Genomic DNA, 106,049 nt, shown 5'->3' on the forward strand with positions numbered 1-106,049 from the left:
GGTTGCATCACCTTGACAGGCAACGCTCAATAACTATTCCTCCCTCCCCACCCCAAAAAAGTGCTCCCTTTTTAAAAGGTTCTAAAGCACTACAGAAACCCCGTTTAAAATCCACCCTCCCCTTAAAACTAGTATTTATTTACAACCAGAACAATCAAATGTATAAGAAACAAGGCTACTTCCTGCCCTTCTCACATCCTCTCTCCAGTGGAAACCCCCTCCCTCATTTATTTTATTTTTATTTTTTTTGCTTCAGATGACAGTGTCCAGAATCTGGGCCGCTTCACTTAAAGAAAAAGAAAAAATCAAGGCTAAATTCTTCCACGACTGACTGAAAAAGTCCGGGCACTATACCAAGTGGGTTAGACTCCCCTTCTGCCAACTGCATTCTCTTTTAAACAAAGCAAATCACAATAATAAAAGGCAAAAAAAGGGGGTCTTAGCGCTGAAATAAAAAAGACCCGCTGAGATTTATTTAGTTGATGGGTTATGGGATGGGAAAAAAGAACAACCTTCCTGGCTCCCAAGGCATGCTGGGAAGGTGGACAGTGTTGCTTCCCCAAACGCATGCTGGGAAGGTACACATCAAAGCCATCCCCTTGAGGCACATGGTACCTGCTTTTGTTTTCCCTCCCAAGGACAGGGAAAAGGGGATTACGGGCTGGGTATTCATTTGCTTGGCTGTTGTATGCTACACTTCCCTGCATGGGGTGGGGTACAGAAACAGGACATCAGAGTCAGAGTGAAAAAGGCAGGTGCACGCAAGAGGCAGTGAGAAAGAAAAACGAGAAAGGAATGTGATGAACGACTGCAGGAAAGTTGAGTGACGGGTCTGCCTCAGTGCAGTGCCAAGGAAGGGCGGAGGGGCTAGCCAGAGGCATTCAGGTACAGCTGGCTCTTGAGGATGTAGTCAATGACTGGCTGGGACAGGTAATCCACAACGTGTCCATCGCCGTGCTGAAGAGCCAGTCTGCAAGAAACAGAAGCGGGGAGAGGAATGACTAGGGTTGCCAGCTCCGAGCTGGGAAATACCTGGAGATTTTGGAGGTGGAGTCTGAGGAGGGTTTGGAGTGGGGAGGGGCTTCAATGCAATAGAGTCCAGTTGCCCAAGCGGCCATTTTCTCTAGGGGAACTGATTTCTATCGTCTGGAGATCAGTTGTAATAGTGGGCTTCACTTTAGAGTATCCCTCGGGGAACTGAGAACAGAGTGAAAGATTTGACTATTGGGTACGATTTGGATATGTTTACTGTTTGGGGCTGAAGAAAAGATTTGAAACGGCCGTCCCCCACCTTTTCCCAAAAAGTGTGCTTTTGGGATAGTACCTATTATTGGACTTTTTGAAGAAAATACAACATTTACTTGAATGAACATGGCAATTGGTGCACTGAGACTGCACCCTATTTAGATTGTACATACTGTATATAACTTTGACCGTTCTTATATGTATCTTTCACTCTTGTATTGTTGATGTTACATGTGTAAGCACCAATAAGATTTTTTGCTACTTTTGTACTGAAGACTCCGTTGCAGATTTTCTAACCATTGGTACTGGCACGGAGGTGCCTATTTTGTATTGTAACCACCTGGAGGCTGGCAACCCTAGGAATGACACATACATAACACGTGAAGCTGCCTTGTGCTGAGTCCACCCATTGGCCCATCAAGGCCTAGCACTGTCTACTGTGACCGGCCACGGCCTCTCCCGGGTCTCAGGAAGAGGTCGCTCCCATCTTCCTGACCCTTTTCGCTGGAGATGCCAGGGACTGAACCTGGGACGTTCTGCATGCAAAACAGACACTCTGCCACTGAGCCATAGTCCCACCCCAGGATTGGACCTGGGCATGTAGAGGTGGGTCAATGATCTGCTTCTAGGAAGAGAGGGCTTGGCTGGCGGAAAAGGACAGAACAAGAGCCCGGAAGGACACAGCGAAGGGCAGGTCTAAGGATGTGTTTATGGCAGGGGGGGCTGGGATACTCTGCCTTAGGCACCTGTGCTCCTCAGAACAGATGACGTAACAATAAACCCAGCCAGGTGGCTTATGCTGAATGGGATAGGGAAAGGGTTGTTTTAATGTTTATTGTTGTTAACGACAACGCAAATTGTCCACAAAGAGGTGCTGCCCACATAGGTCCCACGGGTGAAAACAGTCTATACTGTACTACTTCTGACTGCAAGTGAGGCAATTCATGATTTGCAGTTGGTGTAAACCAGCCTGCACAGCCTTCTTTGGTACTTGTGGAAGAAAGCAAGGAAAAACTGGTCAATGTTTCAGCATTTAAATCACTGGTTCCCAACCAGGGGTCCATGGACCCCCACGGGTCCGCGAGAACTAAATTAAGGTCTGCGAAACAAAGTTCTAAACCCATAATAAATTAATATTTTCAATTAAAAGTTCTCTATTATAAAAATATATATTCAAATATTATTCTAAGTTTAATGTTTAACTAACAGTTATGATTAAAGTTTATTTTCAAATTCTCAGAATTTTTATTTTGAACCTTGGGGTCCCTGCACCGAACAAAAAAGTCCTAGTGGTCCCTGGTCAAAAAAAGGTTGGGAACCACTGATTTAAATGAATGTTTTCTCTGGCCAGCTTTATTGATAAATGACCTGGTAAGACTGACCCAGCTGAAATGATGAAACTTACTGGATGGACCTCACTGAAATTATGTAACCTGCCCTACCCCGCCAGTTCAGAAATGAAACAAATTAACGTGTGTTCTAGGGTTGTCAGACATCAACCTGGACAGTGTCTTCTTTAACACATCTGCATCTTCTGCAAAGGCCCCTACCAATGACCTCCTGCTCTTTACTAGTGGAGCAGAAGGGACTCTCAAACTACCCCCAAGAGTAGAGGACAGGTACCAATCCAGGACCAGTATGGAAACAGCAGCTCCGGGGGCCCGTTTCAGTTTCGCAAGGAGGGGGTTTAGCCCCCTCTCCCTTTGCTTACACCTCAGTCGTGATTGGAATTGGGACTCCACCTGCCTGATATTTATGGGCGGGGGGAGTGCTGGAAACATGGGATTCCTGGCATCTCTTGTAGTTCTGCCCCCACATGCCTAGGGGAGGTAGGAGGAAAAAGTGAATAAGAGGACGTGGGGGGACGGAATCAGGCTGTGAGGAGGCACAAATGCATCCTTTCCCAACTGCAGATGTTTAAAGAAACATATAACTTCTGGTTCTGACATGGCAATCCTACCTCATTCCTTTTTTATTTTGTTTTTGCAGAAGATAAATTATTATGTGGCTATTGCCCTAAAAAACGTTTCTCTGTGCAAATGTTCTCTCAGAGGGGGGTTTGTGCCTCATTTCTACTAACAGCCTCCCTCCCCGATTCACGCACCTGCTTTTGGTTGAACTGACGACAGACATGGGGTGATTCACGTCATCCTTCACAACCAGGATATTATTCTGTGGAGAAACCAATAGCAGGACATTGAAATAAGCCCCTTCCCATGCTAGAAGATTAACAGGAAAGGCCCTGCTCTAAAATGCCACCTCTGTCAGAGGTCAGATTGGCAAGCAACAAAGAGGGGTTATTTAGCGGTGGCCCCCTTATGATAGAAACCCCCTCCCCATGGTGTTCATTTTGCCCATTCTATTTTTTCAGTTTTAAGAAAATATGGGAAATCAACAGGTATTTTGGAGGGAACATCTGAAACTTTGGCTGACGTTCAAAAGAACTAAAAGCTTAGAAGTAAAACAGGTATCTAAATTGGTTTATTTCTCGACTTTCCTTAAGGCAGGTTATATTCACACTTATTAGTTACATTAGTAGTTTTGGGATTTGACATGGCTGGTGGCAGCAAAGGGCACATAATATCATGGCTGTTTCTCCCTTAACTAGTAGGACAGAGTTCAAAAACAGCAAGTTTTTAATGGCCTTTTCAGTTTTGTTGTATTATTTCAGTTGTGAGCTGCCTCAAGCGGATCTCTAGGGAGATGGCATATACATTTTCCAAACAAATGTGTCACTACCCAAGAGATTTTCAAATATGGTCAAAGTAAAAAAAGGGGGAGAAAGAATTGTTCCCCACCACAGGCCTTCCTCATGTCAGGTCACTCCTAACTGTAAATACCTTACGACACACGTGAGTTCAGAGAGTGAAATCAGACATGTAGCTGAGAAAATACAAATTCAAATGCAGCAGGAAAAGAGGAAGTCCCAACAAGACATAGATTGACTCTATAAAGGGAGCCATGGCCCTCAATTTGCAAGATCTGATCAAGGCTGTTAAGGATAGGACATTTTGGAGATCATTGATTCATAGGGTTGCCATGAGTCGGAAGCGACTTGACGGCACTTAACAAACACACACACACACAATTGTTAATGCTCCCGCAAATTATCTTTATGTTTTAGACTATCCTAAGCATCGGAGGGCCTTTACTTTGGCCTGTTTTAATGCCCTCCCTCATCTGTTCTTCTTGAAGGCAGATATGCCCGTATCCATTATGAATTTCGCCTCTGTCCTTGTCAATCTGGAACGGTGGAAACAGTGGAACATGTTCTTTTATACTGTTCATTCGATCAAGATATTTGCAATATCCTTATCAACCCAATTTTGGCTAGCTTCCCAGACAGAGCTAGAGATAGTTATACTACTCTTTTACTAGATGATCGTGTGAATGACATTACCTACCAGGTTGCAAGAGTTTGTGCCAGGGCATGTACAATAAGGCAGAAGAAGATGTCATAATGTTCCGCATGATAAATAGACTATTTTATTAAGAGCCGTTATAATTAAATTCTTTTTTCAGCTGATCAAATTTTAGACATTATTTTAACTATTTATGATTTTTTTAATGTAAGCTGGTCTTTGATCGTAATAAATAAAATGATGATGTTGTTAATGTGGACGGAGGGACACTTGTAGGGCAAATAAAGATTCTGCCCAATGGAAATTTTGCATTAGCGTTATGAACCAACTGAACCACTTTCCCCCCTCATTGTACCTTAACAAACATTCTTTACAACACCCCTCTCACCTTCTGACTGGGATAAAAACACTTAGATCTCCATTCCTACTCTTGTCCGACAAAGGGAGCTTTGACTCTCAAAAGCATATAAACGTTGGACAGACCCTGAAAATCTTGTTGGTCTCTTACGGTGCTACTGGACTCGAATCTCACTGTTCTACTGCAGACCAATGTGGCTCCCCTCTGAAACTATCCTCGTGGATGGAAGCTCTCTTAATATTCATGCAGCACTGCTATTTTCCTTTGACAATTTAAAAGCATGCATTGGTAACATTAGCAAATTGTCTTTGCTACGTGATACCACTATGGTTCCAGTTATCGTTCTAAAGAGTCGCCTGACCCAAAAGTGCCATCAAAACAGATGGGCAGGAGCGGATGGATGCCAAAAAAAAAAAAGCATGCTGTGGTCCTGGCAAAACGTATCATTCCTCTTCGTCATTGAGAGAACTGGAAAAAGAGAATACTGCAGGGGGTGAAGAGGAAGTCCAGTAATAACGCAAAGGCACTTACTTTGTACTTGCGGAGTACTGAGGAGTGGTTCATGATCCGGTCTGTGTCGGCACCATCTCGTGGCACGACAACAATGCCAAAGTCCCCCACAATCACCTCCATCTGTCACAAAGCAAAAGGAATGCTCTTTTAGAACCACGGGGAAATACTCGTTTGAAAGAAAATGAAACTGAATCAGCTTCTGAGTCACTGGTTTGCAGTAAAGATACACTTCAAACAATGGATTATATCAGGATGCTTCCTAATCTGGATTCTCCTGCTCATCTTTCCAGAAAGTCTGGGAAAGACAGCAATTACAGACTCATAGGATTTATCTACATTATGCATTTACTAGTTTATTTATATATTTATGGTTTAATAGTCATTCCCTTTCCTCAGGACTGATGCCACAAGTCTACAGGGCAGGCATGTGGGCTGTCAACAGACGTGCACTTGGAATTCTGTGCTGGGAAATCAATTCCCCAGCCCATGGAGGAGGGGTCCAATTTTAATTAAAAATACAGTACATAGGGGAAAAAGCTTCAACCCTCCCCATTTTCTCAACCTGAAACGGCCCAAGGACCTAGTAATCTTTCCCATTGGTAGGGTTGCCAGCTCCAGGTTGGGAAATACCTGGAGATTTTGGGGGCTGGAGCCAGAAGAGGGCAGGGTTTGGAGAGGGGAGTGATTTTAATGCCTTAGAGTCCAATTGACGAAGTGGCCATTTTCTCCAGGTGAACTGATCTCTATTAACAGTTGAACTTGTGGGAGATCTCCAGACACCGCCTAGACGTTGGCAACCCTACATACTGGGGAAATTTATGTATAGCTATCAGTACACATAGGTTTCTCCACTGAGCTCCCCAGGGCCATTTCAGATAAGGAAAGTGGCATGGTATGGGGCAGGAAAGACCCATTTTTCAATGTGCTGTGGTCCTAACCTGAATTTGGCCTCTGTGAGCCAGGGGACCAAATTCCCAGCATCGAACTCCAGGTGCACATCTGATCCATGGCAGCCGTGTGGCTCCCTGTGGACTTTATAATGTGTGAATCAGCCCTTCAGCCAGTGAAACCTAAGAATTATCCTTGGGAGCATGGAGCAATGGTGTTGCTATAGTTTTCAGGAGGAAGCCATGACAGTGAACACTGGAACAGAACAGATATTAATTCATAGTGTCGATGCAGTCACAGAGTTAGAATCGAATACCCAGCTATTTAGTCCAGCTTCCTGTCTCTGAAACCCAGTTCTAAGCTACAATCACAGAGCAGGTGTGTGATGGAACAAAGAATTTCCAATGATCAGAACATGGCATAACAGGCCACAAGCAGTGAGGGGAGGCCATCCACCCCCACCAGATTGTCTACCCAATTTTCGCTTTAAGTAGCAAAATGTTTAAAATGATGACTGCCGGGGGGAGTTGCTGAAGGGAGGGAGAGATCCCGGGGTGTAGAATGCAGAATACTATGAAAGCAAACTAGTGTTGCCAACCTCCAGGTAGTGGGGGAGAAAATAGACACCACTGTACTAGTATTGGGAAATTAGGAAATCAGTACAGGAGCAAAAAACACATATAAGTGCAAAGAATGTTTATATGCTACTGTGTCTAATATAATACGCACTCATAAATACACAAAATGAATCACACATACAAATATACCATGCACAAACATACAGAACCATCTCAAGGATGGTGGTGACCAGGAGCAGTTCAATTCAAAAGTGCAATGTCTCTCAAAGTATACACATCATTCTTCTGTATTCGTTTCATGCAGGTAAGTGAGCAATTATAACAGATATTAAATATTCAAGAAGGAATAACTTCATGGAGGATACGGCCGTTTCAAATTCTTTGCAATTGAATTCTTCATCAGTCCTTCAAGCATGTTCCTCTTATATTGCACATCTTAGTAATAAATTTCCAAGTGCTGGATACAGATTAGTTCCCACGAAGGGTAACATATACCGGTACTATATTTGTAAGACTTCATGAAATGGTGGGCAAGTCCAGGGACACGCCAGACTAGGACTGTCAACCTCCAGGTAGTAGCTGGAGATCTCCTGCTATTATAACTGATCTCCAGTCGATAGAGATCAGTTCGCCTGGAGAAAATGGCCGCTTTGGCAATTGGACTCTATGGCATTGCCAGGTCCTTCCCCTCTCCAAACCCCACCCTCCTCAGGCTCTGCCCCCAAAACCTCCCGCCGGTGGTGAAGAGGGACCTGGCAACCCTAGAGCAAACATATAGTGCATGTGTGCGTGAGCACACGCACACACCACTGTGTAGAGAGGCCAGGTCATCCTAGGACAAGTTTTGGTTTCCCTGCACTCAGATGCCCCATTCAGCCTGAATCCTTTGCCCCACTGAAATTAAACAAGAACTGAGACAAGCCCGTTTGCATAGCTTAAAAACACCATCGTCACATCCTCACCCTGTGTTCTGTTTCTTGGTGGGGTGCTAAGGGTGCGATTCACCTCTGGAACTGAAGAAGGTATGTAGAAGTGTGTATGCATGGAGGAAAAACCACTGATCTGCAAGGTTGCTGACTGGATGGGGTCGGGGTGGGGGAAGAGTCCTACCTTTAACAGAGGTTGGATGAGCGGAAATGGGTGGCTGAAGCATTTCATGACATGAAGTTAAATAATATCACCTAGAGTTGCCAACCTCCAGGTACTAGCTGGAGATCTGCTATTATAGCTTATCTCCAGCTGACAGAGATCAGTTCACCTGGAGAAAATGGCCACTTTGGCCATTGGACTCTAGGGCATTGAAGTCCCTCTCCTCCCCAAACCCCACCCTCCTCAGGCTCTACCCCAAAAACCTCCCTCCGGTGGCTAAGAGGGACCTGGCAACCCTAATATCACCTGATGACTGCTTGCAGTTCAAACTGATATTAAATGGGGCAGCTGGAAGGACCAGTTTAAAAGCTGTTAACCCTAGTGATCTGGCAGTACTCAACATATAAAGGTAGGCAAATTCCATATCAGTGGCTTTAGAGTTACTGCAGGCTGGGTTATTTGGCTTCTCTGCAGAGACAGGAAGGGCTGGGAGGCAGATAATAACCACTGTGTGTGGGGTGGGGGGAAGTGGTCCGAGGCCCATATCAAGGTAGTTTTTATCCAGTCACAGGATTTTGGGGACAGGAAGGGGGGCAAGAGGAAGGAAAGGCTTTGATTGCTGACTCAGCACTTGGAGTAACCTCGCTCCGGAATCTGTACTCAAAGAATGGCCGAGGCCATTGTGCACTGAATTTCCTGTAGGAAGTTGAAGTTTTCTTCTTAATCCAGGGGGATTAGGGGACAAGGGGAAACCCTTTCCCTTATCGCGTTAGCAAGTTTATCCCTGAGTTTTAAGCTTGTTTCCTGGCTTGGCTGGAAATTCGGCTGAAGGAAACCATCCCTGCCAGGCCTCCCTTGTGGTTTTATCTGTGCTTTCTTTGTCCGGTAATCCTGGGAACCTCCGTCTTTACTGATAGGAGCACGGCTCCACATCCTCTGCCTGCTGTTCATTCCAGTGACCTCCGAAAAGTATGACTCTGTCTCAAAACTACAGGCTACAGGGTGCATGTGCATATTAAACACACAGACACAACTGGAACAAAGATCAGAGCAATATCTATATGCAAAGGTGGAGGTTTGCACGCAGAGCATGAGGGTGTGACACTGGGGGCTCAAAGGGAAGGAATAAGCATGAATTGACAGTTGAAGACAGTTAAAGACTCCTTATATTTGCAGAAAAATAGAAAGCAGGTGAAGTTACCTCCACTCCTTCCCACCAAACTATCATAAATGAAAACTGCACCAAGGCTGCTTGAAATCTGCATGAATGTTTTTTGTTTGCCAACCTTGGGGGGGGGGGGGCTGGAAATCTCCTGGAATTACAACTAATCTCCAGATAACAGAGATCAGTTCCCCTGGAGGAAATGGCAGCTTCAAGAAGTGAACTCTATGGCATCATAACTTCTACTACGTTTAGGGTTGCCAATCTCCAGGTACTAGCTGGAGATCTCCCGCTATTACAACTGTTCTCCAGGTGACAGAGATCAGTTCCCCTGGAGAAAATGGCCACTTTGGCAATTGGACTCTATGGCATTGAAGTCCTTCCCCTCCCCAAACCCCGCCCTCCTCAGGCTCCACCCCCAAAACCTCCTGCCAGTGGTGAAGAGGGACCTGGCAACCCTAACTACATTTCTTTCCCAAATTCCACCCTCTCTAGACACAGCATCCAAATCTCCAGGAATTTCTCAAGCCACAGCTGGTTATGCTAGTGGGTAGTAAGTCTCATGGAACTAGGGTTGCCAGCTCTGGTTTGGGAAATACCTGGAGATTTTGGGGGTGGCACTTGAAGAGGTTTGGGAAGGGGAGGGATTTCAGTGGGGTATAATGCCATAGCATCCACCTTCCAAAGCGGCCGTTTTATCTGGCTGAAATGATCTTTATCGCCTGGAGATTAGTTGTAATAGCGGGAGATCTCCAGCCACTACCTGGAGGTTGGCCACCCTGCTTGCATTCCTCTTTGTCTTGCAAACGCTCCTCCTCTCTCCCTCTGCCATAAAGAGGGAGAATTGTTTGACAAGCGTGTGCTCTGTTTTCAGCTTGGCAGCTAGCCCTTCTCCCTCTTTCTCAGAGAAGTCAACACAATCCTTGGAGACCCTTCCTTGGTCACAGGAATCTCTGAAGCATCCCGCAGTTTGGGCATGACATGCCAGGTGCAGGTTGGTGCAAATCTGCACCTGCTGGCCGGCACGTATGCAACCATGGCCATCACTTAACCTACCCCTTTCCCCTCTCTGATTCCTCCTCCTTCTCCAATCCAGGCCTAGTCCTACTGGTACTACTTCTAACACACTATGGGGAAGATATTTTACTTCCCCTCTCATCTCTGTGCAAATCTCTATTTTGCAACAATTGCCTAGATACAGGTGCCACTCATACCCTAGAACTCTGCGGGAGACAGCGCTACAATACCTACTGTTGGATTCTTATTTCCCACCTAGAGAAAAGCTGCAGTTCCTTCCCATAAATCATATAACCTTTCAGCTATCTAGATATTAATTTTTTTTAGCTGTACCTCTAAAACAAGTAATATGTGACATGAGCCTTAGATGTGTCTCCTCTTCCTTCACCCCCACATAATTCCTTGCTGAGTAATCTCAAATTTGGCAAGAATGGCAGTACTCTGCAAGAGCTAAATTAATCAAGCAAATGTTTACACAAACTTATATACAGTTCATCGATTCGTATAATTTTATTTTTGATTGCAGCCTCTGGGTTTCTTGTTTTGGCGCAAAGCTGATTACAATTCCCCTTGCATTCCGTTTGCAGAATGACTTCCGGCTTCGTGCTTCAGCTGACTTCATGGCTCTTGCATCCCAAGGCGAGAGGGGAAGGTTTTTGTGGCTATTGTTGAACAAATAGCATGCTGAGGTTTTTAAAACACACACACACACACACACACACACACACATTCCTTATTCCCTGCAGTGTCATAGAAACAGTTCTATCCATATTAGGTATTGTAAGGTTCTTTCTACCCGTATGCTAAATTTAGGGCTAAATTATGTGGCAGTTTCTTTCTAAAGGAAAGGGTTTGAAATGGAAGCTTTCAAAAGGTCCCTAGAATGGACCCTTGGATCCAGCGGCGCTAAGCAGATGCATCTCTAAGACGATTCTGCCACTCTGCCTCACACAGGAGTGATGAAAGAATTACAGAACTAAGAAGAGTTTTTGTAAACAGAACACAAAATAGATCTGGCTGGGTTGCAAAATTCGTGGGACCAAAGTCTCTCTTTTTATTCTTTTCTTTGTGTTATTCAGAAAATGACAGGGACAAGTGATCTAAATGGCAATGATTTGGCAAGTCAAATGCAAAGTCACGCTCCACCCAGGGTGATGAGGTGCAAAGGTCTAGCAGTCTCCCACACTTACAGGAGGGAATTTTGGTAGAGGCAGCTTTTTTCACTTGCATGGAGGAGGGCCACTGAGGAATGCCCCCCCCCCCCCCGCCAGTACTGCAGGCATCTTTGAAGAACCCAGTATTTCTACATGCCAGAATGGGCCTATGTACTGGGGATGTATGGATGCCAAGGTAAAAAAATCCCTTTGCTTTAAAAAAAAAAAAAGAGTTACCTAACCTATTGAGGAGGGATCATAGAATCATAGAGTTGGAAGGGACCACCAGGGTCATCTAGTCCAACCCCCTGCACAATGCAGGAAATTCCGAACAACTTTCCCCCAACACCTCCAGTGCCCAGAAGATGGCCAAGATGACCTCCCTCTCATGATCTGCCTAAGTTCATAGAATCAGCATTGCTGACAGATGGCCATCTAGCCTCTGCTTGGAAACCTCCAGGGAAGGAGAGCTCACCACCTCCCGAGGAAGCCTGTTCCACTGAGGAACCGCTCTAACTGTTAGAAAATTCTTCCTAATGTTTAGATGGAAACTCTTCTGATTTGATTTTAACCCATTGGATCTGTAGTTCAGTGGCCAGAGCACATGTTTTGTATGCACGGTGGCCCAGGTTCAGATTCCGGAATCTACAGCTTGGATTCCAAATAGCCAGACAGGAGCAGGTTTTGGGCTGAGACCCTCAAGGGCCACTGGCAATCAAAGTAGGCAATACTGGAATAGAGGGACTGTTAGTCTGGCTCACATAAAGCAGCTTCATACATATTGTTAACATGGCTATAGTTACTCTGAGGCATAACAACAATTCCTGTTTTTAAACTTCCCTATATTTTTGTGGATTAGATTCATGAATGGGCCCTCAGAACCTTGCCATGGCTTGGATCCACTAAAGTGTTTCTGTGCGCAGACTGTTTTTTTCCCACTGAGTGCAACTTTCTTGCCCCACCTTCCCATAGCAGCCCAAAATGCCTCCTGCCCCCCCCCCCGAAACTGCATTTCAGGGGGCATTTGGGGCTGCGGGGGTGGGGGGTTGGAAGGACAAGGCCTTTTATGCACAGGTTGTTTCCACTGGATATGCTGCTCTCTCAATGCACAGTATTTGCAGTCGATTTCTGAAATCACTCTGCACAGGGGTCTGAAACTGACCAACACTTGCTGTGAAACTGACCAAATAAGCACCTGCACAGGTGGTTTGTGATTATTTCACCGTTCTCGCTAGTCTCAAATGAAAAAAAAAAACACTATTTGATCAGGCTGAGGCCTGAAACTGAACATTCACTGTGAAACTGACCAATAAGCAGCCTCATAGTATTCCAGCTTCAATGGGAGGGGTTGGAGGAGGGGGAAAGACAAGTGGGAGGGAGAAGTGAGTATGGGCATAGGGAGAAAATCCAGAATCGACACAGAACCAGCATTCCATTTGGGATCGAGGCAGACATTAAACTTGGGGGTAAAACAGCATTCACAAAATGCAGGGAAAATGTGAGAGGAGAGCAAGGCGACTTTTAAAGGTTGGAAAATATATGCATATTGAAAACAAATGTTTCTAGTGTTGGAAACAACCAGTACATAAAAGGCCACATTCTGCAGGTGGAAAATGTTCCAGGTCTGAAAATTTTCTAGTGGATCATCCTGCCCTTCCCCCTAATTAAATCTGAAATGGTGTACTTTGCTTATTTGACAAGCTGTACCTGCTGAAATCTGCTCTTCCATCCAACTATGGAAGGTACTTTGTATCTGGAAAAAGACAGATGCTTTGCCCAGAGAGAAGCAGAGTAGCAGGCAATCATTAGGGGTATTTGGAGATGTTGGTGGGGGGTGGGAATCAGGCCTCCTGAAGAGCATGTGTTGCTGAATGAAAGGGCTGCTGAGATGTATGAAAACAGAATGGAGGGAGAATGATCAAATGGCAGGGCAAAGAAAGGGAAGGTGAAGTCCAGGTTGCAGCATGCATCCATCTCCGTAGCCATCTTTACTTACATCTGCTTCATTCCATAGCCCTGGGATGCAGAAAGATTCCAGCAAGTCACTGCCACAAAGCAGCAAGATTCGAAGCTCTGCAAAAAAAGGATGCAAAAATTCAGATCTGTGGACAACAATTACTGCCCATAGGTCAGTCTTGACCTAAATTCTCTCCCCTTCACCTGAAGTGAGACATCCAAAGAAAGGAGAAAAGATGAATCTCTGACACAGCGATGTTGCTCACATTCTGTTTTCATTCAGTCATGGGATGCCCCAACCCCAGTACCACTATACATGTGCAAGTGTCTTTGCATGTATACAAGGGTCGCTTATGCATGGGAGTTTTACCTAAGGTTTGTTGCTGGCTGGACCCACACTTTCTTGTTGGGAATCTATGCACCAGCAGTCTCCAAACTCAAATCAAGAATCATTTGAGTCCCTGCCCCTTGAAATGCTGCTTTGTAATTGACTGTAGTGCTTACTATGAGATAAATGTGTGTCCCCCACAAAACCCAACTGCTGCATAAAAAAAGCATTTTAAAAAAATGGAGCTCTCTAAGGAACCAGGGGGGTTCCTTAGAAAAAAAGCCTTGTTTTTAAAATTAAAAACCAGGGGGGTTCCTTAGAAAAAAAGCCTTGTTTTTTAAATTCTTTCTTCTGCTTAGAAAGAACTCTGAGGAAGCAGGAAGCATTTCAATCCCCGCCCCTTGACATGCTGCTTTGTAATTGGCTGTAGTGCTGTCTGTGAGAGAAATGTCACTCCCCCAAGCTTCCGTGTTCCATGCTTTGCCTTATGCATGGGGATTTCACCTGCGCTGAGCTCAGGGGAGAAGGAAGAGCCACGTTAATAGAGGAACAGGAAGTCCCTGGATTTGTGAGGGCTGGCAGCAAGGTCATCTCTAATGGGCAGAAAACTCATGCATAACTCCAAAGAACAACCGAGACCGGGGGTGAATGTGAGTGAAAGTACCCATACATAAACGACCAAGATTACCATTACTGGATCCCAGACTGTTCTGTGAACTTCTGGAATCGCCATTCATTAATATGTTGGAAGGCTATTTATATGTATCGCTCAGGTCATGTGAAAGATCTCCACTTGCCAGTCAAGAGTAGACATTGCCAATCAAGAGTAGACATTACTGACCTTGATAGACCCAGGGTCTGACTCACTATAAAGCAGATTCCTGCATTCATTTCTGATAAGAAGTCTGCTTGTGAGTGCACTCTGAGGAATGACATGCAAGAGAGCTTTTATATTTGAAAAAAATGAAGGTCAGTATAGTTCAAACACAGACCTTTCCCCTGCCATTTCAAACCAACGTAACATGCAGGAATTCTCTGACCATCTTTTATACAGTATCTTATCAGAAAAGGGGCTTGTGTGTGTGTGTGTGTGTGTGTGTGTGTGTGTAAACAGGATCCAGTGCCTACAGAAATGCTTTGAGAGCTTAAATGACTAATAGTGCCATTCTAAGCAGAGTTCCGCCTTTCTAAGTCCCTTGACTCCGGTGTTCTTAGAACGACATAACAGTGTTAAGGATGGCACTGTGATCTTTGAAGATCCCAGATTACTAAATTAGTTACTTAAAACGGAGAATACATTGTGAATGTCTCAGCACCTCTCATAACTTTTGCAATACCAGATTTTTGCAAATGTATCTAAAATGAACTTCTGATTATATCTCTTCTCAAGTCCTTGGCTGTATGATAGCCAAAAAAAAGTCCTTGGAGCATTTGTATGGAATTCACTCTTTGAGGGCTTAGTTAAACATTGACATTTCTTCTGTGGACTGCTAATTTTGGCCAACAGGGGGAAGCAGAAATATTAGACAATCCTTTCATAAGATATCATCCAGATATAAATGCTACAGTGAAAGTCAACATTACATGTAAACTTTGACAATCCATGGCTTATTTTGTGAGCACCCAAAAACTCAATCGCCTGTAACTGAGGTACACAAATATATGGTGATACTCAAAGGCAATTTGTCAGTATTCTTTGCAGTATGTTTGAAAAGTGGAAAAATATTAATGTTTTTGAATGCCCATGTAATTCATCTGGCTTCTTGGCATTCACGTGCATTAAATGTTGGGCATTCACTACAACATTATGAAGTAGTGCCAAGAACGTACCCAGAGAAGTCCAATCTGAGCACAAAGGACTCCCAGCATTGACAGCTTGCCTGTCCTGAGGACTGTCTTTTATGCTTGACCTTCTCTGTGTTGACTGTCTCAATTCTCTAATCTGATGTGAAGTCTCTTAATCCATTTGGCCGCTTCATCCAGAGCTGATTCTGATTAGATGATTAATCTGAGACTCAAGAGTTTGTGGGTGATTTCATTCAGTTGAAGTGCCTCCCATCTCGGAAAAGGCCTTGTGAGCAAAGCTAGCAGAAGGCTGTGTGTGTACCCTTGGATTTTCAGGGCACCAGCTTCTGTTGCACTCAAGAGGAATTACAGCTTTGCAAACTGAGCAAACACTTTCCCCCTGGGCTGCCTCCCAGCACATCTCTATATGAGCCACTTGTGATCTATCAGTGGCCTGAAAGAAGCAAAGCATGAGCTCTCTTCCAAATTACAAAAGACTCCTCGCTTGGTCACCTGAAGGCAACTTTTCCTCACCACGGGTGAGTAGATAAATGATTATGTATAAGCCAGGCCTAAACATAGCACCATCTTGTTTGCAGGAACCAAGCAACTGTCCGGTACAATACCCTGTTGGTGAATTAAAGCAACCCTACACTCACTTTTGCATTTCCTGGGTAAAGCTGGGCCCTACTTTTCTGTGCAATGCAGGAAGCTTACTTACCAATCTCTTCATATCTCATAACTGTCCCCAGATTTGCATTTTCATCTGGAAGGGGGAGGGAGAAATGGCATTTAGATTTCATAAGACCATGAGGCAGCATCCTCCCCAAAATGAGATTGTGTGCATTAGTTTGAATCCAGGAGCACCTTAGAGACCAACACAATTTTCAGGGTATAAGCTTTCAAGAGTCAAAGCTCCCTTCGAGTCTAGTACTTCTGTTGAAGACCAGCACAACTACCCTCTGAAACTATATTCATTCACTTACAATATTGGCTGCTTGGTGTTCTAACTAGCGCAGAGCAGTTTAAACCCCACCGCCCGCTTTCCCGGGAGTCCCTTGAAACCCGGCCAGGGGGCCGGTCTTTAAAGGCGGGAAAAGGCAGGTTCGGGGAACGCCGAACCTGCCAAATTTATCCGCGATTGCCGAACTCGCTGAATTCTGCGCGTCCTTTTCCCGCCTTTTTTTGAGTTCGGTTCCATCCGAACTGAAAACCCCCGAATCGGGGGAAATTCGGCTGTTTGTTCGGTTCGGGTGAACCGAATCGACAGCCCTAGTTCTAACTAGTATTGATAATATGAGCTGAGCCTCCCACTTGGTGGTAGACCTGGGTCATCCAGTCTGAGCCATGGACAGTTTCCGCACCAAGAGTTTACAATATTTAATGAAACGTTTCATTTCCTCATGGCTGCACTATTTTCGCTCTCTTTGGTACTGGAAATGTTTTGCAATCGTTTAATATTCATTTGATCAACAAACACTTAAAAGACATTTTCTCTGTTTCCAGGACGATTTCCCTAGAGGTGCGGTCACGTTTCAGACGCCATTCATTTCTCCATCCCCTCTGTTGAACACACCCTCTGCATTGCCCATTTCCCTTCCGTTTTCCCTTCTTAATTCCCCCTCCACTCTGCTCTCCTCTTGCTTTCTGTTGTTCTGAGCTTAAATTTTTGTTGTTGTTGTTGCATTTTGACTACTGAAGGAACATAGGAGCATTGGATCATTAGACCAACCCCCCTCCTTTGATTTGTGAGTGGTTCTGGTTCTCTGATCGCCTGTAACAAAGCCATGAGATCATGGGAATTTCACTGAATTTCACTGTGCAAGAAACACCACTCTTCTGCAAGGAGGACTTAATTCAAAGCAAGCTGCTTGGGGTCTAGATTAGGTGGCCCCTGCAAAAGGGGAGGAAAAAAGGGTGCGGGGAGGGGAAGCTGTGGCTGTAAACAGCTGTGTTTCTTCCCCTCCCCCAATATTCTCAGAGGCATGAAAGCCCAGCCTCTCAATCCCAAAAAAGGGGGGAGGGGAAGAGGGTGAGCATCCACAGCATCATGAATGACACTGCACTCCCCCAGGGGAACAGGTTGTTTTTTTAGGAGGAAGCAGACATGGTGGAACGTTCTCGGGAGGAAGAGAGGAGACTGCAATGCAGACAGAAATTTAGAGTGCACTGTCAAACCGCTTGGATCAACCATGAGGATAATTTATTGTGAGTGAATGGTGCAGTAACGGCCATGGAGTGAGGAAGGTTTGAAGCAGAGATGCTGTGGATGGAAGGGGTGTGGGATCCTTCATCTTCCTAATGAACTCCTGACCACACCCACATGGGCGCAGCATAGGATTGCCAACTTCGGTGTAGAAAATTCCTGGAGATCTGGGAGCAGCATCTGGAGACAGACATCCATTTCTCCTAAACTGTATGGTATACCGTATAACAGGGGTATCAAACATGTGGCCCGCAGGCCGGCTCCGGCTCCCGGAGGGCTTTTCTCCAGCCCGTGGAGCAAGGCCACTAGTCCCCCTTTCCCCCCTTCCCTGAACTTTTGTGAGCTTCCCGGAGCTGCTGCAGCCCCGAGCACCAGCCGGGAAGCCACCCCTGACCCTCAATGGGGTGCTTGGGCCACTCTCCGTGGCCCTGCGCACCAGCCGGGAAGCTGCCTGTCTCTCGTCGGGGTGCACAGGCTGCTCTCTGTGGCCCCGCGCACCAGCTGCGAAGCGGCCCGTCTCTCGTAGGGGTGCACAGGCTGCTCTCCGCGGCCCCGTGCACCAGCCAGGAAGCCACTCCTGTCCCTCGGCGGGGCGCGCAGGCCGCTCTCCACGGCCCCGCGCACCAGCTGGGAAGCCGCCCTTGTCCCTCGGCGGGGCGCGCAGGCCGCTCTCCACGGCCCCGCGCACCAGCTGGGAAGCCGCCCTTGTCCCTCGGCGGGGCGCGCAGGCCACTCTCCACTGCCCCACGCACCAGCCAGTAAGCCCCCCTCTTCCTCTCTTTCATTCTCTTTTTCTCTCTTCTCACTTTCACTCCCTCTTTCTTTCTCTTTATCACTCCTCTTTTCTTCCTTTTTTCCTGTCCCTCCCTCTCTCTTTCTTTCTTTCTTTCTTTCTTTCTTTCTTTCTTTCTTTCTTTCTTTCTTTCTTTCTTTCCGTCCCTCCCTCCCTCCCTCCCTCCCTCCCTTCATTTATTTATTTATTTAATCAGTTGTTTGTTTGTTTGTTTACACGTACATGGCCCGGCCTGACGAAGTGACATTTATGTCATACCTGGCCCTCCTAAAAAATGAGTTTGACACCCCTGCCATAGAGTCTGCCCTCCAAAGCTGCCATTTTCTCAAGGGGAACTAATCTCTGGAGTGTGGAGATCAGTTGTAATTCCAGGAGAACTCCAGCCTCCCCCTCAAGGTTGGCAAACCTAGGGCAGCATTTTCTGTGAACTGGCTCCCCGGATACACATATTAATTTTAACCTCTTGCCACAAGAAAAAAGAGTATTTTTAAGGCCTGCAAACTCAAGGAATCAATAGGTTGCCAATATGCTGCTGAACTCAAGAATATGCTGGAATTCCATTAGATTTTACAGTCTAGTGATGCTGCATCTAGTTTAGGAACTAGCTAGATTAGATTAGATTAGCTAGATATTCAAATAGATCCACTTTAGTCTGGGGGTGGAGCCTGGGGAAGGAAGGGTTTGGAGAGGGCAGTGACCTCAGTGGGATACAGTGCCACAGAGCCACCCTCTCAACGAAGCAATTTTATCCTGGGGAAATGATCTCTGTCGCCTGGATATCAGCTGAAATCCCAGGAGAACTCCAGGTCCTACCTGGAGATTGTTAACCCTACATACAAGGCACTATTTAAACCTTAGTTTGGATGTCCACTTTGTCTGACTAGTTCTGAATTGGAATAAGGGACTTTTACCCCTCTTCATGAGCAATTCAACTGGCAAGGACATGCTCTGATGCCGCTAGCTAAGCTCTCCTACTTCCCAGGAGAGAACTATGATTTTTTTTACTTCATTGTATATCGGTGCAACTTTATTGGTAGCTACATCAATTTACATACAGTGGCCTTTAAGATAAGAACCCCAGGAAGAACAGCAGAAATATGATGGATGGAAGCCTGGTCATAACATTAATTAGCTGTAGCTGGGTGTATTTCTGTAACCTACCCACAAAAGTGAAACGTTCCATTGGTGGGCGAACGCAGCAAATCCTGCTGAGGCTCTCTCCCACCTTCCCCAAAAACTTTGCTAAAAGAGAAGAAGATAAGAGAAAATCAGCAGCTATGACAGGATAGAAGCAGATCAATGCTTAGAACTTTGCCTCAATGTAATGGCTTTCCTAAGGCTGAAAGGAGCAATTAAAAAAAAATAAAGCCTGAAACATTTCTGCAAATCAGTCTTCCTTAGCAATTTATATTATTGTCACCAACATTTGAATTGTATTCCCTGAATTGCATAATGGAGACAAAAAGTCATCAACATAATTGGGTATACATCACTGGGAATATATGCATAAAATGTAGTTTTTCTGCCTTGCAGCCCAAGCCCTGCCATGTTTACTTGGAAGTAAGTAATTCTTATTTCAATTGAACTTTCTTGAGAGCCAGCGTGGTGTCGTGCTTAAGAGCGGAGGACCCTAATTTGGAGAACTGGGGTTGATTCTCCACTCCTACGCATGAAGCCTGCCGGGTGACCTTGGGCTAGCCACCCTTCCGAACTCTCTCAGCCTCACTTACCTCACAAGGTGTCTGTTGTGGGGAGAGGAAGGGATGGAGATTGTAAGCCAGTTTGATTCTCCTTAAAAGGTAGAGAAAGTTGGCATATTGAAAACAACTCTTCTTTTTCTTCTTGTAGGTAAGCGTGTAAACACACAGCTAGAGGGGCAAACAAACCCCTGACAGTTTTTTTTTTTTTTAATGAAAAGCAGCCTTGGTAAGTTAAGATTTCGAAAAGAGTGGACACGCTGTATATGCATGCATTCATACACAGACACATGTGCATTCTATCATTAAGTTTATAGATGCAGGGCTGGAGGGGCTCAGGGACTCCAATACAGTTCTTGTTGCATGAGGCTATCTTGTGGGAAGACCAAGCAGCCCTGGACAGTGACTGCATTCAGCCAGTCTAGTGAGACTTGGGCTGACACCTCAGCTTCTGTAACTTGCAGCTTTGTTTGCTGTGCCTTCTTCCTTATATTCCAGAAGTGAGATCTCTTAATGCAGAATGTGGGGCATTTGGAGCAACAACATCTGCCTTGGGGATAGCAGCCGCATCCTGTCGTTGCCTATACTCTTCCCACCATCTGCTTCTTGCTAAATCTGATTGCCTCGATCCAGGTCTAACTACAGGCGTGGTCACACATAAACAACTGTTGGTCCTGGTATAAAGATGTGTCTCCCCAAAAGCATCCAAAGATACATCCAGCCATTTCAAGAGGGTGTAATCCATCAAGAGGATGAGTAATGCAGATATGTTGAGAGTCACACAGGATCCTCAGCAGCTGCTGAACATGGGGAAGGCTGATCTCTCTTGCAGGATCAAACCCCCTGGAGCTGGTGTTACGTTATTTCATGATGCAGGATTTTATACAGTTATAATGCTGTTTTGAAGGAGGTTATTATTAGATTATCAATCATTCATTATGTTGTTTCTATTTATTGTTGTGCATCAGATTGAGTCTATTTTTGGACAGATGGCTAAAAGCGTTTATAAATAAAACTAACATTCAGGGGGCGAAGTGTCTCCGAGCAAACAGATGCCAGAATGAACTATGGGGGAGGATGGTTGGGTTCAGGCCCTGCTTGTGAGGTCTGATCCAGCAGAAGGATTAAAAACAAAAAGCCAGATCAGCTGCGGAATCAGAATTCCTCTCCTTGTTCTGCATGAAAAACTTCATTTTCAAAGTGAAGTTATTCTTTTTTAAATGCAGGTGCTTCTTATCAGTAGTTGATACTTTTCCAGTTGCTTTCTGAATGTTCTGGCTCTCTTTCAAACTCACTGTAGAGTTGCCAGGTCACAACCTGGAGATTCCCCCCTGTATCTATAAATCTGTCACTGTGTTGACAGACAAAGGCAGCCATGACTTCTCCCATCCTCTTTCATCCAGCATCTTTTGGCTGTCCTGCACCAAGCAGGCCTTGAGGTGTGATTCAGAGCAGATGGGAAAAGGGGCCGCTGAAATGGATCATGGGAGAAAAGCCATGGATGCCTTCTCTTGTGATTCTGCAGAGGATTTGGGTTACAACCTGGAAACCCTAACTAGTGGCTATTACCTCTTCTCCAGTTCTCAGCTTTGTTTTGACAATATGTACTACTGCAATCTTACTTTAAGGCACCTTGGGAGAGCTCGATTCCCTTCTGCTATCACCTACCTGCAGTGGGCTTGTTGGAAAGGTTGCTGTTCTGATAGATAGGTTGTGGTGACTCATTCTGGGGCTGTCCAATCACTGGGGTGAGGGATGGTGTGTTGACATTAGAGAGGATGCAGCCAGTCACTCGCTAGAGAAGAGAAGAAATTATAGGATGTCAGTGTTTATATACTCATTGGCACCTACACAACCAATGGAAAAGGGGCCACTAGTCACATTTGCATGGCTTTAATCTCATAATGGTTTCCCCACCTTTAAAATATTCTGAGATCTCTGTTCCTTGACATGTCCCTCGCCGTGACCTTCTTTAAAAACATGAACATGTGAGATTGTTTTAGACTGAGTCAGACCATGGTATATCATGGTCAGTATTGTCTATGGTGACTAGTGCTCATCCTCCGTGTTCTCAGATAAAGGTCCTTCATATCTACTGCACACTGCCTCAAGAAGGACTCTGGAGTGGTGGCATATACAATTCCTCAATAAATAAATAAGTCTTCTAAGCCTTTTAACTGGAGATGTCAAGGATTGAACTTCTGCGTAAAAAGTAGAGGCTCAACCCTGGATCAATAGCCCCTCCCTTTTCTTCCAGCTAGAGAGCCAGCGTGGTGTAATGGTTAAGAACGGTAGACTCTAATTGGGAGAACCAGGTTTGATTCCCCACTCCTCCACATGAGCGGTGGATGCTAATCTGGTGAACCAGGTTGGTTTCCCCACTCCTACACAGGAAGCCAGATGCGTGACCTTGGGCTAGTCAGGGCTCTCTTCGAGCTCTCTGAGCCCCACCTACCTCACAGGGTGTCTGTTGTAGGGAGAGGAAGGGATGGTGATTGTAAGCCGGTTTGATTCTCCCTTAAGTGGTAAAGAAAGTCAGCATATAAAAACCAACTCTTCTTCTCCTTCTTGTTCTCCTTCTACTATATCATTTTTTGCTTTACCTTCACCCAGAGTCCTCTTCCCCAACTGAAACACCACCTTCTAAGTAAGACGTTGCCAAAGGTGTAATGGTTAGAGCATCAGACTAGGATGTGGGAGACCCAGGTTCACATCCCCACTCTGCCAGGAAGCTCTCTCTCAACCTAACCTCCCAGGGTTGTTGTGGGGATAAAAAGGAAGAAAGGGAAGTGATGCGTGCCACCCTGGACTCCTTGAAGAAAGTGCAGGATAAAAACGTATTTAAATGCTGGTGTCTGGGCAGAGAGGGGATCTCAGTTCAAGAGGTAGATGCATCTGGGTTTTGATGCATCTGAGGGTTTGTAATAGGTCTATGGCAGAGTCTAATGTAGAAACTGGGTGGGGCAGAGGGGCATCGCCTTTTGCATTCCTGACAATTGTCTAAAAATCAAGCCCAATTTCTTCTCATTGCTTGGCAACCCTACATGAAACTCTATGCTTCATCTTCTGTTTGATTACCTCTCTTATGACCAACATTTAGATTCTTAGTCAGTGCACAAATTCTTTCTTATTAGGATCTCTTAATACATATTGGTTATGCCTTAAGTGTTACTTGCACTCTTGCTTTGTTAATTTATAATTCATTGGTGGACCATGGGGATTCTAGTAAAAAAAAAAAGTCAAAGAAGCATTTTTAGAATTGTGCTGTGCGGTAAAGTGAACGGTTTTTGTATGAGCCACCAGAGGGAGCTCAATTCTAATTGATTTTCCTTTGGTCTTTGGTTTGTTTTTACAAAAAGACGACATAACACATTGGGAATAGAAAAGGAGGTGTAAACGCATTGATTTCAAAAGTGAATTATCAACACTGACAAAACTGAAAAGCCAGTCCCAGGCAGTAAAGTCATCATACAACTGCTCACCTTACAGGCAAAGATCTGTACTGCACACATGCCGTATGCGGAGTCAGCTCGAATCCCTGCTACTGTTGCTACCAAATATTTTGGCCATCTCCAAAGTGCATGCCCTCTAGTGTCTCATAGGAGGTGATGGATATATTGAAGATAGTTATGCTATAGGCATTAGCAGGTTTAGAAGTCAATCTGTTTTGCAAAAAGAGCCTCTCGACAGATACCTGAGATTCTTTGGAGGAAGCCAAGCAATTGAACCAGTCTGGAGACTGCCTAAACAAATATTGGGGGTGGAGGGCATTTGTGGAGGCTTGCAAGACCTTAAACATTAGAAATGCCACTGAATTCTTGTATCAGGTAAATTTAAGAGTGGGTTTGGTTGTTCTGCCTATGGGTGGACCAGATCAGGAGCGCACTGAAATGAGAAGGTTTAGTTGAAACCAACCCCTAGAAATGTTACCTGTGACCCTTCTGCCCTAGAACCGCCTTGCACTAGGGTCAGCACGGACTGTCCCAAAGTCTATTTCTTATAAAATTGTGTGCGCTCTAAGCTGCACACCAAGCAGAAGCCAAATTCTGGGTCTGTGTATAAATTATATCTGGCAGGATGTGAGAGTGCATTGGGGTTTGGTGTGCACAACAGCTCTCCCACCCCTTCAATGCCTTTGATGCGTTGCTTAGTATTGATGGTGCATCAGCTCACATTCCCTGCAGCCATTAGTCTTGGCACTATGGGCTGCCGGCTGCCTGGCTTTTCAGGCTGGATCGATGAAAAGAATAAAGGTGTTCATAATAATTTGCTTTGGCACAAAACTCAATGGCTACAGCGGAGAGAAAGTAAAGCGGAGACTTCATAACAACTATTATTAAGTGGTTAAAACCCGTGAAATTTCACTGCACACTGACATCGACATTTTGGGGAAATAGGATATATCCCATTTCCCTTCCACCTTCCCTTCCCTTGATTCCCCCCATCACCAACCCTACTTCTGATGCAGAGCTCTCCCCCTCAAATCCATCTTCTTTGTGGAGGGGGCAAAGAGTCAGAAATATTTCATTCCACTGGCATCTCCCCTTCCAACGCTAGCTCTCTGGTTTTTATTTATTGACACTTTCCTCTTCCCCCTCCCCACGCCATTTTCAACCAGCTTCCAAAGCTGCTGTTCGCCCTCCAGAGAAAAGGACAGTGGTGCCAATACTACTTTTTACAACTTATGAGTGTCACAGTAAAGCAACAACATGGAGCCAGTGTGGAGTAGTGACTGAAAACCTAGTGAGGAGTCTCTCATTAAGGCCTCACTTCCACCATGAATAGGCTGACCATACGTACCATTTTGAAAGGGACAGTCCCGTTTTATCATATTTCCCGGCCATCCTGCCTTTTTAATGAAAATGTCAATTTTGTTCGGTTTTGCACCTCATTACACTTCCAACTTTTGTATCCTCCAGTTCTGACATTTCTTATGCTGCATGGAGGCATGGCTGGGTAAATTCTCAGAAAAAGTGCTCCGATCGAGCTTCACTAATATTACATAACCCCTGTCCCATTTTTGCCACCCCAACGTCCCGTTTTTGTCTCATGGAAATATGGTCACCTAACCATGAACTAAATAAGGGTCAAACTACTCATTTGGGTACAGGAGACCCTGAATGGGCTTGGAATGCTGCCATGGGGAGGGGGGTGAGGGCTCCTGCCTTCCCCAAGCCATTTTCCTCCTCCACGTGTACAGAATACTTAGGGTTGCCAACCTCTGGGTGGTGGCTGGAGATCTCCTGGGATTTCGACTGATCTCCAGGCAACAGAGATCAGATCACAGGGAGAAAATGGCTGCTTTGGAAGGTGGACTCTATGGCATTATACCTCACTAAAGTCCCTACACTCGTTAGGCTCTATCCCCCCAAATTCCAAGGTATTTCCCTAAAAATACTAAACAGGAAGCAGTAAAAACAGGATAACTCCCCTCTAGCCCAGTCTCCATGTGGAAAAACAGCTGGGGGGGAGGCAGGCGCCCATTTGGGCTGTCCGTTATTTTTAAAAAAGACATTCCCTGCAGTTGCTGTGGGGCTGCAGGAGCCCGATTCACTCAAAACCCAAACATGCAGTTTGGCCCTGTGGTCTTTGGAAAGCCACTATCGTTCCGCTTCAGCCCTTCATCTGCAACATGAGAATACCACCACAAGTGTACCTTGGGAAGCTTTTCTACAGATTATTGAGATAAATCTACGTGGTGAGCTTTAAACACTGGAACTGTCCTATACAAATCCTAAATACTAGGCGTTACTTTTTTTTTCTATCCAAGCTACTTAATTTTCAGTCTAGCTGTTTCTCAAAGAGAGAAAGAGAGAAAACATTTTCTAAAGCAATATAGTTTTGACTTGGAGAGGGAACCGGAAAAATGCATAGCATAATGACATAGATCCACACTAAATTTTCCACTAATGAAAGGAGTGGGGTGTTTTCCACCAGTTCCCTCTTCCAGCTGCAGACCACTGATTTGCTTCTAATGCTGTTCTTCAGGAGAAGCATTTCGGGGAGATCAGTGGACGGCAGGCGAGGGAGGGGAGGGGAGGGGAGGGGAGGGGAGGCAGGAACATTATGTTCCATAGAAAGAAGTGCCTTGCTTGAGTGGAAGGTTTAGTCTGGATCCAATCCCAAGTCAGATGTGAATTGTACAACATATCACAGAAGGGACTAGAAACATGGCTGGTCCAACCACAGAGGTATTCCAATCTGTGTTACAGTGCCTCTGATTATAAGCCCTGTATACCCAGCATATCTATATACAGGGGAAATGCACAAAGAAGGGGAGAGGAACTGAGTATGCAATTTCACCTCATGTGGGCAGTGACTTCACCATTGATGGGGGATGCAATTTTTTGATGGACAGTTTGTATCCACATTGTTGCTGGGCCCACATGAGGGGAACACACATGAGGAAAGGGGGGGCAAAGGGCCAGTGTGGTTTGCTCATGGGTTGATCATGTTTTACAGAGTCAGAATTTAGTCCAAATAATTATGTAGAGCACTACAGCTACCTTACTGAAATTTTAAAAATGAAATGAAAATGAGATAAAAAGAAATATAAGAAAACTTTTTTTCAAGTCATCGCAACATATATAAGAAGAGTTTGTTTACATATTTTAATTTGGGTCAAGCAGCATAAAACGTTGGGCTGGCCTTGCATAAGGATAACTTGACCTGGAGCTGCCATTTTCAGTGGCAGCCCTGAGTTCCTTATAACATGCGATTACACCCAAAGTTACTAAACTGATAGCACTGAAGAAGGAAAGGTGCTGCCAATCCATTCTCCCATAATGCAGAGCTGTGCAGATATTTCTGACAAGTCATACTGATTGCCCTGAAAGCTTTTAAAGGAACAAAATGGCAGAACAAAATGGCAATAAAGATTGATGGTGTTCACGGGCGGGGGGGGGGAGAATGGAATAAGACTGGCATAATGCAAACTAAATTTGCACAGCAGAATCTTTCATCAGATAGAATTTGGATTTTCATGGAGCAGAGTATTACTAGCCTTGATGAAATATGTAGTATTAACATGATTGCTGCCTAATTAGTTATGTAGCAGGGATTGAAAGTGACAGGGTTCAGACATCAGATTTCCCAGGTCTGCCTACTGGATCAATTTGGGATCAGACCAACTGGAAATGAATCCGTTTTGGGCCTCCTCCAGTCAACACTCCTGCAAACACTTCCCCTGTCTTTTTCCTTTTCCATGGAGAATCTACCAGGAGTGGGGTGTTAAATTTCAGAAAATCCAGTGGCTGTAAGTTTCAGAAATTTGCCTTGATCTTGAAGGTGCTGGAAATTTGCAACTACTTTTGGCAGACTTTGTTGGTTTACACTCTGTTAAGAATTCACAAATATTTCACAGGTCTCACTGGTTTGGTGAAAATCTATTGTGTATCCATCAATTGATGACACTACAAAATCCCCATTTAAATTGTGCGCCGAAGTATGGGCAATTCATAGTAGCCATAATTAGGGCTGTCGATTCGGTTCGTCCCAAACCGAAAAACAGCCAAATTTCCCCCGATTCGGCAGATTTCAGTTCGGGACGAACCGAATTCAAAAAAAGGCGGGAAAACGACGAGCCGAATTTGGCGAGTTTGGGCGATCGCCGAATAAATTCGGCAGGCTTGGCGTCCCCCGAACCTGCCTTTTCCCGCTTTTGAAGACCCCCCGCCCACTTTCCCATGAGTCTTGGGAAACCAGGTGGTGGGTGTTTAAACTGCTCCGCGCTGCCAGCCCAGGCAGCGCAGAGCAGTTTAAAGACCCACCGCCCCCCTTCCCGGGAGTCCCAGGAAGGGGGGTGGGGGTGTTTAAACTGCTCCGCGCTGCCAGCCCAGGCAGCGTGGAGCAGTTTAAAGACCCACCGCCCACCTTTATTCGGCCAAATTGATTCGGGAACGCCAAATCTTGTGCCGAATTCCCCGGATCTGAATCAGGGGAGTTCAGACTTCGGCATTTCCTGGATCAAAACGGGCCGGATTTTGCCAGATCCGAATTGTACTGAATTGTTTTTTTTTTTCAACAGCCCTAGCCATATTAGCCCAGATTGGCCCAGTCTACTCAGAGCACAGAAGCTAAGCAGGGGTCGTACTTGGATGGGAGAACACCAAGAAGACCCTGAAGAGGAGGGCAATGGCTAATTACCTCTCTGGCCATGAGCTGGTTGTGATTGAACAGCACTAAAGGGGTGGCAGCTTATCAGTGCAAGCATGTTTAATAAAACAAGCCTTCTCTGTATTTTCCAAAAAATAAATAGTGTGTGTGTGTGTGTGTGCAGGTGGTAGTCATAGCTGTATTAGCAGAGTATGGTGGAATGTACTTAGCCAAAGCGTACATGCAGCAAACACAATCAAATGCAACAACAAATGCCTTTTACCTGCACTAAGTCAGACCTTTGACCAATATTAACAACCTGTGCCTAAAACAAATCCAGGCTTTGACAGCAAGGATATTCAATACTGACCTTAAAATAAATTGCATCTGTCTTATCATTCCCTTCCCCTTTAATCCCAGCATCTATCACAATTCTCCACAATTAACTCACTTTCATCAGATCCCGGTGGTGTTCGAGTACACTGCAAGTAGTCTGCCAGGTATCCTGGTAACATTCCCAGGGGTCCACTCTATTGTGAGGGGAAAAATCAAAGAAAGAATCAGTTGGCCTTCTCTGCAAATAGTCATTATTGGTTATTTTTGAATATATCATATTTTAAATATATGATTAGCTGCTGGTAAATGTTTATTTGCTACACATATAGCCTGAGCATTGGGCTCCCCGTGATCTTCCATTCATATCAACGCTCAAGTCAACATCCACTTAGCCTCATGTGCTCCCAAACTGCTTCACCTCTGACACCAGTGGTGGACCTACATTTTAGGGACCCTGAAGCTTGAACTGTTATGGGGGCCCCTTCGCAACCAGCAACAATAGGGCAGGCCATGTGAAATGGGTATTAGAGCATATTCTAAGGTCAGTATTAAGTACTTCGATCCATTGGCTTATTATTCCATCACTAAAATAGCCTTATTTTAATAATGAACACTTAAAAAAAACTCCCATCGATTTTGTTGAAAAAAATCACTCATTAAAAAACAGTTGCTTCAGGGCCCCTCTGGGATTAGGGGCCCTGAAGTTTAAACTTCATTAATTTCATAGTAGTTCTGCCACTGTCTGACACAGGAGTCTATAGTAGCGGAAGTGGCCCATTCTACTCTGATACGTTCAGTATTAAAACTATATTGGCCAAATAAGTTGCTGCCTCAGCTTTCTAATTTACTCCAGCCTTATCACTGATTATTATGTACAGTCTAAACTTCAGCTGCAGCCATCAATTTATCAAGTATTTAGCCAGATGCTAATGGAAATGTCTTCTAAGCCTACATTCAGGTTTCTTCCAAGTCAACCAATCCCTTTATTTTTGGTTATACAGCCGTGGCTTCTCAATGCTGAACTTTGACTAGTACATCTTTTTCTTAGCAGCTTAGACCAGCAGCTTTCAACTCTTCCAGATTTGGGGGTGGGAGTGGGGATTCTTTAACCTTGATCTATAACAAGGACAGATTTAATTCTCTGTATTACTTTAACCATTGCAATCTCTCTCTCTCCCTCCCCACTACATGAATTTGTTTTAATGTTCTTCTTTCCTCTATCCAAGAGATAGTTGTAATGCTGCTGGTATGTCCCACCTTGACTAAGAAGTAACAACAGTTGGTCATAACTCACTAGTAGAAGACCTATGATGTAGGTGCTAGGGTGCCCACCAATGTATTTCCTGGCACCTGCCTTCCCTCCCCCACAAGCAAAGTGTCAATCTTGGCTATTCTCCAGACCTCAGGAGGAGTCACCTGCAGGAAATTCTATTTGGAAACAGCTGGTAACCGATGGAAGATAGTGAGAGCAGGGACTTACATTTCTGGTGGTGCGCTGACACCATGACGTCACTGCCAGCATGACCCCACAGTGATGCCATCACACTAGGGTTTTACCACAGAGTTTCCACTGATTCCTAGAGAGCTGTGACATTAATTCTGGGTTTCCCCGGGAAGTGACATCATGCTGTTGTCCCCACTGCCTTTAAGAAGCTACGTAAAGCCAATATCTTTAAGCAAGCTTTTGCAAATTAATCTGATGACCATCCATCCATCCATCCTTTATTGGAATAAATAGTTATGGTCATGAGATCCGAAATAACAGGTGTTTCATAAAAAATTACAATCAATTAATATTTAGGATTGAATCTTAACCTTAACCACTTCCACCCCTTTCTGTTTTACCAAGTTTTGATTTTACAGTTGTTAATAGAGGAGTTTTGGTATTTTGTGATTTTTAGAACTGTAATTCTTAGCTTTTAAAACTGGCTTAACCCCAGCTTGCAATGTGGGACTTTGTTCAGCAGCTAATTGTTGTTCTGACAAACAATGACACATCTACATACACAGTTGGATAAGTACATTGTGTGTATGATGTGTCATTGTTAGTCAGAACATCTAGCTACAAAATAAGAAGCTAAAAATGCATCAGCTACATCTGTACTTGTGAAAATAAAAGATGCTACACCTACTCATCAAGTTTTTCCTTAATGTTTAGATAAGATTCATAACAAAGGAATAAGTATAACAAAACAAAAATCTCAGTGGAGAATCCTTACTGAAAACACTTTTTTTAGAGGCTGCAACAGAAATTCACCCAACATGGGTACAAAAATCAATATTGGTTCAATTAAAAGGATTGGGCTGCATCCAAAAGAGGATTTCCACTGATGGAAAAGAAGCTGATTTTCACTGATTTTTCCCTCCTGGAAAACCGGAAAAAACAACAACCCTTTCATGCTTTTTTTGGGGATCTCCTTCCCAAGAGCAGCCTTTCAGGGGTCATTTTGGGCTGCAGCAGGAGGGGGTGGCATGAAAAACATACCCCTTTAATGCACATGACCAGCGGACCCAAGCCATTATTTTATTTCTATCGTCTTGCTTAGGGACGCCGCTTAGTTACCAACAGTTCCCACAGCTGCCTTCCCAGCCGTTTCCACACCGGCATGTTTGCTAAAACCGATGACATCTCCTCATTTACAAATCCCACCATGGTCATTCCCAGAAGTGGTGGCGGCCTGATGATTTTACGCTTGTCTCTCACAAGATGAGGGAGCGCCAGCTATAGAAGGGCGTTGAAATTCCCAAGCCTCCCCCATTTAAGGTTCAGCTTGTATAAAGAAAGCATCGAAACTTCATCGGCTGAGCAGCAGCACAAGACCTTAATTGAAAACGTAATGAGCTGTTAAATTGGGCTGCTTCTTAGACATTTTCTTAGCAGCTGAGCTCTTATTTTCCTATTCACTTCACCTGAGCTTTCTTCGGAGAAGCCAGATTAAATTAAAACACTCTCACTAATAATGTCACTATGGGCTCAATTCACACAAAACAGGGTTAACTTGAGGTATGTACGTGAAAGGTTATCTTAGGTTAACTCACTCCAGGCAAATGGAGTGTTACTGGGGCAACTTCATTCATCCCATCATCAAGAGACTTGCCAGCCTGGGAAGAAGCTGAATGCACTTTGCCTGACTACCTGTGATGGCAAAATGGGGGTGGGGGACCAAGCGGCTGTCGTTTTTGGGTACCCACACCACCCATTTTCAGAATTCCAAAAGTGCCCACAGGTTCAACACATTTAGGAACTCTTGCCCTACATCCTTGGTCTGCAGCTTATTTTCATTAGGGGGCATATTTTGAAGCAAGCAAGGGTTGAAGAGCAAGCAACGAAGAGTTATTTCGCTCCCTAGTATGAACAGAGGTCCTTTGAGGATTCTCCCCTTATGTACCTCAACTATTCACTCCCATTAGTGAGTCAAGACACAGGGAAACAGGAGTAAACAATCAAGATGGGAAGGGTTCTGATAATCCCTACACTGTTCTCTACACCGGATGGGTTGAAATGTGGTGTTGGGGGAAGAGTTTTACAGATACAGTGGACTGCCAAATAGACAAATAAGTGGATTCTTGATCGATTCAAGCCTGAGTTTTCCCTAGAAGCTAAAATGACTAAACCGAGGCTATCATACTTTGGTCACATTATGAAAAGACAAGAGTCACTGGAAAAGACAATAACGCTAGGAAAAGTTGAAGGTAGCAGGAAAAGAGGAAGACCCCAATATGGGATGGACTGACTTAATCAAGGAAGCCACGGGGCATCAGTTTGCAAGACCTGATTAAGGCTGTTACGACAGAACATTTTGGGGGTCATTAATGCATAGGGTCACCATAAGTCAGAAGTGACTTGACAGCATATAACACACACACTGAATTAGAAGTGTTAAAGAGTCCTTTGACAGAAGACAGCAGCTGTAGTGAATGATAAAGGGCAGGCCTTGGACTGCCATGTTGAGGTCTAAGTGGGAAATCTCTGGAGGCTGGGGGCTCAGTTCCTGGGTGAGTATAGGCGCCTATCTTTATGAATATGCCTTGTCACATCTGTTTCTACTGTGCTTAACTGTTGACATTCCAGGGGGTTCCTTTCCATATAGCATCTATGGGAATCTAAAACAATTCACTTGATTACTGAAAATGGCATTTCTTTAAGCTGCTTGTAAATTTCTAAAGAATCTTTAGAGTTCCAGATGAACAATAACAACTTTTTCATAGTAAGTGCTGCACATCTTTACCATGGGGCACTTAAGGACCAGGGTTATATGTGCTTAGTCCACGTATAATGGCAATAATAATCTCAAGGGGCTTCCAGTCTGGATATGTTCACTCCATACAGACCTCAAAGGTCCAGGTACTAGGGGGTGCCTGCCCCATTACCGCAACTTCTGCAGATATCTGTAGTTTTTGTTCCTTTCCGAAACTGTCTCTGAAGGGTCAAAAACAGTCAGAAATAGCTGTTTGATAGATTAGTCTCCATCTTATATTGAGTGGAATTCTTTATTGTATCAGGTATTATATTTCATTTTGAGTTTCATACAGTTGTGCCAAATTCCTCTGCTTATTCTTTTCAATAGCTGTCAGTATCTTTTAGTGAGTAATACTGAGGAAGCTCCAACCCATCCTCCAAGTGGTCTGCCTTCAGCTTAAGTGGGTCTTCCTCCAATGGAAGAACCTCTTAATTTGGAGGAAGACTCCTTAGCTTGCAAGAAGGCTTCAAACTTGAGCCAAAAAGGAAAAGTGGAGTATAAATATTTTAATAAACTTTGCTCAATGGAGTGGAGTGGTGGAACACGGGTAAGATCCACCCCGTTATTTCTTTGTATGATTGTAACATTGACATGGACAGTTCACCAAACATTTCAAAGAGATGTACCAGCAAAGAAGGATTTACGGCCCTGTAATAAACATGGTTTTGATGGCTAAGCTTGACATGAATTGCATCCCTTTTAGTTACCATCTCCAGCTGTGAATCGTTGGAGTATGTATTCGCTTAGAGGCACGAGTGAACAGCAATTGCGCTGGAAATACAAGAGCAGCATGTAGAGAACACAGAGTGTATTCAGTGCTTCACTCCCCAAGTAACAGAATAAACAGGAAAGGCTATCTCTACATTGAGTTATTCTGGTCAATTATTAGGGTTGCCAACCTCCAGGTAGGGCCTGGAGATCTTCCGCTATTACAACTGATCTCCAGGTGGCAGAGATCAGTTCACCTGGTGAAAATGGCCTCTTTGAAAGGTGGAATCCATGGCATTATACCCCACTGAAGTCCTTCCCCTCCCCAAACCCTGTTTCGCTCAGGTTCCATTCCCGAAATCTCCAGTTATTTCCCAACCTGGAGCTGGCAACCCTATCAGTTATACTTGTTCAAAATAAAAGGATATGACATCAATAATCACGCACAAAAATGCTATGTATCCAGTGACCCAGGAATCCACAAGGCCCAAGTCATTAAAATGTGCAGCATCAATAGGGCCAGATTAAAGTAGATTTAGGTGTCCTTCAAAGTAATAATTATAATAAATCATTTCCATGGCAGAATCTTAGAGGCTATACAGGCCAAGCAAAGACATCCTGACAGTAAAAGACAAATTTAGCTGTATTCCTCACATTGGAGTTGAGACCAAGGATATTTAAAAAACCTCATTGTAGGAGCATTATATAATGTCCAATATAAGATACAGTATATGATACCTTTGATTTCCCCCCTGGCAACAGACACAAAATCGTTGCTCAGCTAGAATTTTACAGTGCTTTTGATCTAAGTAAGCTGAAGGCATGATCTGAAACCTGAGTCTTGTAAAAGCTTTTCACAGTGCCTTAAATGTTAAGTCTTGCAGATACATTTGTTGGGTATGATCACTCTTGATAATCTGATGCCAGACACAAAAGCAGGAGTTCTGTATAGCCTGCAAATCAATATAAGCCCATAGAATAAAATTTGTCCCTAATTGCCTTCCTTAAGGGCACCAATTATAGATTTAACATAAAAGGATAACATGCTTTCATGCTATCCTCAACTTCTGAGATGCTGATCAAAACATAATTTTTGGAAGTATATTCCCTGGCATCCACTGAAGGTTATTTCAATACATGAGCCTAATCTTGTGTATTTGTGCTACAGTAGAAGGGAGTCCAGCTTTGACTCTAAGGTTGTTTATGCATGGGTACTTTCACTCACGTTCACCTACTGTCTATCTCGGTTGTTCCTTGGAGTTATGCATGAGTTTTCCCTCCATTAGAGATGAACTCACTGCCAGCCCTCACATATCCTGGACCTTCCCGTTCCTCTGTTAACCCAATTCTTCTCTCTCCCCTGAGCTCAGCCTGGGTGAAATCTTCATGCATAAGGCAAACTGCGGGATGAGCAAGCTTGGTTTCGCTCACAGCCAATTACAAAGCAGCATGTCCAGAGGCAGGGATTCAAATACTTCCTGGGAGCTCTTTCTGAGCAGAAGAAAGACTTTTTAAAACCTAGGCTTAGATTTCTCCCCCTTCTTTTCAGATTGCTCTGTTTTTTGTTCTTAAATACTTTTTAATGCAGCAATTAGGTTTGTGGGGGGAGGGAACTTTTCTCTCTCACTACAGCCAATTACGAAGCAGCATTTAAAGGGGTGGGGACTTGATTTGAGTTTGGAGACTGCTGGTACATAGACTCCCAACAGTAAAGTGTGGGTCCAGTGAGCAACAAACCTCAGGTAAAACTCCCATGCATAAATGACCTAAGACAGATGGAGTCCTCTCTAGGGAGACTCAGAAAAGCTTTAAGAAACTGGTTTTCGATGACCTCCAGTCATTCTGCTGTTATGAACCTCACAGTTCAGCATCATAGATTACTTGGGCAAAAGCCTTCTGCACAAAAACACTGATAGCTGGAGAAACTGAATTCTTGTCCTTACCCTGTGAAAAATTTAGAATGACATGCAGTTTTGGAGAACATTATTTTAAAGGCAGCTAAGTGCTTCCCCCCCTCCCCAACACAATCCCATTCATTATTATAGGAGGTGATACAACTGTTAATTAGATTTCTCATCAACATTAGTGATAAGAAGGTTGAAGTCATAGGAAATCCAAATCCTTCTGGAAAATATCTGTGGTGGTTGAATGCTGTTAAATCGCAGCTGACTTACAGCAACCCCATGGGGTTTTCAAGGCAAGAGCTGAACAGAAGTGGTTTGCTGTTGCCAGACTCTGAGTGGCAACCTTGGACTTCCTCAGTGGTCTGACATCGAAGCACTAACTAAGGCTGACCCTGCTTAGCTTCCGAGATCTGATGAGACTGGGCCAGCCTGGGCCATTCAGGTCTGGGCAGATCACTCCAAAGTTCACCACTCTGACCTATCTGTCACTTTGGTCCTTTATACATGGGTACTTTAAACACACGTTCACCCCCGGACGGACTTGGTTGTTCCTTGGAGTTATGCATGGAGTTTTCCATCCCTTAGAGATGACTTTGTGCCCAGCCCTCGCAATGCCCAGGTCTTCCCGATGCTGTCAAAATCCGATTCTTCGGTCTCCCCTGAGATCAGCCCAAGTCAAATCGTCCTCATCTCCATGCATAAGCCAAAGTGCAGGACAGAGGAGCTGGTGTATGAGTGTGACATTTTTCTCACAGTAAGCACTACAGCCAATTACAAAGCAGTGTTTCAAGGGGCATTGAGCTGGCCAACCAGGGCAGGTCTGCTGCTGTGGCAGCGCGGTGCTAGGAAGAGGTCTGCAGCAGGCGTGGCCGCAGGCCGGGGTCTCTGAAGCTGAGGCTTCTACAGCTGGCAGCTGTACGAACTTGGAATGGGTGGGGTAAGCGCAATCCAGTCAACAGTCCAAAGGTCAGTCAGGGAGAAAGGCAGTCAATCAAGGCAAGGTCAAGGTCAGAGGCAAGGTCAAACCAGTCCAAGGTCAGGCAAGGAATCCAGAAGCTATCAAGGTCGAGGAACAGTCCGGGTCAGTATACAATGGCCAGAATGGAGCGTAGCAGGTTTGCAATGCGTTGCTTCCACAGCCTCCTACTGTCTCAGCCCTCCTTAAATACTTGCAGCTGTCTGGGGGAGACAGCTCCTGTAATCACTTCAGTTGCTGTCTCTGACATTGGCCAGGCTCCTTCTTTGTTGTTGCAGCCTTGCCGAACACCGGTGCTGTTCTAGCAGGATCCGGCCCATTTTCCTCTGACGAGACACAGGAGACATCTGTTCCACACTGGCTCCCGGCTCCATTGACACCTTTCTGGATGTTCCAGGGTCGGGCGGTGTCTGGTCTTCCTTAGGTTGCTATTCAGCCGGTGCCTTTAAAGTCTGGCTTGGCAATGAATCACCATCGGCTGTTTCCTCTGTTAGTGCAGGTGGGGCAGGCAGAATCTGACACCGGCTCTAGTCTTCATCTGTCTCTAAATCTGTTGCAGGGCAGTCCCTGATAGGCATGGACTCAAATGAGAGTTCTTTCTGAGCAGACATTTGTCTCACATAAAAATGGGTTTTAAAACGACACTTGGGTTTCTCCCCTCCCACCCCGTTCCTTTTTAAAGAGCTCCGTTTTGTGAAATGGTCTTTAAAACGGCACTGGGGTTTCCGCCAGGGGGAGAGGGGAACTGGACGTTTTTCTCACAGTAAGCATCACAACCAGTTACAAAACAGAGTTTTCAAGGGGCGGGGACTCAGACACTTCCAGATTTGAGCTGGTGATTGTGCTGGTGCATCGCATTTTTAGAATTCACAACAGAAAAGTGTGGCTCGAGCGAGCATCAAACCCCAGGTAAAACTCCCATGCATAAAAGACCTTTAGTACATTTTTATTCTGTCCTTCTTCCAAGCAGTTCAGGGTGGCAGACATCATCATCCCTTCATCTGATTAATCTGCCAGATATTTTCTTGGTATTGGAAGGCTTTCATTGTTGCACCATTTACATCGCAAGCAGAATGTTTCTTACAATATCTTATTCCCTTTGTAACAGATCAGCTCTAATAGTCTTATCAAACGTTATGTTTTCATACCAAGGTGAAATTCACATGTGAAAATGACTCTGTTGTGCAAAGCTTTAAGATTACCGGCTTCCTCTGACATCAGGCAAAATGTGCAAGAATTCAGCTCTAAGACTACGGAGTCATTGATGCAGTGTCACCATTAGCAAAAATTAATGTGAGAAACATGAATCTGGATTACACTGTATAATTGAGAAAGCAGAGTGAATTAAGGAATGGGCACATCCATACACACAATTAGGTGAATTTTCCATGCCCCATTAAAGGGCCACCGGACTCCTGTTTTACTTTGCTGTAACAGTCTAACACAGCTATAGACTAACATGGCCATCTGTCCCGAATTCTCAGACATATTCATTTTAATTAATAAACCGTGTGTGTTAAGTACTGTCAAGTGGCTTCCAACTTGCGTTGACCCTATGAATTAATGACCTCCAAAATGTCCTATCGGTAAGACCCTTGCTCAGATCTTGCAAACTGATTAATAAACTAGCTTTGTAAAATAAAGCAAATAAAGATTTGTTTGTGTGAAACTACCGTCTGAGATAGTATTTTTACTGTAACTATTTACTCAAACATCCCTGAAAATTTTTAATGTATGTGTGGTTCCTATTCAAACTCCATTCTATACCTGTCCCACTTCAGTTTATAGCTTTTCTTGTCTGTTTCATGGGTTGTCTATACACTTTTTGACTTTGTCTCTTTCCCTTCTTTCTCAGCATGTCTCAGTCCTGATCTTCAGATTTCCTACACACCCTGATCATGGAAGGTACTCTTTTTATCCCAATCCTAAGCAGCATCTTCTGGTCCCCGACACAAGTGGTGAGTTTCCTGTCAGTGCAAGGTGAATATCTAACTAATTGTGATGTTCGTCCCAGTGTTGTTGTTGTTTTTAGTCCCAGCTGGCCAATGTGGATCTTGCTAACATGACCTAAAGAGAGCAGGTTCTCTGCCATGACCATGCAATGTACTATCTTACCTGATCCAATCAGAGGACTGGACAGCCAATTGGCACATTGTCAGGCGGTGTCGGCTGGAGACCAGGCCCTGTAAAATAGTAATACGTCAGCAAAAGTAGCAAAGTAGGGTTGCACAGCATTGGACTTCATGATCAAATCAAAACACTCCACTTAAGTTGCTAACTGATCTCAGGCTGTAAAGCCTAACAGCCACTCTGGCATAGCTGGATAGAGAAGTTAATTAATTAATCAACTGGGAAGTTGATTAATTCAAATCCCTCTCAGCCACGAATGTCATGGGGTGACCTTGGGCTAGTCTCAGTTCTCTTTGAGCTCTCTCTCAGCCTCATCTACCTCACATGGTGTTTGTTGTGGGGAGAGGAAGGGAAGGAGATTGTAAGCTGGTTTGATTCTACTTAAAAGGTAGAGAAAATCGGCATGTAAAAACCAGCTCTTTTTCTTCTTCTGCTGCTGCTTCTACTGTCACTATTTCTAGGTCCATCTAGATAACAGCATATCACTATCGCTGTAAACCAGCGTAGCTCATGCCCCAAAGCAACACAATGGTGCCATCCAAAAGAGAATGTGGTGTTTTTGACATACTTGGAGACCGCAAAGGTATGCAGAAAAATAGGTAAACTGTCCAAAATAAAATTACTCCCTCTCCCAAATGGCATGATGAAGACACTCCAGGCAGCATGTTCGGTCCATTAAAGAAGAAAGAGGGAGAAGGGGAAATTAGCCTGCTCAGGTTCTTGAGAGTTGGAGGGAGAGAGACTTGCAAATTGCTCCCCACTCCCACCACTCATCTTCTAGCCTGTTTATTCTATCAGTGAACTGTGAAGGCATCTCTGGTTAAAATGTCCAAGATAAAGGTGCAACCATTTTGCCTAACAGGGAATCTGTGGTTTTAATAGCTGAATAACCGACAGAAGTTCAGTACCCATTCCCACTACTGCTTCTCTATGACTAGGGAAAGCAACACTTGTTGCATTTCTGCCTATTAAAAGATGCAGAAAAAAAAATGTCAGTTGCACACTGAACCAATGGTATTTTTTCAGCTAGAAACAACAGAAGCCAGGCCTAGGTGCTGCCAGGATTTATTCTGAATGGATTTTATTGGCAGTGAGGAAGAGCTCAAACAAATATACCCACCTGCTTCCCATAGGAGTCGTGTACAGGCGAGACAATTCCACCAATGACAATGAACCTTCCTGTTTTATGCAGATAATCCCGGGCTCTTTCTAATAGAAGGGAAAAAGGGGTTCCAAATCAGCATTTAAGTTCCACTCATCAGAAAAAAGCTAGCAACCACCCTATATTTCTCTCAAAATCTGCATAAAAGCATGTACAAATGTGGATGTCTCTAGGAACACAGTAGTATTTAAGGATTAAAAATGTTTCACAATCCTCATTGTAACACAGTGTAGGCTTCAGTGGTCGTTGGGGCTGCCAGGTCCTCCCCTGGCTTCCGGCGGGGGTTGGGGGTAGTGGTAAAAACTCTTGACAGCTGCCATGATGTCACAGAAGGGTGGGACTGGCAGAAAAGACTCTGGATGCCATTGGCTGAGCAGCTAGAGAATTGCAGAGAAGGGTTTGTGGATCAGGGAAGAAGAGGGAGGTGCCTAATAAGGGAATAGGCCGGGGGGGGGGATTTTATTATTTACAAAATTTATATTCCACCTTTCCACCTTTCCAAGGACCACCAAAGTGGCTAACAATTTAATATGAACATGATAAAAAATACATTATAAAACCATTAAAATCAGCCCCTATCCAAACATACAGCATAAAACAATTATAAAAGAATTTAAAAACAGAGTTAAAATAACTGCAAAATACAACCAACATGTAAAATCATTGGTTAGGAAGTAGGGATCATTGAAAAATGCCAACTGAAATGAATCTTTCTTGGGACTTGAATATCCACATGTTAATGCAAAAGTTAAATTCATTTATCGTACTTAAAAATGCTATTTTTGCAAAGGAGGGGAATTTGTGATCCTATGTAGAGCAATCATACATTCGATTGTTAGATATGCTGCTAACAACAGTTTGGTACACTGGCCATATAGAACATCTTGATAGTCTTCAGGTTAAATTTTTCAGAAACTTGCTGGGTGTTCTACGATGCTTCTCCTTCTACACTCTATGGTTAGAACTAGGGCTCCCAAACCTATCATCTAAGCCTGGCCTTTGCAAGGGATTGAGGGTGGGATACAAATCCAACTAATTAAATAAAAATATTATATATCAATCTGTTATTAAATTTCAGTACTCCCTCTTTAAGCCATTAACAGCTCTTTAAGCCATTAACAGCTCCTGATACGTTTCAGTTGTTAGATATATTTGTGTCCATCTGGACTTGTAGGTTAGACAAAAGATTTTCCCTTCCAACACAGCAACTGAAAGCTGCAAGGAAAAGCAAAGTGTAAACAATTAAATCTTAAATGAGGAATTAAGATCTTAAATGAGGATTGGTTCTTAGTGTTTAAGGACGCAAATCGTAAATGTTCACCTCGCTTCTTCCAGATACTCTTTAACAGAACTTTCTCCTTGCCAGACTATTTCTGTTGGTTAGAAATCCATAAATTTAGACGAGCTTTCTTATTGGTGAGATGTAATGCCTTAGACTCAGCTGAGACACAAGGGCAATAGAATAAAATTATCGCAGAAGAACACAAATGCCCATTTTGCCCGGATCAAACAGACTCCCTAGCCCACATTGTTTTATCATGTCCACAAAAGAATACTGCACAAAATATATCACTCCCTGGTTAAAACAGCTAAAGACACTTTCTGAGAATTCTGAGACACTGCATTATCTGCTGTCAAGTAGATTGATCAATTGTGTGAGAGATGTGGCAACTTTTCTCTTTATAGTGTCAAGAAAAAATTAATTTTCATTTCCCCTTTCTTAAAGTGTGAAATGGGTGATGAATAACCAATGGCTGTTAAATTTAGGGAAAGGAAATGGGAAAAAAAAAGTCTTCACCTGCTGGAGAAAGACAGCCACAAAAGGGGATGGACTAATCTCCCTTGGAAGAGAATTCCAGAGCTTTGGTGCCATGGCTGAGAAGGCCCTCACTCGGAAGATCAAGACCAGGCACCTTGAATTGTGCCCAGAAACAAAGTGGAAGCCAGTGTAGATGGGACAAAAGTGCACTGATATCATCCCATGTCCCACTCCAATCAACATCCTGACTGCAGTGTTCTCTTCTAAAGAACTGAAGTTTCCAAACACTTTTCAAGGGTAGACCCTCATAGAGCGCACTGCAGTATTCTAATCTAGATTTAACACAGTGCTCCACAGTGGCCAGATCTTTTCTGCCCAGGAAAGACCACTACTGGCTAACCAGTCAAAACTGGTAAAGCCCCTCTTGGGCACAGCTTCCACCTGCTTAGCAAGCCGTAGGATCATACAAGCTGATGGGAGGCCTCAAACTTCCGAGGACCGTGTCGGGTGTCCTCAGACTAAATAAAATTAAAAAGTATTCCACACAATTGAACAAGCGGGCACCCTGGCACCATCCGACCCCGTCACTGCTAACGTAGGGTCCAAGCTGGGAAGGGTGCGAGGGATTTAATCTGCGAAGTACAGAGCAAAACGGTCACAGGGGGCCACCCGGCAGTCCACATCCTCCTGCAGATCAGATCCCAACAGGCCTCTGAGCACCTGGAACAGCCTCCACTGGTCCTGCACTGGCAAGGAGCTCTAAACCACTGGTTCCCAACCGGGGGTCCGCGAACCCCCAGGGGTCCGCGAGAACTAAATTAAGGTCCGCGAAACAAAGTTATAAACCCATAATAAATTAATATTTTCAATTAAAAGTTCTCTATTATAAAAATATATATTCAAATATTATTCTAAGTTTAATGTTTAACTAACAGTTATGATTAAAGTTTATTTTCAAATTCTCGGAATTTTTATTTTGAGCCTTGGGGTCCCTGCACCAAACAAAAAAGTCCTAGTGGTCCCTGGTCAAAAAAAGGTTGGGAACCACTGCTCTAAATCAAGGGTGGCTCAAATGCCTGAGGGGAAGGCTAGAGGAAGAAATTGGGGGAGAAAACTAAGGCCCTTTATGCAGGGAAAGATTTGGTGCAGAGTTTTCTAATCCGAAGTTTAAAAACCCTATTCATTGGGGCTTCTTGCCCTGAGGAGTACCAGGAGTAATTGTCCTCCGAGAAGAAATCACCGTGAAACAGCGGAACGTCTGAGTCCGTCCGTCCCCCCCCCCCACGCAAATGCAACTTTGTGATTGGATGTGCTGAAAATCACCAGAGAAGGATGCCTATGAGACATGAGAGGTAGGGGGTTGGAGCCGGTTCCATTCCCCAGGATCTTTGCCAATGGCCATTTATTATCTTTACACTTATGCCGAATATCACCAGAGGAGGACGCCTATGGTGGGAGGAGACAGCTCCATCCCCCTCAACATTTTAACACTCCTGCTGAAAATCACCAGCCAGATGCAGTGGGGTTTTTTTTTTTTTTGGTGGTTTTTTTTTTTGCTTTAGGGTTGTCAACCTCCAGGTACTAGCTGGAGATCTCCCGTTATTACAATTGATCTCCAGGCGACAGAGATCAGTTCCCCTGGAGAACATGGCCACTTTGGCAATTGGAGTCTATGGCATTGAAGTCCTTCCCCTCCCCAAAACCTGCCCTCCTCAGGCTCCGCCCCAAAGACCTCCCACCGGTGGAAAAGAGGGACCTGGCAACCCTATTTTGCTTGTTTTGCTGTGAATAAGTCCAAAAAAGCCATGGGGCAGTTCCACTTGGATCATGCGGCTAACAACCAAGGGTAAATGGCCTAAAAGAATAAATGGACAGAGGAGACAGCTGAAGAGGTGAAGAAGGCTGAAGATGATCGCACAGTGACGTTAAATAACCAGCCAAATCTTCAGCTGCTGGTTTATCCTCCAAATAAGCATTAATCCATTTCTGTATTCTTATTAGAGCTGCTGTCTTTTGAGACACATAGGAGATGGAGCCTTAGCAGTGTTCCCTGGGACGGGGGACGGGGGTCTGCAGAGCTCTGCAGGTTTTTTGGTGCCAGGAGTAAAGCTTTGCACAACTAGGGTTGCCCAGGTCCCTCTTCACTACCGACAGGAGGTTTCTGGGGCGGAGCCTGAGGAGGGCAGGGTTTGGGGAGGGACTTCAATGCCCTAGAGTCCAATTGCCAAAGCGGCCCTTTTCTCCAGATGAACTGATCTCTATTGGCTGGAGATACATTGTAACAGCAGGAGATCTCCAGCTAGTACCTGGAGGTTGGCAACCCTATGCACAACACCTATCTATTTACCTAAGGACACACACACCCCGCACCAAAAAAAAGCCAGGCAATTTTTCCTGACCTGTTGGCAATCCTCACAGTGGTCTGCAACCTAGTGCACAATTTGCCGTACCCACTCAGAAGATCTAGTTCCATGATAAGGATTCACACAACTCTATTACCGAATATCCGTGACTGGACACTTCACAGGCACACGCAAACCTAAAGAGGGACATACCGTGCAATTATGAATTCTCTGTAATTCACACAACTCCCCCCACCCATAATATTCTCTTTATCATGGATGAAAGTAAAGTCATAATTTGGTAGGGTTGCTGAAGGTCATCTGAAACGGCTTTGTGGGTTCAATGACACTCACAGGCCACCTGTTGGCAGTCCCTGCTCTAATCAGCTTTGGGTCATTGGTAATGCTCTCTGCTGTATTTACTTGAAATGCAGATGCCACTGAATATAAGGCACTCTTTTTTAAAAAACAGTTATACACAAAAATATTTTTATTATTGTACTTAACTGTAACCTGTAAATGAATTTAAGACCGTCCTTCCTTTTCCCGAAAGCACATGTGCAAAAAAAAACCCCAGTTTTTTCCGGTAAATAAGGAAACGGAGAAGTGAGGCTGACAGAAAAGAAATTATGTGCAGGTACCTTGCAAATCAACAGCCATAAAGTCAAACACTTCAGGAAACCACATCCATTCCTAAGCTGCTGCATATTCTTTGAACTGGCTGGAATTTTACTCACGTTGAAAATATTTTCCTCTGCTAGTCCTATAAAATGTCCTGAATAGCTGACTTCAGCCAAGGCCTAAATCCCAACAATGAGCTACCATGGCTGCTTCCTCTTCTGCCTCCTCCAGTCACCATGGCTTCTCAGCTTCCTTTCACATCTCTTTTCACCCCTTCCACTCCAGCAATGTGTGAGCATCTGCTGCCTCCTCCATCACCCTTCCTGGAACCAGAGCTGAGCATGGCAAGGCTACTGTCTGCCACAAGACAACCTCTACTCTGATCAACCCAGGTCAGAAGATGGGGAGGGGTGTGCTGGCAATAGGTGCCACGCACTCAGCACATTCAGCATCAGGTATAGAGATGAGAAGGAAAGAGGAGGAGGCCTTGGCAACAGAGGAGGAGAACATGGTGGAACAAGTTGCCATTTCCCCACTGGCAACCCGGCAGGCCCTTCCTACCTCCACTCAGCTGGGTAGTGGGAGAAAAATGGTGGTGAAATGGGTGATTGCTAGTGTCACTTCCTGTGTAACTAGAAGTGACATTAGCATATTGCTGATTACACTTCAGCATCCAGTCAAAATTCTATGGTTAACCATATACTTTTGGCCACATGATACAGCATCATCAGAATGTAAGAACATAAGAAAAGCCCTGCTGGATCAGACCAAGGCCCATCAAGACCAGCAGCCTGCTCACCCAGTGGCCAACCAGGTGCCTCTAGGAAGCCCCCAAACAAGACGACTGCAGCAGCACCATCCTGCCTGTGTTCCACAGCACCCAAGATAATAGGCATGCTCCTCTGATCCTGGAGAGAATAGGTATGCATCATGACTAGTATCCATTTTAACTAACAGCCATGAATACCCCTTTCCTCCACGGACATGTCCACTCCCCTCTTAAAGCCTTCCAAGTTGACAACGTCAGCAACATCCTGATGTCACTTCTGGTTGCACTTTGGATTATGGAATCCTGGAGCTATCCCTGGTTATGAAAGACTGCAAATCCACTGGAGGCTGCCAGGGGGTTGTACAGAGTCTAGTTAGGTGGCCAACACTAAATAAAGCCACATACAGGATGACTAGAGACTAGCTAACTGATGAGTCATGACAATGTCGCTTCCTATGAGATCTAGTTCCATTCAAGACACAGACTGGTCCCTCAAGAGGTAGACTCCTTCACAAGTAAATTCAATCCACAAAGAACTTTTTCAGTATGCAACTACTGCAGCCAGAATTCTGTGTGCACTCTATTGGAAAGACTCTAAGATTCCTACAATGAACGAGTGGGTTTACAAACTATTTGTCTTTGCTTCGATGTCTAAATTAGCCTGTTTGATAAAAAGACAATCACTAGATGACTTCAGGAGCAAGTGGCAACCACTATATGATAAATATGCTACAACAGTGAACTTTGCTAATTGCATTTAACTAATCTGTTATATACAATTTAAAGATTTATTTAGTGTTAGTTATTAATAGAGATATATTAGTAAGTGTTTAAGCTTGACTTATAGAAAGATATGCTATAAATCCTACTGAGAAGAAATTAAAGGGTGTACCATAATTTAAATTAATTTAGATTTGTCTACAGTGTATTGGAAAAGTTTGGACACAGAATCCTAATGCTTTCCCCATTTCCCTCCCCATACTCTTTTTATATTTGTACCCCAAAAAACCCTTAATAAAAATTATTATAAAAAAGAGGTAAACATAAGGTTACCAACCTCCAGGTAGTAGCTGGAGATCTCCTGGGATTACAACTGATCTCCAGCCGATAGAGATCGGTTCACCTGGAGAAAAAGGCTGCTTTGGAAGGTGGATTTTATGGTATTGTACCCAATTAAAGTCCCTCCCCTCCCCAAACCCTGCCCTCCTCAGGCTCCACCCTAAAAATCTCCAGGTATTTCCCAACCAGGAGCTGGCAACCCTAGGTAGACATGCCTCTGCTCACTGCCTTGTCATTAAATACAGCACAGAAGCCTCCATGGCCAGATGGCAGCATAGTGAATACAGCAAATGTTTCATCTCATCTTTTTATACGTAAAGATGATTCAGGGGCCTGATGACCAGCATTGCTAAAGCTTTGTGCATCTTATCACACATGATGCACACCCTTTTTTGTTTGTCTGCTGGCCCCATCATTATGCAACTTTAAAAACAAAGCATCGATGCCGTATCCTACTGACACAGTCTGAATGTAGGCCAGCCGTCACAAACCCATGAAGTAACAAACCTGCCTTCAGCACCATGCTCTGTACATATTCCAGACGCCACACCGTAACTGTTAATTTTTAAACCACAGTGCAAAAAACGACATGAACGGTGGCATGAAACTGTGGTGGTATTTGAGGGTATGTGAGTGTGTGGACACTCCCAAAAGACTGAAGAGTGGGTTATAAATTTAAAATGTAAAATTGTGGCTAAGAACACGGTCACACAGCCCGGATAACCTACAAGAACCAGTGTGGCTATGTTGTTTCAGTTGATTCATCAGTTAGATTAATCAATTAACAGCCCTTTGTCTACCCAGGTGCTCCCAGTTAAATCAGGCAGCGGATATATATTTTTTTAAAATTTAAGATTATGTTAATTAAAAGTAGTTATGAAAAATGAATGCATCGAGCATTATCATAGAAGAGGCAATGGATTTTTTTACTTTTCAAAAATCTGTTTTATTCTAATGCAAATCTGTTAACTCATAGAATTGTTTGCTAAGGCTCTGTTTTGACCAGCTGAAACCCTAATATTAATAAAGAAATAACTTTCCTGAGTTCTCTCAGGAAAGGAAGACCCAGGTACTTAGATCCAGGTACTTACTACGCAGTAATCACAGTGTAGTTGCAGATGGCACTGAGCAAAAGAAGGGAAGGATTCTGGGATCATTCCCAGTTACCCACTTCATGTACCCCCATCGGGGTTCATTCATATGTGCCCTGGGATGCTGCGAGTTAATTCCCTTTCAAAGAAGGGTGGCACACATTCCTTCTTGATTCGATCCTAACCTTTTGGCATGCTTCGCTACTTTCTATTTTGTAATTGATTAAAGCATCTTTATGCCACCTTTCTCACCATAAATGGCAACTCAACGCAGCTTGTAAAGCCAGCCAGACATAGCAATAATACACTAAAATCCAATCATACATTTGTGACATAGCCTTGAGGGTCACCACATGCTTGTGACTCAGGGATTGGTGCCTGGAGCTCAAGGATGGTGCCTAGAGGAGCAGACGGCAGAGCTCAGAGGCATCTAGTGATTTTCTAGTTTTGCTTTAAAAGAAGTAGAGTTGGTTTTTATATGCTGACTTTCTCTACCACTTAAGGAAGAATCAAACTTACAATCACCTTCCCTTCACAACAGACACCCTGTGAAGCAGGTGGGGCTGAAAGAGCTCTAAGAGAGCTGTGACTAGCCCAAAATCACCCAGCTGGCTTCATGTGTAGGAGTGGGGAAACTGACCCGGTTCACCAGATTAGCATCCACCATTCATGTGGAGGAGTGGGGAATCAAACCCGGTTCTCCAGATTAGAGGCCGCCACTCCAAGCCACTGCTCTTAACCACTATACACACATAGCAGCCCTGGGTTGCCAACGTTGCAACTCAGATATTAGATGTAGCTTTCTGCAGACCCAGTTGAAGAAATAGTTTTTTTTTAAAGGGCAGCAGAAGTTCTTCCTGCCCATTCCTGTTTCCTGCTGGGGCAATCTGGGCTCCAAGTGCCTGGCATGGCAAGGTTGGGGGTGGGGAGATGAGAGGACAACAAAGGGAACGGGTGGAAGGAGCCATAGCTACCATTTCCTCAAAAGAGACAACTGTGCTGAAACAGACAATATCTTACACGAGTATATCCATTACTAGAACAGGGTTGCCAACCTCCAGGTGGTGACTGGAGATCTCCCGCTATTACAACTGATCTCCAGGCGACAGAGATCAGTTCCCCCGGAGAAAATGGCCGCTTTGGCAATTGGACTCTATGGCATTGAAGTCCTTCCCCACTCCAAACCCCTCTCTCCACCCCCAAATCTCCAGGTATTTCCCAACCTGGAGCTGGCAACCCTACTAGAGCATGTGAATGTAAAGTTGGACTCAGATCCATGTTAGAAGCACTGGCACTTTCAACTAGAGAATGAAAGGTTGTTTGGTTCACAAAGTGAAAACTCTAAAGAGATCTAAAGCCTTGTAATGAGCCATCTCCCCCGATGACCTTCTAACACATATTCATTTTGTAGTTCCAACGTTGTCATTTTTTAAAATGAAAAGTAGCCTTGGAAGGCTAATCACAACTGGAAAAACTGGGGGAAATCCTACTCCTCCCATGCTGTTTTCCCACCAATGAGGAGAAGACATGGGCTGTTACCGCACTAGGTATTCCCAGCGATGGATCAAGAGTTTGGTAATGTTATAAAAAATACTGTTCGCACTTTGTTTGGCCCCTTTAGCTGTGAAGACTTCTTCCAACCATTTTTTAGCCGTGGTATCAAAAAACCCTTTTAAAGCGATGTTTTTTATAACATTTTCAAACTCTTAATACATTGCTGGGAATACCTAGTGCGGTAACAGCCATGCTCGCATCTTTTCCTCTGCAGAAAAAAAAGCAGCTGGGGAGGGGAAAATACACCCATATAGGCCAGAGTGTATGTTGATTAGAGAGACTCTTTTGTGCTGTCTGTTTGGCCCTAACAATATTCACAGATAGCAAAAATGGTGATAAAGCCTGCTGGGTTTGTTTGTGGGCTTCCTAGGGGCACCTGGTTGGCCACTGTGTAAACAGACTGGTGGACTTGATGGGTCTTGGCCTGATCCAGCAGGGCTTTTCTTATATTCGTATGGGTGTTTTTTGTTATGAAAAGGTCATAAATTATATGACTGCATATTTAATGTGGTGGCTAATCATATGATGGGGAGTTGCCAGTTCAAATCTCTGCCCATCATGAAATTACTAGGTGGCTTTTTGGCGCAATGGTCCCTGTCTCAGCTCCCAATATGCAGATAATAGTACAGATCTACCTAGGGTTGCCAACCTCCAGGTAATAGCTGGAGATCTCCTGCTATTACAACTGATCTCCAGCTGATAGAGATCAGTTCACCTGGAGAAAATGGCTGCTTTGGCAATTGGAGTCTATGGCATTGAAGTACCTCCCCTCCCCAAACCCTGCCCTCCTCAGGCTCCGCCCCAAAAACCTCCCGCAGGTGGCAAAGGGAGACCTGGCAACCCTAGATCTATCTGACAGGGTTGTATGGCTTACAGAAGAAAATATGCAAAAGAAAATATGCAAAAATGTGATATAAATGCTCAGTATTATTAGGACCACTTGCAATCCATTGAACTTAAATTATTTCAAATCCAAACTTCTCTGGATCTTGGATAAGGTCTTGGAACCAAAGCATAACCCCATCGCCCCCACAACCTATTATATCTCTGATGAGAAACTCTGTGACAGAACGAGCATAAACATAAATGCTGCCTTTTACATAACAAGAGGACTGTGCGCTAAAATCTTCTAAAGTGTTTCAATTCCGATAGCGCAGGCTGTCACTCCGTCTTAAGTTCACCCTGGCTGTCCTTGCCAAAACTCCACATGCCTGCATACAGGGCAGTTCTACATTGGGGAAGACTGTCAGACTTAGATCTTCATGTTCTGGCTTTGAGTTTCCCAGTGTCAAAACCTTCACAGGTTTGAATTTCTGTCCTTAATGTTGGCTGGCAGATTCCGCCCAGTTAATAAACATCTATCTGCAAATACCTATAGCATTTGAGAGTTAGTGAAGGTACCCTCTAATTATCCAGCTAGTTCTCTTAACTTCGTAGCCTAAACAGCCTGAGGTTAGGGTGGCAAGCCTCCATGTGGGAATTGGACATCTCACAACTATTCTCTAGACATCAGTTCCCCTGAAGAAAATGGACTCTATGGTGTTATACCTTGCTGAAGCCCCTCTCCTCCCCAAATCCTGCCCTCCCCAAGCTCCAACCCCAAATCTTTACAAATTTCCCAACTAGGAGTTGGCAACCCTAGCGGGTTCCTTTCTTTCATCCTGCCATAATATCCAGCAACCAGACTCAGAACTCATGGCTAAAGCAGTTTACAACAACTCAAATGCTTGCAAGGGAGTGTAGGGTTGCCAGGTCCCTCTTTGCCACCGGCGGGAGGTTTTGGGGGCAGAGCCTGAGGAGGGCAGGGTTTGGGGAGGGGAGGGGCTGCAATGCCATAGATTCCAATTGCCAAAGCAGCCATTTTCTCCAGGTAAACTGATCGCTATCAGCTGGAGATCAGATGTAATAGCAGGAGATCTCCAGCTAGTACCTGGCGGTTGATACAAAATCAACACCTCTGTGTACACAGGCAGTTATTCAAAGGCTGACACAGAAAAATTCAAATATCAAGGTTGCAAAAATGAACACACATTGTATTATACACAAACCGCAACAACAACAATCACAGCACTTGGTGCTCACACACAATTAGTTAATCCTAATAATCAGTCCACTCCTGCAACCTACACCTATTAAAAGCCCTAGCAAATATCATAGCCTTGCAGTGTTTCCTGAATACTCCTGAGATGGCACACCCCTCACCTCCTCATGAAACTTGTTTAGCATTGCCAGCCCCATGTTGCCAACCCGGGGGAGCATTTGAGGAGTGATGACTAGGGAGAGGGAATGTCACAGACGCGGTGACATTGCTTCCGGGTGCTCACCCAGAAGTGACATCATAGCATCCATTCTAGGGTTGCCAGCTCCGGGTTGGGAAATACCTGGAGATTTTGGGGGCGGGGCTTGAGGAGAGTGGGGCTTGGGAAGGGGAGGGACTTCAATGCCACAGAGTCCAATTGCCAAGCGGCCATTTTCTCCAGGTGAACTGATCTCTATCGCCTGGCGATCATTTGTAATAGCAGGAGATCTCCAGCCACCACCTGGAGGTTGGCAATGCTAATCCATTCTGTTGTCCACCATCTTTTTTTCTCCCATTTCTTCATCGAGCAAGTGCAGAGGATGGAGTGCAGGTAGGGTTGCCAGGCAGTACCTGGCACCTGGAGGAATGGTTGTGGGTAGGGAAATGGGGGGGGGAGGATGCAGGGCAGCTGCAGCTTTACATCACTTCTCTTAAAAACCCAGAATAACCCATAGGGTAGCTCTAGGAATTGCCAGCAACTCTATGGTAAAACCACAGTGTTTCTGGCAATTCCTAGAGGTACTTTATGTCACCTCCAGGTTGTTTCAAGAAGTGATGCAGTGCTACATGTGATGCTGTCTTAAAAGTTTTTTTCCCATTGCTTGCAGAAATGTGGGTTCTAGGCCACAAAACCCTTTAAACCCTTAATTGAATTCTGGAAAAATGTATGTGCTCAGAGCAAAACCAGACTCATATATTCCTGGGTGTAAACTGGCATCCTTTGTTAGGAAGTTCTGGCTTTGGCCTCCCTTTAACCTTAGCAGTGACAAAGGCGAGAGTTATGTTTTCCCCTTGAGCCGAGGGAGGCCCCCCAGAGAGATGCAGAGTCTGCATTCAGCCACTGGAGAAGATTTAATGGAGAGAAATTCTCCTTCAGCCTCCACCCCAATAACACAGAAGCACTGCAGAAGATGGCTGAGCTTTTAACAAACAACCCTACCCAGCCACCCTGGTCACAGGTCACTTAAAAGTCAAACTAATTTAACTGTTTCTGTGAGGATTGTGTGTGTGTTAAGTGCCGCCAAGTCGCTTCCGACTCATGGCGACCCTATGAATCAAAGTCTTCCAAAATGTCCTATCTTTGACAGCCTCGCTCAGGTCTTGCAAATTGAAGGTTGTGGCTTCCTTTATTGAGTCCACCCATCTCTTGTTGGGTCTTCCTCTTTTCCTGCTGCCCTCCACTTTTCCTAGCATGACTGTCTTTTCCAGTGACTCTTGTCACTCTTGTCTTCTAACCACTACACATGCTGGCTCTCAAAATACAATAGCTGATCAAAAATACAAGAGAGAACTTAAATGCCACCCTGAGAGATCAACAGCTGTTAATTTACAGCTGAATTATGAATGTCCCTTTCGAAAATAACTGATCAATGAGAAGGAACAGATGCAGTTTCAACGGGACAGTAGCCTTGGTAAGCCTCAGTAGCTTTCGCTGTACATGCAAGACAACCTGCTGCTGCAATTATGTTTTATGTTTATTTTTAAATAGCCCCAAGTCAAATCTGAAAAAAGTAAGAAAAACAACTGAAAATATTGGAATGGAACAAGATGACTACAGTGTCATTTTTTTTAAAAAAAGAATGAACAAATAATCATGGCAATTCCATGCTAAATAGTTAGTGTGGAACCAGCCACAGGGAGCTTCTCGACTAGCCTCCCAGTCACCACTTGGAAAGTCAAAATTAGGAGGGGGCCTGGGTTCAAGAAGTTGGAAAAACATCAAGTTAACCAGATTGTTCACTTTAATGCTCTTCCTATCATACCCGATATCTAGCTTGTGAAATATAACCCTTCACTGTAAGGTTATCTGCTTCAGAAGGAAAACAACTTAATTTGCTTCCTTGTACATGCTGAGAAAAATGAGATGGTCAGATCAGGTACTTTATTGCGGTACATAACCAGCACAAGTCAAGTGAGACCATTATAGCCCCACACACAAAATACACAGCCGTCAATACAAAACAATACTTCGTACTATATACCTAGAAAATAACCCCTATAAGACAGAATACATAAACGCAGACCCAGAAAACCTGTGTGTGTGTGTGTAAAGTGCCTTCAAGTCGCAGCCGACTTATGGCGACCCCTTTTGGGGTTTTCATGGCAAGAGACTACCAGAGGTGGTTTGCCAGCGCCTTCCTCTGAATAGCAACCCTGATCTTCCTTGGGGGTCTCCCATCCAAATACTAACCAGGGCTGACCCTGCTTAGCTTCTGAGATCTGACGAGATCAGGCTAGCCTGGGCCATCCAGGTCAGGGCATCCAGAAAACCTAGAACTCATTAATCTTCTTCCTTCTTGAAAAATGAGATGGTAGAAAAATTAGATGGATGCTGCTTGCTTAGCTTTACGAGAGAGTGATGGGGATGGGGGGATCTGTCCAGAAACTATCAGGGCATATTATGGAATCTGAAGCTCTGCATCTCATCCTCAGCAGACTCATCAGCACTCTATTTCTTTGGGAATTGTCTGGGCTGAAATAATGGGCAGTCCTGAGCTCTGCTCTAGGCTCCCCGATTGGTAAGGTTGCCAGGTCCCCCCTCTCCTCCAGCGGAAGGTTTTTTGGGTGGAGCTGAGGCAGGGATTGCATGTGTGCGGCTGCGCTGACGCAATCACATCACTTCGAGTTTACACCCAGAAGTGCTGCATCGCAGTGGGCCTTTTAACACTCAAATTGGGAGTTGTAAACCGGAAGTGACATGATCGCGTTGGCGCGGCTGTGCGCACAAGTGACCCCTGCTTCCAAGCTGGGCAATGGATTGGCGGGCAATTGCCTGCCAATCTAAACAACCTGGCAAACTGATTGGCTTCTACAGTGACCAGGAGACCAACAGTGCAGTCCTAACACTTCTAAGCCTTTTGATTTCAATTGATTTAGAAACATAAACTCTGCTGGGATTGCACTGTAAAACACCGCCCTCATGAACACAATGTTGACAAATACATCCTGTCAAATGGAATCTGCTACCTCCAGAAGCCTCCTGTTCAGCGCCAAACTCCATACAATGACACAACGTGCCTGCATTTACACTGAGCACTAGCAGTACATGCACAATGTGCACTACCCTGTGTGACGTCTTTGTGTGTACACATGTACACACACAGAACATACCACGATGGCTTACGCAGTCATGAAAAACTGACCGTTTGAATTTTTGTTAGCTTTGCCAGAAATGGATGATGCAATCAGCCAAGAGGGCTAGCCACATCTGATTGGCTGCAAGGTTGCCAACTCCAGCTTGGGAAACTCCTGGAGATTTGGGGGTAAAGCCTAGGGAGGGTAGAGTTTGGGTAAGGGAGTACACTCAGTGGGGATGCAGTGCCATAAAGACTGCCCTCCAAAACTGCCATCTCCTCTAGGGGAACTGATCTCTGTAGTTTGGAGATTAGCTGTAGTTCCAGGAGAACTCCAGTCCACACCTTGAGGTTGGTAACCCTAATTAGATGACAGCTCCAGCCCTTTGGTTTACAAAAAAAACAACCACTCCTACCTGGTCGTCTTCTTCTACTGCACCTTAACTCTAATCCCAGTTTGCAATGCTCTATCATCGGCCCTCCCCCACCAACTGAAAGAAAGCATACAGACTTTCTTGATGCAGAACAGAGAGCATACACGGGGGGTGAGTTGTCAGAATAGAAGACAGGGGGAACTGGGATGCAGAAACTGTGATTCTTCAAAGAAACCAGAAATCCTACAGTCCTGCATGAAGACGGCGAGAATTAAACTGTTTAGACTTGCTTGCATATGTGGATTTGTATTCAGTGTTCAATGTTTGGAGAAAGAAGATGCCCTCCTCAAAACCAGCAGGAAATGTGTATTGATTTCACTCAACAAAACATTGTTGCACCGTTTTGGTATTCCACTGGTTGTCTTAGGAACAAGCCCTGAAATTTTTTAAAAATAATATCGTGATCAAGTAATGCAAGCTCATGTGGTCTGGTTCATCTAATTCATGTTTACATTCAAAACTTGTTATGAGTATACTGTAAGCAGACAGAAAGCTCATGGGGGTGGGGGGAACTAAACCCTGAAAAGACTAAGGTTATGCTGATTGTGAAGGCAGAGATCAGGCAGTGATTCAAGACCTCTACAACATCATCAGGGCATTTGGATATATATAGAACTGGCTATCACCCACATATTGATGACAACCAAACCCAAAGCTACGAATGATTTGCCCTAAGGGCTTTACATAGATACTGAAAAGCATGGGGGATAGAACTGTGCCCTGTGAAACTCCACAAGAGTTCCACACCGATGACAACTGGTTTCCAACAGCAACCCTTTTGAGTCTGATCCGAATTATTTGAACCAGTTCAGCACACATCCCGATACCTGCTTCTGCCTCCAAGCCCCTCAACAAGATGGTATTATCTATTATACCAAAGGCTGCAGAACTTTATATTTATAAAGATAAATGTAAAGTTCTGCATTTAGGTAGGAAAAATCAAATGCATGATTATAGGATGGGGGAGACTTGTCTCAGCAGTAGTGTGTGCGAAAAAGATCTTGGGGTCTTAGTAGACCAAACACTGAACATGAGTCAGCAGTGTGATGCGGTAGCTAAAAAGGCAAATGCGATCTTGGGCTGTATCAACAGAAGTTAGTATAGTGTCCAGATCACGCGATGTGATGGTATCACTTTACTCTGTTCTGGTTAGACCTCACCTAGAGTATTGTGTTCAGTTTTGGGCACCACAATTTAAGAAAGATGCAGAAAAGCTGGAACGTGTACAAAGGAGTGCAACAAAGATGGTGAGGGGTCTGAAGACCAAGTCCTATGAGGAAATGTTGAAGGAGCTGGGTATGTTTAGCCTGAAGAGGAGAAGACTGAGAGGGGATATGATAACCATCTTCAAGTACTTGAAGGGCTGTCATATAGAGGATGGTGCCGAGTTGTTTTCTGTTGCTCCAGAAGGTCGGACCAGAACCAACGGGTTGAAATTAAATCAAAAGTGTTTCCATGTTGACATTAGGAAGAATTTTCTAACAGTTAGAGCGGTTCCTCAGTGGAACAGGCTTCCTTGGGAGGTGGTAAGCTCTCCTTCCCTGGAGGTTTTTAATAAGAGGCTAGATGGCCATCTGACCTTAGGCAGATCATGAAAGGGAGAGCACCGAGGCCATCTTCTGGGCATGGAGTATGGGTCACTGGGGGTGTTGGGGGGGAGGTAGTTTGGAATTTCCAGCATTATGCAGGGGCTTGGACTAGATGACCCTTCCAACTCTATGATTCTATGATTCTGACTCAAACAATTTAGAAAAATGTCCAAGCATTCCCCCACTGTATCAACCTGATACAGATCCTCAGGCTCCACCTTGACTTCTGCAATGCAAGAAAACCTCTCAGGGCACGAGATAATTTATCCCTAGGAAATGCTTCAGTTTTACAATGGCCCTAAAAATTCCCGATGGCTAGGATGTCCTTCTTTCCCTTCCTTTCTGTTTTAACTCTATAATGCTGATGTATACAAATCTTGATTCCTTTCCCATAAAACATACTACTGTTTCCAATAGACTTGTGCCACTTTTGAAAAAGCTAAGTAAATAGGATCGCCACCTTCCAGGTGGTGGCTGGAGCTCTCCCGCTATTATAATTGATTTCCGGCCGATAAATCAGTTTACCTGGAGAAAATGGCCACTTTGGCAACTGCTCTATGGCATTGAAGTCCCTCCCTTCCCCAAACCCCACCCTCCTCAGGCCCCACCCCAAAAATCTCCAGGTATTTCCCAACCCGGAACTGGTAACCCTGTAAGTAAATAAAACAACAGTAATATAAAGTCTTTAATCAGAGCATGGTTTTCTAAACTTTCTACCTTCAGGGAATCTTTTCCACACTGACTCACTTATTACAGAACCCATGCACATCTGGCCACTGGATCTGATTCCCTGAATAGCATTCTGGAACATATTCCAGGATTTATTCAGCCAATATGGGTCACTAACCATCAGCCAATATAAATGGAGAATGTACCCTAACTAGAACACGCCTTTGGAAAAGTCACTCATGGTGGGCAAAATGTCTTTTTGGGAAGGAGAGGCGCCAACCTTTCTCCCTGCACCATTTTCCAATGGGTCACACAAGGGATATTTGACTTTCCTGCACCAGATCTTGACCAGTATTCAAAAATCTCAAAAACTGAACTGGTGAGCCCAACACATGTTGGAAGTGAAGGACTTTGCGCTGTCTCTTAACTTCAGACTTCAGAGGGGGATGTGACTAGTGAGTTAGAGAGATAGAGGGGAGAAGACACTAGGCATCCTTTCTCTACTGCTCTGAACTATCCCTTTGATGTGTAGATTGCTACTCCTGGAGAAACTTCCTTCCTTCCTGCTTCTTCCTCACCTCCACTCACACACACACACACATACACACACACGTGTCCATTTTGCCGCCATGAGGGACGGACGCAAGTGCTGGATCTCCCTCCATCCTAGTTAGTTAGAATAGATAGGAAACTATATTTTACTCTTTCCTATCCAGAAATGGAGTTCCTACAATAAATGAAGTATATTAGTTGAATAGACAAAAGCTTGTTATGAGTATAAGCACACACATAGAGGTTTGAATGGGCTTCTTTGCACACAAACAGCCTTTGTGCACTCTGCTAAACTAACCAGGATTTAAGAATAACGAAACCCAACAAAATTAGATTCATTAGATTTGTTTATCTTGAACAGCAGCCCCCTATATTGCATGGCAGGTAGGGTTGCCAACCTCCAGGTGGGGGCTGGAGATCTGCTATTACAACTGATCTCCAGCCGATAGAGATCAGTTCACCTGGAGAAAATGGCCCCTTTGGCAATTGTACTCTATGGCATTGAAGTCTCTCCCCTCTCAGAACCCCTCCCTCCTCAGGCTCCACCCCCAAAATCTCTAGATATTTCCCAACTGGAGCTGGCAAACCTAATGGGCAAATCAGAAGTTTCAGATGCATTGCATGTGTAGGGGGAAACTTTTCAAAGAAAAAGTGAGACATTCCCAGTGGGACCAGTTCCTTCCATAATCTCAAGCAGCTACTTGAATCCTGACCCTAAAGGCATCAGAATCTTGGGTACGGGCAATTCCCACCCCAGCCATGCAGGAATCTGATTTTAGAACTATGGCAACCATGGATGTACTCTGGTTGCCCCTGCGGCCACCGATGAAGATCAGGTTGAGAACCACTTAATTGCTAAGATGTCTGAGCAGGTGGGAAGTTTCTCAGTCTAAGCAATGACTTGGTACTTCCTGCGTGTCCACAGCTTTAGGGTGATACCAGTGGGAAAGATGAAGCGTTAAAGAAATGCCCAGCTATCTCTGTGGCAAATACTGATTTCATCTAGGTGGCTTCTGCCTTACCTCCCATGCGTCAAACATTTGGAGTTTTAAAGCCAAGCCATTGCTTCCTCAATAACACAATCCACAAAAGAAATGTTTTACTACAGCCGGCCTGATGAAGATTTCCAGAGAACATGAAAGCTTGCATACTGTTTTTTGATAAGCCGGTTGGTCCTGATAAGGTGTTATGTGACTTGGTTTTAAAAATATATATACACATGATATACCTCCAGGGTAAAACTATAGCCAACAAATCTCTTCCTGATCCCCAATTAATTAGGATTTTGAAAGTAGTAGAGCTTCAGGCAAGCATCTGTATTACAGACATTTAAATAATTCTAGACTGTCCCCTTCCCCCTCTCTTTATCTCAGCTCCCTCCCTATCATGTCAGGTACTTTGCTATATTGGTTCCTAGTCAGCTCAGAAAGGTAGAGGGTCAACACTGCCATCCTGAGCAGATTTATACTCTTCTAAGCCTATTGCTTTCAATAGACTTAGAATGGTGTAACTCATGTTAGGACTGCAGTGTAAATACCCCTTTACATATTGCAATAGGTTGTTTCCCCCTTCACAGTTTCTGTGCTTGTCTGAGAGCTGATCAACACAGACAGGTGATTTGGGTGGTACAGAGTTCCTGTAAATGTACTGCTTTAGATAGCAAGCAGAGGATAATTCAAACATGCAACCCTTCCCATGTAATAGGAAACTGGCACGATAGTAAGTAAAGCAGGCAATTAGGGTTGCCAGGTCCCTCTTTGCCACCGGTGGGAGGTTTTTGGGGCAGAGCCTGAGGAGGACAGGGTTTGGGAGGGGAGGTACTTCAGTGGCATAGAGTCCAATTGCCAAAGCGGCCATTTTCTCTAGGTGAACTGATCTCTTTCAACAGGAGATCAGTTGTAATAGCAGGAGATCTCCAGCTAGTACCTGGAGGTTAACAGTCAAAAAAAGGGAGTAGAACTTCAGCGACTTAATGTATAATACTAACAAAAACAGCAACCCAGGCAAATTCAACAGTGTGTAGAGTTTCATTAGAATTAAACAACCATACTACTATGATAATACAATAATGCCAAAACATAAATCTAACAACAAAGTCACATGTGACACAAGAGTACAAATGTTTCCATTTGCATCCACTTAGGGCATGTCACCACAGAAGTAATTCAATTCCACGTAGTGTCAGGTAAGTATCCAGTTATTGAACATATCAAAAGTACATGTCCATGCATAATATTCTCTTCATATTCCTTAACAGGTCTCCAGTAGAGTTTATCCTGTTTCAACCACACATCTTCATCAGAAGATTCTCATGGACGTTGTACCACTAACAACAAAACATTTACAATAAGTTTCACATACATAGCTATTACAAGCATATAAATAAATGAACATTCAAAATATTGTCGAAGGCTTTCAGGGTCAGAGTTCATTGGTTCTTGTAGGTTATCCGGGCTGTGTGACCGTTGTCTTGGTATTTTCTTTCCTGACGTTTCGCCAGAAGCTGTGGCTGGCATCTTCAGAGGAGTAGCACTGAAGGACAGAGACACTGTCCTTCAGTGTTACTCCTCTGAAGATGCCTGCCACAGCTGCTTGCGAAACGCCAGGAAAGAAAATACCAAGACCACGGTCACACAGCCCGGATAACCTACAAGAACAAATGAACATTCATTCAGAAAAAACAATACACTACTAAAGTTATTAACAGAGCTCTGCTCCTTCATGGCAATGGCATGGAAAGTCACACTTCCTAATCATGATGCATATGGATCCTTGCTGCTGCTGACCACCTGTTCATTCAAATTTGTTCTACAAGCTTGTCATTTAAAGGGAACACACTTAAACTAGGCTACCTAAATCTAATGAGGCAGTCAATCCTTTTGGTTTAACTGTATCAAATAAATAGATAAATTTGGCTTCTTGTCGTAGCAAGATTGTTGTGTATATTCGTGTTAGCTTGCCATATGGCAAGGAATACCAGGTCATCGTCCGAGTGCCCCTTGGAAACAAAATGTACGATAGGAGTTTCCATGGTCCTGTTTCTAATCCTCGACCTGTGCTCACTGATTCTATACTTAAGTGCCCTGGATGTTTTGCCAATGTAAAAAAGACCACAAGGACACTTATTAACATAAATTACCTTAGTGGATTCGCAATTCGCAAAGGTTCTATGCTTAAAATGAAACCCCGTGCTGGAGGCAAATTCTTTTACTTGAAGAGAGAGTGCACAAACGCCACAGTGCCCAGATCTATAGTGCCCAGCTGGTAAATTGGACATCACTGGTTCCCTCATATCTGCATGTAATAATTCAGTCCTAAATCTCGCCGCTGTTCTATTATAAGCATAATTGATGGCTGACTTGGGGTAACCCCGGGTCACTAAACTATTGCTTCATTTGAAAGCAGCTGTCTCAAAGTCTTTAGGATCCATCGAGTTCCTATGTAGTCTAAGATATTGACTAAATGGAAGATTCCTTCTCAAATGCTCTGGGTGAAAGGATTTAAATTGTAAGAGAGCATTTCTATCTGTGTCTTTTATATAAGGGTGCACACCTAACTGTGTTTTATTACACACTGTTGAATTTGCCTGGGTTGCTTTGTTTTTGTTAGTACCTGGAGGTTGGCAACCCTAGCCAAGCATAAAAGGCCTAGTTAAAGTAGGGTTGCCAGGTCCCTCTTCGCCACCGGCAGGAGGTTTTTGGGGCGGAGATTGAGGGCAGGATTTGGGGAGGGGAGGGACTTCAGTGCCATAGAGTCCAATTGCCAAAGCGGCCATTTTCTCTTTCTCTTTCAGCTGGAGATCAGTTGTAATAGCAGGAGATCTCCAGCTAGTACCTGGAAGTTGACAACCGTAAGTTGAAGGTTTACCTTTGGAACACTGAGAAGGGGTGGGAAATAATATCTGTTGATGCTTCCCTTCTTACTTCCTTCAATACAGTTCTTGTTGCTATTAACTATGTGTCCCTGCGATTACTGGAACCCACCAGGGCTGATAACAGAAGTGCCAGCCCTGAAGCGCCTTCTGCACTTGCCTCAAAGCTTATCACCAGAGGCTTGCTACTAATTTGTATTGATGTTACAAGATGGCCAAAACAAATCGGAGTCGACCTAGAAATTTCACTTTGCCTGCAGCTGGAGCTGTGAGGCTTTTTTTTTTTTTTGGCCACCCATCAGCTATAACTCTGCAACAGAGGTGGCATTTCTGAATACGCCAACATCGCCCTGCAATTCCTGCATTCAGATGTAGCAACTCGCTGGAAATGTTTTCAGCATTCACAAGCTTGGTTACAACTCTGGTTTGTTGCAGCAGGGATTCAGATAGGGTTGCCAGGACCCTCCTCCCCACCGGCGGGAGGTTTTTGGGGTGGAGCCTGAGGAGGGTGGGGTTTGGGGAGGGGAGGGACTTAAATGCTGTAGAGTCCAATTGCCAAAGCGGATAGAGATCAGTTCTCCTGGAGAACATGGCCACTTTGGCAATTGGACTATATGGCATTGAAGTCCCTCCCCTCCCCAAATCTTGCCCTCCTCAGACTCTGCCCCCAAAACCTCCCGCCGGTGGCAAAGAGGGGCCTGGCAACCCTAGACACTAACCACTACACCACACCTACTCTTTTGTGGTGGCTTTTAAACATGCAGCCCTCCCTGATCTGCCGCAGGAAGGAACTCTGTACCATTACATTTATCTGAATAGCCCTGATACTTCTGCGGTGAGAGAGGAGCTAGCTCTCCCCTAGCAACTACTCGGGCAACCTAAGGGAGGTTTTAGAACCGTGGCTCCAAGCCAATCTCACAAACATTTGAATATTTTATGTTCTCTTAATGGGGTTTCAGTAGGATTAACAATGCTGGAACAGGGTCTGCTCTTCTACGTGGTAAACTTTAATTGTGTTTTCACTTGATCTGTCCGCAGGCCACCAAGTGGTACGCCCCCCTGGAAAATTGGGATCTTGGCAGGTACTGTGGGGGTAATTATATCCTTTCCTTCTCTGTAGCAAGTCCAGTGTTCTAACGGTTAGAGCGCACTCTGAGCTAAGAGGACAGGAGATCTTTGTTCTTCCAGCTGAGATTTGTTCAAAGTCATTTTGTTACAGACGCCAACCACACAGCTGCAGTAACACCAACATTTAAAGAATTTGTATTATACCTGGCCAAGAACAGTAGCTTCTTCTATGACTTTTTCAGCTCCTCAATAAGTTGCAACGTACAAATTAAAACAATTTCCACTGTATTTCTTTGGGACGTTTTACAGAGGTGACAGATACTTACAATTGCTTCAGGGGCTTCAATTATGCCCATAACTAACACTGGCTTCGTTGTCAGTTTTACCAAGTCAGCACTTCCTGCCGGTTACATTACTGCCTTTAGGTAAGAGCTTGGATAAAGACAGTTCATGATCAACTCACTTCTCAATGAGAACAAAGAGTTGCCTGCATTTTTCACGGGTGTCATGCAGAAATACGAGGCAAGCCTGGGAAAGTAAGGTGTCATTAACAGCAGCAAAGCTGGGGAGCAAAGCAGCTAGGACCTATGAGGGCCCAATCCGTTGGAAGGTTCCCGTTCGTACTCCCCACTGAAATGAACATGCAGCTCCTTTGCATGAAGCTTGCCCAGGAGACCTTCCTGGTGGATTGTGCCCCAGATATTGCTCACTAGAAGTTTAAGCGCCATTTGGAATTTCTACTTCAGGCGCTGAAATACCTTGGGCCAGCCACGCAGAAATATGTGCGGTTCCTCACTGCAACACTATGAGTTAAGTTAGACTGTGAGATAAAGACTAGCCAGTGTTTAAAGGCAAGGTGGGCAACTAGGGTTGCTGTTGCAATTGATCTCCAGCTGATAGAGATCAGTTCATCTGGAGAAAATGGCTGCTTTGGCCATTGGACTCTATGGCATTGAAGTCCCTCCCCTCCCCAAACCCCACCCTCCTCAGGGTCCGCCCCAAAAATCTCTCGCTGGTGGTGAAGAGGGACCTGGCAACCCTATGGGCAACGTTTTTCCCAAGTGCTTTGCATTTTCTGATAGGAATAAATCGGCCTTATCGGCAAGCTTGTATTTCAGCACCATCTAGTGTTAGGTTGTATTTTTAGGCTTAAGATTTATAGTTTTAACGATTTTTAGATTTATTGTGATTGTGTATTGTTTTAATGTTGTAACTCGCCCTGAGCCCAGTTCTACCGGGGAGGGCGAGTCAGAAGTCAAAGATATGTATAAATAAATAAAATAAAATTACATCTGTTACTATGAGTGGCTGAAGGGAAAGGCATGTATTCAAGGACATCATTAGAACGTAGGTCAGCCTTGCCAATGGCGATCCCCATATTTGCCCTGAGGTGTCTTTCAGTAGAAGCCAGGCCACACACTAATGGTGTTCATGTGTATGTATGTAGTAGGGTTGCCATATGCCCTCTGGCACTCCAGTGGCTGGGGGGAGAAATAACTGTTTTTAATGCTGTTGGTAACAGCGTGATGTCTCTTCCAGGTTTTCCTGGAAGTAAGGTCATGCCTCTCTGGGAATTGCAAGGAGCTCTGTAGTAAAACCTGGAAGTGATATCAGTCCTCTCTAGGAATTGCTGAAAACTCTATGGTTTTACCACAAAGTTCCCAGCAGTTCCAGATAGTGTGACATCATTTCCAGGTTTTTCCAGAAATGATATCATGCTGTCATGCCCCCTCCTTGACCATCTCCCATCCCAGTTTCCAAATGGTTGGCAGGCTGAGGTTGAGCCTGGCAACTCTAATGTGTAAACCAGTTTTGCCCCATCTTTACTATATTCCAGATGGTAGCCAATTTATTTTGCTCTACAGAATCCAACCAGGTCTACTGAGAACCAAGACAACTTTAGTTGGTATAATTCTGAGGTGGTAGAATTGGCCGTACCTGTTGAAACTGCAGGTGGGGCAGTCACATTTTTAATGCCTTTCCTTGTAAAAAAAAAGTCCTGTAAATATAAAAATAGCAATCCAAGGAGAAAGATTCTCGACTAGCCCCTCACATGTTGAATTGATTTGCCTCTTTCAGGGAATTACTGGTAGGGTTGCCAGGACCAGATTGGGAAATTCCTGGACATTTTGGGGGTGGAGTCTGGGAAGGGCAGGGTTTGGGGAGGAGAGGATATGATGCCAGAGAGTCCACCTTCCAAAGTGGCCCTTTTCTCCAGGGAAACTGAGCTCTGTTGCCTGGAGATCAGTTGTAATCCCAGGAGATCTCCAGCCACCACCTGGATGTTGATAACCCTAATTACTGGTGAAGGGGAAAAATATAATCTTTTCACCTACGTAGTATGGTAGTATCTTCTGCCTCACTGCCATCTGATTCTGTTGTATGTACAGACCATACATAAGGAAGCTAGAACAGATTTTTGGGCCATGGTTTTATACAGAAAGAAGATACATATTGCTCCTTTCTCTTTTTATACTTTCTGATTTAAAAATTAGAGAGCCCAATGGATCACATTACATTTCACAAGACAACGACTATTCTAGAGAAAATATTGCAGCACCAATTAATGGCAGCAGAATCCTGACCTCGCACATCTAATTCATCTTCCCAGAGGATGCTCTGATTAATTGGAAATGTCCTGCAAACCAGGACAGGTAATAATTTTCATGTCTAAATTAATTGCACTGATGAATTTTTCCCCCGTCATAATCCATATATAACATTGGTCTGTCACGCTTCTGAGAGACTGCGCTGCAGGGAATTTACTTGTGCTGTTTCTAAAATGAAGGCCTTTACAATTTCCAACAAATGGCTACACTCCCAATGTGTCAAGAAACATTTAACATGCATGACATTTTCTAAGATGCCCCATCTATAGTTGCAACTAGAGTTTAGGAAACTCTTGGGGACTGAATTTGGGGTGGGGGGGATGCCTGGGATGGTGAAGCTTGGGGAGGGGAGGGAACGCACTGTAATGTGATGCCATAGATTTTGTCCTCTGAAGCGGCCATTTCATCCGGGGAATTGATCTCTGTAATCTGGAGATCTACTGTAATTCCAGAAGCACTCCAGGCACCACTTTGATGCTGGTAATATGAGTCCCAACCAATAAAGAGGAACCATAGGCCTTCCAGCTAACTGTCTTTCCACATCTATGCCAGACTGGCTATATGGCTTTGAAATGGGCCCAAATAGGACTTATTCTTTCTATTCTCTCACCTGCCAACTAGGAGATTTAACAGAAATTATCATAAAAGGTCCTCTTGAGAAGGTGATTCCGTCCTACGAACAACATATATCGTTTTTTGGTTCCTTTCTGTACAACCACGAAATCCAAGAAACCTTAGCTTGGCCCTCCCTGGTTTAATGCCATTTGCTGCAAGCTAAAGCATGACCTTGTTTTAGTGGGCTTTCAAATTTGAAAATTGTAATGTCAGTAATCCAAATACCTCTATTAAGAATTACAAAATTTGCTAATATTGATTTGAGAATAACTAGCCATCATCTTTTACATACATACCTGAGCTTTTATAATTCTGTTTATATATTTTGATACAATTGTATATCGTTTGTGTGTGCATTATATGGGTTTTTATCTGACCACTGATGATGGCCAGTTGGCCGAAACGTGTCTGATGTGTGGTTTATTATTTGCTGTTGTGCTTTATCATTTTTAAACGTTTTTAACCCTGATTTAAGCACCTTAAAATAAATATATTTCCACATAACATTATTTTACCTTTCTCCACCCAACCTTGGATACCCAGCGAAGGGGAGTTCTTTTCCCAGCCTTCTCTCCCCATTCTAAAATTTAAGCCATCTTCTTTTCCCAATGGTTTCTTCTGATCTTTCTGTGCAGGAGAATGACAGAGACATGCACACCGATATAGGCATAATAGATCTATTTTGAGAACCCACGGGAAAGAAGGCAATAATTCTGTAGTGGAGCTCAGCTCGAAGGAGACGCTTGAGACCTTTTTATTTAAATAAATCACCAAGTAGCACTAGTCTCTACCCCAACAGGCAATACTATTGAGCTCTGAATCCCAGTCCCCGATTAGGGTATCAATTAAGGTTGCCAGGTCCCTCTTTCCCACCGGCGGGAGGTTTTTGGGGCGGAGCCTGAGGAGGATGGGGTTTGAAGAGGGGAGGGGCTTCAATGCCATAGAGTCCAACTGCCAAAGCGGCCATTTTCTCCAGGTGAACTGATCTCCATCGGCTGGAGATCAGTTGTAATAGCAAGAGAGCTCCAGCTAGTACCTGGAGATTGGCAACCCCAGTATCAATACATTTTTCGTTGTTTGTTTGTTTTGTAATGCGCACCCCAGGGGCGGCACTTACCTGGATTGGTACCTTTGGAGGGCAGGGCAATGGAGGACAGGACTTGACATACTGGTAATATGTGTTATTTACAAATAGAGCCCAGGTGGAGGCAAAAAGGTGTTTCCAAAGGGCAGCTGATCCACTACCCATATCATCAAATCCCAGAGGGAGAGAGCTCCTGCACTTTTAAGGTGCTTTAGCCATTTCACAGCGTCGGTCTGCTTTTCTTTCTGCCCCTTCTAGAATCTGAATTGTTGCTTCTTCACAAACACAGGCAGACGGCACCCGCCCATCTGCTAGCTAGAAAGGCTGGGGTGATTTGGGGTCACCTCCTTGAAGCCCTGATAGATACCTACGCATAACCATTCCCCAAAACACGAGGCAGACTGAGGAAACATTTACAATAGTTAAGAAACGCTGGTGGATATCCAGCCATCCATGCAGGGAGGTTTTTCTGCATTTCTCACTGTTCCTGCCACCCCATCTGACCCCTGGAAAAGATCATTCCTGGGTTTGCAAGACTCATGCAGAGGAACAGCCATGTGAGTTAGTGCCTTGGAGTGAGGAAGGTTAAGGGGGTGAAAAGGGACCCCTTTCCCCCCCTCAGTGCTTGAATTTCAAATTGAATGATGGGGGATTTTAGTCAGTACACTCTGCCATTTTTCTGAAAACTGGCATTTTTGAGCTTAGCTGCCATTTCACTATTTACTGCCGTGGCCTGGTGGAAACTATGAAGTGCAGGGAGCTCTCATGTGAAAGGGAGATCGACAATTTGCTTCAGTGCTGCTCGCCATCAAGAGCAGCTTCCCAGGATTCTCTGTCTTTTTTACTACGATATTGCACAGCTATATCTCATTTGCGTGGAGTACCACTTGTCACGGAAGCAACATTTCCAGTAAGGCTGTGCTCCGTCTTTGGAGACTTCACCACTCAGGATTTAAAGCAGTCCCAAAAAATATGTCAGTCAATGGAAATAATAAATTTTTCAGTGAAACCCTGAGTGGGAAAACGTTTGAAGAATCTGACTTCACTTTCTAAAAATGAACCCTTCAAAATGATCATTATTTCAAAACATGTCTATTTAAGTCAGACTCAAATGGAATAACCATTTAAATCAGCCTCCTCAAATAGAGGAGAAATCAGGCTTACACACCCAAATTTTTGCGTATGGAGTTTCATTTATTTATTGCAGCGACCGCAGCTTTTGGCACGGCAGGCCAGATGTCAAAATTCCTCCTCCCAAGGAGGTTGTGTGTTTTCTTTCTCCCCACTGCTACAAATAATCTCCTTGGCTATTTCCCCAAGCAACTTGGGAAGGAAGCATCTGTCTGAACCTAGGATGAATGTTTGATCATTATCGAACAAAAATACAGAATGAAACCATGACATGCAAATTGGTTTCACTGATCTCATTTGCATGGAACGCACACCAGAATTTCTCCAACGGCAACAGAAAAGCACGGGGTCCCATCATAGCAATACACTTCACGAACAGACCCCCCCACCCCCACCCCATGAATCACTGAGAAGTGGGCTAAACAAGAAAAGGGCACAGTCTCATCAGCAGGAGTCTAGTATGAATCAGTGACAGAACCGACTGTTCTTATGGACCAACGCGGCTGTTTTTGATCTGCTGCAGAGAATACTAAATGATGCTACCCAAGAGGAGACTTCTAAGGATAGCCATGAATGTGTCAATTAGCACTTCCATCCAGTAGAAAGAGAGGACTTTGTCTAAAGGAGAAACCACATCCAGCTTCTAGTTAATACTACCCGATCTGACTTTGATGGACTGGGTGCTTAGAAAAGGCACTAAGTGGCAGAGCAGCCATGAGGCTTCTGTGGTTTTCTAAAAGCTATTCAGCAGCACTCTGAAGATGAAGGGTCCTTGGGTGAGAGGGTGTTTAACTAGGGTTGCCAACCTCCAGGTAGTAGCTGGAGATCTCCCGCTATTACAACTGATCTCCAGCCGATAGAGATCAGTTCTCCTAGAGAAAATGGCCGTACCAGATTTACTAAGGTGAGCCCACAATACCAACAATATTTTTACAATAACATATCTAAATAAAAACTAACACCGCTCTGTTTTTGAAACTCTTGCAGGAAATCAAATAAATGTAGACACTATGACAAAGCATTAGCGAAACGAGTTACCAAAGCCGGGCGCCTCGTTACAAAGCTGTATTTAGGACAAGATTGTTATATTTATATGATGTGTTATTTATAAGCCATAACATTTTGAATTTTGAGAATCACAGCAATTATGCACGACCATACCATTCAGCATAAGACAGTTACGTTTATAAGTTAATTAACCTCCAGGTAGTAGCTGGAGATCTCCCGCTATTATGACTGCTCTCCAGCTGATAGAGATCAGTTCCCCTGGAGAAAATGGCCGCTTTGGCAATTGGACTCTATGGCATTGAAGTCCCTCCTCTCCCCAAACCCCACCCTCCTCAGGCGCCGCCCCAAAAATCTCCAGGTATTTCCAACCCGGAGCTGGCATCCCTATGTTTAACACTTTCCTGCCATACTACTTCCACAATTTAAAACTCCCCTCCAAAGCTGCGATTCTTTCTGGATGGGGTAAAGTATAAGTGCCTGAACCTCGTGTCTCCCAAGAACAAATTTCTGATTGTGGGAAGTGTTCTAAATGTTGGAATAGGCATCAGTGTTCCTTCTTGCAAGCAGCCGCCTGGGTCTCTTAACTAACTTAAAAATCTACAGCAAATCCTTAACATGGATATTGTCTGCATTGGCTCCAGGCTTTGCTAATATAAAGAGTATGATCATTTTTATTTCTGTTCTCTGTTTCACAAGGGACCTGTGAGTTCTACTTAGTGCTAGAAACTGGTTCAACTAAGCTTTAAATGGTATAATGCAGTTCTCAGATATAGGAAAATTCTTCTTTCTGAGAGAGTCTGCCTGTGCAATGGTGAAGAAATTGAGACCCACGAACATGTCTTCTTATACTGCCCTCTCCATCATGAGTCAAGAGCTAAGACTATCCAAGAAATTTTAAGAAATAATATAGGACTACCTGATAAAATTTGCATCCAATGACTACTGCAGGATAGCAACCAACAAACTTCGAGATGTGTGGCCAAATTTTGTGTGTGGCCAAATTTTGTGTTGCTATATATAAGGCCCAAAAGGATGCAATTTATAAATAGATAAAATCTGATTGATAAACATTTTGTGTGTGTGTGTGTAAAGTTATTATTCTCGGCAAAACAAACTCATATCTACTTTGAATAGAGGCTATGCCTGTCCGTGGGAGGGGGCGGATCACCAGTCTTAGATCCTTCTGAGCTAGAGATCTGCAAATCCCCCACCCAAATCTCCTGCCAATGGCAAGGAGGGACCTGGCAACTCTAGCCATCCAAGGATGCCAACATTAGAGGAGCTGCCAGGAATCTGTCAGGATCTGAGGGCCAAGAGATAAAATGTGGAAGACCTTGCAGAAGGCTTTGAAAGTCAGGACAAGGAGTTGGTGCTAGATACGGGTGTGGATGAGAAGGCAGAATAGGGATTCGAGGAGGGATGCCCCACAGTGTAAACACTGAGAGAGGTGACATCTGTGGAGATGGTGGATTGGGATGAAACAGGCTTGTTGACTATTAAGTCTGTCCATGGCATTTGAAGTATATACTGCCTAAACGAGAGCCCCCCCCCCAAAATAAGACTGTGAAATCCATAGGTGACAGTAACTTAAGTGCACCACTGGACATATGCTGTTCTGCTCATGCCTAGGAGATCAAATTCACTTTCCAGGCATCATGCGCCTGGGTCTAGATTACAGAAGCAATAAAAATAAAACTATTGGCTATGCATAGAACAATTCCACAAAATCCCAGCTGGTTTTCTTTTTGAAAATGCTTTTCAGTTGTCTGAGGATAAAAAATATGCAGAACACAGTAAATGCAAAACACACAGGCACACGGCATTTATCTCACCACCCTTCGGGCAAGTGATGCTGCTTAACATAAAAAGACTATGTGTATGATTGAAATAGGGCAGAATTATTTTACGTTGTTCCCCAAGAGGGTCCAGCTTGCATCTCTGGCAGTCTCTTGGCTGTCAAAGGATGTTGGCGAGAATTTTTTTTTAAACTGAAGTCCTAGCAGAGCATCCATCTTTATTTTGTTCTAATGCATTTTTGCAGTGCTCTGTTTGTAGATCACAGGGGTGTCATCTGCAGCTTTTATTTATTCTAGTTGCCTCCCACCTGCCTGCCCTCCAAAGATCTCAGATCAATTGTACAAGGGGGTTGCCCCATTTTATCCTCACAACAGCCCTGCAATACAGGTTAGGTTACATTCAACTTGGCATGTGCACTGAACCCCCTCCCCCTGGTAATTTTAAAGCACAATATGTCATCCCATTCAATTGAACATTTATTCTTCACCTTATTTTAAACAAACAACCCTTCCCCCCAAAAAACCCTTCAATTTTTTTAATTAAAAAAAACTTGTAGAGAGGGAAGTTGTGGGCTTGTAATGTCAAGAGGAGTTAATCAGTCAGTGCTGTGCTCAGGTCACTAATGTCCCTATCTGAGGGACAGACAAATTCTAATCCAGCCATTAGCTGTGGGGCTTTTGCGAGCTTTATCATGGATAAAATCCTGTCGGTCCACCACAACCTTCCTGCCAACCTTGATACAGTTAATGAACTGGAGGCCCCTTGGCCACCTTCAGGTCCGACACTGGACCGCTTCAGTCAGCTCTCCCAAGCCAATGTAGACAGGAACCTGAGTGCTGTAAGGCCCACCACCTGCCTCCTGAACCCGTGCCTATCCTGGTTGGTTAAAGCCAATGGGGATGTGGTACATCCCCCCCCCCCCCCGTGGTTGAGATTATCAACCTGTTCCCAGGGGGTTGAAAGAGGCAGTGGTGCATCGGCTCCATGCAATGTGTATGGGGGGGAGAGACTGAGGTTTCTTGGCAGTTTGATGTGGGATCCATGATTAAAGCAAACACCCTCCTGCAACTTTGCATTGCAGGCAAGATCTGTAGTCTTGAACAACAGGGGGCTCGATTTTTCTGAGACACTGCGCTGTGGTGGTGGAAAGTGCTGTCAAGTCACAGCCAACTTATGGCAACCCCATTTCAAGGCAAGAGGCAAACAGGTTTGCCTAAGGTTGCCAACCTCCAGGTACTATCTGGAGATCTCCTGCTTTTACAACTGATCTCCAGCCAATAGAGATCAGTTCACCTGGAGAAAATGGCTGCTTTGGCAATTGGACTCTATGGCATCAAAGTCCCTCCCCTCCCCAAACCCTGCCCCCTCAGGCTCCACCCTAAAAACCTCCCACCAGTGGCAAAGAGGGACCTGGCAACCCTAGGTTTGCCATTGTTTGCCTCTGTAGAGCAACCTGGACTTCCTTGATGGTCTCCCATCCAAGTACTAACCAGGGCCATCTTCTTAGCTTCTGATGATGAGATCGGGCTAGGCTTTTATGGCGGTAGACCAGGCCTCCAGACGAGGACTCCAGATGGGGAGGGGGAAATGGCAGAGACTTACAATTTAACTTTTATCAATAAATAAGATCACTATTAAGTATGATATCAAGTTTTATTCAGTGTACCTATAGTTTATTTAAGACTTAAAACTTTAATTAAAGTTTATTAAGTTAATGAACAGTGCACCTACCTATATAGTTTAAGTTTAAGAAATCTGGCTCTCAAAAGAAATCTCAATCGTTGTACTGTTGATATTTGGCTCTTTTGACTAATGAGTTTGCCGACCCCTGGGCTAGGCTGAGCCATCCAGATCAGAGCCCTTGCACAGCAGCAGTTAAAAAAACAACAACAGCAAATAACTCTTTCTCTCTCTTTTTAGATTACAGTGAAGTTATTTACCTAGATTATCCAAAGTCCTTTTCGAGAAAAAGGATTTCAGATCATTTATCAGGTCTTTTCCAAACACTGCTCCTTTAGTCCACAGGGCCAAATCCAGGCTATTGACTGAATGCTCCATCTGGACACCTAATTGTCATTCCCAAAAGGAAAAGACGACTGAATGAGCGGCACCCATGAAAACAGCATTTGGCAGCAGGCTGTTTGGGAGACCAGGAATGGTTCTTCTCATCCCCCAAGCCAGGCAATGAATCCCTAAAATGGCTTCCTGGCAAGACTAGTTACTGATCACAGCTTATGTATATCAAGCCAGGGGCTTTGCTAGATGCTAATTTTGTTTTTCTTTATTGTTTCCTTTTTCAGTACTGTCTTCTATAGGTTTTGGTTGTATACCAAGGAGAGGGAAACATAATACATGGAGATGACCAGCTGTCGTGGTTAACAATACCGGGTAACTTGCACAGTGGCTGAAACAGATTATGTCACATCCATTTGAGAGTAAACAAAGCAATTATCATTGATCCAACTGAAGATTACATTAATGCATTCAAGGTGGCTTGTAATACCACAAATTAAAAACATGCAACCTACAGTAAACCCTCCCCCCCACAAGAAAATACCTACAGCTTAAGCACTATTAAAAGGCCTTGCAAATAAAATGGCCTTACAGTGCCTCCTAAACACTTGTAAAGTTCCATTTGGAACTATAAATTTCAATTGTACAGATATCCCTTTGGATCTGCACATTTCCCCCCTGCAACTAGAGGTTTTTTGTGGAGCTGCACATTTTTATTTCTAAAAAGCCTTGATTCTGAGCCCCTTGAAGGCCTGCTTGGGGCAAAATATGGGTTTGCATGAAAACTCAGTAACATAAATCTGACTTATGCTGAGTTAGGCCACTGATCGATCTATTCCAATATGGTATACTTTGATATGTAGAAGTTCTTCAAGATTTCAGAGCTCTTTCCTAGCCCTGCTGCCCAGGATACATCTAATTAAATTGCTCTCTGCTCAGGATATCTGCAGGACTAACCTTGAATGTATACAAGATTTTAAAAAAAAATTCCTCATCAGTTTTGTATAGCTAGGGTTGCCAGGTCCCTCTTCGCAACCAGCAGGAGGTTTTTGGGGCAGAGCCTGAGGGGGTGGGGTTTGGGGAGGGGAGGGACGTCAATGCCATAGAGTCCAATTGCCAAAGCAGCCATTTCCTCCAGGTGAACTGATCTCTATCGGCTGGAGATCAGTTATAATAGCAGGAGATCTCCAGCTACTACCTGGAGGTTGGCAACCCTAAGTATAGCCTTGTGTAAGGTGGCTTTCTTTTCAGACCCCACCCCATGCACAATTTCTTTGGCAACTGGAACGAGAAATGCCTGATATTCAAGCTGGATTCAGAAATGGAAGAGAGGCACTAGGGATCATGTTGCAAATTTACATTGGTTACTGGAGCTTATGAGAGAATTTCATTAAAATTCAGCTTGTGTTTCATAGAAATGGGTGTGCGACAGCATCTGATTGTTTTGATGCACAACATGTACTGTGGACAAGAGGCTTCTGTTAGGACAGAATATGGAGAAACAGAATGGTTTCCAGTTGGTAAAGGTGTTAGATAAAGATGTATTTTATCCCCCTATCTCTTCAGTCTATATGCAGAACATAGAATAAGGAAAGATGAATTAGATGAGGTGGAGTGAAAATTGTGGGGGAAGAACATTAACAATTTGAGATATGTCGATGATACCACATTACTGGCAGAAAACAGCAAAGACTTGAAACGACCACTGGTGAAAGTTAAAGCAGAAAGTGCCTGGGACCTTCGTATCTTCAGGACTGCCTCCCTGGTATACCCCCCAAAGATGTCTATGGTGAACTGATAACAACTTACTGGTGGCCCTTGGCCCTAAGAGTGCGGGCTGTCCTCGACGAGAGTCAGGGCCTTTTCGGCCCTGGCACCAGCCTGGTGGAATGCTCTATCTGGTGACATCAGGGCCCTGCGGGACCTTAAAGAGCTCTGCAGGGCCTGCAAGACAGAGCTATTCTGCCAGGCCTATGGCTGAGGACAGCCGTGAATATCATCTGCTATTCTCCCCCATCCTGTTATATTATTGATGTTAACTGAGGGGTAACCTACTGCATCTATCCGGCAACATGAGTAGTGTTTAGGCGCCATCTGTAGTTCTGTAGTTTTTAAAGTTTTAAATTGGGATTTTATTGTTTTAAATTTATATTTTGTGGTTAATTTTAAACAGGGCAAGAGTCCAGTAGCACCTTAAAGACTAACAAAAATATTTTCTGGTAGGGTATGAGCTTTCGTGAGCCACAGCTCACTTGGCTCACGAAAGCTCATACCCTACCAGAAAATATTTTTGTTAGTCTTTAAGGTGCTACTGGACTCTTGCCCTTTTTGACTACTGCAAACAGACTAACACGCCTACCCACTGTGGTTAATTTTATTATTGATGTATTAAAGTATGATGTTACCTGCCCTGAGCCGGCTTCAGCCGGGGAGGGCAGGCTATAAATCACAAAATAAATAAATAAAGCAGGACTGCAGCTGAACATCAAGAAGACAAAAGTAATGACAACTGGAGAATTACTCAACTTTAAGGTTGACAATGAGGAAATTGAAATTGTTCAAGACTTTCTATTCCTTGGCTCCATCATCAACCAAAAGGGAGACTGCAGCAAAGAAATCAGAAGGAGATTGAGACTGAAGGGCAGCCATTAAGGAGCTAGAAAATATTCTTAAGTATAAGGATATGTCACTAGCAACTGGGATTGCCAGGTCCGTCTTCGCCACCAGCGGGAGATTTTTTGGGTGGAGCCTGAGGAAGGCGGGGTTTGGGGAGAGGAGGGACTTCAATGCCATAGAGTTCAATTGCCAAAGCGGCCATTTTTCTCCAGGTGATCTGATCTCTATCGGCTGGAGATCAGTTGTATTAGCAGGAGATCTCCTGCTACTACCTGGCAGTTGGCAACCCTACTAGCAACCAAGATCAAGTTAATCCATGCCATAATATTCTCTATTACTATGTATGGGTGTAAAGGTTGGACAATGAAGAAAGCTGACAAGAAGAAAGTAGATTCCTTTTAAATGTGGTGTTGGAGGAGAATTTTACAGATACCATGATTCCTTTCCTTGACAAGGCATGTGAAATTGCCAGTGTTATAAAGGTGGTGATGCACACACAAAGAAAATACATAGATGTGCTGTAGCACCATGTGTTGCATCCCCAAATTACAATTGCATACCATTGTGCTGCTCCTAATTTCCCTTCTAAATTCCCTCTGCTCACAATCAGGCATCATGGTGGTGGAGGGTGCTATCAAATTACAACTGACTGATGATGACCCTGTAGGGTTTTTGAAGTAGGAAACAAACAGAGGTGGTTTTGCAATTGCCTGCCTCTGTGTAGGAACCATAGACTTCCTTGATGATCTCCCATCCGAGTACTAATCAGGGCTGATTGAGCTAGCCTGAACCATCCAGGTCAGGCATCATAAAGCATATAAAAACATGCTGAAACCACAGCAACCAATACAAAACTACAAAAAAACAACACTCGGGGCACTTTCACACAGCCCAAATAATGTACTTTCAATCCACTTTCAATGCACTCTGAAGGTGGATTTTACTGTTTGAACTGGCAAAATCCACTTGCAAACGATCGTTAAGCTGCACTGAAAGTGGATTGAAAGTGCATTATTTGGGCTGTGTGAAAATGCCCTAAATATCTATGGCAATATCTAGCAACAGGAATGGTTCATAAAGTGACTCACTCAGTATATACATTCAGCAGCCAGCCACCAAAGCCTGGTTCAGCCACACATGCTCACACATGCCTGCATCAACAAGTGATGACTACCACTGGAGAGTGAGTCACCACAGGCCTAACACCACCGAAGGAAAATCCTTCTCATCCATTGCCATTCAAAACAAGGGCTTTTCAGCAAAGCTACTCCATGCCAATAGTTGTGAGTCCTCAAGTGTACAGTAATCAAATGCCGAGAAATCATGTATTGCACTCGAATGTGTGAACCAGGCCCCATGAACAGTAGTCAAGCATGGAAGCACCAGGCTATGCCTCCACATCATTATGAGCATTTGGTCCTATTTTTACACTGGCAGGAGTGGAATCCACAGGACTATACAACTCTAAAAGCGCAATCCTTAGGGTTGCCAGCTTCCAGGTACTAGCTGGAGATCTTCTATTACAACTGATCTCCAGCCGATAAGAGATCAGTTCCCCTGGAGAAAATGGCTGCTTTGGCAATTGGCAGTATGGCATTGAATTCCTTCCCCACCCCAAACCCTGCCCTCCTCAGGCTCCGTACCCCAAATCTCCAGGTATTTTCCAACCTGGAACTGGCAACCCTAGTAATCCTAAACAGAGTCACACCTTTCTGAGTCTACTGCAGTCAAGGGGCTTAGATGGGTGTAACTCTTAGGACTACACTGTAAATCACTTTTGAGCCTTTCTAAATAAGAATGAAATGCAACAGCCAGCAAACACAGCAGGGGCTGAGCTGTAACTTAATTTTACCTCCATTTTTTCCTGTAATAACAAAAGGTCAGGGTGCTACAGTCAACCTCATTATAAGGGAGGGGAGCTGGGGAAAGTAGAGGACAATCTGCTTTTAAAAATTCAAAGCACATACGGTTGTCATCTGGCACCATGACACATTTGGGCATTAGAGGTGAGCAAAGTTATCTTCTCTTCCGATTGACCACATTTACAAACTTTTTGTCCTTGGTAATGGTTATATCTGCAAAAACAAACATGCTTTGATTCAGACCCAGTGATTGTTGTGAACATTTTGCAAAATGCCAATGCTTTTATTTAATATTTGGAAGACATTCAAAATAACCCAACGTCAATCCAATTTTCCTAGGAGCAGAAATAACTCAGTTTTACAAATTCTTAGTTTCCGAAATATAGCAAGCAGGATAAGTGACATACCTGTCCTGGGCATCACCTGCTGGGTCTCAAAAATCACACAATTGATTGTTTTAGGATAATACTCCCTTGCTTCCAGCCTGTGGTGTTGGTACTCAGCCAGAAGCCCAAAAAAGCACCACTGAATACTCTGAGAACAAAGAAATCAGACCTACAATACAAGTAGGGTTGCCAACCTCCAGATCCTGCTATTATAACTGATCTCCAACCTGGAGAAAATGGCTGCTTTGGTAATCGGACTCTATGGCATGGAAATCCCTCCCCAAACCCCACCCTCCTCAGGCTCCGTCCCAAAAACCTCCCGCCTGTGGTGAAGAGGGCCCTGGCAACCCTAAATACAAGGCAGCAGTTTTCTTGCACAACAGCTTCCATTTGACAACAGAATTTCAGCAGCATGATGCTTTAAGGTTCGCAGCCTGTGCCAGTTCCTGATTCTGTGTGTAAATTTGATCTGGGTATAGAAAAGGCTAATTACAGAACTGCATGATTTGTTTTATATTTACATACATTATTTATTATTCAGACAGTTGTACCTTGCTTTTCTCTCCCAAAGACCCAAAATGGCGTGCAGCATCATTCTCCTATCCTCCATTTTATCATCACAACAACAACTCTGCGAGGTAGGTTTGGCTGAGAGTGACTGGCTCAAGGTCAGCCAGGAAGCTTTTGTGGCAGAGTGGGGATTCAAACCTGGGTCTCCCAGACCCTTGTCCAGCACTCTAACCACTAGCCTATGCTGGCTTTCAAATGAGGACTTTGCTTCCTTCTCTTTATGTTAAGTTCCATTTGTGTAGTGGGCTGACCATTGTTAATTTAATCTTTAATCATTATATAATCATGAAAAAAATGCATAATTGATTTTCTTATGAATACATCACCATCACACTGCAAAAATGAAACGTTCCATCTCCTCTGCCTTCTAAACCCCTCATTTTGCAGTCTAAAAATGGAGTGAGATATTCCTTCTCTTAACACAACAAAACAATGATGGAATGAGGTGGTACAAACAGAATCAATGCAAGCTTTCAAAGCTAATTATATGGCATAACTATATGGCTGTGGGTGTACGCACAGCCATATAATTTCACTATGTTTCTGGTATCTCTTACATATTCCCTCAAATTTAGCTAGAATATCATCGTCATCCGTGGGCCTCATTTCAATGTGTTAAATGGAACTGAGACAGCGTTTTAATGTAGCACCATCATGGCTCTTTATTGGCATGTTCCTGCCCATAAAAAAAAAAAAAATAACGTTAAGAAGAGCCCTGCTGGGTCAGACCAGTGGTCCATCTAGCCCAGCATCCTGTCTCACACGGTGGCCAACCAGTTTCTCTGGAGGGCCAACAACAGGGCGTAGAGGCCAAGGCCTTCCTCTGATGTTGCCTCCTGGTACTGGTATTCAGAATGTATGGCCTGACTTTCAGCAGCAGAAGAGACAACAGAGAGGAGAGAAAATCAACAGGGATGTTTGCATGGGAAGATGGGAATTCTGTATTTTAAAACAAACCTGTTCCAGTCAGTGCAAGCCTAAGAACGTTTTCCCGGGAGTAAGCCCTATTGAATAGACTTGAGTAGGCTTCTGGGTAGGCCTGCTTAGGTTGGCACTGTTGTTTGATTACTCCCCGCCTCCCAGAATTAAGGATCAGACACAGGTGCAGAGGTCTGACTTCTACTTTTCAATTGAAGAACTGAATTTGCAAACTCATGGTCCATAACCATTGCCGGTCCCAAATCTTAGGAAAAGTATAAGAAAAGATTTAACTTCCAGTTTAAATATATATGTCTGGAGTCTGATAGGCCAGACTGAACAGAATTCCATTACCAACAATGTAATACAAAGGAACTGAAAATCATCAACAGTAATTAGATACTGGGTTTGCTCTTTGGTGACTTTATGTATCGCTTATAGGATTGTATTTTTCCAGTTTAATGGAAGTTTCAGTTTACTGTGTAGCTTCAGAAAGGGATCTCTAGCCTGGTGTTGGAGGAGAGTGTTACGGATACTGTGGACGGCGAAAAAAACAAATCAGTGGGTTTTAGATCAAATCAAGCCTAAACTGACCCTAGAAGCTAAAATGACTAAACTGAGGTGTTGTACTTTGGACACATTATGAGAAGACAGGAGTCACTGGAAAAGACAATCATAGAAAAGTTGAAGGCAGCAGGAAAAGAGGAAGACCCAACAAGAGACGGATTGACTCTGTAAAGGAAGCCACAGCCCTCAATTTGCAAGACCTGAACAAGGCTGTTAAAGATAGGATGTTTTGGAGAACATTGATTCCTAGGGTCGCCATGAGTCAGAAGCGACTTGACAGCACTTAACACACCCACCCACACCCTAACCTGGCAGTTAAGTAGGTCAATGGTCTTTGACCCATGGGTCGACCTTCCTGCTGGGTCACAAACCCTTATAGAGCTGCCACTGTTTAACTTCCTTTTGGAAGGGAATGCAACATGGCAGCCATGCCTGCTGTGGACACTTGGGGCACAACAGATCCCTCCGAGGCTTTGATCCCTGGCTCGTACCTCGTTACGGTAACCATCTGGTGCTTGGCTTGTATTTCATGTCCCCAGCTCTTTGGGTCTGCTGCCCACAGGCCTGTCCCTGACACCAATGAGGTCATAACTCTACCCCTTCCCCTCTTCCTGTTACATGACTGTACTGTCACATGACTTCCTGTTCTGTGTTTGCACCCCAGTCCTGGCTCTGGACAGGCTGAAGGCTACTGAATTTGGTGACCCGAAATTGCAAAAAGAAGATCAGGAAACAACTGGCAAGCTGGCCAAAGAGCTGGAGCAGCAAGGACCTCAGGCTAAGAAAAGATGAAAAATATACTACTAGTGAAGAAGTGGGATTACACTAACCCAGTGGTTCCCAACCTTTTTTTGACCAGGGACCACTAGGACTTTTTTGTTCGGTGCAGGGACCCCAAGGTTCAAAATACAAATTCCAAGAATTTGAAAATAAACTTTAATCATAACTGTTAGTTAAACATTAAACTTAGAATAATATTTGAATATATATTTTTATAATAGAGAACTTTTAATTGAAAATATTAATTTATTATGGGTTTATAACTTTGTTTCGCGGACCTTAATTTAGTTCTCGTGGACCCCTGGTTGGGAACCAGTGCACTAACCCAAGACACATGACGAGGCAAACAAGAAAACTAAGCAGGAATGGCCTACTTTCATTTTTATTTTTTAAAAATCTTTGAGATCCAGCTTAGCCTCACTATTCTGGTTTTAATAATGTGTCAGAGGATTCAACATACACCTTATTGCAGCAATCCTTACACCAACCTTGTAAGGTAGGTCAATATTATCCCTTAACACAGATCGAGCGGGTATGGGGGAGCTGTGGCCAAAGACCCTACCTTGCCAAAGGCTGCCTAGCGAGTTGGTGGCTGAGGGTGGATTTTAATTGGAAGCTTCCTGGTTGGCAGCTGAATTCTCATAGCCCCTGTGATACACTTGCTCTCCATTTCTAATGGAGTCCAGCCCTGCCCAGCCATTGATCGTTATGGAAGTACTTTGTAGCATGGTCACTTTCCCACAGCAATAAAATAAACCTGGACTGGGGAAGTGGTGGTAAATTCTGCTTGCAGGAATGGCTTTTGCAGACATTCTATAGACGTTTGGGGCTTGCATGGATTCCACAGAGATGAGTGTGTGAGTGGTGCTGGCCTCTATGTAGCCTGTGTTCCCTCCCCCCAACACACACACTTTGCCGACACATAGAAACCCAAAGGGATACCTGGGCAGGATGTTCCCTCGCTTCCTAGTGTGCCGATACTGGCTTTTCATAGGGAGAGAATGTGTTCTTATAGCAAACCTATGCAGATGTTTAAAAAACCCTTTGTGAGTATTTGCATAAAAGGGGACAAAATGGAAATAGGAGCATCTGAAGGCACAGCAGGCACCTGGCAGGGGGAATAAAATGACTTCCTGGTTCTCATTATGCTCCATTGTGCAATCAGCAAATGCGTTATTGCATTCATTCAAGATTTGTTTCATCTGCATAACTGCATTAGCATGGGCTGACGTACCAAACCCCAAACCCTTCAAACGCCGAGCGACGGCCCCTTTTTGGGAGCTGCTTTAAATACCATCTTCTATCTCGAGCACAATCCTGTTCTAATTCAAATCTATGGCAAAACTCCTGCAGACCTCAGTAGATATTATAGGGTTGCATCCCCTGTTGAAAACATAAGGCCAGGCTGTGTCTTAGGAAGAAAGGGGCCAAATGGTTTTCCAGAGCAGGCATCAATCCATTTTTAACATGCAAAATGTATACATTATTTACAGTTGTGGGTGTGCTCTTTCCTTTAAAAGGGTGGAAGATCTTTGGCTACATCTAAAGATTTCCGTGCAAATTCTAGTCCATGGGGAACTCTCCTGAAAGCTGAGCTATATCTAGAAATCAAGTGCAAACTGGAGATTATTACAGTGAATTCTCCTGTAATCCTCCTGATGTGCTTCTGTTGTGCTTACAAGCACATAATTTGTTTTCGAAGAAATAAGTGTGCAGGGGGGGTTGTTTTGCATACCACCATCATTTACAATTACTAGTTAATCTAAACAATAGCCTGTGAGAAGTCACTCGTTTCCTACTCTTAGCTGTGAAGCAATTTCAGCACTTAGAGATGTGGACAGCAAACCATCCCTTAATGTTCCTACCCTCACACTGAAGGGGAAAAAACCCATAGAAAATCCATTCCTTCATAAAGGCCAAAGAAATGTGGTCAAGATTATGCATCTAGCCAGCATCTCTCCCCCACCCCGATTTATATACTCAAGACCAACATCAGGGATAAGATTCACCACACCATACCAATCTGCAATGATCATACACACACAAAAGCAAACCACTTTGTCACTCAGTCCAATCCCACACAAAAAGATTTTGTTTTAAATGGATTTATTTAAAATATTTATATACCTGCCTCTCTCCAGACCTTCTCAGGACCCAAGGCAGGTAACACCAATATAAAACCCATATAAAAATTACTGGATGCTCAGGGAAAAAAAACATTAAGACAACTGATATATGATACATTAAAATAATATCAAAAACTCATCTAATAAAACGTTATGCTCCACCAGCAGCATATTCCTCCTTTGGCCCAGCTGCGCCTTCACTGAAAACAATGAACTAATCTGATTTTAATCTGAACTCCAAAATGCAAGTAGCAAAGGATGAGACTACTGTGTGTACACCAGGCACCCAGAGGCACACACATACACACACACAAACCCAGCAACAGTAAAAATAATAATAATACATCTGCCAGTGGCCTGCCACCCCACCCTAATCTGGCCTGATCAGATGTGGCCGTTCAAGGAAGCCCCCTCTTGGGTTGGTGTGGAGCCAAGGTCCCAAACAGCTCCCCACACCTCCTGCTAGCTTTGTGCCAGATCTTTGAAAATCCCTTGGAATTTCTCCCCCCCCTCCCAATCCTAAATCCAATGCAATCCTAATGGTAGCTTTTTCAACATCAGAGCATAAGAAAGGCCACGCCGGATCAGACCACACAGACTGGAGCCCCTCTTCCGCACGTCCCATTTTCCCGTGGGGCGCATCTCCCCCAAGACGCCCGCCGCAGACCCGTCCAACGCCGGTTTGCAAACCGGGGCAGAGGGAAGGGGTCCCTCGCCCTGTGCTCGGCTGCAACTCTCCTCGGGAGCGCCTCCCGGGTCCTGCCCAAAGTGCCCTCGAGGCTCATCGGCTTGGGGGCGGGGGTCGCCAAACGCCCGCCTCCCCCCAAAGGAGGCCCCGAGGCTCCCTGGGCCCATAACCCGCCTTCCCTGCCCGCTCCCAGGCCATCGGAGCCCTCTCCCGGCTCGTCTCCCCCGGGGCTCGGTGGGGTGGGTGCCGCCTGGGCAGGGAGCCCCTCTCCTCCCCTCCTCCTAAGGGTCGGGGGCGGCGGTTTTGGGTTGCGATTGCGGCAGAGCGCCGGAGAGGGGAGCGGCGAGGCTTGTTGGGCGCGGCATCCAAAAACCCTTTCCAAGCGATGTGTTTTTATATATATAACGTTTTCAAACTCTTAATGCATCGCCGGGAATGCAGAACGCGGTAACCCTTTGCCAGCCTTGCCGGTCCCTTGAGCAGAGGCTCAAGGGGATATTGTTTGCCAGGGGATGTTCTTTATCCCCATGCCCTGGAACCTTTCAGCTGCCCATTTCCACGCATTAAGCTCTTAAAGGCACAAGACATTCCCCCCCCCCCCAGGCCTGTTGGCAACCCTAGTTTCAACCCCACTCCACTTATTCGGTCTTCTTTCTCAGTGGGTAGCCGTGTTAGCCTGTTTGCAGTAGTCAAAAAGGGCAAGAGTCCAGTAGCACCTTAAAGACTAACAAAAATATTTTCTGGTAGGGTGTGAGCTTTTGTGAGCCGCAGCTCACTTCTTCGGATACCTGAAGATAGGGTATGCAACAATACACAAATATTTTCTGGTAGGGTGTGAGCTTTCGTGAGCCGCAGCTCACTTCTTCAGATACCTGAAGATAGGGTATGCAAAAATACACAAATCTTTTCTGGTAGGGTGTGAGCTTTCGTGAGCCACAGCTCACTTCTTCAGATATCTGAAGATAGGGTATGCAAAAATACACAAATATTTTCTGGTAGGGTGTGAGCTTTCGTGAGCCGCAGCTCACTTCTTCAGATATCTGAAGACAGGGTATGCAACATTACACAAATATTTTCTGGTAGGGTGTGAGCTTTCGTGAGCCGCAGCTCACTTCTTCAGATACCTGAAGATAGGGTATGCAACAATACACAAATATTTTCTGGTAGGGTGTGAGCTTTCGTGAGCCACGGCTCACTTCTTCAGATACAGCTAGAATGTGAATCCGATGGATTCACATTCTAGCTGTATCTGAAGAAGTGAGCCGTGGCTCACGAAAGCTCACACCCTACCAGAAAAATATTGTTGTTAGTCTTTAAGGGGCTACTGGACTCTTGCCCTTTTTGTCTTCTTTCTGACCTTTTCCCGCGAAGGCTCGGCTTCACCTGTTCCAAACCCTAGATCAAACCAAACGGAAGTCTATGTAAATGTGTTTGCTCACATGATGCATGGTTTATTACATGGTTTATTAACCATAAACCATTATAAACATGGTTTATTAACCCATGGTATATTCTGAGTATATTGCATTGGGGGGGTGGGGGAGAGAAAGGACCCTACCTTTTGCTCACATCGCTCTATGGAGCACCATGTCCATTGATGGCCCTATTTCAATAACACAATTCAATGCCAATAAAGGTCCTGCTTTCCGCCACGCCGCGCCCAACAGCCTCGCCGCTCCCCTCTCCGGCGCTCTGCCGCAACCCCAAACCGCCGCCCCCGACCCCTAGGAGGAGGGGAGGAGAGGGGCTCCCTGCCCAGGCGGCACCCACCCTCCTGGATCGGGGCCCAGCCGATTCCGGGGACCTCCCCGGGGCGGGGGGAGGGCGACTCACCGAACATCTGGATGTGGCCCTTGGTGATGGGGTTGAAGCTGCCGCAGGCCAGCAGGATAACGTGGGTCTTGGTGGTCTCGGTCATGGTGCTTCGGCTGGGCTCCCTCCCCGTCGCTCCTTTTTGTGTGCCTCGATATGTGTGTCTGCAGAGGGAGGGGAGCCGCGTCACCGCCCCCCCCTCCCTCCCTCCCTCTCTTTAACCCTTTCGGCGCCGGGCTGGAGGAAGCCGGCTGGGAGGCTGGGCAGGCTCAGGGCAAAACCAGAGCTTGGGGGTGGGCTCTGGTTCGTGGAGCAGTCTGGGCAGAAGGAAACCCACCCCCACTTCCCGCAGAGGATTGAAACCGGAGGCCCGGGGCCCCTCCAAGACGAAACACGGCTTTTTCAATCTCTTCTCCCTATATATTACTCTTCCTACACCCTTGACACTGAGAGACACTGTCCTTCAGTGTTACTCCTCTGGAGATGCCGGCCACAGCGGCGGGCGAAACGTCAGGAAAGAAAATACCAAGACCACGGTCACACAGCCCAGATAACCTACGAGAACCAATCTTCTCCCTAGATTTAACAGATGAGTCTGCTGAGGATGAGATGCAGAGCTTCAGGCTCCATTACATGCCCTGATAGTTTCTGGACAGATCCCCCCCCACCCGGTCCCCATCACTCTCTCGTAAAGCTAAGCAAGCAGCATCCATCTAATTTTTCTACCATCTCATTTTTTCAAGAAGGAAGAAGATTAATGGGTTCTAGGTTTTCTGGATGCCCTGCCCTGGATGGCCCAGGCTAGCCTGATCTCAAGAAGCTAAGCAGGGTCAGCCCTGGTTAGTATTTGGATGGGAGACCACCAAGGAAGACCAGGCTTGCTGTGCAGAGGAAGGCACTGGCAAACCACCTCTGTTAGTCTCTTGCCATGAAAACCCCAAAAGGGGTCGCCATAAGTCGGCTGTGACTTGAAGGCACTTTACACACACACACATAGGTTTTCTGGGTCTGTGTTTACGTATTCTGTCTTATAGGGGTTATTTTTAGGTATATAGTGCAAAGTATTGTTTTGTATTGACGGCTGTGTATTTTGTGTGTGGGCTATAATGGTCTCACTTGACTTGTGCTGGTTATGTACCGCAGTAAAGTATCTGATCAGGCTAGCCTGATCTCGTCAGACCTCAGAAGCTAAGCAGGGTCAGCCCTGGTTAGTATTTGTTTTTTTTATATAACATTTTTTATTGTTTTTTATATTACAGTAGTTTCCATCATTCATTAAGATAATTATATGATATAAACAATATTTCTCTATTCTATATAACTAATTAATTCATATATTTACGTTGACTTCCTCTCTCTCCTCCCCTATCATTTTGATAACTTTATTGTCACCTTTGCATTTAATTTCTAATTCAATACAATACTTCGTATATAAATTGGATTACAATTCTTAAAATCTAAATCATTAATCTTAATAATATTTCTACCTTAATCAAATGAATTAGAACAAAACATAACCTTCAATACTTCCCAATTTAAATTCATTTTGACAATATATTGTCCATGCCTCCCATTCTCCCACAAATTCTGTATTCTCCTAGCCCTGGTTAGTATTTGGATGGGAGACCACCAAGGAAGACCAGGCTTGCTGTGCAGAGGAAGGCACTGGCAAACCACCTCTGTTAGTCTCTTGCCATGAAAACCCCAAAAAGGGGTCGCCGTAAGTTGGCTGCGACTTGACGGCACTTTACACACATATACTAGAATACATCCTGTAGACATTCATCACGAACTGAGTGTCTGTGGAGATAGCCATTGCCTATCCCTCAACCACTTCACACTTTAAAAAGGGGGAAGGAAATTTAATTTTTTCCCCCTCGTCTCTCACACAATTGACCGATCTATTTGACAGCAGATAACGCAGTATCCACTTCTCAGAAAGTGTCTTTAGCTGTTTTATTATTTTATTTTTATTATTATTATTTCTTTATTCCTTATATTTATAGCCAGCCCTCGTTCCCAGCAAGCTGGGCTCAGAGCGGGTAACAACAATATGATAATAAAACATCAATTAAAACATACTTTAAAACTTCATTAAAACTCTATACTCCATATAACAATAAAACAGGATGACATTCAATAATCCTAAATAGTGGCCATTAGAAAAACCTGGCCAGGCAGTGAGCCCCCCATAAGCAAAATGGGGGGAAGGATGAGGAGGCCAGCAATGACAACAATGGAAGGTAACTGGCAGCTGCCCTCAGTTATAAGGCTGCCCTCAGTTATTTTGGACTCAGTTAGGTGGACTAGACTGGGGTCCACTTCTTCAAATGCAAAGAGAGGATTCCTACCTCTTACGTAAAACGCCTGAATAGCAAAGATCTCTGCTTCTAGAGAAGTGGGCTTGAGTCCATCAAAACTGATGGTGGAATAAAACACTGTGAGCCTTTACGGTGCTAAAGCATTCCAGTTTATTTTTAATCTTTTTCTGCAATGGGTTAAGATGGCAATTTTCTGGACCTAAAAGAGCATCAGATACATGCTGCCTACTTCTTATGCGCATTTACTCAGAACAGTTAGTGCTACAGCCAAGCTTTGGGCCAGGGAACAACCTACGTTCCTTCCCAGGGCAGAGCCTTGAGACTGGAGGATGAATGACTTGGGTGAGGTAAAGTTTATTTTGGGATGCAGAGCTATTTCAGTATTTACAATATCTGTGGTTGGGTTTGTGAATAAGGAATTAGGAACTGGGAACAAGGAACTGGGAACCAATTTCAGCCTTGTCTTGATTCAACCAGTTATGCTGCTACCATTCTTCAGCAGCACAGGGCCCCTGGTTCCCAGCCAACCCCGTAACTCATCAGTGTCTCTGTCTTCATTTCTGCCTGGTCTCTTGGTTCCTGCTAGTTTTTACCTGCACCCACTTTGATTTTGGTGCAGCTCCTCCTCCATCTTTAAGTGCCATCATAAAAAGACCATCTAGCCTGAAGAAGCAGAACTATCCAGGGGTGAGAACTTCAAGAAGTGATTGGCAGCTCCTAGCTCAAGAGGACCCTGGTACATGCCTGGAGCTGCTTCTCCTCACTTCCATGGTGACACTGCATACTAGCACATCAGAACTTAACACAAACCTCAACTATTTGACCCCAAGAAACAAGCATTGACTCTGTAAACCCATGTGTCATTGCGACTGTTGGATCAAGGAAGGCACAGTGAGAATGACATACTATCAAGTCTTAATAATATATCACCATAAGTATGTATGGAACTTTACAGGACAACATAGGCATAAACTAGATTTGTGCTTGGAGGGGCTTTACAATCGCAATTTAGGAAGGACAAGACTCACAGGAAAAGACAATAATGCTAGAAAAAGTTAAAAGCAGCAGGAAAACAGGAAGATCCAACATGAGATGGATTGACTCTATAAAGGAAGCCCCGCCCCTCAGTCTGTAAGACCTGAGCAAGGCTGTTAACGATAGGACATTTTGGAGGACATTAATTCATAGTGTTGCCATGTGTCAGAAGCGACTTAATGGCACATAACACACACACAGGGCTGCCAACCTCCAGGTGGGGCCTGGAGATCTCCCGGAATTATAACTGATCGCCAGATGACAAAGATCAGTTCCCCTGGAGAAAATAGCCACTTTGGAGGATGGGCTCTATGGAAGCACATGCCTTCTGAGCTCTCTCTTCTTGAAACTCCACCCTGCCCAGGCTCCACCCTCAAATCTCCAGGAATTTCCCAACCCAAAGTTGGCAACCCTATATTGCACGTTTTTAAAAACTCCTGCAATTAAATAAAACCAAGCTTACATTTAATAGGGACCTGCAGCCCGTCCTGGTTCTCTAATGAGGGCACTTGTATAATAATCGTACTTGCCTCCATCCACAGATTATATTTTTAGATATACACTGAAATCACTTTAAGTTGCAACACCTAATAGCTAGAATAAATGGGATGACACTCCAATGAAGTCCCTTCCCTCTTCAGCCTCTACCCCAATCTCCAGGAATGTTGTAATTCAGAGTTGGCTCACCTAGGGTAGAGGCAGAGTGGCCCTTTGCCTTACTAGGAAAGTTCCAGGTAGGCTGCTGCCCTGGAGAGCCACTGGTGGCCAGGAACAAACTGAGCAGGGTGGCTCCCATGATGCTGGTTTACTCAGGGTCACATGAACACATTAAGCTGCCTTATACTGAATTAGACACTTGGTCCATCAAAGTCAGCATTGTCTACTCAGACAGGCAGCGGCTCTCCAGGGTCTCAAGTAGAGGTCTTTCACATCACCTACTTGCCTAGTCCCTTTAACTGGAGATGCTGAGGATGGAACCTGGGACCTTCTGCATGCAGAGCAGATGGTCTACCACTGAGCCACGGCCCCTCCCCTCGGCTGGAACCGTTGTGCCTATAATAATGACATCACTGAGGCACAGGTCTGAGCCAAGGGGCCCCTATGGTGCTCCCAGCATTCACCAGGCCACTTTGCTCAACTTGCACTTTGAAAAACAAAGGAGACAACAGAGGGAGATCATGGCAAAGATAACCTTTCTCCCTGTCAGCAACAATCGGATGACCACCACACTTTCCTCGACTTAGGCTCATTTTTTGAAGTGGTCACTGGTCTGGACCCTCAGTGAGAACAAGGGCCAAACTGGATGCGAGGGAGAGATCTATAACTGGCTTTCCCGCTTTTTCAAAAATTTCAGTAGTGCGTTGAATCCTAAGCTGATTTGCACCCTTGAAAGCCCATTGACACCAATGGACTTAGAAGGGTGTAATTGCTTTGGGATTGCACTGCCAAGCAGCTAGAGCTCCTCTTCTCCTCACTGGGCCAGCAAAGCAGCACCAGCAGAAGAAGCATTTAATCCTTCCCCCTACTCCACTGCTTTATTTCCCAAACAAAATTGGCCCCTGTGAACTTACTCTATTTGCCCTGCAGACAAAATCAAGCAGGCTCCAAATATTTTTCCCTGAAGGGCAAATAGAAGCTTGATAGGCTGTCATTGCTTGGCAACTGATCTTCTGAATGTATGCAGTTTAGGACGGGCAAATAGGTCAATGTGATAGAACATGCCTTAAAACAGGAGGTTGGATTAGATAATATATGGACCCTTCCAGGCCTGCTTGGCAGCACTTTCTTGCATATGAACCCCATTAAACAGCTAAAATAGTCTGACTGAGCTCTGCATTCCATCTGTCACACATATTCAAAGTTTCAGAGGGTGGTCATGTTGGTCTGCAGTAGAATAGCTTGGTTCAAGTGCAGCATACCCAAAAATAGGGTTGCCAGGACCCTCTTTGCCACCGCCGGGAGGTTTTTGGGGCGGAGTCTGAGGAGGGTGGGGTTGAGGGAGGGACTTCAATGCCATAGAGTCAAATTGCCGAAGCAGTCATTTTCTCCAGGTGAACTAATCTCTATCAGCTGGAGATCAGTTGTAATAGCAGGAGTTCTCCAGCTTGTACCTGGAGGTTGGCAACCCAACCTACCCAAAATATTGTTGGTCTCTAAGGTCTCTTAGGTCTCTACTGGACTTGAATCTATGTATTAAAAGAGTAAGGGTCAGGGTTATGCGTTCTATGCTGTGGCACTGGAAGTTTTGGACTGGCCTTCTTGGAGAGGATGACATGATTTCTTAACTGAATTTTAGGGAAACTAATCCAGCCCACCAGCCTTTTGAAGATCTCTCATATTCAAGAGTTAAGCTGCTGCTTTTTTAAAAAATGGAGTTTTGATGCCTCACAAGGCTGGAGGAAAGTGGGAGGATAATTTCAAAGCAGCTGAAGGATGCTTAAAGCCCAGCTACCTCAGGCCGAGGAGAAGGCCCCTGATAATTTTACTGGAATCAGAGAGAGAGAAAGGAAAACTGCTGAGGAAGGGGGATAAAGGGGGAAGAGGAAATTAATTGACAGGTAGAGACTCCTCCTGTTCTGAGGGCTTGCACGGGTGAAGCTAAAGGGGAACTCCCTCCCCACATACCTTCATATTCTGGGTGACCCCTATTTGCGTCATAAAATTCAGGAACCCAAGCTGAGAGATAGAAACTTGCGCCAGGCCAAGGGACTTGCCCCACGTCTCCCAGTTTCAAGGATTGTTGACAACTGTCTGGAGAGAAAAAATGCCAGGTCCCTTTAAAAAGGTAAAGGTCCCCTGTGCAAGCACCGGGTCATTCCTGACCCATGGGGTTACATCAGACTTTGTTTTACAGGGTGGTTTGCCAGTGCCTTCCCCAGTCATCTTCCCTTTACTCCCAGCAAGCTGGGTCCTCATTTTACCGACCTCGGAAGGATAGAAGGCTGAGGGTGTTACCGCATTATGTATTCCCAGCGATGTCTTAAGAGTTTGAAAATGTTATAAAAAATACTGTTCGCACTTTCTGTGTATTCCCAGCGATGTATTAAGAGTTTGAAACTGTTATAAAAAATACTGTTCGCACTTTGTTTGGCCCCTTTAGCTGTGAAGACGTCTTCCAACCATTTTTTAGCCGTGGCATCCAAAAACCCTTTTAAAGCTATGTTTTTTATAATAGTTTCAAACACTTAATGCATCGCTGGGAATACATAATGCAGTAACCCTTTGTCAGCCTTGCCCGTCCCTTGAGCAGAGGCTTAATGGGATATTGTTTCCCAGGTGATGTTCTTTATCCCCATGCCCTGGAACCTTTCAGCTGCCCATTTCCACACATTAAGCCTCTTAAAGGCACAAGACATTTCCCTCCCAAGGCCTGTTGGCAACCCTAGTTTCAATCCCCACTCCACTTATTCTGTCTTCTTTCTGACCTTTTCTGCGAAGGCTTGGCTTCACATGTTCCAAACCCTAGATCAAACAAAACGGAAGTATATGTAAATGTGTTTGCTCACATGAATTCCTTTCTGAGTATATTGTATTGCGGGGGGTGGGGGGACCTACCTTTTGCTCACATCACTCTATGAAGCACCATGTACATTGATGGCACTATTTAAACAACACAATTAAATGCCAATAAAGGTTCTGTTTTCTGTTCTGTAGATAACACAAAAAGCAGTTTTATCCGATTGCAATGTATCCCCCATCTGTTTTATGAAGTTCTCTCATGCACAGGAGAACAATAATTTGGCGCGCAGATTTCTCTTTAGCTCCCTTATTTAAAAGAACAACAAAAATGAACCCTCGGCAGAGTTACATCTTGCTAAACCCACTGGCGTCTGGCCATTGCATTGGTACTACTTAACTGTCTCTTCCTAGATAGATTTCCCAGTATATATGTTTTCACTTTGATGTGTGTACAGCCTCCCTCCCCCATCTCAGCACTGCTGTCTGCTTCCTTCCTTCTTTCCTTTCTCATTCCACAGCAACAATAAAGATCTGCCTGGAACCACTCATGTATTTTCCTCTTTATGGCTCTTATTCCAGATCAGCAAAATCCCTTCTGCTTGCTGGCATAGGCTTGGTTTTACGTTCAGAATTTTGTTTGCCAAGCTTTCCTTCAGCTAAAGGGCAGGCAAATCAATGTCATAAAATGCCAGTTGCCACAAAGGTTTCTTGTAAATGCAGGGAAGTGGAAGTCAGGAATGTTTAACCAGACCAGATAGCATTATTAATCCCTCAAAATTACCATCAGGAATCTTGTGTTTTGTTTTGTTTTAAGTTTTTCTAAAATTATCTAAAAGAATACGTCTGTTTTAGAATCATTGCGACTTTTTATCAAACGTCAACCATAAATACGGAAATGCAGATAACTTGCACATCCTCTTGTGGGTGTCTGGAGGGAGGCGAAGGAGGTATTTACCCCCTCAAATCCGAAAGGTACTGATCTGTATCAGGTGATTGGCAGAAATGAGTCCGCTGGGCTGGGAGACAGAGTCAGAGCTGAGGGCAGAGCGGCTGGCAAGGTGAATGTTAGTTTTGCATTTCCTAAAACTACTGGGGAGCATTAACTGAGGTTGCTGTGTGAGGGGGAGTGGGTGCTTGTAGCCGGCTGGAGAGGGTTTTTTGTTTGGTTCGCTGGGTTCTTTTGTCCAGTTTGTTGCTGAGTGAGGAGGGTCTGTTTGCCTGGGATCGATTGCTGGCCCCACCTTCTGTTGTGGCTGTTGAGAGGTGGGGGCTGTGAGCCTTTGAATTGCAAGGCTCCTGCTCACCAGGGGCACAAGCCTTTGGCGTAAGCTGAAGGGTGAGAGCTAAAGGGCTCTTGCCCTGGAGATTGGGCATGGGTGCCTGATAGGGTGGGGAAAGAATCCTGTAGCAATTTACATCTTATTAGCAATGCTGTAGTTATTAAGGCAACAAAGGAATACCTAAACAAAGCTAGGTTTTAAGGACTGTAAATCAACATGGTTTTCAGGTTATCGGGGCAGAGACCAGGAGAAGCACAGGGCATAGAGGGCAAGGCACTTATCCCTTTTCATCTCTAGGGTAAGCACACCAAAAATAAATAAATAAAATACCAGTTAAGGAGGTCATCTCTCTGAGGTAAGGGGATGTGGTACCTTAGAAGGAACCCCTTCCTTGGTGGATGAACAGATATCCTCTTGTACCAAGGGTATGCCTCTGAGGGAAGGGGGGGCTTCTTGTAGTGGGAGATTCCATGACCACCGGCTCCTCCCCAGCACTATCTACCAGACTACCTAAATGACGGGTAATGTTCTCAACATTTGCACCAGGCAGGCAAGTCACCATGTGGTCCATGCACCTGCCAGAAACCCAGCTGTCTATATTTCTAAGAATTGAATCTCCCACTACAAGAAGCCTCCCTCCCCTCACAGGCATATCCTTGGTATGAGAGGATATCTGTTCATCCACCAAGGAAGGGGTCCCTTCTAAGGTACCACATCCCCTTACTTGGTGACTTCCTTCACCAAGGGCTCCATCATCTGTGACTGGCAAAGAGCCATCACTTTGGGACTGGGATGCGACTATTTTATCCCCGAAATCCTTACCCACCTCTCTCTCTGCCTGTCTCAGCTCTTCTAGTTGAGTTACCTTGGTCTCAAGGAAGTGAACTTGCTCCTTGAGAGCCAGGAACTCCCTGCACCAAGCACGCATCCATGACTTCTGTCCAGCAGAATAATTTAAGTACATTAGGAGCAGGAAACCAACTAGGGAAGCAGTTGGACCATTATTGGATGACAATGGGAGTAAAGGAACACAAGGGAGAATAAAGCAATTGCTGAGAAGCTAACTGAATTCTTCTCATCTGTCTTCACTAGTGAAGATATAAGGCTATTCCTGAGCAGATGTTTTGGGGAGGGGAAAATGAGGAGCAGGGGCAAATAGTGGCAACAAGGCAGGAAGTTCTAGAACGTCTAGACAAACTGCAAACTAAAAAGTTGCTGGGACCGGGCGGTATTCATCCTACAGTTCTTCAAGAACTGAAATGGGAAATTGCTGAACTTCTAATGATGATATGTAACATGTTCCTAATATCAGCCTTTGTACCAGAGGACTGGAGAATGGCCAATTTTCTTGCATTTAAGCCATTTTCCTCAGTTTGGAAGCTAATTTGCATGGACATCATGCACCCCTGATACAAAGGGAACCCCCAGACTTTGAGATGCCAGCCTGCCAAGCGGCTCGTTCCGCCAGTCCTCGGTAACGCTGAACTTCTGAACCTGAAAAACGATGGACAGCTCGGCTCACAAATGCCTAGAGGATGGGGGCAACCCCTTTGCTGGACCATAAAATTGGACCCCCCCTGTCCCAAAGTTCACCAAACTTCTGTGACCATCTAAGGAGAGTCCCTTGCAGCCACTCTGCAAATTTGGTGACTCTACCTCCATAAATGTCCCCACAGGAGCTTTGAAAAAATCCCCATAGACTATAATGGGCCCGAATTTTCCAGTAAACCCGGAAATAAGCCGAATACCCATATTGACCATTATGGGTATTTGGCTTATTTTGGGTTTAACTTAAAAAAAAATCGGATTCAATAAACTCAAACCCGAAATTTACTGATATTTTTTTTTGCACGACCCTAACACAAAGTCTCCTCAATTGCCAGAAACAGTTTCAAGAACTATGTTTCTTTCTTTACTCCCATACTCATTTTTCTTTCCTGATACAAGAAATATTGAAGAACAGCAGCCCTCTCTGACTGGTATTCAACAGCATCCCTGTTGTTGCTTTGACAAGCTTGTTTACAGCCTATTTGATAATTCCCAAGCCCCTTTTGAATAAACCCTGTAGAGTGAAGGCTCTTGATAAAAGGATGTGTGTAGACTTATTCATATTTCTGATCTATCAGCATTAAAAGATGAGACCTGTTAAACAAAGCTCCCTTGTACATATGACACCCAGGATGCTGTTTGCATGCATCTACTAATGCTCTTGTAAATGAGACATTTAAAACTTGAACACGTAGGAAACACTCTCAGACACTGTAATTATATTAGGGTCATAAATATCTATGGGTATCTTTAGAAGAAGAAGAAATATCCCTAGGGGAGTACAAATGCCTCAAGGCCTCAAAACAACAACAAAAATTTGCTGAACACCTCCATGCTTAAAGTCAAAAACATAAAATAACACAACATGCTTTAAAGGTTATCTGAAATAGGGTAAAGCTCTATTCTGTCAATACAGCAGAGATGTTGGTCCAGAAGTCTGATTGTATAGGGGAGTTGAGTTTCTCTGTGTTACAAAGGGTATCTTTTGCCCTGTCTGAACAAGTACAAAGCCTGAGATTCCCCCAGAGCCAACATTTTACTGGAAAAACAGGTGGAGACTGTGGCTAGGGACGTCTTCTATCAATAACAACTATAATGTCAGCTCTGCCCTGTCTCAATGTAAGGACAAGCTTCACACTGGTGAAGCAGGGTGGCCAGATGGGAAATACCCTCACAACATTTAGTACAAACACATTTGTTTTCTCTCTCTGGGATTTCTGAGAAAACAGTTTGGGACCTTTCTACTATGTTCATTTTGAACCAGGGAAAACTTGCTGGTAAATGGTATCTATTGGCTGGCATGCATGCTTTCACCAGTACGCCTTTCCCACTTACAGGAGCATAGGGTTGCCAAGTCCCTCTTTGCCACCAGTGGGAGGTTTTTGGGGCAGATCCTGAGGGCGTGGTTTGGGGAGGGGAGGGACTTCAGTGACAAAGTGGCCATTTTCTCCAGGTGAACTGATCCCTATCTGCTGGAGATCAGTTGTAATAGCAGGCGATCTCCAGCTACTACCTGGCGGTTGGCAACCCTACCGGAGCAGTTTTGCAATTTTTTAAAACCCTAATCTTAGCTCCACCCCCCAAGAAAAGGAAAAGAAAAGGGGGGAGAGAAAAAAGCCTATATAGCACTCAGGCTATGTTGCACATCTGATTAAAAACGTAATTACACATGAAAAAATTTCCTTATAATTGTTGTATGAATCTGGCCTTATTTTTGCAAAACATGGCATAGAAGTGCAGCCAAAGTCTGGTTTTGTATAAACAGCACATTGAATAGGGGCAGAGGGCAAATGAGACAATTCTAGGCTTTTGATTGTCTGTAGCCTGGGAGGGGAAACTCAGCTCTGCAGTCTACTGCTACAGGTCACTTAATTACTTTTTTCCAATTTATTCTTTAAAAGCAGGTCCTGGACCTTTGTACTACTGGGTGGAAACTCTCTCTCTGAAAATGCATAATTTATTTATTTACGAAGTAGGAAGGGGAATGTGTACCACTTGTAGTTCTTTGACACTGAAGTCCCATCTGTTTCTATTAAGGGGTTCTTAAAACAAATTGTAGTTAAAACAGATTTTGCACCTACTTTACATCTCTTGAAAGGGCTGCCTGATTATTGTACCCATGGTCCTAGCCTGTGGAGGGCTTTGAAAGTTATAAATAGCACCTTGGATTGAACCTGGAAATAAAATGGCAGTCAAAGCAGCTGAGATGTTGTCACAGACATAGCCAGGAATATAGTTATCTTAAAGCAACATATCTCCACACGGTTGCTGGTCCTTAACATCATGGAGAATGCCTTGGCAGGGTGGAAACAGGGCTGGGCTGGTCTCCTGGCTAAACATGCCAAATGGGAAATCCAGAGACCCAGAACAGAATTGTTATTGTTGTTTTCATTTATACTCTGCCTTTCTTACTGGGACCCGAGGCAAATTACAAGTATGATTAAAAAAAAAACCCTTTTCTGTCACTCAGTAAGTGGATTATAAAATATGATAACATCAGCCAGTCAGTAAGAAGGTCAAAAGATATGATAATCTTTGAATATAACAGCAAAGCTTCTCTAGTAAAACAAAATAATGAATTTGGGCAGGGATAATAGAACAAGGGGAAAAGAGCAATGCATATAAACGTCTCTGTTTAAGGCAACAAGACACCCCCAGAGCTGATAAATTACACCACAGCTTTGCTCCCTGTACAAGAATGTCATCTTGAACAATTCTGTTTTGCACATTTTGCAAAAGGATAGAGACATGGGGGCTCGCTTTCCTAATAGCCACAAACAGACCAAGCTGCACAATCCGATCCTAAATGCATAGGGCCCCGTTTGAACTTTACATCCCTGTATCTATGAGGGGTGCCAAAGGCAAGAAAGAGCAGGTGGGCATGCCAGGTGAACAGGGGAGGAACAGTGTATTCAGGCTCTTTTTCCTTCTCTCATGTAAGAGATTGATTGGAGGCGCTGATGCCTGATTCAGCCCATTGACATATGCCTTGCAGCGCACTTGGCTTAGATTTGTCCCTGCAGTTTTGTCAAGCAACCCCCTTCCGATTTTTTCCCCATGGCAGAAAACAGAACGTCAATACAGCTGAAGCTGCTGCTATTTGTGCGTATGAGAAAGAGGAAGAAACTAGAGCTGCCCTTAGGTGCTGGAGCCACCTGCAGGGCTACAGCCCAAAAAACAGAGAACACAGATTTAAGCAGCTGCCTGTTTTATATCTGTCCTCGGATGCATGATACTCCAGAGAGTGGCGAAATGTCCCGGATTTTCACAAGGTAAATTCTTATACTGGACCATCCCAGAAACACAGGGCCCAGACCCACGGATGGAAGATACACAAGGAATTTAGTGTGTGGGACAGTATTGATTGTAAAGACCCCTGTGGCAGTTCCTCAGGTCTGCTTGAGGCTTTTATTTGCAACATTGTGTGGTCACGTGCACACTTGCAGAGTCTCTGGAATCTAGGATTGCCAGGTCCCCCTTCACCACCAGTGGGAGGTTTTTGGGGTGGAGCCTGAGGAGGGCGGGTTTTGGGGAGGGACTTCAATGCCATAGAGTCCAATTGCCAAAGCGGCCATTTTCTCCTGGTGAACGGATCTCTATCGGCAGGAGATCAGTTGTAATAGCAGAAGATCTCCAGCTAGTACCTGGAGGTTGGCAACCCTACTGGAATCTTATAGGAAGGGGCTGCGTGTGCATTGGCTTGCCAGCCTCCAGGTGGGGCCTGGAGTTCTGGAGTTACCACTGACTGCCAGACTGCAGAGGTTATTGCCTCCATAGGAAATGGCAGCTTAGGAGATGGAGCATGGACTCTATGCCACCATAACCTTGCTGAGCATCTCCAGGCATTTTCCAAGGCAGGTTTGGCAACCTTTTACTAAGATCCAAAATTCCTATTGGGTAACACTGGCTAGACTATCTATTGAGTAGACAAGACAAGACAGGTGTTGGATATTTAGGAAGCTATCTCATGATAACAGTGATGCCATCAAACTGCAGTCAAACCAATCCATTGCCTATGGTGTGTGCGTGTGTGTATGTGTGTGCATGTATTCAGAAAGCATATCATTCTGAGCTTGGCTTCTGATCACTGTAGATCACTCAACCCTAAAGGAAAAAAATGAAAGGTAATGTTTCTTAGTGATTATTGATATCTCCTCAATGGGCCAGAGCCAGGAAGTGGTTCAAGCATGCCCACTGGGGTTTGGGAGAGGTAGGATTGCCAGCTCTGGGTTGGGAAATACCTGGAGATTTGGGGAGGCAGTGGCGCTTGGGGAGGGCACGGCTTGAGGAGGGGAGGGACCTCAGCAGGGTACTATGCCATAGAGTCTACCCTCCAAACCAGATATTTTTTCAAGGGGAACTGATTTCTGTTGCCTGGAGACCAGTTGTAATAGTGGGCGATCTCCAGGCCCCACCTGGAGGTTGGTAACCATAGGAAGAGGTGAGCTTCTTGCCTAGCTGGAGGGACAGAGCAGAAGGATGACTGTGTGAAATGCAAGCACAGTTTTAGATGCTGGAAAGACAAACACTCTCTCACACACAAACACACACATGTACACACACACAGAAAGAGAGAGAGAAGCAGGCTGCTGTTGCTTTCTCTCTCCGTCTCTCAAATCACCTTCTTGGGATTTGATGTGGGGTAGCAGATAAGGAGTATTCTCTCTTCCAAAGTGAAGTAACCCAGGTAAGCGCTTGCTGCCCCAGGAACTCACTGCTTGGAGAAGTGGGGGGGGGGGGTCTGTGTAATAATATTGTGGTTGCCCAGCAACTGAAGGATATGCTCCCAGACCGCTTGTTATGCAATTGCAAGGGGTTTTTTCTTCACCTGTTCTTTGCTAGAGCTCATGAAGCAACTACTAGCAGCAAGAGAAAATGGACTGCGTGAAAGCTGCAAAAAGATTGGCAGTAGAGCTCAAGAAAGGAACAGGGTTTTAAAGGCCTCTTTCCCCAGGTAAAGGTACACAGGATTGCAGCCGGTATCAGGAGCAGACCCCAGTGGTGGCGAACCTATGGCACGCGTGCCAGAGCGGGCACTCAGAGCCCTCACGCACCGTCGCCCCAGCACAGAGGGTGCCTGAGTTTGTTACTAGAAAGCCAGAGGGACTCGGGGCCGGGCTGCTTCCCTCCCCCTCTCCAAGCGCACCTGAGGGCATTTCTCACATCGCCCGCACCTGTGCCCAGCAGCCCAATGGGAGCGCTTCCTCCCTCCCCTGTCACATGCAGCAGGGCGGCTCACATGCCGGGCGGCTCACATGTGGCGTGAGGGTGCGGTGCGGATGGCAGCCTGTTGAAATCTGTGGCGAAGGTGATTCCCGTGGTGGGGTTGGAGAGGAGCTAGGTTGGAAGGGAGCATAGCTCACAGCATGGCACAGCTGGACGGGAGCAGAGCGCTCGGGCCCCAGCGCGGGCTTTGCGGCGCCTCCCACCTTTCAGTGAAATTCCCTATTTAAAAAAAAACAGCCACTTACCCAGCATGTAATTAACCTGTGGAACTCCTTGCCACAGGATGTGGTGATGGCATCTAGCCTAGATGCCTTAAGAGGGGATTGGACACATTTCTGGAGGAAAAGTCCGTCACAGGTTACCTTTCAATAAAAAGTTGTTGATATCATTGAAAACTCTGTTATTGTGTTTTTCTTGTAAGACAAAAGATGTTAACGTATGAGTTGTTTTCTCTAAACTAAAACCTCAGTATTCAGGCTAAATTGCCGTGTTGGCACTTTGCGTTAAATAAATGGGTTTTGGGTTGCAGTTTGGGCACTCGGTCTCAAAAAGGTTCGCCATCACTGCCCTATAACAACTATTTGGGCTGCATCCAGCTTCATACCCAGTTAAATTAGGGTCATAGAGCATGCTTTTAGTTAGGTTTCAGAGTCCAGTATCCTCCACTCTCCTGCCTAATCTAACAGCAGATTGGTTCTGTCTAAGCACAGCTTTAAGCTCCTGTATTCACTGTTTACCACCACAACCATTTTCAGTGGTTGCTGTGAGCATAGGGTTGCCAGATCCCTCTTCACCGCTGGTGGTAGGTTTTTGGGGTGGAGCCTGAGGAGGGCATGGTTTGGGGAGAAGAAGGACTTCAATGCCATTGAGTCCAATTGCCAAAGTGGCCATTTTCTCCAGGGAAACTGATCTCTATCAGCTGGAGATCAGCTGTAATAGCAGGAGATCTCCAGCTACTACCTGGAGGTTGGTAACCCTATGTGAGCAAGGGACACCACATGGGGTGTCTCTCACCCCTGCACTTGAAGCAGGATTCTTGAAGCAGAGAAATAACTTTACAAAGCAAAAGAAACAGGGAGCATCTCAAAGACCAACAAGTTTTTATTCTAGCATAGGTTTTTGTGGTCTAGATTCCTCTTAATCACACCTGACAAAAGTTTATGCCAGAATAAAAATGTGTTGGTCTTTAAGGTGCCATGAGATTCCCATTTCATTTTTGCTGCAAGAGACTGACATGTAACTTCTGGAACGCTCTGAAGGGTGACAGTGACAAATGAGAAGAGGCAGGTTTTGCTGTTGTGGAGGCCTTCTTGACATTAACCTTATCTGCGTGCATAACTGAATGCTGCCTGGTGTGTACTTGCCCTGAGTCAGCTGTCTGACCCCTCGGCCCATATGCTAGCACCACGCCACAGGGAAACTGGCAGAGTTCTTTATGAGTATATAAATGTCTCTTGGGTACTGAATGTAGGGCATGTTCAGGAGCATTAAGTCCCTGGCAATCTCAAGTGGCTGGACCAACCCTATTAAAATGTCAGCTCACTGTGAAATACAAAAGCTGGATTCATTTTGGTCCAGTTTCTAAAAGAAAGAAGGGCCTTGCTTCCTGGAAATTCCATGTACTGATTGCATTGAAGATAATGACATTTTATTTTATTTCTGCTAGGGTTATCAGCTTCTTTAACTGGATCTAGTCCTCTGCATTTGACAACATCATTTTTTTTAACGAGGGGAAGCTGAAAGGAAGGGAAAGATGTAAAATTTATTTCAGGATGCTTGGAAATTATTTAAATCTGCAAGAAGGGAAACTCAACTAGAATTTATTGTGTGTAGGGTTTCTAGCTCTGGATTGGGAAATACCTGGAGATTTTGGGGGTGGAGCCTGAGGAGGGTGGGGTTTGGGGAGGGGAGGGATTTCAATGCCATAGAGTCAAATTGCCAAAGCGGACATTTTCTCTACATGAACCATAATTGTGTGGGTTAGGAATGGTACCACCACATCTAAGAGGATGCCAGTGTGGTTAACAAGCAAAGTCAATGAGGACATGAAAAGCAATAAGGTTTCCTTTAAAAAGCAAAAGTCGTCCCTAAATTAGGTGAATAAGAAGGAGCACAAGCTAAAGTAGTTTGATTCCCCACTTCCCCTGAAAGTATCAAGATAATGTGCTAATGAGGGTAATGAGCACATTATCTTGATACTTACAGGACAATGATTAGCACATTACCTTTGATACTTTTTGCAGGACAATGATTCAGCTCAAACCCAACCCCTTTCTGACTATATATTACTCTTCCTACACACTTGACACTGAGAGACACTGTCCTTCAGTGTTAATCCTCTGAAGATGCCTGCCACAGCTGCTGGCGAAACGTCAGGAAAGAAAATACCAAGACCACGGTCACACAGCCCGGATAACCTACAAGAACCAATGAACTCTGACCGTGAAAGCCTTCGACAATATTTTTACAAAATTACACCTTTCCAAAAATTATCTACAAGGACCTAACACACAGGTTTGTTCAGAATAATTGTAGTACAGTCTAGAGGTGTGCACCAATTTTTTCCGGTATTTTTCGGATTCGGATTTATCGGAACCAAAAATTGTACAAAAAGCTGAAAAAAGCTGAATACCCATACTGGTAAATGGTTTTTTCCATCTTTTTTCCAGCTATCCGAAAATTTTCAGCTCCATTAAAGTCTATGGGAAATTTTGGGGGGCTCTGTGGGGGGGGGGCAATTTTCAAGGTAGAGGCATCAAATTTGCAGCATAGCTGCATCTCACTCTCCTTAGAAGAACCCCCAAATTTGGTGATGTTTGGGTCAGGGGAGTCCAATTTTATGGGCCCCCAAAGGGGGTGCTCCCATCTTTCCAATGGAGCTTTCAATTGCTTCTAGTGTTTCCCTCACTGCTCCATGTGCGTCCTTCCCGAAGCTGTGCCTCTGGATCTTGTCCATTTCCATGTGTTTGTGGTACCCTGCTATTGACAGATCTTTGGTGGCACTCTCAAATTTGCCTTGCATAATATGTGAAATGACTTTTAGCAGACCTCTGCCTGCAACAACAAGTATGATGGGTAATCTCATTGCATTGCAGAGGCATATAAGGAAATTCAATCAACAGGCTCATGTGATGTCACTAGATTGTACTGCTACTGCTACTGTACTGCTATTGTACTACCACTGCAGTGAGCAATGTTTTCAGGGCTTTCTTCCAACTTAAGTGCCTTTTCCTCCAACAGAAAAGCCACTTAAGTTAGAGAAAGGCTCCTGAGGCTGGAGGAACTTCCTCCACTGCTAGCAGAGGAATCCAGTGTATGAATGAACATCCTATTTCCCTTAGAGACCAACCAGATGCCACCAGGAAGCACACAAAGTAAGGACACAAACTGCGCAATCCTAAGGAGGGGGGCTGAAAGGGGATAGGAGCCGGTGTGGCCCTTGAGCCAGCATTAGTGCCACTTGTGCTGGCTAAACTGACACTGATGCCAGTGCAGGGCCAGTAATGCCGGCTTCAGGGAGCAGCGCAGCACAGGATTGCCAGCTGTGTGTACCCGATGCAAGGGCCCATGCCACATCAAAGGTGGCATTCCCTTTTGGCCTGGGAACACCCCTTTTTGCAGGCACCAAGTTATGTTATGCCTGCAAAAAGGCAGGCGTAGCTCTGTGAAACTCTATGGAGGAGTTTCACAGGACTTGGAGTGATTTCATTTTATTTTCGCTTCTGCGCCGCTGCAAGCTTCTCAAGAGGTGGCATAACTACACAATTCCTGAGCCCGTCGTAAGTACCCCCCTTAGGATTGGGCTGCCCGGCAAGAATCCCAACCCAGCAATTGGCCTTTAGAGGCACACCATCTCTGAGCATGGATGTGTCATTTAGCTGTTATGGCTAATAGCTGTTGACAGGCCTAATGTGAATGAATTAATCCAGTTCCCTTTTAAAGCTATCCCTCCATCTTGTCTCAGTGAATTTTGTGAGTTAATTCTGCATTAAGAAGTACTTTAGTCAATCCTGAATCTTTACTTTCTCCATACCATAAACCTCGGTCATGCCCTTAGTAGTCTTATTTTTCATCTTATTTTCTAAATGGAAAAGATCCTAACACTTTAGCTTTTCCTCATTGGACAGGTGCTTAAACCCTTTTATCATTTTGGTTGGTACATAATTTTCAGGCATACAATATCCTTTGTGAAATGGCATGCCTGGACATGAGCACAGTATTCCAAATGCAAAGGCATTAGGATACTGGATATTTTATTTTCAGACACTTTGAGTAATCTCTTGCGTTTATCTTCACCATCATCACACAATGAGAAGTTTCCTTTACTAAGCTAATATCTTCATTGATAGTGTCTTCATGGTCATTCAAGATGTCTTCATTGATGGTGACCTTAAGAACTCTTTCCTGTTCAGTCACCATCTCCTTATGTAAAAAGCCCTTCACCCTACTGCCTTCAACTTGACATGTTAATTTTAGAGGCGCAGGAAGACACGATGCATTGTCATTGCAGTCCTAAGCAGAGTTACATCCATCAGTGACTTTGGTTTCAAAGGTCAGAGAAGGGTCTAGCACTGTTTAGGATTGCACAACTAATCCAGATTCTCTCCAATCATAATTAATGGTTACATGTACAACATGGAAATGCTGCCCTATAACATTAAAGACCACTTACCTTTTGTAGGGGTGTTAGCACATTGTGAGCATTCCACATCACTGGAATAGGGAAACAAAATAATAACACTTTGGCTTGTTTTAACAACCTGGCTATTATTTGGGATCACCTCAATCCCCCTCCTAGTCCTGCCACCTCTAGGTAAGGAAATTCATGGAGATTTGTGGGTGGAGCCTGGAGCAGGTGGGTTTTCGGGAGGGGGAGCCTCAGTGGGGAATAATGCCATAGAGTCCACCCTCCAAACAGCCATTTTATTCAGGGGAACTGAACTTTGTAGTCTGGAGCTCAGTTGCAGTTCTGGGAGAACAAGCCCCATCTGAAGGTTGGCAACCCTGTCCCCTCCAGTCGTGTGCATCCACTCCTGGGTGAATCCATTCACACATGCTTTGAAGAAGGCAAAAGCAGTGAGTGAGACAGAGATGGACTCCTCCTGTTTTCTGCAACACCCCAGTGTAAATAGAAATGAGACCCTATCTCTCTTCCCCAGTCTTCTAACACACACATATGCTTAACTTCCTGTAGGGCTTCAGGAATAGGGTTGCCAGCTCTGGGTTGGGAAATACCTGGAGATTTTGAGGGCGGAGCCTGAGGAGGGTGGGGTTTGGAGAGGGGAGGGACTTCAATGCCATAGAGCCCAATTGCCAAAGTGGCCATTTTCTTCAGGTGAACTGATCTCTACCAACTGGAGATCGGTTGTAATAGCAGGAGATCTCCAGGTACCACCTGGAGGTTGGCAACACTATTCAGGAATGGTAACGCTAGCACAAAGAGTGACAGTAACCTCTCCTCCTCAGCAGCCTTTGCAACTTGCAGAATAGGGGCTGCTGGAGTCACTAGTAGGGTTGTGCATATTGATAAACCCAAACCGAAAATAAACTTGAAATTAGCTGTTTCGGCAATATTCGGATTTCAATTTTACTGAATACCAAAATCTGGGAATAAAGCCGAAGCTGGATAGCCGATTGCTGAATCAGCCGAATAGATATTCAGCTTTTTTCAGCTTCGGCTTTCCCTAGGTTTTTCCATATGGGATTTTTTTTTTTTAAATGAACTCTGGGGGAGGCTTTTTTGGAGGTAGATTTCCCTAATTTTCAAGATAACTTGAACCCTGAAGTTTGGTGAAGCCTGGGTCAGGGGGTCCGATTTTATGGGGTCCAGGTTGCCCCCCTCCTCCATAGAGAAGCATTGTAAACTTTACCATACTTCAATATGAAGGAGGGGGTGATCCCTTATAGACCCCATAAAATTGGATTCCCGTCCCAAGTGTTACCAAACTTTGGGGTTCATGCAAGGAGAGTCTTGTGAAGCTACGCTGCGAATTTGGTGACTCTACCTCGAAAAATGCCCCTCCCCCCGATAATTGTAAACTACTTACTTTTCACAGTCTGTAATGGCTGCACCATACCCAAGAATCGTGGGAAAACTCAGTTTCCCTTGAATGCTTGCAATGGGCCTGTGCAGTTGTGCAATTTATACGGATATATGTGTAAAGA

The 106,049-nt window shown here is 44.5% G+C and overlaps 1 protein-coding gene across 1 annotated transcript; it reads right to left on the minus strand.

The window, feature by feature from the left end:
- Positions 1 to 750: 750 nt before the first annotated feature.
- On the minus strand, positions 751 to 85,121 carry NMNAT2 (nicotinamide nucleotide adenylyltransferase 2). The gene is made up of 11 exons (XM_056844582.1): positions 85,037 to 85,121; positions 39,641 to 39,729; positions 38,506 to 38,573; positions 28,677 to 28,755; positions 21,800 to 21,926; positions 19,596 to 19,676; positions 16,157 to 16,201; positions 13,363 to 13,439; positions 5,497 to 5,598; positions 3,350 to 3,417; positions 751 to 970 (listed from the first exon to the last, which is right to left on the minus strand). The coding sequence occupies exons 1-11, from the start codon at positions 85,119 to 85,121 to the stop codon at positions 868 to 870; spliced, it is 924 nt and encodes a 307-aa protein (XP_056700560.1). The 3' UTR covers positions 751 to 867.
- Positions 85,122 to 106,049: the final 20,928 nt, after the last annotated feature.

The sequence above is a fragment of the Euleptes europaea genome, chromosome 2 (genome assembly GCF_029931775.1).
Source record: "Euleptes europaea isolate rEulEur1 chromosome 2, rEulEur1.hap1, whole genome shotgun sequence".
Lineage (NCBI taxonomy): Eukaryota > Metazoa > Chordata > Lepidosauria > Squamata > Sphaerodactylidae > Euleptes > Euleptes europaea.

Coding starts and splice junctions, on each gene's coding strand:
- NMNAT2 (XM_056844582.1), bottom strand. CDS start 85,121: ATGACCGAGACCACCAAGACCCACGTTATCCTGCTGGCCTGCGGCAGC. Junction 19,677..21,799: donor TTCCAACAAGCCCACTGCAG/GTAGGTGATAGC, acceptor CTTCTCTTTTAG/CAAAGTTTTTGGGGAAGGTG. Junction 13,440..16,156: donor TATGAGATATGAAGAGATTG/GTAAGTAAGCTT, acceptor CTTTTTTTGCAG/AGCTTCGAATCTTGCTGCTT.